At 51.3% G+C, this 143,535-nt stretch overlaps 1 protein-coding gene across 6 annotated transcripts; it reads right to left on the reverse strand.

Annotated features, from left to right (window-relative positions):
- Window positions 1–7,008: 7,008 nt before the first annotated feature.
- BCL11B (BCL11 transcription factor B) lies at window positions 7,009–104,628 on the reverse strand. 6 transcript variants are annotated; one of them, XM_070249249.1, is made up of 5 exons: window positions 103,517–103,769; window positions 102,722–103,277; window positions 88,981–89,349; window positions 63,005–63,220; window positions 7,009–13,911 (listed from the first exon to the last, which is right to left on the reverse strand). In XM_070249249.1, the coding sequence occupies exons 2-5, from the start codon at window positions 102,777–102,779 to the stop codon at window positions 11,861–11,863; spliced, it is 2,694 nt and encodes an 897-aa protein (XP_070105350.1). In that variant the 5' UTR covers window positions 102,780–103,277; window positions 103,517–103,769; the 3' UTR covers window positions 7,009–11,860. The 6 variants fall into 6 exon arrangements, with proteins under 6 accessions (XP_070105350.1, XP_070105349.1, XP_023484131.1 ...); XM_070249248.1 differs by having other exon boundaries at window positions 103,468–103,769; XM_023628363.2 differs by having other exon boundaries at window positions 88,981–89,346; window positions 102,722–104,628.
- Between the last annotated feature and the right edge of the window lie 38,907 nt (window positions 104,629–143,535).

Here is a 143,535-nt window from a genome sequence, read left to right on the forward strand (position 1 = left end):
GAAGAGATGCCACCATCAGCAAAAACCATCAGGATAAGAGATGCTACACCCACTGGGAAGCAGTGAAGAGGCATGTGGCCTGCCTGAGCCTTGGGTGGGAAAAAAAGCAGTGGGGCTGAGCCTGTATGGGACCCAGACCTGTGCTTCCTGGACCACCTGAAGACCCTGGGGTCCCGCAGAAGCAGCCACGAGAGTGCTCTGACGAAGAACGTTTTTATAACCAGAGCTCACCAGACTCACCGAGAAGGGAAACCCACAAAGATGAGCTCACAATCTAAAATCACAAACCACCGAGGAATCAGACCCATGAGAGTTATGGAAATGCAAGAGAACTTGAAAGAGTTCCAAGAAACGGAAGGAGCTGAGCCAGACTGTAGAACCGCTGGGTTCAGAGGATGTCAAACAACACAGTGGAAAGCATCTTTAACAATTTTTCTGTTTGTTTTCATCGCCCATAGTTGAGAGAATTGTAGGTGACAGTGATTCTTTCTGCAGCCAGCCCTAGAAATGACCATCAATGGCAGATGAGAATATAACATTACAAGGAACCTTGTTCCAGGTGTTGACATGGGTAGGACAAAGCTAATGTGCCTCTCCAGTGCAGCTTTGTGATGTGGTACCTGGAAATGAGGGTGGAACTTGAAATTCAGAGAGAGCTGGATGGTGCCCTGGGCTGTCTTTACTGATCTTGCTCTAAGTAGAACCTGAGCCCTGGTCCTCTTTAAGAAAGGGGACAGACGTTAAGCCCAGTTATAGATGCTCAGAGTTTCCCAGGTGGTTGGTTCACTGGATACAGAGGCACATTTACAAACAGTAATTAACCGAATCCTCATCATAACTCTGAGGCAGTGTCTTAGTCAGCTCGAGTTGCCATACAAAACCGTATAGACTGGGCAGCTTCAACAACAGAAACTTAGTTTCCCACAGTTCTGGAGGTCCAAGATCACAGCGTCGGCAAGGTGGGCTTCACTTGGCTTGTAGGTGGTCCCCATCTCCCTGTGTGCTCACATGACCTCTTCCGTGTGTAAGAGCAAACTGTCTGGTGTCTCTTCTTATAAGGACACTAATCCCATCCTGCGGGCCCCACCCTCATGACCTCATGTGACCCTAATTACCCCCAAAAGCCCCACCTCCTAACACCATCACACCGGGGATCACACATCAACATATGAATTTCGGCGGGGGGCGGGGCACAAACATTCAGTCACAGCAGGTAGGCACTATGATTATCCCCATTTTTACAGATGAGGAAACTGAGGCACAACCCGATTAAGTGATTGGACCGAGATCCCACAGCTTGTAAGTGGCGGAGCTAAACTACCAACAGCAGCCGCGGGCTGGTAGTGACTACTCCGTGCCGTTGCTTTGCAGATATTTGTTCCTGAATTCTCTTGACAACCTGGCGAGGCAGGTATTGCCAGCATTTAACTAGTAGGCATCTCTAGCTTCCCATGCCAGAGAGAACTCTTGATCCCCTTCCCATCTACCCCTCACCCTCGTTCATCTCCAGCCTTCCTCTAGGTCAGTAAATGGCCATTCACCCTATTTCCCAGGTAAAAAAAACAAACCTCATCACCCTCGGTGCCTCTCCTTCCTCCACACCCACACTCAGTCCATCGGCGAGTCCTTTCAGCTCGTCTCCATTTCCAAGAGGGATCCTGAACCTGACCTCTGCTCACTACCTCCACCCCTTTCGACCTCGTCCAAGCTGCCATCTTCCCTCCTTCTCCAACTCCTGCTTAACCTCCAGCGCACGACAGTCCACCCTCCACGTGCAGCCAGAAGGGCCCCGCTAACACGTAATCCAGAATCAGCCACCTTCATCCTTCCCACGCGTTTCCTCCCAGCACCTGCTTTGATTCACGTGTTTCTTCATAAAATCACAAGCATACAACACACCCTGGAATGTGCTCATTTTAAAACGGAGCGTTCCATCATGAACACCTCTCCAATGCCATTTAAATTGCTCCAATAGCCTTATTTTTGATACCCATGTAATATTTCATTGCACGGGTGTCCTATCACGTATGTAATCCCATGTTATTGGGCATCATCTTTATTTCCAGTTTTTGCTACTGTAAATACAGCTACAGTGAACATTTTGTGGCTAAATCTTTGGCTGAATTATAGCTTCCTTAGGATGACCTTCTAGAAGAGAAACTATTTCAGAGATTAATCCAAGAAGACAAGATTGCTTCTGTTGTGATTAGAGTTAGGTTATAGGATGTATAGGCATTTCCATCTATCCAGGCGTGACTCTGTACGGAGGCTATACGCGTCTTGGGATATCATTAGCTGGAGCAAGTGGCTCCAAGGGTCGGTAAACGCTGCGAGACATTTGTAAGAGCCTGTCTAGCACACGTTACTCGCTTCAATATTTGCTGTTGCAGAGACAATAGGACTAACTTCCTGAAACTTTGGAAAAGGCAGGAGAAATGTCTTTCTGACGAGGCTCTTCCTCGAGCATCCGCATGATAGCCATCATGGCCACACGCACAGTTAGCTGGGTAGTTGGAATCATCGCATCCGAACATCTTCTATTCTTTTAAAAGTTAACGTTATCTCACAGGCAGTTTTCCTACTGTTACCCAAGCCTTCAAGCCCTCACTCTAGAGAGATGTACCTATTCCGTAATGAACAAACTCTTCTTCACTCTTCCATTCCCTTCACGTTGAGCACGGGGCTGCTTCCAAAATTTTGCTATCATGTGAGCCATTCCCTGAAGTGTTTCTCCTCACGAATAACACACAGTGTGTCTTCTTTCTCTGTGGCTACCGAGAAGCTTAGACTCCAATTTCTGATTTCAGTGTAGCGATGTATAGCCTGCTGCTTCAGGCTCTATTTTTACAGAGGTGTATACATTTTACTCCATCTTCTCATCTCTCTGGTCCTGATGTTTTATTACCTATTTATATTTTATTATGTTTCCTATTGGCCTCCTCAGAGCCTTGTGGAATGAGGAAGGTTGCAAATCATTAATAAAAAATTTAATGAAATGCTAAGTGACCATCTATAGGCATATGGCTTTTCCTTTCTCTAGGAATTGCTAACTAGTATACTTAGCATAATTTCTGAGAACGACATGACCAGATCCAATAGCCAGAATATCATTAGGGTCCTTAATGTACACTACCCAGAGCTTTCCAAAGGTGAAAAAGAGAACGTGGTAGAAACATGATATAGGTAACAAAACTGAAGGCTCAATTACCCCTCCAAACACAGCTGAAATGGCCAGGTGGTGCTGAGTGCCGAAGATGGCTGGGAGCCTGGGGGCATCACCTATCGTCTACTCCTTAACTCTTTGGTTCGGCACAAGTGCTTCCACACTATCCCGTAGGACATGGAGTAGATGCTTGGTACAACCTTGTTGATGGAAGGGAAAAGAAAGGCTGGGAAGAAAGAAGAGAGAAGTAGCCGCCATCTTTGACCCTCCGTAGCTCCTTGCTTTGCTGGAAGGCTGGCCTCCTCTTTGGAAACCATAGCCTGTGGTCCATGAGGGACATGCCAGCATCACTGTCCTTTCTTGGGACTTGGACGGGGAAAGTGACTACCCATTTCCTCTAGACAGGACATCCTGGAATGTGTCCTAAATTGGACATTTCTTATTTTAAAAGATTTTGACTATAAAAGATCACAGAAACACAACTATATGCTCATTATGGCCTGTGAGGAATAGACCTTAGTAACACAGCGTGGGGAGGCTGGTTTTCCTCATCTGTGACAAAGGACATGAACACTTCCTCCAGCCTCCTGCTGGATCCTGTGCTCCCATCCAAAAGACTGAACCCTGATTGTCCATTCACCCTTTGTCTCTCCAGCTGATACAGACTCAATCTGGGGTATAGACTGCATCCTCAGGGCCTATGAGTGTGCGGCACTCTAGGCGCTCCAAGAGAGTTAAGGGAACAAATAACTGAATAGATGGATGGATGTTCTATCCTTCCTACTGAAAGGTAAACCCTTAAGGCAGGGGAGAGTCTTATCGATCTGTAACTTCCCAGTAGAGTTTGTGACATGGTATAGGCCTTTGATGAATGTTTATTAGATGAAAAAAACATGGATGGATGGTTGGGTGGATGGATGGACAGATGCATGGATGCATAGATGGATGCATGGATGGATAGATAGATGGATGAATGGCTAAATGGCTGGCTGGATGGATGAATTGATAAGTTAATGGATGGATGAATAAACTGATGAATGGATGGACGGGTAAATGGATGGATATACCATACTTTAGAGTTTGGGAGAGGGCTCCTATGTTAGATGGGGTTGTACTAAACGACTTAGGCTCCTCTCACTGACCACATTACCCTGTCCTACAGTCTTGTTTCCTGATGAATTTTTCCCACTGAACAAGGCGCTCCTTGAGGGCAAAGACCAGACCCAAGATCGTGTGTGCCAAGGCCTGACATCCAGCTCAGTCTTTCTTTGGGAATTAAGTAGATTTCCAAGCGCAGCCTATTTTGACTTCTTTAGAGCATCTAGATGGTCTGTAACCAGAATCCTATAAACCTGTTTTGAAGGTCATGCAGGGCAGGCAATTAGTGACTAAGACCTCACCTGCACACAAGAAAGTCAGAATTTTCATCCTTTCTGGTTTGAAAGTACCTGAGCTTCATTATATATTTCATCATATTAACATTTTTTTAAAGTTCTATTCATCTAGTTTTATCTCCAAAGCAGAAGATGCTTTCTAGCTTTAACTGCTGGACCTACAGCTCGAGCGAGGTGTTCAGCAGCCTGCACCGATGCTCCAGTCATGCCTGGGAATACGTGGAAAATGTGGAGCCCCTGTGACCTGCAAGGTGGCTGAAGACTCCATCATGACCAACAACAACATGAGATTTTCCGTTCTTGAGAACCCAGTGTCACCCTGATTTTTGTAATCTTAACAGGGGACATTTCTGACATTGACATTCCCATCAAATTTTGTGACTCTGTGCACGCACATCACTCTCATCAGGGCCCGAGTATCTGAAGGTAGAATGGGTCCTTCCAGATAACCTAGCTCTCCATTTTACAGATGGGGAAACTGAGGCCCAGAAAAGGGAGAGGACTGACCCAAGCTCACAGAGCTGCTGAGGGACAATGACAAGAACTGAATTGAGCCTCTCCTTTGACCCACTGGCAATCCCCAAATTTGGCCTTCTGATGAGGGCTGAGGGAAGACACAGGCTGTCAGTGTGAATGACAGGCATTCATGCGTGTTAACACACTCATCTCAAGCAATTTTTGGTACTCAGGCTAGGTGTTTGTTCCCCAACCCTAAGATGGAGAGTCTTCCCAAAATGAGCATGTCTGTGTCCAATCAGAAAGCAACTGAGCACTCCAATTCTGCTATTTACTGTTTTCTGGGCAGGAAAAAACACAAAGTCTGGGACTCTTGTGTTTTGAAGCCAGCTGGGGAAATATTTGGAGGCCAGCACCAAGGGAAAAGAAGAAAATTCCTGGAGGCCGGCCCGGTGGCGCAGCGGTTAAGTGCACGCGTTCTGCTTTGGCGGCCCGGGGTTCACTGGTTCGGATCCCGGGTGCGGACATGGCACCGCTTGGCAAGCCATGCTGTGGCAGGCGTCCCACAAATAAAGTAGAGGAAGATGGGTATGGATGTTAGCTCAGGGCCAGTCTTCCTCAGCAAAAAGAGGACGATTGGCAGCAGTTAGCTCAGGGCTAATCTTCCTCAAAATAAAAAAAATGGAAGAAAATTCCTCCCTGGGAATTCTTATTCTTTAAGTCCCTGGAAAGCGTAGCAGGTCCTCTCCTGAATGGCTACCAACTCCATTTTTGGTGCCGAAATTCAAATCCCACTTCTTTCCTTTGGTGGTTAGACGTGGCCTTAGGAGAATGGTGACTGTTTGGGGTGAAGACAGAACACAAAGGAACACACCGCCCTTGTTTCTCCTATCACCTCTGCAGGCAGAACCCACAAAGCATCTTAGCAAGCATGGCTTGATGATTTAATTTTTTGCAAAGCCTTCTTGCAAAGATTCTCAGGCTGCCTAGCTTGGACCTGGTTCACGGTTGATGGTGGATGAGTTTGCAGAAATCGGCTCAAGTGCAATGTTCTTTGTGACTTTAGGATCAGGAAACATAAGATAAGAGTGGTCAAGAGCCCAGTGGGTCTTTGGCCCTTTTTCTCTCAGGGATGGGCTCTGACTCGCACTTACAAGGAGGAAGCCAAAGGTTCCTTTGTGCCAGAGTGGCTGAAACCCAGCAGAACACTGCCTTCCTCCATCTCTGTCTTGTCTGCTGCTCCTGGCCCGGCACTGGGAAAAGCCAAGCTAAAGGCTATTTCCTCCTGAAAGACCTTGCTTCCTTCTCTGGATCTATGAGATTAGCCCCAAAGAACGTTTCCTCAAATCTGTTGACATCTAACACAAGGGAAGGAGAGGTGGCCATCCTGTGTGATTTTGTTACAACTCACGATGGTCAGAGAGTCTCCCTGGTCCAAGGACCTCACTTCACGGATGGGCAACCCAAGAGGACTTGCCCAAGGGCACAGAGCCCTTCAGACGCGGTGGTTCTGATCCCTCGGTGCCTCACCCAACGACTCTCACGGGGTATTCAGGAAATGTTAGCTGAATTAAACTACACTCGAGTCTTGCCGTTACCAGACAAGTACTTTTACTTCTAAATCACTTATTCTCAAACTTGGCTGTATATAAGAATCACCTGCATCACTTTGAAAAATACTGATGCCCGGATCCCACCTCCAAAGATTCTGAAAGAGCTGGGACGGGGTGAGGCCTGGGCCCTGGGATTTTTAAAAGCTCCCAGGTGAGTCCAATCTGCAACCAGGACTGAGAACCCCTGTTCTAAATCACACTGCTTCCCAGGAGTAAATGAAGAGAATGACCGGTCTCTCGTGCCCTTATTTCCTGCCTTCTCAGATACGGGCGCAAGGGTTTGGGTCAGGTGGAAAATGGAGAAAGACCTTCAATTCACCCTTGGAAATAAGCTGTCCATCCCCCACCCTTAAGAGACACAGCAAAGGACAAGGTTTGGAGATCAAGTTAAATGTCCAATTTATTTTTATAACTTGAAACCAGAACAAACTTGGTTTTGAACAAGCGTACAAATGAAATGGCAGACACATGCTGAACTCAACATTGTGACATTAAGGGAAAAAAGAGGCCCAAAAATCTTGTACAGAGAATAAAAGGAACAATAAATATTTTACTAAGCCATATTGAAATGACCTCCTGTCATCTCAACATTTTATCCATAATAAAAAAAAAAGTGCCTGTTTTTTAAACAGAGCACAAATACCAAGCAATAATAAATAGTTCCAAACTTGTAGTAAAAGACAGAACTTCCAAGTAAACAACAAAAGCTCATACAATAAGTAATAGAAAAGGTAATAAAAATATTTCTCCTTGCCAGTACAAATGCAAACAACTGGAATCCATGTAACTTTGCTTTGCAGGGCTAAGATACAAAGAGCACCAAAGTCTCGGGTTTGCCTGTGTTCAACGAAACCTTCGACTGACTGTCACTGAGGGCTGGGATGAAAGGCTGACTTCCTTTTCACATTTTGCTTAGAGTAATTCAGCCTCCTCCTCTCCCCGTGAAAGACCCTCTAATGGCAAGTGGCAGGTTCCAATTTGGGGCAACTTTGAACAAAGTTGTGGCAGTGTGGAACCCGGCCTGAGGTCGGCTGGGTCACCCATGTGCGGGGGCCTCTCTCACTGGGTCATCTGCTTCAGTGTTGGCTTTTTAAACATGAAAGAGAAGCAAAATTCTCTTTTCTCTGCAGTCGACAGAGACACAATCTTTGTGCTTTAGGATGGCTTAGTCCTGGCGTTCTGGTGACTTTGTGGAAGCTGGTGAGAGCTGGCTCACTGTCGTAACCACAGGAGGACCACCTCGACAGCTCTCGAGTGCCTTAACAGGGCAGCCCAGGTCGAGCGGGTGGAAAACTATCTCAGCTTAATCTCTCACTCCCTCCCTCTTTCTTTTCACTTTGCAAAGACAAGTGGCAAGGAGGAAAGAGCGTGTTAAACAAAAAAGCTCCCAGAAGAAAGATTTCTGCATTTGGTAAAGAATTGCCCAAAAGGATGCTCGGTTATACTTTCATAACCTTAAATAATGGTATCTTATAGTTCCTGAAATAAAAAATGGCTTCCTGATATAGGTATTTTTTAAAAAAATGTATTATTCCCTCATCCAAAAAACCACCACTTTATTATCTTAAAGCTACTTGGCTTTACAAAAAAAAAAAAAAAAAAGAAGAGCGGAGGGAGAAAGAGGGAGAAAGAAGTAAAAATGAAAACAAATAAAGAACCGACAGAAGCTGGAGGACAGAAAGGAGACGCAGAGGAAGGAGAGAGAGAGATGAAAAGGCACCGAATCCATCCCAGGGCCTAGGCATTCGGAAACTGACGGAATGTAGGTTTCGGAGAGAAAAGCAGCAAAGCAGGTAAGAAAGACAAGAGGCCAACACTCTCCATGGAATGAAAGGTTGTGGTTGTGATGGGAACTCCTTCCTGAAATGCGATTTGTGCCGGTCTCAGGAGCAGATCGCGTCACCTGTGCCTAGCTGATACGCCAGCTCCTTTTATTACATTTTTTGTTTAATGTTTTCTCAAGGACTAAAGAAAGCTCGGTTTGCATTTCTCTCTGCTCTTAAGGGTGGGAGCGGTGGCAGTGTTGACCGCCACAGTGGCGACAGCAGAGGAGGAAGATGCTCTCTGGCTCTCTCTCCTCTACACCTGACATCTTACAGATGGCCTCTTAGAGACAGGGAGGACTCTGTGAAACGTTACTGACATCTTTACAAAAACAGATTCTTCCACTCAACACGAATAAAAGAATTTCCCATCTGGTCTGCTGGGGCCATACCAGGGAGCCTTGATGCAAGGTTCGGGGCATTCCAAGCGAAGCCCTCCTCCGACGGTCCTTTGTAGAGGCCAATTCCGACAAAAATATATACAACTAAAATGATTTGTGAACCAAAGCATTTAACTACTTCCTTTTGTTTCTTTTCCTCAAAGGTTGTCAAACAACCTTTTTTTCTCCTGTACAATAGGACTTAACATACAAATTTTTTTTTTGCAATATTTTATCCTGCCAAATTAAAAAAATATATTATGGCAGCCTGTTTGTTTTTGTTTTTTTTTTCTTTTTATTTCCAAATTCACTAACAAAAAGGTACATTAAATCCCTTTAAAAGGACAAGCTTACAGTTAAAAAATTACAAGCTCCAGTAAAAATACAGCAAGTGCCTACATCATATGAACCAACCAATATATCCATTCCAGAGGGAGGTGGGAAGAGAAAAATAAGTACAGGTCAGAAATGTGATTTTTTTTTTCTGCAAAGCAATAACAATATTAAGCACTTTTTTTCTACATACTTTTTCTACATGGTGTAGCAATCCCCTTTGAATCCCCAAATACAAGTTTCTATACATTTTTTTTTGAAATAAAAATTCAACACCCAAGGCAGAAAAAAATTTACTAAAACTCCGACTTTACAGTTACTGTGACAAGAACAAATTTATAGACCCACCATTTAAATTTTACTGCAACATTTTCAAAAAGAAAAGGTTTTTTTTTCTTGTTTTGTAAAATGCCCAGGCATTCTCGATTATTACAAATACTGGTCCACTTTTACAGTAATCAAGAAATTTTAATATATATAATATATACTAAAACCCCATCACCAAAAGAAAACAATATACACGCAGCCACTGTGGCATTTTTTTTATAACCTATTAAGCAAACTTTGAAAAAAAAATGATCGCTCCAACACACATACACACAATTTTTTTTAACCCTTGTATGTATCCAATACTGTAAACGTATTTTTAAGACAGAGTGCACTAAATTTAATTTTAGAAAAAATTAGCCGTTGTTCCTGAATTGTTTTGTTTTTCATTCAACAATATCAACTTGTAACTTGTGTCACTTGAGTTTAATTCAGCAGTAAATCGCCTCCACTCCATATCTAAGCAGCGTTGTCCCAGACAAAAGGGGCTGAGGATAATTCAGCTAATGGATGTCCACGGTTGTGCTGGGTTTATTTCTTCATTTGATTGGGTCTTATGGCATTTTCATGTCCTCTATCTTCAACCAGAATTTTTTAAAATTTATTTAAAGTAAATGTGGCTTTGTTTGTTGCTAAAGAATGTACTTTTCTTGTTTTACTTTTTAAAAAAGTCTTTTCGTGTCAAAAAAAAAAAAAAAGTTTTGCATTTGTCTCAAGAGACTCAAATAGGAAGATCAGTTTTCAAGGCACTCACATCAAATTGAATGGCAGTAGAAAAACTGTCCAATAAATTATTATTTTCTTTTGCTCTTTATAGTGCCAGTATTGTGAATGCCACGCTTAGCAACACTGACACTCAATCTCAGCCGTCCCTTACAGTTTAACCCACCTCTGGGCCAAAGAGAAGAATATGCTGCAATTTCTTGTTTAGAAGCCATTTAATTTAAATGCAAACAAAAGCTTTAAAGTGCGGGTCAACAGAATTCAAATGTCTAATCTTAACAGTCCAATGTTTAGTACCTTCCAACCTAATGGGATAGAAAAAAAATTGGGAAGTAGCTCTGGGCACCCTCAGATGGAACTCGTCCCCCCTGCTTTTCCAGTAAAAGGGAACAGAAATTTGCAAGATTCCCACCCCCTCCCCCACCCCCGCCCCGGTCCGTACAATGTCATCAGTGTGCATTAAAGGAGAGACCACTCACTTCCCTTGATTCTCCATCAGGGCACTTGCCTGCTTGAGACATGATCAGCTATCATACGTATCACTTGTAGCAACATATGACTGGGGATTTCTGTGGTGGGGGTGATGAAGAGAGAGAGAGAAGCTGCCAAGCCAGAAGAAGCCTAAAGAACCCCGCTGGTTTCTTCCTTTCTGTGTCACTGCAGGCCATCACCATCTACCCCCAAAAAAGTACCCTCAGCCCACTGTATTTAGCCTCATCTACAGCAAATCACAAAGATGGCATCCCAGGGCACAGCAACATTCCAAGAAAAGGACAGTACCTGCTAGGAATGCACAATTTTAGAATGCTCTCGGGCCATGTCCAGGGGCAGCCCTCAAAAACTCCTGTTTCTCTGGCAGTGCTGAGTTTTTGGGGGGCCTCTCCCCCACCACTGAGAGTTTCCTCATATAATGTAAAGGTTGAAGTCAACACAGAAAAGGCCTCCGTTACTCAGGATATGGTCAGTGCTACACCTCCATTCCAATTCTGAAACAAAGTGCTACAACTTTAAAGATTGTTATCCGCTGTACACCCACCCTTACCCCCCAAAAAAAACCATGCATGCCACTTTTTATTTCAGGACCAAACAAAAAAGAAGGAATAAAAAAGTAAACAACTTTAAAAGTCATTTAAGTGTTGGCTTCTTCACAAGAAATTACACATGCTTAGCTTAAATTTCAAAAAAGCAGCGCCCTCCCCCCCAAATTATAATTTAAAAGATAGGCTTCCCTCTACATTGCTCGGGAGTCATTGCTCAGGCTACTACTGGGTTTAAAAAAAAAAAAAAAAACTGAAGAAGGGATGGATACCCAACAAAATCTTTTAAAGGAATTTAAACAGAAAGAATAATAATAAAAAGTACCTGCACATGCCAAAAAAATTACAAAACCCAATAAATACAGAAATTATTGCACAGTTAAAAGGCTCCACAATTTTTACTGCCTTAATCAACCCTCGGGTTTCCATAGGACTTCGCAGACACAGGTTAGGTTGGAGTGCTGCCTCCCCTGGGCCCCGGGGACACGCGGGGTGCTAAGTGGCGGTGACACGGAGGCAAGCGTCAGGTCAGCATTCTCTCGGTTGGCAACGGTTCCACTGTACAGGTGCGGGGTGCCTGGGCCCGCGCGCGCACGCACGCGGGCGCGCGCTTAGCTCCGCTCAGCCTGCTCGATTTTGACGTCGTTAGTCAGCAAGTGCTCGCCGTGCCACTTTTTCATGTGTTTCTCCAGGGTGCTGTAGACGCTGAAGGGCATCTGGCAGATGTCGCAGCGGTACACCTCCTTGCCGATCTGCCCGTGCGTCTTCATGTGGCGCGTGAGCTTGCTGCTCTGCGCGCACGCGTAGTTGCACAGCTCGCACTTGTAAGGCCGCTCGCCGGTGTGGCTCCGCCGGTGCACCGTCAGGTTGCTGCAGTTCTTGAACACCTTGCCGCAGTACTCGCACGTGTCGCTGCGGCGGCCCTCCTTGGAGCTCGGCCGCCCGGGGCCCGGGCCGCCCAGGTGCGGCGTGCTGCCACCACTGGCCGTGCCGCTGCGCCCCGACAGGCCGCCGTCCAGCAGGTCCCCGGGCGGCGTGGAGAAGCGCAGGCTGCCGTTCTCGGACGAGTGCTCGGACGACGTGGCGAAGGGCGACTGGCGCGCGTCCGTGAAGCCCAGGAAGGGGTCCTTCATGAAGTGCCGCGACGCCGCGTAGCCCACGAGCCACTGCGAGTACACGTTCTCGGACGGGATGAGCGCGGCGGGCGGCAGCTCCAGGTCCTTCTCCACCTTGATGCGCTTGGCCGCGCTGTTGAGCCCGGGGCTGGGCAGCGGCGCCGGCTTGCGCGGGAAGAGGCCCGGGAAGGGCTCGGCGCCCGGCGCGAAGCCCCCGCCGCGCCCGTTGACCGCGCCCCCCGGGCCCGCGTCCCCGCAGCCGCCCGCGTCGTCGTCGTCGCCCGCGTCGCCGCCGCCCGCCGCGCGCTTCAGGAAGGCGCCGCGCTTCTGCTTGTCGGCCAGCAGCTCGCCGTACTGCGGCAGCGCGCCCAGGCCCACGTTCTCCATCACCTTGCCCAGCACCAGCGCCTTCTCGTCGGCCAGCGCCTTGGCCGCGCCGCCCACGCCGCCCGCGCCCGGGACCCCGGGCACCCCGCCGCCGCCGTTCTCGCGGTTGCGGCTGAGCTCCGAGTCCATGCTGAAGCTCGACTCGGGCCGGCTCTCGTTCTCCAGCAGCAGCTCCTCTTCCTCCTCCTCCTCCTCCTCGTCCTCCTCCTCGGGCTCGTGGCCCAGCGACGGGTCGCTCTCGTGGTGGCGGAAGTCGCCGTCGGCCGCCTTGAGGCCCTCGCCGGCCAGCTCGCTGGTGCCGGGCTCCGGGGAGCTGGCGGCCGAGAGGCCGTCGTCCGAGCGGCCGGCCAGCGAGCCGGCCTTGTGCATGTGCGTCTTCATGTGGCGCTTGAGCTTGCTCGCCTGCGAGCACGCGTGGTCGCACAGCTGGCACTTGTAGGGCTTCTCGCCCGTGTGGCTGCGCCGGTGCACGATGAGATTGCTCTGGAACTTGAAGGTCTTGCCGCAGAACTCGCACGACTTGCTCTTGGCGGGCGGCTGCGGCGGCGGCGTGCCGCCGGGGGGCATGGGCGGCAGCGGCGGCGTGCTCAGGAACGGGGACTTGGGGCTGGGCTGGAAGGGGTTCAGGAGCCGGTGCATAGGGTTCCCGCGGCCCGGCGACACGGGCGGCGGCGTGGAGCTGTTGCCCGCCAGCTCGCGGAGCCGCCGCGAGAAGTCCATGGCGGGTGAGTCGATGGCCATGGGGTTCAGGCGCATGACTCGGTCAAAGGCACTGGGGTGCTGGGCGACGAGCCCCATCTCCTCGGCACTGAGGCGGTGCGGGTCCAGGTGGTGGCGCGGCGGCGGGCTGAAGAGGGGCGGCGTGCCGGGCAGGCGGCCCTCGCCGAAGCCCGGGTGGTCCCGCAGGATGGGGCCCGTCATGCGCAGCAGGTTGAAGGGGTTGCTGTCGCCCAGGAAATTCATGAGCGGGGACTGGGCCACGGCCTCGGGCCCGAGCGGCGGCGGGATGGTGAGCCGCGGCGTGAGCGAGCTGCTGGCCGGCCCGGGCTCCAGGTAGATGCGGAAGCCGTGCGTGTTCTGCGCGTGCTGCAGCAGGAACCACGCGCTGTTGAAGGGCTGCTTGCATGTTGTGCAAATGTAGCTGGAAGGCTCATCTTTACCTGGGGAGACACACGGACAGAAAGGCAGAGAGAGCGTGAGAAGCGGACGGGGCGCACGCACCGCGGGGCCACTGACCTGGAGGCGGGCGGGCCGGGAGCGCATCCCAGGATCCAGGGTTCTGAAAGGCGGCTGCGGGGCCACTTCCGAGCAGGCCCACGCCTGCGACGCGGCGGACCCTCCGGCAGCGACTCCACGGGGCTGGAGGGCCGAAGAAGCCAGCTCTGTGGGCAGGCGGCCCCAGCAACGCCCAGATCAGCCACACGCCCTCAGCACGTTGCTCCAACTCCGGAGGCCTCGGTTTGCTCCCCTAAAGAAAAGGGGTTCCTATCCCCGTTATATTAGAGGCCAAATGCGATCGCGTTTGTGAGAATGCCTGACTCCAATAATAGGACAGCTGGGACACCCGCAACCCTCTAAACCAAGGTGTGTCAACCAAGGCACCACTGACAGTTAGACCCAGATAATTCTTGGGGGTGGGGGTGGCGCCCTGTGCACCATAGGATGTTCAGCAGCATTTCTGGCCCCTACCCACTAGAAGCTAGCGTCACTCCCTCCCAGTCCTGAGGACCAAAAATCTCTCAGGCGTTGCCAGATGTCCTGTCCCAGTCCCCTCCTACTCCCCCCCCCCCCCGCCCCCACTCCGCCCCGGCCGGATGACGACGACGGCACACGACTGCCCCTCCCCCTCCCCTTGAGAACCACTAATGGGCAACATTTGATCCAAGGAAGTTCTAAAAAACACAAGTCAAACCGAATCGCCTAGCATACTTTTTTTTTTTTTAAGAGAAATGGCTGATACCTCAGCATCATTTGGGATTTTGGTTATAGGAAATTCTAGGGTTTCATACACCAGCATCTGTGCAGAAAGGACTGTCAAATTTGAACATGGATATGTAGGAGCAGAGGGCATTTAGCATGTTACGAAGATGACTACTGTGTGAGAGCTGCCCCGCTCCGGGCCCCCATGGCCGCACACACACACCCCTAACCATGTGTGGAATATGGGGAGACCCCGGGGGAGGCGCAGGGCAGGGGGCCACTGGGCTTCATGAAGCCCTTTGCCAGAATTCTAACTGAAGGCAAGAACGTCACACGTGACAGGGCGGTCAGGGTGAACAGCCACAAGTGCGGATTTGTTACAGAGTGGCTCTGGTGACATCAGAAACCATCTTAGTGGACACTGGTGGCACTGAGCCGAAACGTGACGGTCCCTGTCCATCATCGGGGCAGTCACAAAATGGAGGCTGAAGGTTTCATCCAGAACCTGTCTTGGGGCGCCCTCCTACAGCTGTGGGCGACGCTCATTGCTCTTCCAGTCTGAGCCTCTCCCCATGCTTTACATAAACGGGACAGGTGTGGGCAGGCCCTGCCTTCCACCATCAGCTTCGCCCACTGGCTGGGGAAGGAAAAGGGAAGAAGGCATCACAGCCTCGATCTTGAAAAACCTCTTTTGTTTTTTCCACACTTTGGTGTACCTGGAAGATTTCAACGCTGATAAAGGACAGTAGCCACCAACTCGCCGGAGAAGCCGAACGTGCAAAGGCATTTCCATACCCAGTCACAGTATGGCGACGGGAGAGGACGCGGGGGCAATCCCCCCATCCCAGCCTCTCCCCAGAAGACTTAAGGACTCCTGAAATCCTGGGCAGAGATTTATTTTCCACCCACGAATTATGTTTTGGGGGGGGCCTCACCCTTAGCAGTAAATACCAAATGCCCTGAGTTCTGTACAGGCGAGACTCGACACCTTCCAAGGGGCCATGCATGTGTGCGATGTCACAGAAAGGTGCTGTGTGTCTGGGGGCCAGGGCAGAGAGTCTTCCAGAACACAGAAGCAACTGGGCCAGAACACCCCCCCACCAGAAGCCAAGACAGGCTTCACGCATTTGGTGTTCCAGGGGGGTCCTCTCATTCTCGTCTCCTATTTTGTCTGCGTGCGTGGTGGTGAGGTGTCCAGTGGGTAGGGGAAGGACAGAAAGAAACAAAGAATTTTGAAGTTCAGCCTCTCCTCGCTTTGAAAAACCCATCAAGGAGAGGTGAGGCGATTTTCTTTCTCCAGGGTATCTGGGTAATTTCCTTCTCCAGGGATGTCTGGGTGATGCTGCTGCCCACACTGGAGCCCCTGAGAATCTTTCCCACCCGGAAAACGGCAGGGAGGGCTCCCACGGCCCTGGGCGCCCTGTTTCTCACCATGGGAGCCCTGGGGCCACAGCGACACCCCAGCCTTACCCCCTGCTCCCCACTCAGCTGGCATAGAAAGCCCCAGCTTCTTTGGAGGCACTGTCTCCTGTCCTAGCTTATTAGTAACGTCTGTGGGGAACAGAACTCTGTACCTCAGACACCCTCTCAGGAGGGCTGGCCAGAAGCCACAGATTCCTCCTCAAACCCTTTTCTGGAGCAAGCCAAAATAAATAAGTAATAAATAAGTAGATGATAAATAAAAAACCTTTTCTGACACAAGCTAATAACACAAATGAAGTGCCACATCCCACAAGGTCATAGATCTTCCAATTAAAGAGTGTTTCTGTACCCTTCACCTCAGCTTCAGCCACTCTAATTAATGGATTTATGGCACACAGCTGTTCTGGTTCCTCATGTTTTTAAGTCGGATGGTCAGACCACCTCCCTTCCCCCAATCTCTTTTTTTCATCCTCTTCATTTCCTTGGGTATCTCCAGAGCACTTCTAGTCCCTTGTTCTGCCGACCGTACATTTTCTAGAAAGTTCTGTGGCCAGTGAGGAATGCAGATATCAGAAGAAAATGCAAGAACTCCCAGGCAGGCCAGGAGTGAAGACTGCTCTGCAGCTGAAATGGCCGATTAAAACATTTTTTTTTTTTTTAATCTCAAAATGGCAGCTGCCAGGAAGCGTGTAGCTACCTGTTCTAAAGAGCTCAGGTGTTGCCACTTCTTGTTTTAGAAAAAAAGGAAAAAAAGACACTTCTAAAACTCTAACTTGGACCAGCCTGGGGAGGAAGTTGCCTGTCCGTAATTCACCCTCAGGTGGGGAAGGGCTATGTGTATCCATCAAGTCAGATTTCAGGGCCACTGGTCAGGCCAGGGGAAGGCCTTTCTTTTTGTTTCCCAGACTTCCCTCTGCGCGCAGGCAGGATTCATTGCGGGCGACGGTCTTCCCGGGATCTGACAGCTTCTGATTTTTAAAAAATCTCTCAGCCCCCAAAGGCCCTCCCTAGACAACTCTCTTTTCACTCTCCACACCCATCTTTAAAAAAAAAAAACAAAAGTTCATTTCCATATTACCACTTCACGGTTATCTGTTGCTTAAAAGTAGCCTTGAGCACTTGGGGCTGCTCACTTTCAAGAACCGAACAATGTCAGAAAGTCTTTGAAGAGCCACTCGGAACATTTTTCTATTCAAAAATTCACTAAATATTTTAAACTCGCCCCTTGCGCAGTCACCGAAGGCTCGTTTTTAAATGCGTTGGAAGACCTCGGCGAGTGAGCTGCTTCCAACTCAGGGCTGGCTCTCTCCCCTTCCTGGGACCAGAGGTTTCCTCCCCGTCACCTTCTCCTGGAGCTCAGGGCCACCTGCCCAGACGTGAGCTGGAGGCCTGCGAGGGGACAGCTTTGCCAGTGGCCCGCAGAGGATCCACTTCCCGCCACACCACTACTGCGGCTGCTAAGGTTCTGACGGATACATTGATGCCTAGATTATTTTGAAGCCGCTGACCCAGCAACCTCAAACCTGGCCTACAGACCTAGAAATGTCAGGTGCACTTCGATCGCAAAATCAGGCTTGCGACTCAGAACGTGGGCCCGTGTCTTTCCTTGCTTGCTTCCTTTCTCAGACGCTTAGTATCAGCTGGCAGAAACCCACACTGGATCTCCTTTGCCTACTGGCTCCAAAGGGAGCCTCTCATGTTTTTCTCAAATGCAGAAGATTCCCTGTGATCCTTGGGTTACAAGATCCCAGGATGGTGGGGCGGGTTCACAACTCTGCTTTGACATTCCCAGCAAAGTGAAGTGGATCAAGTCACTTAACCTCTCCGAGCCCCGATTTCCTCATCAGCAGAATGGGAATAATATTCCTGCCACCCAGGAGGGCTGGGGGGACCACATGAGATCCTGCATGTGGACACACAGGATAAAAGCACATGTCACTATGCAGACGTTGCCGATGGGCTTTATATGACTCGGTTTTTTATTATCCATCCGTGTATCTGGCTGTGGATGTTTCAAGGATGCCTTTCTGTGTGACTCTGGCAGTAATAAAACCCTGGAGGAATTTTAATACAGCCTGCCTAATGCTCTAGAGGTTCCAGGGAAGTAGAAACTTGCAAACGTTGAGAAAACATCATTTTTTATTGTGACGCTTGGGAACCAACATGCTACTGGACTCCTGCAATGAAATGTTGCTCGCCTTCTGCTATTAGATGGTGTTTTTGGGGTTTTTTTTTTAATGAGCACTTAAATAATTGGTCCTCCTTATTATGCCGGTTACTCTAATAATACCAATAAAGGTATCAGTGATGTTTAATAAAAAATGCACCTTTAATTGAGTTATTATTCAATGAAAAGGCCATAATTGAGAGCGCTAGTTTAACAGGTCTCCTCCTAAAGCTGCGTGATACCAAATGGAAGGGCATTCCTGCCGGGAGAGAGCTAGCGGTTCATTGCTGCTCAGAAGGGAGCAGCAAGGAGACCCCACCTCCCCGCTCAACAGGACCTAGGGTGATATTCTCCCCGGGCTGTTCTCTAAAACCTAGAGGCCAAAATGAGAGTCCTCACACTTGGAAGCTAAAGTAAGAACCGGGTGTTGGCTTCACATGGCACTCTACAGTTTGCAGAGCACTTTACAGTTGGCTTGGCATTTTCATATGCATTAGTGGGTTTCATTGTTACTCACACGGCCTCTGAGGGAGGCCAGGTAAGGACCACATCCCTGCCAGCATGTGATGAAGCTGGAGCTCATGAAGCCAAATCCCACAGCCACGCGCGGAAGGCGACCCCCAGGCTCCCAGCTGACCCCCCGGCACACAGCACCACCTGAGGGATCCATCCTTCTCTTTATTCTTGTCGGGGCCTGTTTCACAATGAAAACAGCCAAGAAAGAGGTTCTCCTGCCACACTGTGTGTCTCCTCCCAGTGAAGGGCATCAGTTACCCTTTGATGGAACCCAATCAGGTCCCCCATGGGCCTGGCCCCTGGAGGGAAGCCGTTTCACAGAGCGAGTGAGCCCACTGGGGACAACACATCACTCAGCACCTGGTGACGGGGTCTTGAGATGCCAGGCAGCTGGATCCAGGGGCAGGAAGTTGGATCCCGGGTCCCCTGGGGTATGTCCCTTCCTGTCTCTGGACTTCAAGGTGCCCAGTGCCCCAGGGGAGAGCTGACCTCCCTGGCCAACCACCCAGTGCTCCTCCAGAACCTCTGACCGCTAATGATGCTGTGTCCACAGTCCCAAAATGATGCTAATTATCTCGATTAACCCTTAGACGTGTATTAGTTTAAAAACTGTCTCCCCTTTCATGATCTCAGAAAGAAAGTGTCAACTGGCCACCTCGGGGGGGGAGAGGGGGGTCTTTGCAAGTTTCGTGTTTCTATTATTTCTGAGCTCGGTCATCTAGGAATTTTATAACCCTCCCTGCTTGTTCTGAGCATTCTACCAGAACTCAGCCTCTCCCAGAGAGAAGGGAGAGCCAGAGAATAAAAGCAGCAGCAACAATAAGCCATTATTAAATCCTTCCAGGAGCCGGCCCACAGCTAAGCGGAACTGACCTCAGGGGAGGCTCCCAACAAGCCCCGGGGAAGACGCATCATCAGCACCGGGTTACAGATGAGGAAAGTGAGGGGTGGAAGAGATGATGCGGTCCGCTCGAGGCCACACAGCTGGCTGTGCTCTTGAGCCCTTTACTGACTGATAAAAGCCCGGTCCAAAGAGAAAAGTGCACAGACCTGGGGCCCCCCAAGCCAAGGGAGCCTGGGGAGGGGACGGGGTAGCCCATGCACTAACTCAAATGTGGAGATGGATTGCTTCTGACTAGAATTGCAATAACTCAGTGAGATCATGCTGATTATCTCAGGGAAAAGGAACAGATGCGCTTTGTTGGGTGTTGGTGCTGGTGGTGGTTGCGGGGGGCAGAGAATGCAGTGGTGCTGGTACTCCTTATAAATGGTCTCCTGGGTGATGAAGTGCTGAGCCAGCCTCTTCTAATAGAGCCCATGCGCCTCCACCCATGCCTGTGGCAGACATTGCCAGTCCATCCCCGCACTCTCTCTCCAGACCCAGAATCCTCTTTAACCCTGTGCTCCAGGCAGCCATTGCATACACTGTGGCTCTAAGAGGCCTCTTTGCTGTCCCTGCATCCCAGTGTGCTTCAGCCCAGTAAATGGGGGACCAGGAGAGACAGGGCTGGATAGACTCGGGAGCAGTTTACATCCTGCTGAGAGCGATGACCACCCCTGTCCTTCATTCGTTCAACCACAAGCAGGAGCTGGGCATCCTTTATCCCCTCGGTCCTCTGCTAGCAGCTAAGGAAACAGCTTGCTCTCGGTAGACGGGAACATCTAACAAGCCTCTCAATTATTTAAGGAAAAGTATCAGTATCTCTTGGGAGAAGTTCAGGGTGCTGGGGGAGAGAAGGCAAGGGCTGAGCTGAATTTGGGGGTTCAGAACCCACATGGTGTGACCTCTCACCTGTATCTCCCCACTTAGTGCTCACAATCACTCTGTGCCCCGTGACCATTTACAGGAGCAATAAAGGAGGCTTGGAGAGCTGACGGAAATTGCTCAAGGCCACATTATTGGCCTGGAGTTATTCATTTAAAATTCATCACCTGGGCTGGATTCCAAGCTCCCTGAGGACAGGGACCCAGCCGGTCTGGTCCACTGCTGTGACTGGCTGCCGGCACTTAATGCATCTGGGCTTCAGAACTGTCGGTGGCCTGGGTGAGTGTTGTGTTCTGTCTGTCTGCTTCCCTGTGGTCGGCGTCGCTGAGGTCATCACCACCAGGACAAGGGTGTCTGCCCAGGTCTGGGTGAACCCGTCTGGCTCTACAATCTGCCCTCCAGGCCGGACCGCCTCCGGAGCTGGGCTCGGTTCAGCAACAAACGGCCCCACTTCCCAGGCGCGCCGGCCAGAGGCCCCACCCAGCACACCCACGCCCTCGCCAGCTGCATTCCAACCGCCTGGGCAGGCCGGGATCCGGGTGACTCCGAACAGAACCGAGACACTGCGCCCCCCGCCCCGCCCACCTGCAAGCTGCTGTCTGCAGAGGGGGCAAGCAGGCCAGCGAGCCCCCCAAATCACAGAGCTGATGACCCCTGCTGCCCTGGGGGAAGCTCCAGGCACTCAGCCTGCGGGATCTGGCCGAACTCACTGCCCACCCACGCCCTGGCCACTCACCCTCCTTGTCCTCTCCTTGGGGCCGCGCATTTTCACACCTCCATCTCTAGCACGGCCTTTCCTGCCTTTCCTTCTCTACCTGCAAAACCCCTTTTCAGACCCAGTCCAAGGAGAGACCCCCTCTGTCCTCCCCCAGCATTTGGGGAACGCTGATGGATACTGACCACCATACATGTGGTCATCATTTGCGCTCGACTTTGGTGTGTGTGTTCAACGTGCAAACAACCTACACGTGCCAAGGTTGGATTTGTGCTCTCAGATGGATGCTCACAGTGACTTTGGAGTGGGTTTTAATTCAGATTTTTCATAAAAAGGAAACTAAGTCTCATCTTAGATCATTGAGGGGCCCAAGGGCACACAGCTCATGGGTCACAGAGCCCAGAGTCATACCCTGGTCTAAGCCCGGGGCCGGTGCTGTGCTGGACACACACCTGGTTGCCTCCCCCCTCCACAGGGATGACAGACTCTGCCCTAACTGGCTCTGAGGAGGGGCCCCAACCAGCCATGTCAAATCCTCCCACCTGCCCCATGAACACCCCCGTGCGGGCCAGCGCCGGCAAGCTGCAGGCTTTGAGCAGGAAATGCCACAGGTACCTCCGCCGAGAATAAAGGGGCCTCACACTGAGAAAACCTCGCTCGGCCTCAAAGTGTCCGGGGACAGTCCAACTACCCCATTTGTGTCCGGGCAGCAGAGGTAAAGTTTGTGCTTCAGAGGCCTGGAGTCACCTCCGGCTGGAAGAAAGGACCTCTGGCCTTCACCACAGCCTTAGCCGAGAGCCCCAGCATTCCCCTGCACAGCTAGGTGTGCACAGAACACCGGTGCATCTTGCTTCAAGCAAAAGAGGCATTCCTAGGAAGTTACTGAGCCCAATGAAATCCAACCTTGTCCCGAATGCTCTGGGGACACGCAATTCTCATTCATTCCTTCCCTCCCTCATCCATCCAGTCACCATGTACCAGGTGCTGGCCACAGGAGGGACCACTCAGAGGAGCAGGTCATGACCCCTCCCCTCCAGAAGGCCGCAGGTCAAGGTTGGGGAGTGAGAGTGGGTTAAGCTGTGGACACAAAGGACTCTAAGGCAGAGCAGAAGCTGCTGAGTGACTTTGAGCGCCTCGGAGGAGGCAGGCAGGAAGCAGTGCACGGACATGAGTTCCAGCCCGACACGGGGAGAATCAGACGGGCCCAGAGCAAGGAGGGAAAGGCGTGCAGGGTGGGGGGCACTGCAGGAGCACGCTCAGGGGGCCTGGGCTGCACCAAAGAGAAAGTCGTTCTGTTGCTACAGAATGAGGCAGGTGAGGAGAAATGGGAGGTGCAGCTGGAGAGGCAAATATCTATGGAGAATCCCACAGGGCCCCTGCTGGTTCTGTCCTCACTCACCCACACTCGCCATCCAACCCCGGGGTTAAATACTGAATGGTAAGAAGATGCCCCACCCTCGGGTGTCCTTATTCTTCTCCTAAGAAAGCCAGGAAGTGCAACAAGACAAGACCCAAGGTCGCACTACGTCTGGTGCCCCAGAAACTGTGCTGTTATAGCAAAAGGGGAAGCGATCTTCTCAACACCACGTATTCACCCGCTCCTTGCCCCCTTCCTTCCTTTACTCCACAAATGCACAAAGTGTCTGCTCTGCGCCTGGCCCTGTGCTGAGCGGAGGAACACAGAAATGAGCGTCTGCCGTCAGGGAGCCTGCAGTCTAGTGCAAGAGGCTAAAGATTCCACAAACACCTAGTAAGGGCTCAGGCCGCTGGTCACTAATAAAGGGTGTGACACACAGCTTAGGACCCAGAGGAGGGAGACACCAACAGCCTGGGAGGATCAGGAAGACTCCTCCTCCTCCGAGAGCCTGGAGCTGAGTTCAGAAGGCAGAATGAGTCTGTCGTGCAGAGAAAGGGTGTGCCTGGCAGAGAACACTGCACGCTCAAAGGCAAGAGGTGGGACCCTAGATTCACAGAGGGGAGGAACTGGAGGTAGAACTGAGAAGGGGCTTAAGGATCAGTCTGAGGAGGCTCTGACAACATGCAGGCAAACTTAGCTGGATAGCGATCAAATTCCACTGCTCTAAATTCCATCACAGTGAAAACTTTCATATTAAAAAAAAAATGAAGATTTTTAAGCCCACACTCAAGGCCTACCTGAGTCACGAACTGTTCGGTATAACAAAATCTCAGTACAACAAAAGGATGTAGGTGAACCCCTCGGAGAGCTTTGTTTCAGACCAGATCCACCCTTCCCAAACCATGAAATCACAAGCTATAAAGAAATAAAACCAGGGGGCGACTGACAATCCAGGCTATGAGGATCACGACCCTACAAAGTGGCTTCTAAATCACCCTCTCCAGCAGGAATTCAATTATTACATCAAGCCTTTCATCTGAACACCCTAGGCCTGTGGAGCCACCTTCAGGAATAGGGCAGTCCAGGCTCTCAGTGGAACAGGGAAGTATTGAAACTGAACTACAGCTGCAGTGTAGTGCACCATGCACCCCAGATTTCCCGAAACGGTCTCAATTTCAACTGCTCGATTCTGTGGTCAGACCAGGTGTGCAGTTCAGGCTCAGGAAACAGCCACCAGCCCTGAAACAAAGCGACATCACTGACCGCGGGGGCATTTCGGGGCGGGGTGAGAATAGTGGTGTTTGCGAGTAAGATGGAAGAGCCGGAGGCAGGACACACAGAGTCATTTTATATGTGCCAACTCATTTATGGCATTCTCAAAAAACTACGGCACCGTCCTCAAGATCATCTTTCTAGAGCTTCCTTCCTTTGCATTAGGCACTCACATCCGCTGGGAATAATGTCTTCCCCAAAACAGATGAATGCATCGTCGGGTTCCCTTGAGATCTGCTCTGGAGACTTCTCTGAAAAGGGACCACCCTTTTCCAGGGGGTTCTGGTGGGCTGACAGAGGAACTGTTTTGGAGGTTTTGTTCCCTTCACCCAATCCCCCCAAATATGAGGTTCTCGGAAAGGATCCTAGAACGCTGGGGACAGGAATTTAGCCAAGTACATGAAGGGGCAGCAACGAGCAAACCATCCTCATCACTTAATGGAAAAATAAAGAGTGAATTAAGAAATAGGCAAGAAAAGCAAAAAGAGGGCTGCCAGTGCGTGCCAGCCGCGGCATGTGCACATGTGTGCACACCTCACAAGTATCTCACACACACGTTCCCGCTGAGCCCCCTCCCAAGCCCGCGGGAGGGCCAGCCCCCCTCCTGACGAGACACAGGAAGTCTCCTTTCTCCATATTTCAACTTCCTTCACGAGGCAGGCCTCCATCCTCCCTTTCCTTAAATCCACGAAAATCGGCCACATTCCACCCCAAGAAGTATGGCAGGGGCGGTAAATCTCGTTTTAATGGAGTGTACGTTTAGCTCCGAGGAGATAATTGACGTTACGGAGAGCCTGAACGCCGAGTTATACAGGTTAGCTAATGCAGAGGGGACTCATTACCCACACCCTGCAAACAAGTAGTAATATATGTATATTGTTCTGAGTGGCGTTACAGCCAAAGTGTTCCGGTCCGCGGGGATTGATAAAGCACAAGGAAACAGCAGACATGCACTTGTAAATTTGTCTCATTTGTCTCTGAAGTTAAAGGTTATTCCCTTGTTCTGAATTTGTAATAAAAACATGCTAGCCCAAGGTTTGTGGAGAATGTTTGAATATTTAAATTGTGTATAATGATAGGCAATTATAGGGTAAAAACTGGACCTCATGAATGGGGGAGCGCAGTCTGGATCGCCAAGTGTCTTCCCACTGATGGCTCATTTATCTTTAAAGTGTTGCACAAGCAGATGCCCCCCCACCCACAAAGGGCTGCAGGGACCATGACCAGGCCCCCACGCCACTAACCAGTAACCAACCGAGCTTGGGTTTGTCTGGGTGCATGCGTTTTTTTCCTTTTCCCTTTCATTTTTTAGTTTTGTTTTCTTAAATATGCATAGTACATCTCTCCAACCGAGAGCTGAGACTGAGGCCAGGGCCCCTCAAGGGCAGCCCCCTACACACCGTCCTTCCCCTCTGGTCAGTGTTTCTGTGTGCTGGGGAGAGGAGGCCAGGCACCAGGAGGGGCCTGCGGGCAGAGGGTGAATTTCCTCTGCCCCTCAATGGGGTGCTCTTCTCCCCAGCGCCCTCCCTGAGGAGGGCAGGAAGGCTGGCCGGGAGCTCCAGCTGTGCCGCGCCCGCCCGGGTGGCACCACAGCTCCCTGGCTGGAGCCGAGGTGCGCGGCTGGCCCCATCCAGGTTAACCAACTGCAGTGTTAGAGTAACTCCAGCCAGCTTGTCACCGAGCACAAAAGTCATCAGCGAGTGAATGTTCTTTTCTGCACCACAATTAAGACGAATCAATACGACGTGCCACAAATGGTATTTTACTCTCAATAAGAACTCGAGCTGAGTTTATTCAGAATATTTTAGCGCTTCCCCGGGGGATTTTGGGCCGACGCAGATGGCAAATAAAGTACTCAGCCTAAGGCTACAGCACATTATGGTAATTCTAATGTCAGATGTACTTTAATATACAGCTCTATTTAATCACCCCATTATTTCACATTTCCATATGAAAAACCGGCGGCACTTCTACAGTGCTCTGCCTGCCTCTGCCACGGTGCCAGCTCACTCCGACCCGCCAGCAGCCAAGCTGGGGAGGTGGTCATCCTCTCCAGGCACGGCTGATGGTGCCCAAGGATCCAGTTGCCCTGATGCGCGGCCGGGCAGCCTGGCATGGTTAGAAAACCAGAGGCTTTGGAGATGTGATAAGCACCCCGGAAGTGATGGCAAAGAGCAACCTGGCGCCCCCACCCCACAGACACAGGTTCACACAAAAATGCAGGGGTGTGTGTGTACACGCACACACCAAGTGGGGGGTGGGAGTCACACCCATACTCACAATACAGCCCCTCTCCAAACCCCAGCAGCCCCAGCATGGTGGCTGGGTGGCCGAGAGGCTAGATCCGGCCATGGCACTGGGTCAGGCAAGATGTGGCTCCTGCCCGTGGCCCACAGAGGCCGTGCCAGCTGGTTCTCATGGCACTGTCCACCCACTCCACGAGAGCAGAGGAAAGCAGCAGTGACACCAAGGGCAGGAGGAAATGTGTTGGGGGGCCACGGAGGCGTGCTGGTGACAAAGGAGGTGGCGACAGCACGAGGTGAAGCAAGGCATGAAGGGGGAGGGCAGCTGCGGCCCACGCTGACCGGACAATCTGCAGCCAGGAGGCCCCCAGGACGGTGCTGCGGGGTTTGCACTGGAGAACCTGAAGCCGAGAAGCCCAGGCCCCAGGGGAGGTGGAGTCCTGTGAACTCCAAATGGTTCTAGCACCTCAAGGCTGGCACAGCCGGCCAGCTGGCCGAGAGAAGCCAGCGGAAGCACGGGTTTTGGCTGAGCCCAGAAAATCACTCTCACGCTGTCACACACACAGTTGGCCACATGGTGATCCTAGGCAGCCCAGCACCAAACCTGCCAGCCACCCAATTCTAGACTTCTTAAAGATGGCTCTGCTGATGGGTGAAATGACACCTGGCCCCTGGCGCTATTGGGTACCCCAGGAAGGAGTCAACATTTAAAGCCACAGAACACAATTCTTGTAAATGACTACAGCGTATGTCATCAAAATGAGGGGCTTGCCTCCGAGCAGGCCAGGTCCAATTCTCTACGAGAAGGAGGGAGATAAGAGATAGAGAGGGAGGAAAGGAGGAAAGAAGGGCAATGAAATTGAGAAAGTCGTAGCGTACATTGCCAAAAACACTGGCAAATTCCTCAAAATCGTCCATTCACCATTATTAGTCACCTAATTCTAGCATAGTTGTCTTATAAGCTTAGCATGGGAAAGTTTTTAGAGAAAAACCGCTTGATTATTGAAGATACAGCCTCCGGCCTGCCTGGCCGTTCCAACTCCTGCAGGTGCGACTATGACAGACAGCTCACTACCCCACATCAACCACAGCGGGGTCGCCCCTCAAACGAGGATTATCCTGTGACTTCTTTTTAAAATACACTTTGGGGGTAAAATTCAACAGTGGAAATTGAATCTCAACGTCCACGGCCTTTGATCCCACCTTATTATTATTGGATATTTGTAAACCTAAAAATAGATACTCATATTCTCCAGGTTTTTTTCGGTTGTAAGTTTGGGGGGAAAAAAGGGTAGACCGGTGGTTCTCTGCTGAGGACCGTTTTGCCTTCCTCGGGGACTTCTGGCAATGTTTTGAGACGCGTTTGATGGCCATGACCAAGGGCAGGGGGCTGCTACTGGCATCTAGTGGGTGGAGAAGGGATGCTGTTCAACATCCTGCAGCAAAGAGCGATCCAGCCCCCAGCGTCAGCGATGCCAGGGCTGCACAATCCTGCCCACCCTTCAATCTAAGGACTGGCTTTCCTGTAGGCCCTGCAGCTGAAGCCAGCAAAACAGACTGTCTGCTAGAGAACAGCGGGGAACAGAGGGGAAGGCGCAGAGCGAGGAGGGGAGGAGACTGAGCGTGGGGAGAAACTCCGAGAGAGGAGGAGGGGCCCACAGCATTTACTTTTGGCAATAAACGGGACTTGTGGAATCCCAGTCAATTTCATCATTCTAGAAATCCTCTGAATTCCAGAGTTGCCTGGAGCTGCGGATCGGGGGCTCCTAGGGAGCCCCGTGCCTCGTAAAGGGGAATGCCAGCCTGAACAGGCAGAGGGGGCAGGGGCATTAAGTGTGTCAGCATCCCCTTCCCCCAGCCCAACGCCAAAAGCTGGTCCTCGAGACGACCCACGGCCTCCCTCCAGAACCGTTCGGGCTGGCCCCCCCGTGCAGGGATGTCAGGCTGCCCTAGATTCAGCTGCTCAGATGTGAGCCTTGCAACAGCGGCTGCAGGAGATTAAAACCCAAATATACTTCCTGAAGTCAAAGAGATAAAAATACAATTTCTGCTGCGTCCGCCACTCTCACGCTGCCGCAATACTAATGCGAGGGGGGGGAGGGGGGCGGGGAGGATGACCACGCAAGCTTAAATACCTTTTTTTTTTTTAAAACACGATCCAGAGAGATTACATAAAAAGTACAATTAAGGACCGCTCAGAATCCCGAGGCCTTGGAGAACGCGCTGCCTGTGGAATATTTTTAGAACAATCACTGGAGTGGTTCTTCGCAGTTGTAGAAACACTCCCCGCTGGAAAGTCAGTTTTTCCCCTCTCTGCAGCAGCGAGCGGGCTCCGCTGGACGGCCGCGCGTGTTTTGCTTGGCGGCGGCGCACACGCCGGCTCGGCAGCTCTGCCCGGAGCGCGCGCACTCGGGGACCGGGCGCCGCAGGCAGCAGCGCTCCAGCGCCCCAGCCACGCTTCCCTAATAACAGCCTGGGAACCGCAAAACCCCCTGAACCCAGCCCTGCAGATGGGGAACAGAGCCCGGCTTTCGGGGGCCTCTCGCCACAAGACGGATGGCGCTTTCCATAAAGCGGTTGAAAGGTGGAAAATAAAAGGATGCCAGTGCGTTCTGGGGACGGTGGCGTGCCACCTTTCACCTCGCCCTCTGCCACATACACACACACCCCGGCCCACACCTGGCTGGCTCCTCCTTCCCTCCTGCGCCTCCGCAGGTACCAGGTCGCCTCCAGGACTGGCTAAGGTTTGGATGGGAAGCGACCCACCCGGGGACCGCAGAGCCACACAGGGGCAGACTCCTGGGCCTGACAGATCTGCTTCTCCTGCTTCCTAGCCTTGGCTGAGCATGAATGAGTGAACCCAACGCTGAGCTCCAGTTCCCTTACCCACAAATGGGGTTAACACCTGTACTGAGGATCCAGAGCATCATGGAAAGAAGCTTGGCTCTGGTCAGTGCCCAACAGAGGAAGCGATGTACTGGTAAGAGTGCGAATGAGTGAATGAATGAGTGGATGAGTGAATTAATGAATGAGTGTGTGAACGAACGAATGAATGAATGACAGCAGGATGGGGCTAGGAGGGACAAAGAAGAGACAGATCACGCAGGAGCCCACCCTTCTCCTCACTGATCACGGTCCCGCCCTCCTCATCAGGGGAGTCATCACTCAGAAAAGGGACTTCCAGGTACGATTCCCGCCCCTCCCTGGCATCAAGAAATGCAGTTATTTCAGCCTCTTGGAACTGGCTTATCACCACTGTCTCTGCTTCACACGTTCCTCTTTCTTTCTCTCTGTGTTGTTTACAAAGGTTTCATTATGTTTTCAACTAATCAGAAAGGCCCCGCTAATACACAATTAACATGTGATTATAAAAAAAAAAATTAAAATAGCTTCCAGAAGAAGGAAATGTAATTAAGTAGAGAACGCTTTTTCAGTAAGTGCTTGCTTTAACCCATTGTCAGAACACAGTCTACGCTCGTCCACAATGCCTGGAACAGATGCCAAGGGCAGAATGTTAACAGCAAGTAAGAAAAGGACATTATTTTCTGGGGGAATAATAACCATCAACTTGCCACAACACGGGGGAGAACTCCGATTCCGGCTGCAGAGGGGTGACCTGCCCCCGATCCTCTTACCACGCCGCTCTGTAAAAATGCTTCCCTTCTAAAAAAAACAAAGTAAATGACTAAACTCAAGCCTAAGATAATACTGTAACTGACTGGAGAACAATTGGCCAACACACACGTCTCTAAACTAGAGAGACCATGATGGCCCCACTTTGTAATCAAGTCTGGGATCACCTGGTTTCAGATCCTTTCGGCCAAATCTCAGAGAGGATCTGTCTTTAAAAACCCCAAACATAAAATGGCTTTTCAACCTCATGTTCAAGAAGCAAGCTGACGAATCGAAGGATTCTGTCATTTCCCCTGCTCCCTGCAGCACCCCAGATCAATTCTTCATGCCAAGGAGATGCAGCCATTTTATGGGCCCCAATGCTTGTCAACGTGAATGAAGGCACTGTGATTTTGATGGTTTCTGCCAATCAACATGGCCCCACAGCACCTTGCCAATTCAAGGAGTTCCCAAGGAAATGGTAGTTCTGCAGGAAACATTTGTGTCTCCACACACGAAGAATCTGGTCTTCACCATAATTCTCCCAGACATGATGGAGAAGAAACACGATTGGGAAGCTCAGGGCTCCTGTCGTCCCTCCTCCAACCTGAGCGCCAAGCAAACGCTCCCGGCCCCAGACAGTCCCCACAGAGGAGGCAACAGTCAGTGAATGGCCAAAACCCCAGTCGGCCTGCACTGGCTCAGAAAACACACCAGAGTCTGATGGGATGGGCCCGCCAAGGAGCTGGGCCCCTGGACGGATGTCCCAGAGAGGGGCAGGGCCCAAGGCCTGGCAGGCACGGCTGTCCCATGTGCCTTGAGCAATAGACGCCACGGTGTGGGTTTCTAGTCCAGCCTCGGTGGTTACGAGGAGGGTGACCCTGGGCAAGGTGCTTGACTTCTCTGAATCCGTCATTCAGTGTGACATTCCTCGTCCATAAAACAGGCCTGAGGGGAAGCGAATTTCTGTCTTACGGGGAGAAAACCGAGATTCAAAGAGCTCCCACAGCTGGCCCGAGGTCCTGTGGGAAGTGAAGGAGCCGAGACCCCAGACCTGGACGATTAGGCCCAAGAGCCCGTCTTTGTACCCACAGAGCCACCTGCCCTCCGTGGCAGCAATCCCCAGGAAGCCGACGGGCCCGCACCACGGACAGCGGGCCAGCAGGCTCTCACCTCATCCTTATGGCAACCCCATGAGGTGCAAGGTACGTACTTTCACTGCAGCTCACGGATGCAACCTGAGGCTGAGGACACACTCACGTCCGCCTAAGGCGACCCAAAGGGTAAAATGAAGGGCAGGAGGCAAGCAAGGTCATCCAGCCCTTTCCACAGCACCAGATGGGGAAACTGAGGCTGCCCAGCCTGGAGAAAGGACGTCCGAAGGTCGCACATGTGTTGAGGGAGCCGAGCCCTGGTTCCTAACCTGGCCATCTGAGTCCCCTCACCAAACCCACCTCAGGAACTAACACGGCTGGTCCACTCTGACCCAGGGCTCCTTCTGGAAGAAAAGGAAGAGAAGCCACCAGTGGCCAGTGGCTCCCCCGACATTTCCCATGCCTCCTTCGTGTGGCTCCTCCAGAAGCCCCATTTCAAAAATGAGACCAGAATGCAAATGGCACAGCCATGGCCTACAATTCGGTCGGCGTCCTGTCCTTGCTCCACCCCATCCTATACACTTTGAGACCTGGGACACAGTACCCCAAAAACAATGGCCTGCATGTCTCAGCATCTCCAGATGGAGAATCCAAGGTTCAGAGAGGTAAAGCAACCTGCCTGAGGCCACACAGCTCAAACTCATCCTGGGACCTGCAGCCCAGCCCAGGTAGTGCTCAAAACTGAATGTAAATAAGTTCCCATGTGATAGCACCCCGCCCCCAGGGACCACAGGCCTCTCCAGAAGGGGAGCCTTGTCCCATCCATCTCGGTGTGCCACACCACGAGGCACTGTCTGACACATAGTAGGTGCCCTACCAACACCTGCTGGACTGAAACGCGCCCCTGGCGCCTGCTGCCCGGAAGAGCCGTTAAAATTGTGCAGTCAGTGCCTGCCCCACGCGTCTGCACGGCGCAGCAAGAACTGACAATCCTTCCTAGATAAATATCTGGAAAGAAGTCGGGAAACAATTAAAACTAGAAGCTAATAAATGATGAAGCAGCCCAGGAGCCAAGTCCTGGCCCATTTCCCAGTCTTCATTCATGCATCAAGAAAACCCCAGTGGTCCGAGGCTCCGAGAGGGCAGCTGGGCAGTGGGGCTGTCCGGCGTAATATAAATGGGAATTAGATAGGATCGAATGTACTCATTGCATTCCCAACAGCAGACACTATCTCCTGACTCCCCCTCCCGTGTCGCCCCAGCCAAGCCCCCTTCTCGGGAACTCTTGACAGATGATCTGGTAACCAGGCAACCAGGCGGAGGAAGGGTTCCAAAGTTCCTCCACAGCAGCACGGACGGCTGTGTTCTGCTCGGGGTGGCTACTGGGACACAGCCCCGTGACACCTTCTTCTGGACCTTAAAAAAATGGGGCTGGGGTGCTGGGTGTTCCCCCTTCCCCTCCCAAGCCAGGCGGGCAGCCAGCTTCGCAGGGGGACAGCTCCATGTCCTCTCCCACAACAACCATGCCTATCACTGGGCGTGCGACGCCAGGTCCCAGCCACAGCCTTTCCAAAGAGGCTTTCGCCCATCCCCCTTGGCCGGTCGCCATCTGCAGCTGTTTTGACAAATGCTCCCGAGATTCCAGGGGACCAAAGCCTCAGAGGGTCCAGCGGGTCAGCTGCACTTTGGGGGAGTATGTGCCTCCAGTCAAAGAGAATGCCCTGTATCCATGGGAGTGGGAGAAATGAGAAGAGGGTCTCGGGGTTCTTGACCGATGAAACGGAAGCTGCGTGCGGCGAGCATGTGCCCCCATCCGCTCTGAAAATCAGATGCTTTTGAGGCCGTACTAGCCAGCTCGAAAGCCGAGCTCTGTCATTGGCCATTTGGCATAAGAGGTCTTTTGACATCCAAGCTTACACCAGATGCTCAGTGGTGAGGTGGGTGTGTGATTGTCACCCTGATCATGGTAACAGTGACACTTGTGGCTGGAGGGAGAGAAGGAATGTTTACCAAGCGCCTACTATGTGCTAGGAACTTGGCCCGAAGGTTTCGCATACACAACCTCGTGACATTTATTCTCACACCTGGGAGTCCACCTGGACCCCAGATCCAGAGCCAGAAGTCAGTTGCGTGTCTTTCTGCCTCCCTACCCTGTGCCCTTCTTAGGGTACATGACACAGCCTTTTGCTAACAGTCCTCTCATTTTGGGGCACTGGATAGGATGACAGTTGGTGGAGGCAGTTGGACGCAATGAGCAGATGAGTGAGAAGAGGCCCACAGGCAGATGAGCCCATCTGCAGAGGGCCCAGCGTGCCAGGCACCACCCCAGGCCTAAGGAACCCCCGGGCCCTTCTACCCAACCGGCTGAAGTCGGTGGGCAAAGCAGGGCCCACACACTCCGAATTCAGGATAGAGCTGTCTTTTCCTTTCTTTCTCTCCAATAACCATAGTGCACTTAGTAAAGAAAATGAGTGAAGTTGGAAAATTGAAAATTGGAAAGAGAATAATGTTTTTTCCAGGAGGCAAGCTCCCAGGAGGTTCCTGTGGGTATCAGAGGGTGAGCGAGGGGCACTTGGGGAGGAAAGGAAGACCTGGTTGGGGGGAGGGGGGATTTCATTCAAGTATCTAATAAGGTTCTTCTGACAACACCAAGATACACACACTGCACACTTGCCCTTCTACCTGCTTGCATAGAATACGATTCTTTCTAATGTCTCTATCTGAATGGAAATGACCACAGCTAGAGACTGGGTGGACAGCTGGAATGGAGGAGATGCAGCGACCGGGGCCATCAACTCAACCAATGTCCTCACCAAGTGCCCCCACTTCTGGACCATGCACCCCCAGCCCCAGAGGAGGAGAGCCTCTGACTCTCAATTTGGAGCCACAAGCAGGGGATGGAAATCATGCCAGTAAAGAGAAGACACCTCCTAAACGCACAGGGAGACTGGGCTCTCCGCATTGGGAAGCCATCCATTACCGCTGGCTGACGCGGGGTTTTCAGCTGTATCCCCCTGCTACAGCTAAGGGCTGAACGGTTTTCTGGGAAGCAGAAGGAGGAGCTAATGAAACCACAAGCTTGGCAGAGCCCGAGGCAGGGTGCCCAGCTAGAAACTTCTCTTTCCAATCAGAAGCCACCACAACTTCTGAAATCAATGTTACTGCATCTTCCGATTTTTAAAGGAACACTTTCTTCTTAGAAAACTTTAGATCCAGACCAGGATATGGAAGAAAATGCAGACCACCAAAGCAACTCCTGTCAAAATTTTGGTGTTTCTTTTCTGTCACTTTCCAACAGACGCAGACACACATGCACATCTACCAATTGAGCTCTTACTGCATACAGTTTTGGTTTGTGCTTTTTTCTCTTGATATTACATTGGGAGCATTTTCCCACATCACCGGAAACAGTGAAATCATAATCTTTCATTGATATGTGACGTTGCATCCTACATCTGGGACACTGTCCGTTTAACCATTCTCCTCCTATTGGGATCTACTTGCTTCCCAAACTTTCCACTCTCACAAGGACACCGCAGGTGTGTGCCCACGTTTTATGCCTGTCCCCAGTTAGTCTTCAGGATGGTGTCCCAGAAGTAGAATTCCTGGGCCCAAGGGCATGAAGGATCTCTCTCTGTGTTCCCAATTACGCCTCCAATCCTCCAAACGCTGCACCACTGTACAAGTCACCCTAGTGTCCCATCCAGGGGGCACCAGGATACTGTGTCACCTCATCCTGGGTCAGCACACGCCAAGAAAGCTTTCCATTTGATCAATAATTTTGGAAAAACCTTCCCCAGCGGGGCTGGCAGGCATGCAGCTCGGCTGGTCCCTGCCAGGCTGGCACCTACTGCGTCTGGACAGCCATCTCCCCTGGTGCTCCCCGGAAGCATGACCAGCCCCCCAGCACCACCTCTGTCAGACTCCCCAGATGCCACCTCCCTTCCCACGGAAAGATGCTGTGCAGGGGCCACTGTCCACAAACAATCATTTTTAAAAAAACAAACAGAAAGAGCACGTCGCCAATACTTTTGCGAGATAGTCGTCCGCTTCCTGAAAATGCGAGATAGTGAATAAAAATGTTCATTACAGAATTATTCACTTTCCTCCCCGATTCACGTCCTGGTAATTACCGTGACCAGCCTAATAAAAACTGCTACAAACCGAAGGTCAACTGGCAGTTAGAAGTGTTCATTTTCATTTCAATGTATTCATCTCTGGCTCCTAATGGCCTCATTTTCTCCCATGCTCCTTAATAAATACCACTGAATTACAGGTTAAATAGCTAAATTAAATTATTGCAATTACAGCGTGCAGAGCCCTGAATCTGGGTTTACCTCTCCCAGTTCAATTAGAGGCGAAGTTTCAACAGCCGCGGAATTCTGATTGCTGTCAATATTCTCGATTGCTGAGAATCCGCACAGATGCCCGGATATTTGGTGACGGGGTTTTTTTTCACCCCTGCTCGTTGCTGAGGGGCTGACTAGAGCACTCTGAACGGAAACAAAATCACATTATCAAAAGTGGTTTTTGGAAAGCGACCACAAGGCATAATTGATTCTTTTCGACTGAAAAGGGAAAAGACTTAGCAGGGTTCTGGCGAAATGCTCTGTGTGTGCTTATGCGTGCATGCATTTGTGTGTGTGTGTGTGTGCGTGCCGGTGTGTGTGGACACAAACGGAAAACCCCCATCTTCTGAAGGGGAAAAGTACATTTCAATAAACCCAGATCCTCTCTCCTTCATGCCACCGGCCCACAACTATTTCACGGGTCCACATTAAAGATCTTCTTCATTATTTAAATATATTTGAACGCTTGTTGCTATTGCTTCACCGCAGGATTAATTACCCAGCGTCCCTTGTAAGACAGAGTGTCTTAATAATACGGAGCACCTAGGAAGGAAAAAAACCTCGCCTGTTCTGTTTCCCCAAATCCTAAGATGTGAGAGTCTATTTCTTGTGAAAGAGCTCCCCCTTACTTCTCCATCCCTCTGCTTCCAAAGGCACCAAATTCCACCACTGACGGGGACTCGCTTGTCTTTTGCAACAATCTTATAAACTCACAGCACGGGCGAGCGGTGAAACCCCATCAGGCCCACCCGTGAGTGTTAGAAATCGGGGATGCTGCAGGGGTCCACATCAGGGAGAAGAGAGCCCGTCGCTTCTCTGGCCCCCAAGTCCAGCCCTGGTCAGACTTGAGGGGAGGGTCCATTCTACCCCGGTGGGCAGGGGAGGGGGCCCGGCTGAAATCCCATTTGGAGCTTTGTCTTCCCTGCTCTGAAAGTCCACAGCTGAGCCGGTGCCAAGCACAGAAAGGCTGGTACCCACGACGGAGTCAGTGGACTCGGCGGTGACTGAGGTCCTGGGCACATCAGCCATCAGGGAGGGCAAGGGGTCTGTGCTGCGCGGTCCCCTCGGGAGCCTACATCTGGAAGCCCTCCAACCAGGACAGGCCTCCTTCTGGGGGCCTGGGCGCCACATCTGTTCCCCAAAGAGGTGGGGGAATCTCGGCCTGGGCCCAGGGAAGTACCATGCCCATGACACTCGGGAGTGGGCAGCTGTGTTCACATCACATGGCCCTCACCTCCAGCCAGGGTCACAGCCAGGGCCCTGGACTCTCCTGCAAATGCCTGCTCTAGGGCCTGGGCCACAGCCTGCCAGGGTCACACGCTCCTGGCACAGGGCAGGAGGCTGGCACGGCCACTCCCGGGCCAACCCAGAACAGAATCAGAATCAGGCAATCCCGGACTGGGAGCTCCTCGAGGACAGGGCCTGCATGCAGTTGCCCTCCGGGGCCCTCCCCAGGCCTGGCACAGAGCGGCTCTTGGTCGATATAGCTGAGCCAAACTGAACGTGAGGCAGCTGGCCAGTGGGAGCCTGGCCCCCCATTCACGCCAGCTGCCTCAGGGAGCCCTCGGGCCTTTCCCTCCCAGACCAGACTCTGCTGACACTGGGAAGTGGGCCCGGCCAGGCCCCGTGTAGTGAGGAGAGGCTGGGCGTCGGAGCACGCCAGAGAGTGGACACATCACCCCAACTTTCCAGGCCTCCAGCATTTTCCTAAGGGCAGGATGAAAGCTGCAGAGCATTGCACTTCCCCAGGAGAAGTGGCCAGTGGCCCGTGGAAATATTTCTACAGAGGAAAAAGCAGCTCGAGCCAGGGATTTCTGTCCCTGAAGGCTAAACCAAGACATTTCAAGAAAGCCTGAAAAACAAATTGACCATCAGCGGCTTCAAACTGATCAGTAGTTGAAATGCTGTCACACACAGTCAACACAAAATACTGGGGGCTTGTTCGATGAAGGGGACACAAATAGTGATAGAGCAACCCCACCATGTACTAGGTGTGCTCACATCCAGACCCTTATTTAAGCCTTGCGGCAACCTCACGAGACATCATCATCATCATCATCATCATCATCATCAGCCCTCTGGGGTGCTTCCTCCAGTTTATAGATAAGAACTTAAGGTTCAGAGAGGTGAAGCGACTTATCCAAGGTCACACAGCTGGGAGCCCTCAGTCTCCCATTACAGGGTTGCCCCCTGGGGAAAGCCCCCTCAAACCTGTCACCTGTGCCTACCTTGATCTGCTGCCAGCGGCCTGCTCCACCTTCCCGGCACCCTCTCCTAGGCACCCTGACATGGAGCCCTTACTAGCTACTCACAGGTCCCAGAGGAGTCTTCTCCCTCACACTCCCTTCGCACCGGCGTCCCCTCTGCCCCACATGGCCCCACATCCTCCACGCCCATTGGGGAATGTCTTTATCTCTTTCACGTCCCAGTCAGACCCCCTTCTAGAGCGCCCAGCCTCCCTCGGCTGTCCCTGGATGCATCGCACTGGTCCCTGGCTCTCGACCTGGTGTCCTCCAGGGCCTGCACCCCTTGTCTCTTGGTGCCTGGGACGGCACTGGGCTCCAAGGCTCCTCAAGCACTTCCCCAGCAGGAATGCGCCCACAGCACCGGTCAGACGCTCCGGCCTCTTTACAGGAAACCGCAGTCACTTGTTCTTTCTTGTGAAACCTTTGTACCTGCTGGGAGCCCAGGAGGATCCTCTTACCGTCCAACCCAGGAGGAGAAACAGACACTGCCCCCTCCGCTCACCAAGTCAGCTGGCATTTTGATCAGAGAAGGGGCTGGGTAGCAATTTGGTGATGAGCTGGAAACGTGCCTTGGAGCAGCAGAGGAAGGCCCTGCAGCCCCTGCCGAAGCCAGGTCTCAGTCTGCTCGGGCTGGGAGGAGACACCGTCGACCGGGGGCTGATAATACAACATTTATTTCTCACAGTTGCAGAGGCTGAAAGTCCAGGATCAAGGATCCCGGAAATTCGGTGTCTGGTGAGAGCCTGCTTCCTAGTTCACAGACGGTCGACTTCTTGCTGGGTTCTCACGTGGCAGAAGGGGCCAGGGAGCTCTCTGGGGTCTCCTTTATGAGGGCACTAACCCTCATGACGGCTCCCTAAGGCCCCGTCTCCTAACACCATCACCTAGGGAGTTAAGACTGAACATCTGAATTTGGGGGGGACGCAAATATTCAGACCATAGCACCATGTGACAACTCAAGGGGTGGAGCTAAGGACCCACAGGGCCTGAGGGAAAGCAGCAGCCCCCTCCCCCAGGCCCCCCCTGGCCCAGGCAGGGCCAACACCCTTCTAGAGCCCTTGGGAGACAGGAGAGGCTGCTTCTTATCCATTGGAGCGCATGTCCCACAGCCCTCGTGGCTGCAGGGCAATGTGACCTCCCGGCCCCTGCCTCGCTCAGGCCAGCTCACAATGGGAACAGCGAGACAGCTGGGTGGGACAAGCCTGGGGTCTAATGCAGCTGCAGCCCTGCTCAGCAATCCAAACAAAACCCTTTGCTTCTCTGGGCCTGGGTCTCTGATCGGGGAGGGAGTCAGGCCAGACAGCTCGCCGCCCTCCACCCAGGATCCAGGGCCTCCCAGCCCAAGCGCTCTGGGGAAGGGGCGGCCACTGAAAAGCTATGTCCACGGAGATTTGCACCAGGTCCCCTCGGCCCCGTCCTCGGCCATTCAATACGCAGAGCCACTTGGACAGAGTAAATGACAGCTGCCTTCTCCAAGCCCCCAGCATGCCCAGGCACCAGGGTACCTCAGCTTCTGCCCGCTTCCCGGAGGGGGAAACTGAGGCTGGGAGACGGGAAGCAGATTTTCCCAGCCACAGAGCAGGAAGGCAGCGGCCACTCCACTGTCCACCAGCCTGGTCTCGTGCCCTGCAGCCTCGGGGGGCAGAACAGGCCTCGACGGCAAGCACCAAATAGAGGGTCCCCGCCAGCTCAGGACCATGCCCCTACCGTCAAGGGCGGATCAAACAAACATCCTCAGGATACAGAGATGCTGCCCCGATGAAAAGACCTCACTGGACCACGGAGACCTTTCAAGTAGCAGGGACGCTGACCTGCGTGTCCGGGACGGACAGAACAGAGTGCTGTATCCGTGGCTTTAATTTGTTAAAGGTGGGTCCACAGTGGGTTCTTCATGTGCTCGTTCATAGAACAAGCACCTACTATGTGCCAGCGCTGTGGGCATCCTGGCAAGGTCCCCTGCCTTCAAGGAGCTCATGCATTCACTCGTTCACTCCTTCATTCCTTCACTCATCCTTTGTTCTTTCAGTTCACGAATGGGTCTACCATGTGGGTCTTCTGTGCCAGGCTCTGTGCTGGGTGAGGGGACGCAATTATGTAACCCTCCACACACACCTGAGGGCATCATTACAGCCCAGTGCAGCAGGAAGCAACCACCTCTGCCCCTTGGGGCCTAATAAATCCCTTTGCAGCACCCCCATGCCAGCCCCCCCCAGCTTCAAGCCCCCAGTGGACATCGCAGAGAGGTCCCGGGTGCTGCGTGAAGGCTTCCTCCTCGTGGTCTTGTGGCCACTCCCCTGCCCTGGACTTCCAGGCTCTGCCCAGAGGGACAGTCACTGTCCTGGGCAGTTGTTGCAGGGGACCAGCCATGTCCCAGGGTCTGAAGTGAAGGCGTCTCTGTCCCAGGCGTGGGCACAGAGGCTGAGGCACCTGTGAACCCCCACTGGCCTCCCCTGAGCACCCTGAGCTCCTCCTGTCTGCAGTGACCAAAGGCATTTCACCCGACAGCACGGGGCCGGGGGGGCATTGGCCTGGGGAGGACTCAGGACTTTCTTCCCCCGGCCCCAGCATTTCACCCCAACATGCACACACAGATAGGCAGGAGGGGGTCTCAGCAACCCCTCCCCCAGGCACTGCTCCACAGAAGTCCTGCCCACTCCCAACAGACAGTCACCGAACGCATCCTCAGTGCAGGGGCCAGTGCTGCACAGCTGGGAGCTGGGCACAGACACGTGCCCGACAAGAGTCTAGAACCTTCTCCTTCGCCTGTAACTTCCCTCTTTCCCCGCACCCAGGCAGAGCGGGAGCTTGAGCCTAAGAGGTGGAAGGAATATTTCAGACAAACAGAGCACCAGATCGGAGTTCCATCCTCAGATCCGTGGAGGTCATCTGAAGGACGTGCCTTGCTCAAAAATATTAAAAACCTAAAGACATTCGTGAACTTATCCACAACAAGGCCACATAGGCAAAGTAAAACACAGTTGCTCGGCTTCAGGGGGGGCCTAAATTAAATCCACTTGGTGTGATACCACCATCAGTGCCACTGCCTCACTGAGGGGTACCTGGGAGGGGACGGGTGGGCCAGGTCCCAGATCACCTGTGGTCACCTTTAAAGGGAGGAGGAAAGGATCGTTACTTAATGGAAACGTGATCTTCCACAGCAGCGGGAAGGAGGAATGAAAATGAAACAGGTCCCTGGAGGGATGGTAGGACCATCCTGGGCAGTGGAGAGAGAATTCTGGGATTGGTAGAGACAGTGCTTCTATTCTCGTCCATTGCTTCATGGTGGTGTGGCCAGACCCTAAAAATGGGTGTCCAGGGACAACCTAACTAAGACATTGGGGCCAGCTGGGCCTGCAGTAAACTCCCGTTCACTCTGGTGCCCTCATCCATGTTTTATACAGTTTGGGAAAATTCAAGGATTTTCCCAAAGGCTGCACTGCCCACCTCTGACAGTTGTCAGCTAAATGCAGCCATAGTCCAGGGCGCCGGCCACACCAGCATCTAAGGAAAGGGGAACCTTGGGGCCCTGCACCTCCTGTGAGCCAGGCCCCGCCCGGCATGCTTTTCTGACCTCCACCTTCCAGAGGAGGGAAACAAAGTCAAACGTACATCTCTGCGGTGCTCGCCCCTTGCCCAGCCTTTGTGGAATGAGGTCAGGTGTAAATAAAGAAACAAAGTGAAAGTACATGGTAATGAGCTGAATTCACAGAAATTTCTTATTCCCATAATTTGCCTCCAACAATTAAAAGAAAATGTCAGCACAACTGTCTGTTACCCTAAGTAGTTCATTTCTTAACCATCGCAGAGCCACAAAGCCAGCCCCCAGGTCTTCCTTCAATACCTTTCCTTTGCAGAACAAGTTGATGAAGAAAGAACAAGGCAGCCCTTTACAGTGAGGCCTCAGAGGAGGGGAGCCTGCAGGCTGAGGCTTTGGGGAGGGGACACCAAGCTGGCGAAGGTCATCTGGCCAAAGCTGGGGCCAGGGGTCCCCTTGACTAGATTTTCTCTCTCTCCAGGGACAGAGGCAGAACGAGGCCTGGGGGGTGCAGAATGAGAGGACCAGACCCTCCCCTTCATGTGTGGTCTCAACCTTTACCAGAGTCCAGCTGCATTTTTGTGTGCTGAGGCCATAGTGATGTGTCAGGGTGATATTCACTATTCCTCATCTCAAAGATCCACAAACTCGGCCAGGGACTGGCCGCCTGTTTTTGTAAATAAAGTTTTATTGAAACCACAGCCACACCCATTCGGTAAGCACTGTCCATGGATGCTCTTGGTCTGCAATGGCAGAACTGAGTAGTTGCAATAGAGACTACTGGGCCCACAGAGCCTAAAATATTTACTCTCTGGACCTTCATCTTAGACACAGGCCCTATCTTATCTAAAAACCATGGGAAGAAGTCTTCCAGGCTTGAGATTGATGCATAAATCTCTCCATCCTGAACTATTATGCTTTCTTTCATAAGCAAATCAAAATTTACCATGTTTCTCTTTTCGCCTAGGCTACCAGGAAGCTCAGAGCTAAATTCTGTGCTCCACTGCAGTGCAGGTTACTGGAACAACCTTTCCCATCCCCTCATTGTATTCACTATCATTTTAATGCTTCTGTTACTGGTTGACTTAAAGTAAGAGACTTCAAATTCCCTTATTATTATAGTTGCTATGGTACAAATAATAAAGAAAGAAAAAGAGCATGACGATAGGATGACACTACAGCTCAGGGTCCCTCTGCCTCATGATAAGCTTTTGCAGACCCTGCTCTCAGAATTCGCCTGGGCAAGGGCCCCCTATTCCTTCCTCTCCAGTCTAAACTCCCTCCAGCTGAGTCCTCTGGACTGGGGATTCCTGCATGCAGCTGGGCGACCTTCAGTCACTCACTCTGGCTACTTCCAGTGCCCTACCTACTGCTGGTGGGCAAGAGGGCTCCAAAGACGCCCCTCACTCACTCAGACTCTTCTGGGCGCCAAAGCCTGCGCTGGGCGCTGAGGCCCCGAGACAGATGTGTAAAGCACAACCTGTTCCCTGGGGGACCTCCCGGTCCACAGGAGAAGGATGCACCACGATGGGCTCAGCCCAGGGCTGTGTGCTGAGGGCCACCTCAGGGAGCTCCTCCCGGAGATGCACAGACAGCTGGCTCTTTGAGAGTAAACAAGATCCCGGCTGCCGGGAGACACCAGGGGCTTGCTGGGCTGAGTGTGGGCAAGCCCAAGGGCAGAGGTACCCAGGGCCCCACAAGGAGCCAGGAGGCCAAGCTCAGCTGCCCGACAACAACAACCAGCCCTGAGCGACGGGGTTCTGGCCGAGCAGGGTCCCACAGCTCCACCTGGAAATGAGCCGCAGAGGAGCCGGTGACCCTGAGCGAGTTACCGAGCCTCCGTCTGCACCTCCCAACATGGCAGCAGCAGCCTTGGGAGGACCCAAGAGGACAGGTGCGCCAGGCCCGGCACACAGCGGTATTTTGTAAATGGAAGCTGCGACAGGTGGCCTGGCCAGGGTGGTGGGGCTCAAGGGGCAGCCCTGGGAGAAGAGTCCAGAAGGCCCCCGAGGCCGCGAAGGCAGCAGGGAGGAGCTTCCTCTCCCGTGGGGTCCCTGAGAGCCCAGGCATTTCACAGTACATTCTGAAGCATCTTGTCCCTCGTTATTCTGAGCAGCGCAGTCTGAACTTGAGCTCACCCGGGCCTGCATCCCTTCCCTGCTATGGAAAAGCCGAGGGTGTCAGCCCAGGCCTCAGCCACTGGCCCTGGGACTTCCCTGAGCCCTGGGTTCCAGGTGAGGACCAGGGATCTGCGTCCCCAGGGCTGCCACCGGCTAATCACCACACTGTTTACTCAGAGTTGACCAGCAGTTGCTGCCACCGGCTGTTGGCAGGCTCTCCTGTTTGCACCCAGCCTTCCCGAGGTGTCCTGAAGCGCAGAAGGAAAGGGCCACTCCTTCACGCTGTAGACGGGCAGACCAACCCAAGCAAGACCAAGTGCGGCATTGCGTTTAACAAGAGCAAGGGGGTTTTCAAGTTCCCTGTGGCTCCAGACTTCACGATTCCGGTTAATAAGGCCCGTCTGAGAAGCGACTCGCCCAGCTGCCTCCACTCTGTCCAGGGAGACCCGGGGCAGAGACCCTCCCCAGAATCCGGCTGGGCCCCTTTTTGGAGGCAGTCTTGCCCAAGGCACAATGGGGCAGTGTGAGGTGTCAGAAGAATCAGCCTGGTACCCCCCCGTCCATCCCCCAGACATCATCAGGCCCCTTCAGTGGGCTGGGCAGGATGCTCATGTCAGAGATACAGAGGTCAGGAGACAGGGTCCCTGCCTCAGCCAAGGTCCAGGCTAAAGGGGGCAGGCAGACGGACACATACACTGCAGCCTGGGCAAGGAAGGAGGGAGCGGCTCCACGCTGGGAGTCAGGACACATCCCTAGGGGTGGGCAGGCCAGAGCACGGGGACAGCAGAGGGGGCTCTGACAAGCCGCGCAGGAGGGAGGCAGGGTGCTTCACACCACAGCTGGAGAGAGGAAAAGAAGGACAGGGGTCTCAGAGACCTGGGTACAGTGCTCCTCTGTGCTGTTCTACAGCTGTGCCATCCTGCAGGACAGCCTTGACCTTTCTGAGCCTCAGCTTCCTCTGTAAGAGGACAGTGGCCATCCCGCCTCGGGGAGCCGTCATGAGGAGTCAGGTGGTAAAGGGGGAAGACCAGGTCCACGGGGTGGCGGGGAGGGCAAGCTCCCACCCCAATCTCTCTCAGCTCACGTTCCTACCGGACCCAACACTCCACTTCTTGTTGATCAAAACACGCAGCTTCCACTGACATCAGCAGGGATTCTCAGGTGACCGGAGAGCAGGCCGCGGCCCTAGGGTGGAAACCCATGGAGACCACAGAGGCCACGTGATGGAACAAGCCGAGCCCCAGGCCAGGACGAGGTCAGTGCGCAGGCTCCCCAGCCCAGAAATGCAAGGGACCAGAGAGCTGCCTGTGGCACCCGGGACAAGCAGGGAAGAGAAGCAGGGGCCACAGTCCCACGCTCACCCTTCACAGCTTACAGTGGGGTCTACATGACGCCAGAAGACACACGTCCCTGGGGAGCCTGGGTCGGGGAACCTCAGCTTCAGGCTGGGCCAGGGCCCACCACTATGCCAGGCAGCCAAGCCAGAGGAAGACCTGGGAGGGGGAGTCTGGGGCAGGACCCCATAGAGCGATGCTCGGATGCAAGGTGAGATCTGGGGGTCGAACTGGCCGGGTCAACCATCCTCTCTGCCTGTTTCTAAGTCTGTGACCTCAGGCCAGAGCATCACCTTCTCTGCATCTCAACTGCAAAACTTTGCAAATGCGGCCTGTCCCAGAAGGTCAGGCTGACCCCAGTACACACTAGCCCTCCGAGGGTCAGCCATCATCTTACAACTGCCACCCTTAAGCCAAGGCCTCCCAACTAATTCCCCTCAGTGGTCCAATGACCAGAAAGATCCACAAGCCCCCAGACGCTCTCCTCAAGGGCTGAGGAAAGGGTGTCACGTGGTGTCCCCTCTCCTACCATTTCCTCCAAGGAAAGTCATGCCAGGATGGAAATGAAATTTCAACTTCCGGGCCAACATAATTGATTAGTGGTGCCTGCCTCGTCCATCAATTTGAAGTGTCCAGGCCAGGGCCCAGAGGGAAGAGGTGCCATGATGGACTGGTTATGTCTGCCACAGGTGTAGGAGGGAACAATGGAGGTGCACGTGCTACACCCATGGTCAGAACCTAACACATCTCTAGACAACAGCATCCCATTCCTTCCAGGAGAAAGAAACAAAAATAGAACAAGGATTGTGGAAAATAGGAAAGCTGGGACAGCTAGTCGAAAAGAATGACCAAAACAAGGGAGGGGAGGAAAAAGCGATGCCTAGAATTTCCATAAATCTCAGGGCTTTACCAGCGACAATAAACACAAGGCCACACGTTTGCCCATCCATCTTGCCTGCAGATGTGTTTACTGCAAAGGTTTCCTCCAGGGAGGAATAACTGAGAACAGGTCTCTCTACCCAGCTAGCCAGCTCCCTGGCCCCAGCCCTTTGCTCTGGGTCTCAAACAGACTCCCAGAGGAGCCCAAGCAGCTCACGCCTGAGAACCAAGAAACCGACGTCCTGAGGCTTGAGTCCATGGCAGACTGTGGAGGCCACTTGAGAAAGAAAGACAGAGCCCAGGAAAACAGGGAGGGCAGCACAGGGCAGGGGTGCCAGGTGGCCCAAGCAGAGGGACTGAGGGCAGGGGCTTCCCACTGGGGACAAGGATGTCCCCAAGGCCAGACCCAGGCAAGCACTGCAGCCCCACAGAGCAGCTCACACTGGTCCAAGAGGGGTGACCTAGACACTCCCAAGCCTGGGGTCTCCACATCCAGGACAGGGGAGCCCGAGGTGGGAGCCAGCCCTCACCAGCGCCCCTCAGCTCAGTTGCACATGGCGCTGTGGACCCCCTGGGTCACCACTGTGGGGAAGATGCTTCCCGCTACCTACAATGACAACTACTATCATCCGAACATCAGTAAAAGGCCCCTTGCTGGGGCGTTCCACGTGGCAGGCCCTGTACTACATGGCAGGCACACACTGGCATCTAAACGACAGCATCATCTCCTTTCCGGAAGTGAGAAGCTCAGGCTCCAAGAGGGAGGTGAAGGGCCAAGGTCACCCAGTTAGGAAGAGACGGAGCCAGGGCAGACCGAGACCTGGCAGCTTCCCGGCAGGGCTCTCTGCCCACCCAGCTCTGACGCTGAAAGCGCCATCAGGGGGGCCAGTGTGCACCCAGGAGGGGAAGGGCCGGGGTCCTCTGGAGAGGTGCCATCACCTGGGGGCCATCTTGCACCTCGCTCCCTCCTGGTTCTGTGCACCTGTCACTGCTCCCTGGCCCTTCACAAAGCATCAGAGCAGGAGCCATGGAGCCTGGTCCTCAGGATGGACAAGCACTGTTCATGCATACACATGCACGTGCATGCACATGACGTACACATGTGCCTGCAAACATGCACACATATGCACACACGCGCAGGTACACTCTTACACGCACATGTATGCCCACACAGGTGCACACACATGCCTCCTTCCGACACTCGAGTCTGTTGCCCTCACTCCCAGGGAGACACGCGACCTCCTTAATATGATGTAGGGGTCCCACGGCTCTGCCATGCTGGCCTGGCTTCCCCTGAGAGGTTCTCTTCAAACTCCTCCCCACCCTCCAGAGCCCCCACTGCTGGTGCCTCTGTTCTAAACCCTTGTTTATTTTCCGGGAAATTTAATGAGAAAACAAACTCTGCTTTTCCAGTCTGTGTTTCTCATCGTCCACAGGGGCTTTTTCTTCTTGCTCATAAAAAAGAGGAAACTTTAACTTAACAGAAGTAAACGAACTTGAACCCCTGCCCACTCCCCCACACACATCCCAAAAAAGACATGACGGTTCCAAACTCAGAAACCACGCTTTCTATCAGATTCCAAACCCAGAGGCTTCTCCCATCCTGGATGCCGACTTTCACCTGTTCTGATCCCCCACATCTCCTGTCTTTCTCGGACGCACCCCTAGGCACCCCTCCACGTACCACAGGATCCCCCTGCTGGTGGGAGGGCTGGAGCATCTTGCTGAATAAAGAGAAACAAAAGCACAATGGACCCCTCAAAAGGCTAAATTTCCAAAACTCAGGTGGCGCACCCAAGACCAGAGAGACGGAACTCTGGGCTGGTCTGGCGGCCGGATCTTGTGGAGCCTCAAGTCTCATGTTTCTTACATACGCAGAGTAGTAGCTTCCCCCGCCTGAGCGTAGTCTGCCCAGGGGACACGCCCTCCCTCCCTGCCCCCTGCAAGCTGCACCAGGGGCCGAAGCTCAGCTCACCTGTGGCCCAGGCCCCGTGAGAGGTGTAGGAAAGGACAGCCACGCGGACTGACCCCACCTCACTGCGCTTGGCTCCCTCCTCAGCCTGTCTGGCTGCTTTCCCCCAAAGCAGGACGCACAGCCATCAAGTCTCTGGGTCTACCCACCCCCTCCAGTGACGTCTCCCTGCCTTGGTCCCCAATTTGGTCATCGGAGGCTTCTGGGAAGGATACAGTAACTCCAAATCTACAGACCAGTTTCTTTGAGGGAGCAAAACCTAGCCCATCTGCACACTCACCGGAGCAGGAAACCCACCAGAAAGAGGGGACCCCAGATTCCGTGCCAGGGCCAGGCACAGAGTGGGAAACCCACTCCACCCCACTCCCATCTGCTTCCAATTCACGCAAACAGACAGACATGGAACCTTTTCAACTGGACATTAATCATTCGCAGCAATTAGACACCCGAGACCTGGCCGAGGGGACCCGGTCAGCCCCAGGAACGAAGGACGCCCCGGAGCACCTGACGGCCTGCCTCTGCCAGCCTAGGTGTGCCGACACCCAGAAACTCAAGGCCCTGTGCGTGCTCCCTTCGCAGGGGCTGCATCAAAGCCCCAGCTGTAAGCAGACTGCACCGGGCTGCGATGTGAAACGCCTGGCGGATTATTCAGCAATAAGGTATAATTGAAAGGATTAACATGAATGCGATGTTTCCCTTCCAAAAATTCGAGGAACGCCAAAACGACTCTCATCTGGGCTGGTATGACTCATGTTTTTAATAGAGGAACTTAATTTTCACTTCTGAGGAATCTGGGCTCAGGGAAACATTGTCTAAGAAACACTCATTTTACTCCACCGACAACAAGTACCACCACCCTGAAAGTAAAACTAAAGGTCACCCAGCCTGTCCTTTGTGGCTCAGAATCCACTGTGAGCCACAGGACAGGTCCTCCACCAGCCTGGACAGAGCATGAGGTCTCAGGGGACAGCGTGTGGTCTGAGGTCAACCAGGCAGGTCCTAACTCAGCAAGGTGGCCTGGGGCCAGTTCCTCCCCATCTTTGGGGCATGGCTCAGGGCTGTGCCCATTCAAAGAGCATATGGCAGTGCTGCACAGGGGCCCAGGCAGGGTGTGCTGTGTGGCAGGACATGAGCCTGTCCACCAGCATGAAGGGCACAAAGGCACAGCTGGGCCGGGCATCTTCCTCCTGATCCCAGAAGGCTCCAGATGACGCAGCTCCTGGCGCCTGTGAGACAGGGACAGCCTCCCCATCGCAGGCCTATGGCGTCCTCCTCTCAGCAGAGCTGGCTCCTGGGAGACTGAGCCCCAGGACACTGACTCCTCCCTCTGTCCAGAGCCCAGTCCGCACATGGGCGGGGGCGAACGGAACCCAGGATCAGAGGTCAGAACAACCTATCGCCACTGACCAGCTGCCTAATTAGTGAAAGTAACGTTCCCCACCTCCGTGATGAGGCAGCACAGAACTTCCAGAAACACCTGTCCCTTCCCAGACCCCTCCCTCTTGGCACAGTCATGCCCACGTCCACATACCTGTCCTGAGTCCCCACAGAGACCCTGCCTCCCAGGGACTTCCTGGCCCGCCCCACTCCACTCTGGATTCAGATGAGTGTCGAGTTTTATATAAAAACTGAACCCAGAATGAGCATCTGGGGTGCAGACCTCTTGCAGGCGGCAGTACCTGGCAAGCCGCTGTTTTTCTGTCTCTGTACCTTCCCGGCTATGTCTCCTTATTAACACAGCCCCCAGCAGGTCCCCAGTGCCCACAGGCTTCTAGCTGATGGTGGTTTCCTAAAGGGGAGGAGAGATCATGGGGGCCAAGAAGCAAGTGCTGGCTTGAGGCAGCGGCACCTGGGTACCACCATCATGCCACTGAAGAGCCCTGTGGGCGAGAATTTCCCTTCAAGCATGTTGGGATGAGGATGCTCCAAGATACCACCATTCCTTGGATGCTCATCGCCGCATCCTGGTGGCTCTGTCACCCGGCCGGCCGCCACAGCATGTCCCTTCTCCGTGCTGCACACCATTCACCAAGGCTTCCACAGGACCCTGCCGTGCCCAGGATGGCGCCCACCACCCCCACCCCCCACCCCGCAAGAAGGAATAGATAGGCAGATCCCCTCCCCAACTTGTCCCCACCTCTGCTCCGGCCAAGGGAGAGGCACTCATTTCTAAGTTGCAGATAATGTCACCCACCATTCATCCAAATGTGTCACTAACATCCCATTAGGCTATAATTATTTTTTAATTAAAACTAAGAAAACTGGCATGCCTGTGCCGACTTTATGCATCTGTTATGGGTTAAAATAGCTTTTAAAAAATGTTTCGGAGACCGCAGTCTATTGTGGCCGCGGCCTCTGCCAAAGAAAACGCAAGCTTGCTTATTTTCTCCATGGGGCGCAACAGCGCCTGTGTGTGCCGGAACAGAATCGGCTGGCCGTGAAAAGAATTCTAAATAAAACACAAACATGGAATTTGGCAACGCCACAGAAGCGAGCTTAAGACTAATTCCAGCATGCGGACGGCTCTCACATAGTAAGTCTGGCTCCAGCATAAATGAAACCAGGCACTGTAAAATACCAAGCAAGTTGGAGTCTCGACTTAAAGGGACAGAACGCTGGTTCCAGGTATAAAAGCTTATTAAGCCAGCTCGCACTGGCTCCATAAATCCATAGGTTATGAGCTGTTTGCTTTCAGCCAATCCCCTCCTTAAAGAGATGCATATTAAAAGAGAGAGAAAGAGAGAGAACAACAAATGAAAACCATCACTTTGCACTTGACTTTTAGTGTAGCGGTTCTGGAAATGCTGTGTTCATTATCCCAATTAGAAGAGAAAGACTATCTGAGACCTCAAACACACACGAACCCAAAAGGGAGGTGGGCAGATGAAGGAGGGGGCGGAAGAAGGCAAGGCAGCACGCCCAGGCCCTCGGAAGCACGGAAACAACCCCGGAAACCAGACACGTCAGGAGGCGGGACCGGCCACGTGGGAAAGAGCCACATGGAGGCTGGAATACCTCCACCCAGGGACACGGCAAGGATAATGATCGTGACAATAATAATTATAGTTATAACAGCAAGAAAAATATTACAGGAATACCTGCTCCTCTTCACCACCTTTCACATAGCAGCTGCCGCAGAAGGCAGGATAGGGTAACAGCGACAGCTTTTAAGGTGTAATAAAGCAGTAAGGGCTCTGAAGTCAGACTGCCTCGGTTTCCACATCTGTAAAATGGGGATAACAGCAGTGCCTTCCTCACAGAGCTGGAGTGATGGGTGTTGAGCATGAAGCCCACAGTGAACGTTTAGCAAAGCACCCCATTATCCCTGCTGCCCGTCCCACTAAGTCACTGCCATCCCCATTTTACAGAAGAGGAAACTGAGGCTCCTAAAGGCGAGGTCACTCGCCAAGGTCAAAGAGCTCGTAAATGCCAGAGCGGGAATCTGAACCTGGCCGTCCGACTCCAAAGCCGGCGGTCCCCCCACACACGCTCCTGGGTGGGTCACACATGGGACCGGCCACATTTTCCAAGGCTGTGGACTGCTGAGGTTGGAGCGGGCTGGGGGACATGGTCTCCCCCAGAAGGTACTGAGAGGGCGGATTCATGCCCAGAGAGAGACTCAGCCTCCGAGGCCTCAGCAGGCCCCAGTGCTGAAATGCGATCACACACACCGCAAGCCAGGAAGAATTACAACGTTCGGGGAGGAAAAATAATCAAAAGTGCCTCCACCATAAACGCCTGGCATCAGGCAGCGGGGGTGACCCGCTCTGTGCTGAGAGTTCCCCCACACCACCACACACGTGTGCATGCACACAAGCACATGTATACACATATATCCTACACACGTATACTCACATACAGACCCACACATACATACACGTACATATACACACATGCATATGCACATACCCACATACACTCATATACACATACACATTCACACCCACATACACAGACATGTATGCATATACTCACACATACGCTGACATATATACATACATATGAACAAACATGCATATGCTCATACCCACATACCCACTCACATATACACATACACCCTCATATATACACACACAAACACACATATAGACACATATGTATACACACACGAATATGCACATACACACTTATGCACACACACATAAATGCACAAACACACAGGGCCTTTCATTATGGGGTCTGTGCCAGGCCCAAGGACTCTGGCAGAAGCAATGGGAAAACCAGGGAGAAAATTACATGAGGCAATGTTTGGCTCCAAATGAAAAAGCCATGGAATGTTTCCCTCCAGCCTTGGTTATTTCTTGTAGGTCTGCTCAGACCTGGATCATCACGAGATGGTGGGTCAGGACAGCCTCACCAAGGGGGAGCCCCTACTCCTCCTGGCTCCCCGAGCTGAATGAGCTACAGTCCTCCCAGTGCTACCAGCCACCTGACTAGGTATGGCCGGGATGTCCCAGGCGGCCAGCACCCGGGAAGTCACAGTCAGGCTGCTCATGGACTATCCTCCCTTCAGCCAGATGCTCAGCAGAATACAGAATGGGGCCCAGGACTGGGCTCCTGACCTCTGACCCCATCCCGCACCCCCACCCCATCCCCGATCTGGAGCCTGACTTGGTGACATCACACTCCAGTGGGCTCCGAGCTGCTCTTCCTGAAAAGATGCACAACATCTTAGAAGATGCAGACTAAAAATACTCCTGGCTTCTCAGAGCTGGTTTACAAAAATAATTATATTTTCTTTAAAAAAAAAATAGATTATAGGCAAGTACGTGTCCAGCTATTTTTAGCTCCTATTCAACTCTGCTAATTTTTTCTCATAATAATCATTGCAGACTTTTTAAAAAGCACCCCCTTCTCTGTTAATAACTGTGTTCTGACGTGGCACGGGGGCAGGATTAGGGAGGGCCATACGTCCTTCCATAAACCATGGGGGTCTGAGCGCCGCCCAGAGGGGGCAGCATCTGCGAATCATCGAATGCCCTGGGGAAGAACATGTGGACAGCATCTCCAGGTTCACCCGGCACACGTGGGGAGGCCCCGCATGTGCCTGAACCTGTCCCAGACCGTGGAGTTCACACAGGACACCAAACTGGGGTTCCTGCCCTGGAGGGGCCTACAATCCAGCGAGGTGTATGTCGTGGGTTGAATGGTGGTCCCCGAAATGAAATGTCGGTAACCAAATCCCTAAATGTGTGAAGGTGACCTTATTTGGAATGACGATTGTCCTTTTAATGTTAATTGTTCAGGAGAGGAGAAGACAGGCCCCCAGGAGGGGCCATGTGACCACGGACCAGAGACAGGAGGGATGAGGCCACAAGCCAAGGAACACCTGGAGACACCAGAAGCCAGAAGGGGCAGGACTAGATTCTTCCTGAGCCTTCAGAGGGAGCGCAGCCCGCCAACACCTGGAATTTGGACTCACGGCCTCCAGATCCGTGAGATGATAAATTTCTGTTGTTTGAAGCCACGCAACCTGTGGTCATTTGCTGTGGCAGCTCTAGGTAACGAACACAGGGCAACAGAGAGAAATCACAGCCCCACACAATAATCCTCACTCAGCCCCACGATTGTGTCCACTATCAACAAAGGCCAGGTGGCCACTGGTCAGAGAAGCAGCCCCAGGAAGTCGCTCTTTGGTCCAACTCAGGATGGCCCTCTCTAATCCCTCCCAGCCCAGCATGGAAGCAAGGCCGGCACGATGATCCTAGGAGACGGGCAGACCCCAAGAGGCCGAGAGAGGGTCAGGCCGGGCCCCAGGACACCAGCTCCACCTGGCTCCCTCTACATACAGTACATGGCTCTTTCTGCTAAACCGAACCCAAATCAACACCCTGAGGACAGAGCAGAAAGGAAAGTGGAAATTGTCCACGTGCAGAATTTTCTTCCCCAAACTCTCAAGCTAGCAAAACGTTTAGCTGACTGCTAAAAACCAGCCAGCCTGGGAGAAGGGCCGTCGTGGGGAAGCATTTAAAGAGAACCAGGTTAGAGACCCTCAGAGGACATGTACTGAAGAAACTGGCCCGTGATCAGGGCGACGGGCACTGAGCCTGGAGTCAGCGGGAGCTGGATCTACTCCAGACTCCCAGGTTTATTAACCACACAACTTGGGCCAGTTGTTGTCCACATCCCTGAGACGCGGGGTCCTTAACTATAAACTCCAACGGGCAGGGGAGGATGTGAGAAACTGGGACCCCTGAGCGCTGCTGGTGGGAAAGTAAAATGGTGTGGCCACCAGGGGAAACAGGTGGACAGTTCCTCACTAAGGTTAACCTAGAGTTACCATATGATCCAGCAACTCCAGCTCTGGGTATAAACCCAAAGAACTGAAAGCAGGGACTCAAACCATTATGCGTACACCCAGGTTCACAGCAGCATTATTCACAATAGCCCAAAGGCGGACACAACCAAGCGTCCATTGCTAGATGAATGATGGACAAGATGTGGTCCATCCACACAATGGAGTATTACTCAGCCTTGAACAGGAGGACAACTCTGACAGAGGCCACCACGTGGACGAACCTTGAGGATATTATGTTAAATGAAATGTCAGTCACAAAAGGACACACACTGTATGATTCCACTTCTGTGAGATGCCCAGAGTAGTCAGACTCATAGAGACAGAGCAGAATGGAGGAGGCCAGGGGCTGGGGCAGGAGGGGACGGGGAGTTAGTGTTCAATGGGGACAGAGTTTCCGTTTGAGATGACAAAGAAGTTCTGGAGATGGATGGTGGTGATGGTAGCACGACAACGTGAATGTATTTAATGCCACGGAACCGTCCACCTAAAAAAGGTTAAAACGGTAAATTTTATGCTTTGTATAGTTTACCACATTAAGAAAAGAAATTCAACAGACATATTCTCATCCTACTGTGAGAAAGAATCAGTGGAGACGATGCGTACAGAGCCCATGCACACAGTGGGCCCTCAAGCAATGGTTCCTTTTACTAATAAACCAAGAAGGAAATGAGATGCCTGTTAATAAAACACAAGGAGATTCGAGACGAGGGAGCTGGCATCAGGAAGGACTGGTTAAATACAGCTCCAAGGAATGACTCGTGCGCCCGTGGGCCTCATCCCACCAGCCATTCTTCACCTCTTATTAACAAAGGCAATAATTAAAAATGTCTAGATTTATGAAAAGATTCCAACCGCCCCTGCCTCTGCAGCTAGCGACTCCGTTTTCGCATTAACCTCCTTCGAGAAGTCCCAAGCCCTCTGATCCTTTCCTCTGAAATCATAAAATACAAGCGTTCTTATTATCCAGGGCTCGCGCCAGCCCTGTGGCAGCTCGGTGATTCATGAGCTCGCTCTTCTCCCTCGGCTGCTCCCACTCACACCTGCCAGGTGGAAGGCCAGTGGGAGGGCAGCCTGGGGGCCAGAAAGCAAGGAGAGGAGCAGTCTGTGGCACCCAGGCCCAAGGAGACCAGGGTTCAAATCCCACCTCTGCCATTTACCAGCTGTGCAGTTTCGGGCAAGTCACATCACCTCTCTGGTCTCAGTCTCCTCACTTGTGAACTACAGAATAGGTTACCTTCCTAAGAGAGAGGTGGCCGGGAAGCTTAAAGGTCTTGGAAGGCCCCTGCCAAGGGCCTGACGCACAGTGGGGGCGCAGAAATGGTGACCTGACCATGACCTGGTGGCCCCATTGCTGAGTGTAAGAAAGACCCTGATGGGAGAGGAAACCACGGTTGATGCTTCTTCCCTCACTGACCACACACCGTGGTCACATGCCACCCCCCGGCTGCTGGTTCTTATTAAATAACGCCCAAGGAGGGGACTGAAGCGAGTGGCAGCCTGCAATTCCCCTCAGGTGTCATGCCTGGTGGCGGAACCCCACACAGAGGGACCCCTGCCCACCACGGATTTCTTCCCACTGCTTTTTGGATTAAATTGGCCAGCCTTGATTATGTTTGGATAAACTATATTTCATGGTTTCGACTATTTGGGTTTGATTGTGAAATATGCACAGCACACAGCCCCTCCGCCCCACCCGGCCCTTGGGTTTGAAAAGTCAAGTACATTTTCTTCCCTCCACCGAAAAAAACGACCGAGAACACCTCAAGCCTTAAGAAGGACAAAAGTCGGTTTTCCTCCACGAAGAGAAATTGCTTTTAGGGGACTGTGTGTAAAAATGAGAAGCTATGAACAGCTTTCTCTGTGTTTCTTCTGCTTCCTCTCACGGATGTGAACCCGGCCTTCTCTGGGGCTTCATGGTCCACCAGCGTTCCCTGAGGACCTGGCGGGCCAGCACCACTCGGGGCACTGGGAAGAGCGAGACCAGGACATAAGCTGACCGGGTACAGGCGGGAGTGAGGCCAGTTGCCGAGTCCCTGACTCCCAGCCAGACCCCAGAAATCCAATTTGAGGGCAATGTGATGAGAAAGTCTTTCCCCATGCCCCAGGCTGCTTCTTCAACATCAAAACTTCTCTCTGGTGATCTGAAGGTCGGTTAATCTGTGTCCCCATAAGCCGCTAACTTGGACTCCTCGGGGGCCAGTGAGGGCCAGAGGAGGCTCGCTGGGTCAGCACGACCCCTCCGGGAAGACACCCACATCCACATCTGTCACTGACCCATGCATTCAAAGAAGCTTGTCCCCACCTCTGGCCTCGCCTTCCCCATCGGGAGACCCTGGCACATCTCCAGGTGCCCCCAGCTCCCACAAGCGCAGCCCTTTCCCTTTCCTTAAGCAGAGAAGGGCATCACGGGGTGTACATTTCACCCTCACTGTGCAGCCTCCCCACTGTGAGCTCCTCTAGGGCAAGAAGCCCACCGAGCTCATGTCTGGACCCCGGCACCTAGCAGAGAATCAGGCATCAGCATGGCTAGCGAATGGAGGAAGCACGAGGAGACCCTCCCAGGATGATGAGCAAATGTGGTCTGGTTTCCCACGGTGAACTGCATTTCTGTTGCCTGCATTGGAGCCACCACTGCAGCCCAATGAGAAGCAGGATGGGAGAAGCGCGAGCTCGACTTCAGGGCCAGTCACACCCGAGCCTCAATTTCAGTTCTGCTGCCTGTGTTCTGTTTGACTCCGGGTGTGTTGTTGGGCCTCGCTGAGCTCCAGTATCCTCATGAGCAAAAGGAGGGGGCTGCCTCTCTAAGGGGTGTTATGAGGATACGGTGCCTGAGCAAAGTGTACAAAGTGCCTAGGACAGTGCTGGCACATAGTAGGTCCTTTAGACTACAGCAGCAAATCATAGGAGCAGTGATGGCAGTCAGTGGGCCTTCCTCCTCTTTCAGTCACACTAAGAAAATCTCCCAGGCAGGAGGTTTTCAAAGAGATAGAGGCCAAGTCACCATCGCGACACAGGGTACTTGAGGCTTTTCACGAGCCTGGCTTCCTCCTTCCACCCCATACACTACACCTCTGTTTGCTTCCCCACATGCTGGTGACGGGCTATGGCCACCCCAAGATGGCAGCCAATCAGCATGGCTTCCAACACAGGGATGATGAGTGGGGACTTCTAGTGTCCCCATTACACAGGTGAAGAAACTGAGGCTTGGAGAGAGGAAGTGGTTAGCCCTAGGTCACATATTCACATCCACGCTCCTTAAGAACAAGGACCGACATGGTCCCATCTCTGGAGCTTCCCACAATGCCTGCAGCTCTTCCTGTAACAAGTGTTCATAATGTCATTTACTTTCAGACACAGATCCATGCCCCAGAGCCCCAGGAAGAGATGGGGTGGCCTGCAATCAAAGTGCAACCACAGAAAGTCTCCCACCTAGAACGCACAGAGGCGTGTCCAACCACAGACGGCAAAACTGAGGGTCCTAGAGACTCAACGTGCGGGGATCCTCGAAGCAAAAACTCTATCTGCTGCCAAATCGAACCGCGCATTTCATGTAGCCTCTCCTTTGCCAGTTTTCATTTTGAACTCAGGAGGGGCAGTATGGTCTAGTGGGCAGAGCCTGAGGGATGCAGTCTGAGTGAGCTCTGCTACACACATCTCCTGGCCTCTGCCTCAGTTTTCCCACCTAGATAATGAAGGGGTTAGATGAGATGACCTCTTGGGACCCCCCGATCCTCGATGGCTGAAGATTAACCTGAGCCTTGAGGTCACCCAAGGTGAACCCACTTCTGGACCTCTCTTGCTCCACGTGCAGGGCGTCCAGCCACTTTCAGATTCCCTTTAAAACTGCAGAACGTGGCCGCCTTGCTCCAAGAGCTCTGATGTCGGTGGCCAGTGCTGGTTCCTCACATCCACTAACTGCTTTAAAGCCTGCAACCAGCGCTGCATTAAAAATTAATTACACATGGTATTTTATTGCCAGTGCATAATGTAATGAGCACCAGCTGTGCTAAACAGCCAAACTCCTTTTTAAGACAGCTATAAAAAAAAAAGAAAGACAGAAAGAAAACTGCACTTCCAAATGCCCCTCCTGTCAGAGCAGAAAAAGAGCAACATCTTGTACGGATTTGAACAGAATTCTTTGATTTAGCTCTCCCTTCAGAACGTCTGAAGGGCCGGCTCAGAGAGTGAAATGGAATCTGGCGCGGCTGCAGCGGTCTCTGCTCCAGGACATTGCTGGGACCCCTTTTATCTAAGGACAGTCACGCGGGTAGGTACCTCTGCCCCCCACTAGGCAGCACTGCGCCCCCTCTTCTGGCGCCTGCTCCCCAGCTCCTTTGGACCCCTTGGTGCTGGAGGAGATGTGACTTTCCTGAAGTCCACCCACACCCTGTGCCCTCGGCCACTCCACCAGCCTGGAGCGTCGGCTTCTTCCGTCCGGAGGGCCTTATACCTCTCCCTGGCTTCTCCTGGCACTTCCTCCAGTCACAGAAGGAGGCGTCTGGGTTCTAAATGCAGGTGGGCGAGGGGAGCCTCTGCAACAGTGTGATCCCAAGAAGCAGGCAGACACCAGAGTAGAACCCATGGAACCAGCTGGCAGGAGTTGCCAATGGGCTGGCAACGCTGGATCACCAGCCCCACTGGGGAGGCAGACATCGCAAGGTGTACAGATGACTTTAAATTTTTAGTAACTACAGTGAGCCACCCCCATGGACACTGGGACCTGGTTAGCCCAGAAAGACCCTACAAAAAACGCACCTTTGCAAAGGGGATCGCAAGAGCACGTCTCAAACCTTCCCCGGATGGAGCCCTTCTGTCCGCACACACTCGCCCCCACTCTCTTCTCTTCTTCCCACCCCTGTACTCACCCCTCCCTCCAGTCTCAGTGGAGGCTCTCACGCCCTACTGTGCGCCTCTGGACCCCCTGCACCAGTCGAGGCGGTGCGCCAGCCGGGGCCTGGCAGACGCTGCCATCTCGGTCCGCATCGCCCTTTGGCTTCCCATTGATCCTCCGGTGTTAATCAAACCCAGTTCAGAATGGAGCTACAGCTCGCTTCTTGTTCTGCTATGAAATGTGCAAAGCACAGACCATATCATTAACATAAAACTTCCAGAAATAAGGCCACTTTCCAGACAGACTGTATTAATTGCATCAAGCTTCCACAGCTCGGGTGGTCTAATCGACGGTGTCCCATTGGACGGCTCTGGTTATAAAAACCGACACAAAATGAACACTGGGATATAATTGAAGGAGGGGAAAACGATAGATTCTACTGTTAAACCTACTATTTACTTACAGGTATTCTTTTATCTTTACTGTCCCTTAAACCCATGCCAAGAAACCCCAGACTAGTTAAATAACACAGCAAGCACCATCGCAGGAGAAAAGTAAATTGAATTTAACTTTACAAGATTGCCCTGTGATTTCGGCATATACTAATGACTACAACTGACTCCTTCTATTAAATCCGAACTCTTCCACCTTCCTGAGCTGGGACCCCGTGTGCTCTTGGGTGGGACCTTGAACTTCACCAAGCACATGTATTAATCACTGTGGCTGATGACCATTTGCAGCTTTTAAATATGCAATGAAGTTTCTCGGTTCCCTTTCCACCTCCCAGGGCTGGTACATGATCTGAGCCAGCCAAGAGGCTAAATGCCTTTAAGAATGGAGACCGAGGATCCACTTGAAGTCAGATTCCACACGACGCCGGACACGTAACGAGGTGATCTTGTGAAACCCCTTCTGCTCCCGCATGAATCATAGCTCCTGAAGGGCTTGCTCAGCATTATTCTCAGCACCTGGCGTCCAAGGCCTCATTCGATCCTCAAAACAATCCTCCGAAGCATGTACTATGGTTCCCCCCATTTTATAGGTGGGGAAACTGAGGAAGAGGGAAGAAAAGGACTCGTCCAAGGTCACATGGCCATCCAGGACAGAGCGGCCTTCGCTCCAGCAGCGTGATCCACTCTAATGACTGCCTCGCAATTATGGAAACCTCAGAATTGGGATGGGTGTGGGGGGGCCAAAGTCCAATGGTTTTTAAACTGTTCTCTGAACACCCCATGCCCGACCTGGGATCCCAGCCAAGCCCCATGCCCAGCCATCCATAGCATCTCAGTAATTGAAAAGATCAACGGGATCTGTTTCAGAGATCAATATGAGGAGCCTTGTTTCTAAATGTTACATATATATCAGATATATATGTGTGTGTGTGTATGTGTGTATGAATATATATTTTTTACAGAAGGGGAAACTGAGGCCCAGAGCGGGGGAATGACTTATTAAAGGTCACCAGCCAGTTGGGAGTAAGGGCCAGGACGACAGCCTGAGGCTCTTGACTCCATAGGCGCCTTGGAGAAATTCCTACGTGGAACTTCTCAGGGAAGACACTTCAGTTTCCAGGAAGGCCCAGACTCATCATTTCAGCAGAGTCAAAAAGCAACAGGGACCCCAAGTCCCTCCTCCCGCCGTGACCATCAGAAGGTCCGGGGTTGGGGTCCTGGGAGGCAGGGCTGTTTGGGACACCACCAGCCCGCGAGGTCCACAAACACACGTACCTGTGCGGTTTTCTCCCCCCATAAAATCACATCTGTCTATAAATAACTGCGAACGCTTTCACGGGCATGCAATTAACCTGTGCGAAACACGGTTACACCGGGGTTTTCCGTATTAATTTGAAGAGGTGGGTTCGGTGCATCCTGATCGGAAAAGGGACAGTACAGGGTAAGGACGGCAGCCCCTTTCCATGTTTATAGCAGACTGCTTCTTCCTAACGGGTTACTGGGAATTTAATGACTCCATTCCAACTGCTAATTAAACAGGCACTAAAAACACTTAAGCAAACAGCCCAGTGCCAGGGACAGAAGCCACAAAGGGACAAAAACCACTGGAATAGGATATTTTCAGGTATTGAAATTGATCAGAAAATATGGCGGTGCAGGTTAATTAACGGGAACCAAAGCCAACGATGAAAGGGAACGGTGCTGGAAATCCAGGTAGCACGCTGGAGGCTGAGAGCAGGCCCCTGAGGAGGGCCCGGAGGAGAAGTCCCGGGGACCGCAGGAACAGATACCACCCGACCCCACTGCCCTCCCCAGCCCTGCCATCAAATGTAGGGGCTGCTCACAGGCGCTGAGCCCTCGCAGCATCAAGTTCTAGAATGCAACAAGGCCCCTAAACCAGCTGAACCAACGCCCAAGATGAAGCAGGTGCTGGATGACCGCCCCGGATCAAATCCCACCTCTGCTCTTCGGTCCCCTTGGAAGCATCCTCTCTGCAGGTCCCCATTCCCGCTCCTCGCCACCGCCCCCCACCAGGCTGCAGGCTGCAGGAGGACAGGGAGCCGCCGTGCCTGCCTCCGCCTTGGTTTGCACCGTGCCTGTGTAGCGGGTGCCCAAGAAATGGTTTTTAGTGGAAAAATGAATGAATGAATGAGTCAACGAATGAAACTGCACTGTGAGTCCTCAATGTCTCTGAGCCTCACTTTCTCATCTGTAAAGTGGGGAGAGTAAACCTACCTCCGAAGGCTGCTGTGAGGATGAAGTTCAAGAATGCACAGAAATGCCAAGTGCGAGGCAGCCCACAGTAGGCCCTATGAGGTCCCCACCAGGAAGTGGGCGGCACTGTGGCTGAGAGCGGGTGTATGAGGACACAGGGCTGCTGAGCCGACGCGATAGGAACGTCCCCCCGCGTGTAGGCAGAGGCGTGCGGCTCAGCGGGAAGAGGGCTGGCCTTGTCAGAGGCATCCTGATGACAAATCCCAGTTCTGCAGTCTTGGCTGGGCCACTCACCCTCCCCGAGCCTTTACTTCCCCATCTGCAAAATGGGGGTGGAACAGCTCCCACTTAGCCCGGCGGCTTCTGAGGAGAGCCAGAGCCCACAGAGGGTTAAGCCATCTCCCTCTGCCAGGAAGATCGTGTTTCCACAGCGCAGAACTTGACCGAGTCCAGTCATAAGCACTCAGGCTGATCTTTGATAGTGCGGCCCCCCGAGTGGCTGCAGCACTAATTACAGGAAGCCATGAGAGCAGGGCAGCCGCCCAGACGAAGCAGGCATCCCTCAGTCAGCCAGCAGGGATCACCTACAGAGCCGGGACGCGAGCCCCAATCCCCCTGGGCACCGGGCCGGCCTGGGGCAGGCAGCCGGCTTCTTTGCAGGTGGTGCCAACTCCTGCCCCGGCAATTTCAGTCTTTGCTTTGTACATTCGAGGCATAAGCCCAGTACCTATGACGTCACCATCTGTCCTAGTGGGGGTGCTGAAGGCTGCAGGGCAGGCCACCCCACCAGCAGGAAGGCCGGGGGGGGGGCTCCTGACTCTGGAGCTGGGGCTGCCTGTGGCCCTGTGCAGAACTGTGGCCCTAACAGGGACCATCCCTTGGGACAGCTTCAATTAAAAGCAAAGCCTGCCCAATAAAGTTTCCTTTCACCACCCAAGTAAAGAGAAAGCGTGGTGACCAAGCTGGGACAAGCTGAATCTGCCCGGCTCTGCACCCACCCTCTCTTTTCCTGGCCCCTGCCTGGAAATCAGACCACAGGGCGCTCACCGCCGCCTGTGTCTGCGTCAGCATCCCGGCTCCTGTGGCCTCAGTGCATTTCGCACCAGGCCCTGCTGAGATACTGGGCAGGAGAGGCTGAGATGAGAGGCCCCTGCCTGCAAATTCCAGGGACCCCAGGCGAGAGCAGGAGTTTGGGTTTTGTTTGGGGACAGAGGAGGGACATAAGGGAGGACAGGCTGTGTCACTGCACTGCCCGTGTCTGCCCATCTGTATAATGGGCAGCCACACCCGACCCGGAACCAGGAGCACAGCAGGCACGCAGCCCCACAGCTAGGCACACGGCCTCGCCCCCTGCCCCTACCCCGACACACCCACCACAAGGTTTCACTCCCACCCAGAGCTGCAGCTCAAAAGCTCCTTTAGAGTGACTTTTTTTCCTCAAAGTTAATGGGCAACACATTCTCACAAAGAGAAACTCAGCATCTTGGATGGCTCCAGCAGTGCACACAGACAACCAAGGAATCTCTTAGCCGTGTCTTCGGGGTGGGGGGTGGTGGCTAGGGTGGGGTGAGGGGGTGGCAGTGGCGAGGACAGAAGGAAACCTCAGATGTTAAGTGTTATCCAATTCAGCTTTAGCTAAACAGCCCGAAGAGATGAAATTTGGGGGCTGGGGGAACGCATCCTGGGAGTGAGACTCAGAATGGGCGGAGGCGTGGGGGCACCTCTGGACTGACGGGGACCTGAGCACTGGTGTCCAGTTCTGTTGACATCTTTCACCACTTCCCCCGGCGCCCCCCAAAAATGCCTTTTGGGGTGGGGGTTACACGTCCTCCCTGGGTCCCCACCTTGCCCCAGCCCACCTGGGAGAGGCAGCCGCCAGCTCTGCCCAGGGCACACCCACCATCCCCGGGAGCCCACCCCCCACCGCGGCCGTCTGTTACCTGACAACTGACACTGGCATCCAAAGGGAGCCTCCGTCTGACCCTCACCCTGAGTCCCGTCACCCGAGACAGGGCGCGCGCTGCAGCACGGCAGGGGGAAGCAGGGCGGCAGAGCGCCCAGGGCGCGCAGAGGTGAAGTAATCACGGATGTGTGAGGGTGGGAGGAGGAGGCAGCTATGGGGGCCATCGCTGGCAGCTGGGCAGGCCTGCACGGCCCTGGAGAAAAAACAATAGAAAAGACTGGTCAGTCGGACCCTGGACTGTACAAGGGGCTCAGGGTGCAGAACAGGGGCCCGGGGCAGAGGCTGCAGGCCACCCTTCCAGGGTGGAAGGCCCAGGGGTGCCAGGCCCTGCAGGGAATGCAACCCAAGCACAGACAGGGACCGGGGTGAGGGAAGTGGGCAGGAGCCTGAGGGGGTCCTACTTCCACAGCTGCCAGGTGGGGCTGTCTTGGGGCCAGACTCCCATCCCTGGGGGGCCTAATGCAGGGGGCTGGGGCAAACAGGGGCTGTCAGGGGACGCGTTCCCACGAAGGCCTCCCCAAGGGGGGTTTTCTGGAGTGATCTGGAGTGGGCTCCATTTGGGGATTTGTTCCCAAATATCTGGACCACCCCCCTCTGGAAGAGCCGAGAAACCCCCAACCATCACTGTCTGCTACATCAGGCTGGGATGTCTGCACAGGCCCCGGACACCTCCACGTCCAATCGCCAAGCACTGGTTAACCTCCGGCCTGGCTGACGGCCAGCTGGTGCCACTCTCCAGCCCACAGTCCACCTCGGCAACCTGAGCACCGAGCACGCAGCACCCAAGCCCCACGGCCTTTCAGAAGGCTCTGAACAACACTCCCTCCCCCAAGAAAATCATGGCACCCTCTGGGCGCCTCCCCAGGTCTGACAGCCACGATACAGGGCCAGGGGCCTGCCTGGCCTCCGCCCAGCCCCACGGCTCGCCTCGGCTCCCCGGCAAGGCCTGCGTTTGATTTGGCCGTTTATCTTAAATGGCTAAGAGACCACCAGGGCAAAACATTTATGTGAAGCCCTTGCCAAAACCACAAGTGAAGAAGCCCAAATTCCCTGAGTAAATAATTGAGCGGGGAAGCATCAGAGACAAAAGGAAAACATCAACAAGATGACGGGCAGCTGGGCCCCGGGCCGGCTCTGCCAGGGAGGCCACCCGACGCCGCCCATCAACCCACACAGGTCTGCAGGGGACGGATCTGCCCACTCAGGACCCCCACGCGGGATTCCCCCATCCACTGAGAGCCAGGAGCCTGTCAGTCTTCATCCAGAGTGAGTTTCCCAGCATGCCCATTGCACAGACCAGGAAACTGACGACGCGATCACAGAGGGCTGCAGACAGCAGCAGCCAGTTCCACCAAAACCCCGGCTGCGGGGCCCCAGAACCAGGGTTCCTTCTCTGTGCCCTTGCCTCTCCCAAACATGTGTTATCCAGGGTTGGGGGCATCGGCGCATTTGGGGAAGACCTGCAAATGTCCTGCCAAGAGGCCAAAGCTAATAGCAACACCACTGGGGCCCCTCTGGGCCAACGAAGACCCCCTACCAGGCTAAGCCCAGAGCCTGCGGCATTTCTGGGCCTCAGAAGGGCGTGGCCAAGGACCCCGTGAGCAGTTCCAGCCACTGTCGATGGGCAGAAGGCAACGCTCCAGACTCAGTACAGGCCCGCAAGGAAGGTCAGCACGTGAGGTCCCTGTCACCTGCCTCTTCCTGGAAGCCTGCCCTGGCCAGTCCTTGCCTGAAACCCCCCAGCACTGGACACTGCCCACTTGACCCTGTGCACACGCCGGCCCTGCCTTCAGACCACTTCAGGGCGGAAGGCTCCAGATCATCCTAACTGTGCCAGTGGCTTTGTGCTGAGTGCCTATGGAAGGGAGCCGGGCACAGTTCACCACAAACACTGTGCTCGGCAGGGAAGACCATCCCCACTCTACAGGGGGAACTGAGGCTAGGGAGGCCTGGGACTTCAACCAAACTGTGTGCCCAAAGCCTGGACATGCCCTGCTTCCCTCTGGGGCTGCAGCCTAGGCAGAGGGACCACGGTGCCCCAGGATCCTGAGAGGAAGGGCCGTGCAGGGTCGGGGGGAGCCTGAGGGTCCTTGGACTCAGTCAGGCACTGGAAGCTGCAAAAGACCAAATCGGGTCCCCAGGTTCTGGGTGAGGCCCAGACACAGCTGCCATCATGTACCACGGCTGAAAAAGCCAGCAGGAGGACCAGGGCCTAGAAAGGGTTGTCCCGAGCTGGAAGGGAACAGAACCTCACTCCTCTCCTTCTGGAAAGGCCAGGCTTGGGCCACAGTCTGTCAAGCAAAGTTATCCCCTAACTCCAGTAGGGGTGGGGGGCCGGGCTGCCCCCTGGAGGGGCTTCCATGTGCCTCAGTAGGAACTGTGACCTGCCTGATTTCCGCCTGCTCCAGGGGCCGGCTCAATAGAGGCAGGGGTGGAGGCAGCAAGGGGGAGGGGCTTCCAGTCCAAAGCTGCCTGCAGAGGCCCCTCAGGGTGCTCTCAGAGAACCCTGCGCCCTAGGGAGCACCCCCTGTCCCCTGCAGCAGCTTAAACCCAGAGCTCCGCCCAAGAGTGGACCTCCAGGACAACTCTTCCGAAACTGGTGCAAAAGCCGAAGGCAGTGAAAGAAGCCACCTACTGTGTGATTCCACGTGAGGAAGCGTCCAGAAGAGGCAAACCCAGAGGACGAGCACACAGACTAGTGGCTGCCAGGGGCTGGGGGACAAGGGGTGAGGGCTGATGGGGACGGGGTTTTTTTTAGGGGTGATAAAAAGGTTCTGGCATTAGGTAGTGGTGATGGCTGCACAACATTGTGAATATACTCAAAACCGTTAACTGGACACCTTAAAAATGGTTAAAATGGTGGGGGCAGCCCGGTGGCGCACAGGTAAAGTTCACACGTTCTGCTTCGGTGGCCTGGGGTCCTGGTTCGGATCCCGGGTGTGGACGTGGCACCAATCGTTAAGCCATGCTGTGGTAGGCATCCCACATATAAAGTAGAGGAAGATGGGCATGGATGTCAGCTCAGGGCCAGTCTTCCTCAGCAAAAAGAAGAGGATTGGCAGCAGATGTTAGTTCAGGGCTGATCTTCCTCAAAAAAAACAAAAATTAAAAAATAAAAATTAAAAAAAAGGTTAAAATCGTGAATTTTACATTATGTGTATCTTATCACATTTTTTTTTCAAAAAGCCCAAAGTGAAGGCTATCCCAGGCCGCCTCTCAGCCCTTGCTCCTCCTCAAGAAAGGGGTGTCCATCTTCCAAAGTGCAGCCAGGGAATCCAGACCACACCTGACAGACCAGCTGAGGCCCTGTGACAAGAAACTGACATACAGGAAGTCCGGAGCTCAGACCCAGTCTTGCAGCCAGAGGCCTGGGTTCGAATTTCTCCTCCGCCACTTCCTGGCCGCGTGACCTGAGTGAGTCAATTTCTCAGAGCCTCACCTTTAAAGGAAGATCAGGACAAGCCTGGCTTCTAGTAAACACCCAATGAGGGGTCACCGTCATTCATTTACTTTCCATTCTGGAACTTCTCCTATTCCCTGTGGGTGCTCCCCAGGGCATCGCAGCCTGACAGGGAACGTCTGTCAGGGGCTCTGAGCTCGGGAAGCCACCCTACAAAGTCCCACAGGGCACTCCTTTTAAAAATGCTTTCTTTTGAGGTCTAGGCAGGTTCCCCTCTGGAATCGGAACAGACGTATGTGCACCGAGGTATGTGGCAGTGGGACTCCAAGACGCCATCTCAGCTTTATGCGGGATCCAGGTAGCTTAAAAAGAAAACCCTGGCTGGCTTGATTCCTTATCATGGAAATTCACTTTCATTAGGGAAAAAGAAATAAACAATAAATACACAGATCATCTCACTTAAGCCCAGGACCCTTCCCAAAAGGCAGGTAATATGACTCCCCTCGCACAAACGAGGAAACTGAGGCTCCGTGCCCAGGACCACGTGGCTCATAGGGGTCAGAATCTCGCTCTATGCGTCTCGTACAAAGAGGTACAAAAAAGTCCAAAAATAAGACCACTAAAATGTTTCTTAAGCTCCAGATCAGGGGATAAGGTAATTTTTAATGCATGGGTTCCGAGGGGGTCTGTAACCTGTCTCTCTTCTGGCGGGGTCCTGCCGATGTGTCTGCTCCATTCCACACACATGCGCACTAGCCGGCGAACACGCCCACACCAACCGGCGTATAAACACAAAAACGCGCCTGGAAAAGCCCCAGCCTGGTTTTGAGGGGAACACAAGCCTCTCCCTACGCTGGATCCTTGGGCGTCCCCTCCCACATGGGAGGGTTACAGACTCCTAGCTAGAGACAGGAGCCCCCAAACACACCCAGCAAGAGATGTATATTTTTCTCCCTACTGGTGTCTTTCAATTGATACATTTTTTAAGCCAAGAACTCCTACTGATAGTGCAAAAATGAGTCATAGATCAAGGAGGGAGACAGACAGGGAGTGAGAGCCTGTGAGCGAGGGCCACTGGCAAGGAATTCTGACAATCCCCGCGCCCCCTCCCCCCATGCCAAGACATTAATTCTCACAAGTCGGAGAAAATTACTATGCATGAATGCAAAAAGCATGATCAGGAGTAATTAACATGGCTTCATATGCAAATTTTATTAATGCAGAAGTACAAAGTCATTATGCAAATGAAACTTACGTCAACTCTCTTGACAAATATTCATCTCTGAGGCTCAAGTTTCTCCCTTTTTATTTATTTATTTAATTTTTTCTCTCCCCCCGCCCTTTTTTTTTTTTTCCCTGGGTTGTTTTTTTTTTTTGAAGGGGGGCAGGTAGCGCTGGTGGCCGGCTTTGGCGGCCGCGAGCCACGAGACTGTTTGACAAGTTTGCAAAGTTGTTTTTCAAGCAGAGAAATTTATTCTTGCATTGTTGATTTTTTTTTTTTTTTTTTTTTTTTGGTTGTTGGCAGGTACAAGACAGCTCATAGGAGAAGAGGAAAAAATAAAAATAAAAAAAATAAAAAAGCTCTGGGCAGCAGGCAGCCAATCAAAACGCCAGAGCCTGTAATGAGGGCGATTGATGGCTGTTTGGCTTTTACTGCGGGGTAATGAACTAGAATCCAGTCTGAGGAGGGGGGAAAATATGAATATTCATGAGACTGTGCTCCTGCCTTTGATGATTAAAGAAATTTTTAATATTCAAATAAGCGCTTGCCAAGTGATTAACAAAGAACATGCACGCAGAAATATGGAAATGGGAGCCGGGAAAGATTTGAGAGGAGAACAGACTGCAGGAGAGGCAGCCCCAAATTTCATAAACAAGATAGGCAGATAACCCAATTCGCATGCGGGCAAATAAAAACATTTCTTTCGGATCGCTTAAATATTTTGCCAGCTACTTTGTCTTAAGGATGATAAAAATGCTATGTATTAAGGGGGGGGGGCATGGAGAGAGAGAGAGAGAGAGAGAAATGCATTGCTCACATTTAAGAATCATTATCCAGATTCTAGCCCACCTCCCCCCACCCCGACGGGAAATCAGGATGCTTTTTCCGGCTTGCTAGAGAGAGAAGATGGAGGGAAGCCAGCTCAGACTTGAAACCCCAATGCTTGAGGATCAGGCCTGACTGTTTGGGGCTCCGAGTGGCGGTGAGGAGGGCCTGGGTCGGCACATACACAGGGCGTGGTCATTGTGGCTTCTAGGCTGGTCCAGAGGCCCAAAGACCTGGGGACTGTGACTGCTGGGGTGGGGGTATGATTCTTGGGGTCCCCGGCCTGGAGAGCTCCGTGCCTCCTCTGCACTCAGGCCCTGGTCAAAACACATAAAGAAGGTGGTCATCGGGAAAGAAGGGGGAGCATCTTGAGACGGTGAAAGGACTTAGACTTCCGCATGGGGCCTGGCCTGCGCATCTTCAAGGCCAACCACACGGGGACCAGCTGCCACGGAGGGAAGAGGTCCCCCGATCCCGCAGGCTTCATTAGCTGTCGGCTAGGGCCGCGTGCTCATATTTTCACAGCTCCACCATGGGTTCACGTTGAAGCACATAATAACAGTATTAGCTGGTAAAATGATCCTGCAGTTAAAATGCATCTAATTAGCAGCCGATGACATCCATTTTGGCAATTTCCTATCGGAAAGAAGTGAAGTGCTACCTTAAATAAGACAGGCAGTGGGTACTCACCCAACAAGACCTAGCCTTCCCATCATTTGTCTCTCTCTCTCTGTCTCTCCGTTTTTTGGGGGGAGGGGGATAGGCAGGAGGGAGTGGCTGAGACAGCAGGAATAAAGAAGAAGAATTCTAAGGAGACTTCTTTGTTAAATTTCAGAGCTACACGGGTCTTGGGGGGAGGGGCGTACTCAAAAAATAAATTCCTTCACTCCACAGGTATTATTTCATGTCTTTTTCTTAGTGTTTAATTACTAAGATCTAGGAACCAGCAAAGACTAGAACTTGTTTTTCATTTCATTATAAAAATATATGTAATGATAAAACAAAGCAGAAAGGGAATCCAAGTCTTTAAGAGAACGCCGTAAGTCCCCATGAAACCCTGCAACCCAGGACGGGTCCCCAACGCAGGCACAGAGAGCGAGCAGGGGTGCGGTGCGGCTCGGCTCATGACACCAGAGCGTTTGCGGGACCTAGAAATTCTCTGCGGGGAGTTGGGACTCCCTAAGTCCCACTTCCCACTTCTGGATTCTCATTCTAAGCCAGGCAAGTCTGAGTGCCCATCACAGATCTTAGGGTCCCTTGCTAGGTTTGAGTTTTGGGGTGCCTGTGTTAAGTGCCCTTTAAAAGAGGAGCAAGAAAAGGGGAAATGAGGTCTCCCAGGGGTTTGCACAACTGTGTTTAGGGAGTTTCTTCAGGGTCATTACACTGGAGACATAAAACACAGCTCCAATCCATGTCCGGCCTTTCCTGGAGCTGACTGCTAAAAGCAGCAGCCCTTTCAGGTGGGTGCAAGGGTGGGGATTCCCAGGCAGGTGAAAGAGCCTGCTTGGCTTCCCTCATCACCTCCTGGGCCTGGCTGGACTCAGAGAGGACCACTGCGGGGCACCGGGCAGCAGGGACGAGGGGCGGTGAGAGGTGGGCTTCCCAGGAGCTCCCACTCTGGGCTTGAGACTGGCTCTACTGCCCCATCCCCGGTGACCATCCAGGGAGCCCCACAGGCCACCCACAGCCTTGTGTGGACACCAGGGCACCTTCCCACGCCTTCTCGAGAAGGCTTAGCCACAGAGAGGAGGCAAGAAGCACATCCCTTCTGGCCCCCTGTGCCAAGCCGCCTTTCTCCTCGCGCCTCCCTCCTCGCACAGTCCTGAGATCCATCACGGTGAATCACTGCTCCAACTATTTTTGCTCCCCAGCATGCTGCACACTTAATGCATCCTCGAAAAGGGAGAGGCGAGGCAGAGAAGCAACCGTGCCCCCCAACAACGCTACCAAAACCTGTTTTCCTCTTCCACCAGGGCTTGGAAACGGAACATCCTCCCCGGCAGCTGCGTCTTGCAATTAGAAGCAGACATGAAGGCACACCCCTTCGCCAGGTCCAAAAGCACCTGTTTCAATGGCTGCCAACCCCAATTTCCTCAAGATGCAAGCAGATGAAATACTCCAGGGCAACAGAACCCCTTTCTGCACCCTGAGCCAAAGATCGGCGAGGTTACGACACCAATTCCAAAACCTACTATGGCCCTTCCAGAAGGCCCAGGGAGGTGGCAGAGGACATTTCAGGCTGCTGGGGAGGAAAGATGTGTCTGAACCATATTCTGTTAACTATTCAGGGTAAGGTGGAGGGAGCTGACCAACTGCTCAGGGCTGACCATCCCAACCCCTAATGGGCATCTTCAGGGGAAAACACAAAACTTCGACTCTTTTTTTTTTGCTCCTCTCTCAGGGAAATCTCTGGAGCTCTCAGAATTGCTGGAATGCAAATAAACACAACCACTTGTCCTCCAGCTGGGACGTGGTGGCCTATGCACCATGGCTTCCGGGTGCACACAACAGATATGAGTCCTCTGGGGTGACCTCAGCAGGCAGGGTCCACCAAACTAGGGCCCACAATCCTGGAATGGGCAGGCCTGGGGACAAGAGAAGGTGAAACCATGTGTTTCACTAGCTAGAAAATTGTGTGCATGCACATCTACTATACAGAGATTATACATATACGCATACACACACATACACACGCACAAATATCAACAACGTGCACACGTGGAAATGTCTGCATGCATGTCCCGGAATGTACAGAGACTAAGTACAAACTGGAGTTGACAGATTCTCTGAATCTCACTAGCCAAAACAGCTGGCCAATACCTAGCGGAGAAATTCCCCCTTTGTCCCCTGATTCGAGCCTTCTGATTTAAGCTGGGTAGCTGCTTCAATCTTTAGCAGTTTCTGCCCTAAAATATAACATATCCAAGATGCGCCAGTAATTTTCTCTTAGGTTGCATCAGGAGTCACAAACAGTATCTTACAGATACCTTCACAGAGCACCCCTGGATGAAAAGCGCCATCTGTAAGCCGAAGTGAAGGGCTGGCTAAGTCACTTGGATTCCAAGTATGAAGAACTTGGGACGTGAGGTCAGGACCTGTGGCCCTTTCCCAGATGGAACTTAGTGGCCAGACTCCAATGAGCAGCTTGGCCAGGCGTCCCTTAGACAGGTCCTCATGGACGCTCCCCATGGGTGCGTTAGTTTAGAGCTGGGGGCAGGACCAGGGTCAAGACAGAAGTCACACGTCACCTGAGGGAAACAAACTGGGAGATGACTCTTGAATTGGGTGCCTACAGTGAGTTTTAAACTACCAACACATTCTTCTTTCCCCAGCATCTGCTATGCCTGATATCTGAGGAATGATCTAGAAACACCGGATCCTGACACTTGTTAAAAATCTGGTCCTCTATAGGCCATGTTTAAAAACTGATGAGTTGAGGACGTTGTTGGGGTTCACAGGTCCCACAAACTCCAGCACTGGCTTTGGCTCCCCGGCCATGCCCAGAGGGCACAAGGAAGTAGACAGAAGGGGGATGTCCAAACTTGGAGAGTCCCAGAGAATTAAGAATGGAGATGATGCAGCACAGCCCATCAAAAGAACATCAAGCAAACGGAGCGCCCAGCAAGGAGGTCATTTGGATGACTCAGGCCCCGGGAGCAGCCAGGTTGAGAGAGGCTGAAACCCCAGGTGCAGATGGAGCTGTGGATTTGAGGAATGCAGGCATCATCAACCTGAAGATCAGACCGTAAAATTCTACCTGGGCAGTAAGGGAAGGTCCCTTATTTTAGATGGAATAGAAACTTAACTTGGTTCATAAACGGTAAAAAAAGAAAAAAAAAAATCAAATTGTAAAAAGGGACCCTGCTAAAGTTTAAATACGTTTTTTGCTTTTAGTTGCCTTTATTAGAGTTATGTGCAATTGATTCCTACTACTGTAATAAAAAAATCCAGCTCTCCCTGGATTTGGTTGTTGATTGAATCTTTTTTTTCTTTTCATCTCTTTTTACCTTTTACTAATGGACATATAGAATATTAAGGTTCTATGCTTCGCATCACAGAAGAACAAAATCTTTCTGTGGCCTCTTTATGTGTCTATGCCAAGTCTGAAATGTCACTGACTAAAACACGGAACAGGCCTGTAATTACTTTCAACAAAGTAGTTCCTGGAACTGAGCTTTCTGTATGTAGATGGCATTTAATATACATATTGTGAGCCTTCCATTCAGCCCAGGTAGCATTTGATGCTGGAAATCACAAATTTTCTTCTAAGGCAGCAGTCTGACAGCCGCCTCCTTACATGTTTTTTGACGTGAAACCCATTTTCATCTCCTAACACACCCACGGTGACGTACGGTGTGTGCACAACAAAATTTGTAAAAATTAACACTTCGCGGGATTAATTTAATAAAAGATTGTTAGCACATTAACACTGGTAACAGTGCTCCTTGCGATTCAATCTAGCCTCGCTCCTGACGCCACTGTAACAGGGGCTTACGTTCAACTGAGGTTTATACCGCTGTTTAATGTAATTAAAGAAACCGGGAGCACGGTCCTCAATGGAAAGAGCATTTCTATTGCAGAGTATTCCCCTTAGAAACGGGGGGAACTCAGAGCACACGGACTTTGATTTTGTTGCAGTGGTTTTTTTTCCTTGGCTGTCTTTGAGACAGAGCTGATGTCCTGGACCTCAGGCTGCCTTCACCGCGGACGCCCTGCAAAGGTTCCCTCGTAAGACGAACCCAGCCCCCCGCCAGAAGCACCCAAGGCTGATTTGCCATCTATTTATTTCTGATACTGTTAAAAAAATTTTTTTCTCTTAATCTGCAGTCTACGTTCAGCTGTACTTCTCTGCCCAGCAAACAACACCCCATCGTGAAAATGACTTTTCAGACATCCCCGAACAACACCGTGGAGCAGAACGCAGAGGAAAGGAGGCCTCCGCGGCTGTTCTTCTCTATAAACAATGATAACGCGTCTGGGATCCCAATACACTTCAAACCCCTCGGACTAGAATCTCACTGGAACCTCAGAGGAGAAACCAGCAAGCACTGTTCAGCAGGCTTCCAAAATTAAACAGACACCAAACCAACCAGAAAAAAGAAAAAAAAAAAAACAAAAACCTTTGCACAGCATCATCCAAGATGGCAGAGACAAATAAGTCTCGGGCTGACAGGAAGGGAGCCTGACTCAAGTTCTCCAGCCCGAAGCAGCCTCTACTCCATCTGATGGCCGCCTCCTGCCCTCAGAGCCCCCAAGAGTAGCCGGAAGTGAGACCTGTCTCTTAAACCTGCCGGCTGCATGTCCCTGTGCTGTTGGGGTGACTGCTGGGTTTTTTTTTCTTCCCTATGTGCATTTTAATACCCTTATTCTACATCCCAATTTCTTTGGTTTAAAAAAAAAAAATCAGTGTCACTAAAAAAAACGTCACTGTTTTGCAAAATCCAGCAGCTTCCTTGGCAGCGAGAAAGGCTGGCTGGCATTATCCCCTCGTTTGACAAAACTACTATTTCTGGGCATGTACTCAAAAACAGGTAGGAAGCAAATGCTGAGAAATAAGGAAGTAAAAACAGCCAACAGATTTTTCACTACCAAGAACACCAAGCGTAAACATGATTTATTTAGTTGTGTTTAACGCGTCTGTCCTCCACGCAACCAGGAGCCCACTTGGGCGGAAGGAGGGGTTGGGAGGAAAGAGGAAAGGGGGAGCAGAGAGGACAGTGGGGACAGAGAGGGGAGAGGGGCAGCTCTGGACGAGGACTTCCGGAACTGTTCCATTCCGAGATTTGGGAGAACAGGAATCTTCTGCCCCAAAATATATGCATGTGTCACAAAAAGGTTGTACTGATCTGCCGGTTAATTAACGAGCTGCCACTAACAAAAGATGGAAGACCCAGTGCAAACAATATTTACATGGGCGTTGCTCGATCTTGCCCACTCTCCTTCCTCTTGTGCAAACCATGTGGGCTGGGTGGAGGGACAGGCACAGGAGGCCCCTCAGGTTGCAGGGTTTGGAGCTCCCAAGTCCAGACATAGGGGATCGGGGGGAACCTCACTGCCTTCCCGGCCCATCCTCGCATGCCCACGTGGAATTGACTGAGCTCTGTATTCAATTAAGGAGCACCAGACAGCTGCTGGCTCCATGCCTGCATCAGTGCAGGCTACGGGGGATCTGCCGTGCCCACCCCTGCCCCGTTCCAAGGCCACGGAGCTGGGGTTCCATCAAGTGCCCATTTGAGAAGACAGAGTCCCACACTCCCCATGCCTGAGGTCTTAGCCCTGCCGGAGTGAACTGACCAAATTCATAAAGAAAGCATCCGTATTTTCTAACTAGCAAGATTAAACCAGAGGTTTTAGGCTCTGCCAGAGGTGATTCCTATTAAAAATCTAATTCAGTTCACTCAGCACTGGCTGGGAAAAAAAAAGGCCCAAACCTCTTTGAAAGAAAAACAACAACAAAAAAGTCAGATGAAACCCTGACAGTACACTTGGGGCCTCCTATTTCCCCAGCAAAGGTACCATTTCAGGGCAGCCAGCTGTGTGCTCGGTGGGCACAAATGCCAATTTTTGTTAGCTTCCAGAGGCGCGGGCTAAAGCTAAAGGAGTTCTCCTCACCAGTGTGCACTGAGTTCCCTCCTCACCTGCACCTAGCAAGAGTGTGCACTTAAAGGCAGCCTGCTGTATGCCTTCCTCCCCAACCCAAGTCTGTACTCCGTCTGCCCAACACCCGTCCTGGGGCCAGACACCAAATGTGGGGAGAGAGACCTTTTCTGGGGGATTCAGGTCAAGGGCAACAGCAAACCCTCTCTGTGTAAGGATTCGGAATCACATGACAGTCCCCACCAATAACAAGGAGCTGGGGGGGGGCGGTAGTCCCCTGAAATGAATGGGATTGGGGGGGAGGTGTTTCCTACTGGTATTAGGTTACTAAATTGAAATTTTAAATCCTCCCTCTTACACTCCCCGCCAAATCCCTTAATTTTTCCCCCTTGCATTGAAAATGACAGGCTGCACAAGCAGCCATTGGATTCCTTTCCCTTTTGCAAATTAGTCACCCTGCCCCTGTGGACTGAACAGTAACAGTCTACACTTTTATGATGTCTTTGAAATCAGCAATTACCTCACTTCTAAGGAATGGTTTGTTTTCCTACCTGGACGGCGGCGGGAGCGTCAACAACTGGATCTCCCCATTCTATAGATGAAGAAACTAAGAGATGGACCGGTTGCCCTGGGCTGTGGAGGTACAAACGCATTTGAGACTGTGCCACTGCGTGCCAACATCTCCACTCTGGTGCTCCCACACTGACGTGGCCCCTAGCACTCCAGCAGTGACAAGTATTGATCAAAAGTCGAACCAGGGCTCAGGTGCTGCACAGGAGACCATGCTTCTAGAAAATCCTTTAAGAAAATCTAGGTTTCTCAGAGAGAAACTGAAGATGTTTCACGGCACCTCCCAGGGAGGCCTTTCCACCATCCCTTTGGCTACCAATCCCACTGCTATTTCAACACGATCTAGCTGACAAAACCCCTACCCCCACCCCGTTCTCAAGCAAATCTCCCACACATGGCTCCCGAACAAAGCCAGGCAAGTCACCTGTGCCCTGCGGACTCGTCCCACGGCTCAGAGCAACACACCACATGGCAGACCACCTGCCACCCGGACATAGAAAGGAATGTGCCCTCCGGAGGAACCAGCGCACCCAGGGGCTCTCTTCAAGGAGCATTCTGCCCCAAGCCTTAACCTAAAACCAGAGGGAGAAATCACCCTTAATTTTTATCACTATTGAGTAGTCAAAATAAAGAAAACAGATAACTTGGCCTCCTCCTCCGTGTAACAGCCATTCAGTCAGCCAACCACATGTTAACTGTCTTTCAAGCAAAACATGGACAATTACCTCCACACACACCTTGTGTCCAAAAACCCTAAAACAGCCATCCCTCTAAAGGAACGGCAGAGATCTGGGACGGGGCCCTTCGAACACACACACATAATTAGTGTTTCATCTCTCTTTCTATAAAGGAATCCGGTAACATAAATATTAATCAAACAGGAAAATCTGCCCTTTCAGTCCTGGCCCATTATGAGTGCTGGATTGTAATCTTTAGCCGTATTTACAGATTTTCAAAGGCAGATTCTATCTTGTTAGAACTGTTATAAATGGACACCTGAGAAATCGACGTGCAAGTTCAGGCAGATAGGAAACCCTTCCTGTCCAGGACTGGCAGCAGCTTTGAGCTCCCGAGCCTGAATTGGCTGCCTTTTCCGTAGGCCTTTCGAAAAAATTAATTGACAAACACCTTCAGATTCCTCCAGCAGAAAACCTCACGGCTCAAAGTTCAGGAGGGCTAAATCTGAAATTTTTTAAGATCAACTCTTACTCAAATGCCATGAAGGCATTGTTTACAAAATACTTCAGCTTTTCAGAGCACAGAAAGTGCAAGATTCTGTTATGATTTGGGTCAGCCCAAATCATAAATATACATTTATATAGATTTTTTTTTAATTACCTTGATTCTTGTTACAGCAAATATATTCTGTTTGGTTTAGACCCATTTCTGAATAATGGAAAATAGAGACATGGTCCCAACTCTAGCCTAGAAAAGCTGTCACAGCGAAGGTAAACTTTTAATCTTCTATAGGCAAACAGCATACATTTTTACTTCCGGAGTTACAGCTTTGGGAAGCTGAACATTTTCTTGAGAGCTTTGCGATAAATACGCTGGGCGTCCAACCACTGCTTTTCTGGGTCTTTAAGGATCTGCCGGAGTGGCTTAAACAATTGGAGGCCAATTTTTAAGAAGCAAAAATAAAGAGCGACTCTAGCAAGGTGACCATTTGCATACAAATTCTCTGCGAGGGGGTTATTGTAAGAGAAGTTGGGGCTGGAGGAAGGGCTGACATTAATTCCCTGTAATTCCACGAGGCTTTATGTCCCACTCTACTGGAGGGTTCCATTCCCACACAATTGGGAAAGCACTTTTGTTCTTGAGTGTTTTAAAATCCCAGCCCTAGGAATTCCGTCTAGCAAAGCATGCTCCCTCTCCTCCCCGAGAGAAGAAAAAAAAAGCTCCAAAGAAAACCACTTCGGGACAGGACTGCTTGCCCTGGATGAACACAAAATGCACAAGGGGGCTCTTTGAGGCTCATTCTAACTGGGCCTCACCCAGATCCAGAGACCTCAGCTCTGTCGGGCCAAGGTGGGCTGAAGAGGGCGGCGCGACCCTTCCGAGGGATGGGGGCGAGGGGAGAGGGGATCCCCGGGCGCCCCCGGGACCCGGGACAAACGTCCGGAAAAGAATGCCACCCTAGCGAGGCACCCCGCCCCTCGCGCGCGGCAGTTTCGGCGAAGGGGGTCACTGGCAGGAGTTTTCGGGGGTCCTGAAATGCAATTCCCCATGCCCGGGAAGGTCACTAGACCCGGCGCGCGCCCAGGAACGGAGGAGGGGGCGGCGGGTGGAGGAGGGGCGGTCCCGCGCGCACAAAAGAGCCCCTGGCCGGCGGGCTCCCCGCCCTTGACCTTGGGTCTCCGCCTCCATCCATCTCAGCCGGCTGCCGGGGAAAGGGGCTGGCCCCGGGCCAGGGGCGAACTCGCCGAGCGGCTGCGGAGCTGGGGGCCGACAGGGGGCCGCTGGAGGGCGGGGAGAAGGGGCTTGGAAAAAAAGACTCAAGGAGAAAACCTGCATTCCAACTCCCCCTGCTCGGGGAGCCAGGTCCCGGGGCGGCTCCGATTCACTGCACGCCTCTCGCCCCGCAAAGCAAAAGTTGCACGGATGCACGAAGGAAGCCCCCTCCCCTTGGCTAACCCTACGACTCGCCCGCCGCCCGCCCTCCTAGGACCCGAGCCGAAAAGGGGAGGGGAGCTGTCACCGGAGGAAGAAAGGAGCGCGCCTTGCCGGCGAGGCCAGACGCGGGCAGGGTCAGCTGCGCCTCCACCCGCCCCTCGCCGCCCTGCTCGGGCAGCTGGCCCATTAAGCCCCCGAATTATGCATGGGCCTGGAGCCCCCTCGGCCCTCCCGCCCCAGGAAGACACAATCAACGTGCGCGGCGGGCTCGGGTCCCGGAGAGCAGGAAGGAGGTGGCCGATGGTCACACAGCCGCGCGCCCAGGGCGCAGGCTGGAGAGGCCGCGGGAAATCGGCGAGGCCGGCTGTCTGGCGGGGACCAGGGGCGCCCAAAGGCCCCGGAGCAGCCCTCAGAGGCCCAGGCGGGACCGAGGCCGGCAGGGGGAGGGGCACAGACCTCAGGGGAGGCCCCGGCGCAATCACGAAGTTGCCAGAGTGTCCACGCCATTAACCGTGCGGGGTCGGGAAGTGCTTGTTACCCCCGAGACCCCGCCTGAGCTCTGCACCACCCGCCTCAATAAAGGCCATTGTGTGCCTAGGCTTGGCAGTGAGGGGAGACTAATGGACCCCAATCTTGGAGCCCCTCGGGGGGCGGGGCCTGAAGTCCCCGCCGGCGTGGCAGGAGGAGCTCGATCCCTGCTCCTTCCCATGGAGGAGGGGATGATTTGCTGGGACCGGCACCGCCGCGGGGAGGGAAGGGGCCCAGTCGGGAGGAGGGGTCGCTGGAGATCTCAAGAAGGGGCAAGACGAGTCTTGCAAGTTGCAACCGTCGGGGTGCACGGGAAGTTGCATTCGTGGCGAGGCAGGTGGCGCCTGCTTTCTTGGGAGCGGGAGAAGAGGTTCAGGCGCTGAGAAGGGAGGATTTTGATGTCCCTCTCCCCACCCCGCCCCCACAGTCCTAGGACGCGCCAACCACCCAGGCCCCAAAGCGCTCTCCCAGCCTCGCAGCCCGCCCGCCGTTTTCAGTGTCCCGGACCACCGCGCTCCGGAGAGCTTGGCCCCCACACCGAAATGTGGACCTTGTTTGCTGTCCTGAGCACCGTCTGTTTCTGGAAATGAGTTCTCTCTCTCTTCCCCCTTCTCCCCAAAGAAAAGGCCAGGTCATGAAAATTACATACTTCTCTTTCTCTTTCCCAGCGAATAAAGTCGCCTCATTTGCAGAGAAAGTTTTACAAGCCAATGATGTCAGTGATGCAGGGAGAAGACCACACTGTTTAGGTTTCTTAATTGGCTGGCTTTGAACTCTCGGTGGGAGGGGGAAACAATCCGCTCTGGCTCCCTCCGAGAACTTAGTTTTGTGGGGTCTGCCGACCTCAACCATTTGAGCCAGTTGCTGGAGCGGGAAGAGGTCATCAAAGGTTTGCCCTGTTTTCTCCTTAACTGAGGAGAAAAGGCACCGCTGCTATCACCCTGAGCCCAGGACAGGCAGTCCCTGGCCCCCAGCCCCAAGGGAGGACCCCTAGAACCCAGTAGGGGGGCTACACTATCCAGGAGGCATGTTCTGGCCCAAAACCTTTGAAACCAAGCTGGTGCTTTCTCTACTACTGTCAATGACCCCTTGGGTACCTGAAGTGAGGAAAGCGGATATTTTTTTTCTGGACACTTCCGGGTTGTACAGACGTCCTCGCTCACCCTCCACAGTCCTCATTCACAGGCCAGACACTGGGGCGGCCAAGGCCCAGGGTTCTGTGTATGTGGGTTCATGGCAGGGGTTGGGGGCTGACCCACACACCTGTTCGCACCTTTGAGTGTGGGTTTATCTGCCAGCATCTAAGGCCGCGTCCACACCTGCAACCTGCAGGACACGGCAGCTGCCGGGTCCTCAGCCCCAGGGTGGTCAACAGCCCTGACCAAACGCTGCCTCGGCTCAGAGAACTAGCTGTTCTGTCCTGGGCTGGAGGGTTGACCCTGCCCCTGGCAGTGCGTCTGAATAGCTGCCTTCTCCTCTCCACCCAGGAGTGGGGGTTCTGACTTCTCACCTCCTACGAAAGGCCATTTTGTTGCTATTTTTCCACCCAAAGGAGCCTGGGTTCCTAGTTTCGAGGCTGTGTGAGCAGCAGCAGGCAGCGCTTGGCAGACTTGCCCCTCATCAAGGTCCAGCCTCTCCCTCTGGGGCCTCCCCTCCCTCTCCCACCCCCAGCACAGACTCCCCCCTCCCTAGCCACCCAGGGACCCTCCAGATCAAAACCAGCAGACCAGCAGGAGGGCCCTAAGGAAATCCACTTAAGAACAAAACGAAGCCTATGAACCTTGCCTTCTCCACAAAGGACCCCCCTCCCCCGGCTCCAGCTGAGGGCCACCAAGTCCCGAGGACACTCTGCCACCTGCAGCTCCCTCCTGGGCTCAGTTCGGGCAAGGCCTACACCCCTGCCCCCTTAGGTCACTGGCCACCACCTGGCAGTGCCTAGGCCAGAGTGGGTCCAGGTTTTATGGGGCCTGAGGTTTATAGAATTTGGGGGGCTGTCTTACCAAAAAAGACACATACCAAACCACATCCGCAGTGCTAGGGGCAGTGCCTGAAAAAGGCCTGGCCCCTTGGGGCTCTGAGCCCGCACACGGTCGACCTCGCAGTGACTGCCCCAATCCTTCCGGAAGAATCTTCACGGCCCGGAGCACAGTGCTCTGGTTTATCCTTTATGATACTAGTTTTCATTTTCAGCCACCAATTTCTTCAAAGAAAACTTACTTCCTAAGCCCAATATGTAACAACTGAGCAAAGTCTGGGCCCCCGGTGGGAAGGGGATTTAGGTGGGAAGCTGGACCCCCGACCCCCTGCCAGGGTCTTGCAGCTGTCGGAAACCACTGGTAGCTCCTTCTTCTCCTATTTCAGCTCAGGAGGCTCAGGGCCAGAGAGGGGGAGCGTCTGCTCAAGGTCACACAGCATGTCAGCCACAAGGCAAGGATGCCACCCCAGGTCTTGGGCCAGAGTCCTCCATGTCTGCCCCTCGCACCCTGCATCCAGCAGGCCCACCTGCCCGTTCCCACCCAACTGAGTCGGTGTCAGCTCCTAACAAGATGGGTTTTATGCAGACGGCAGTTGACTCGCAACCCACAGACGCGGGTGGGACAGGTGGAGGCCCACCATCCTGGTTCGTCCACCCCACACGAGTCCCCAGCCCCATCACGGAAATCACTCATCGCCAGCTGGTTGCAGAAGGCGCCAGTGCCAGCCACGGTTAGAGAACCGCACGATCCCATGGGACTGGGCTTCTTGGAGGCGACCCGAGGAAGACCAAATGCCACCCTGTGAAGGTCACTGGCTGGAAGTCAGGAGCCCGGTTTCTGGGCACAACCATGCCGCTGATCGCAGAGTGACTGTGCAAGGCGCTTAACCTCTCTCTGACTTGGTTTCCTCATCTACAAAATGAAAGTAACATCTGATTTACCGCCTTCGTGGGGCGGAGACACTGGATGGGAACGTAGGATGAAATACGACCACAGGCAGCACCGCCTCGCCACAGGAAAGAGCCTGACTGCCGGAGTTTACACCCGCCGGACCCCTGCTCACCCGCTGTGTGACCTTGGGCAAGTGACTTAATGTCTCTGTGCTTCAGTTTCCTCTTCTGGAAAGCGGGGGTGAACTAGCAGCTACCCCCTGGAGCTGTTAGGAGGATTAAGTCAGTTAATATTTGTCAAGCCCTTCCAACAGTGACGGGCACATGGTCAGCTCTAAGAAGTATGTATTCAAGTAAAAGTCCAAAGACGAAAAACCCAATCTTGTTTCCTCAGTGAAAAGATGAACCCAAGGGCCCAGGGGTGACAGCCAGGCCACCTTGTTTATATAGTTGCTGACATGGAGCCCACTCCTAACAGGTTCTAGAGCTGGCGCTTATGCTTTGGTCAAGAATGAAAATTAGCAAAAAAAAAAAAAAAAAAGCTGTCAAATGCCTAATAAAAATCTTAAGTAAACTGCTAACTATTTACTGTCAAATAAAAAAGCCTAATAATAATAACAATAACTGAGGCTGAAGGTGGGTTAGGTTCTCCCCTCCGAGCCCAGCGCCCTTGCCTCTCACTCTTCCCTTCCTCTTTCCTGAATCGCTGCTGGAAGCCGCGAAGCACCTACATAAATTGCAGATAATAAGGCCCCAAACCTACAAAGGACAAAACAAATGCCCTGTCGCTGACCAGCATTTTTTGTCTTTTTTTTTAATTGGATAAAACTTTCAACTACAGCTCGACGCCCCAGCCACATCTTGTAGCCGCCGACCTGCCTCCTGTAGGGTAGGGCAGTTCACACAGCGCCTGCCGCCTCCCTGGGAGGCCCCAGGACAGGAGTGGCTCACCTGCATTTGCAGGTGGGAAGATGGGACCCGGCAAGGGGGAGTGGCCTGCCTGAAGCCACAGGGCTGGGCAGCCTGGTGTGGCAGAAGGTCACCCATCCCGACTCAAGATCACTGGGGTCTGGACGCAGCCTGCCAGTCAGTCACCAGTTACATAAGCTAAGACAATGTAACTTAACAGGTAAGAGCGGAAAGGTTGGTAACCAGACCCCTAGAGCCCAGGCCAGGCGGCCAGAGCCCCCTCGGGGCACCATAGTGGCTCTATTACTAACAAGGGCTAACCGTCCACAGGGACCTAGGATATGCATGTCGTTAAAATCAAACCTTGTACTTAAGCCTGAAAGACAGGAAAGATTCTCTCTATTTTACAGGAAAGCAAGACTTGGAGAGGTGAAACACTGGCTGAAGGTCAGACAAGTCGCTGGCAAAACCAGAATTCCACCCCAAGCCCGTCTGAATTCACGTTACTGCTTTCTTTCCTGCCACCCGCCTCTCCCAAAACTTCACCAGGAAGCAGAGGCAACTATATCAGAATGCCACAGACCAGAGGCCAAGTCTCCGGGGGCCCTCAGGCTCCTGGCCATATCAGCAAGGGTCACTCCCGGGGCCAGCTTCAAAGACTACCTTGGATGGGGTCTCCAGGCAGTGTCCACCACCAGTGGCTCCGCCGGCCAGACAGAGTTAGAATACCTCCCTCTAAAAGCCTCCATATGCTGTGCTATCTGAGGCAGCCAGGCAGACCGAGGTCTGACTCCACTATGCTGTGTGACCTTGGGCAAGTTCCTCAACCTCTCTGAGCCCCAGCTCAAAGTGGGGTTAGAGGATCTGTTTCAAGCTTGACATCTATTTCAAGGTGAGACAACCAGCTAGCACAGTGCAGGTTCCCAAGTGGCCTCCCTACTTCCCCTCCCCCTGCCAGCCCTGCCCAAGCTGGGGCTCGGCCCTGCAATGCTCAGTGCCCCAGCCCAAGCCCAGGGCCATGTCCCTCAGACAGAACCGTCCACTATTCCTCGGTGCAGACAGAACCCATAATTAGCTGTCACGATTTAAGAATAAAAAAAGATAATCCACGCCACAACACACGCGGATTTAACTAATCTTAATTTGGAGGGAAAATAACAACTCTAAATATATCGAACGCAAGTTCTTTAAGACAACCTGCAAGAGGAGTTTATCTCCAGTTTCCAGCACACGCCAAGTTATTTACTTCCTCCCACTGGCCAAGCTAATATTCGTTTTTCCACATTGATTTTATTTATTTTTCAAAGTCTGAAACGAAGATTCTCAGAGCAGCATGCAAATCCTCCGACTGATCAGAAGCCCTTTTCTCCAACAATTCTGCCCAGCAAAGGGTCCCTGGGGCCCCAAAGCAAACCCCCTGTCTGTGCCCTGCCTGCTACGCGACCCCCACTCGCGCCCCCTGGCGCATCCTTGGCCCTTCCGGCTCCAGATGCTGCTGTTCCAGATGCAGACAGCCGTGCGGAGCGGGCGGGGCCATCACAGCAGGAAACTGCCTGCCACCTCCGGGCCCAAGGGGATCTGCCACCTCCTGTCACCCGCTGCCTGTCTCTTGCATTTCTCCTGAAAACTGACATTTGGGGTTTGGGGGGAGGAGGAGGAAAAGGCAAAAAGCAAGCTGATGACTGACAGCTGATGGCTCATTCCTCCCGTTGTGACTTCACTGGGTTATGGAAGGGGCGATCACATGCAGGAACCAATCACCTGTGATCAACAGTCTTCCCTCCAGTGGCTGGAAAATGGGGATTCTAAGGCGGAAACGGCTGAGAGAGAGATCCAAGATTGGTTTTCAAGATTTTCACAGAAAAGCCAGCACCTCGTGCTGCCAAATGGAGTCCACGAGTCCTGAGCCTGGCTTTCCAGGAGCTTCTGCTGCTCAGCCGTCCACCTCGGCGGGAGCCTGTGCTAGGAGGATGCTTTCAAACTCAGCCTAACACTGAAAAGTAGGTGCAGACGAGGAAACTGAGGCCCAGAAAAGCAAAGAGGCTTGCCTGGGTGAGCGGTGGAATTCAACCCCAGCCGCCTGATGCCAAAGCCCGAGCAGCTTGGACCCCCAGACCTCTCCCCAGGACCATCCACCATCAGAGCTGTCGCCATATGACAGCAATGTGACCAAAGATAGGGGGCACGCCTGACAGTCGTTCGGTCGTAGTTTCTGATGGTGGGATTCTCAGAACGCACTGAAAGGTTTTCCCCAATTCCAGGAAGATCTACGTTCACGACTCTACCAGGAGATGACGGACGGAGCCCGGGAAAGCCGGGGGCCTGCGAGGGAACGGGGAGGCGCTCATGTCTGCAGCACGTGCACCAGGCATGTGGCGCTCAAAGATCACAATTAGTGTCAGGTTCCCAGATGAGCAAACTGCAGCTCAGAAAGTCAAGTCACACAGCTCAAGGCTGGCAGGCAGCAGGGCGGGGCGCAGACTTGGGCTGGGTCCTTTCCCACAGCAGCACGAGCTCCCCCCACCCCTACCCCGGGGCAGGCCGCAAACCCCAGACACCTCTGAGCCCCCTTGCTCCTCGGCCCTCCTCAAGACACCCAGATCACAGCTCAAGGGCTCATGCTCTTACAGACCCTGGAGCCCCTCGCATCTTTCCTCCCAGAGTTTACCACTCCTGTCTCAAGACAGATGGTCCCCGAGCTCCATCAGGACCCTCCACAGAGGCAGGCAGAATGCAGTAGGAAGGGATCTCAAGAAATGTAAAGGACTCTCATATGGGCGGATGTATATCAGAGGCTGATGCCGCCCCTGAGTCAGAGCTCCAGGCCCAAGCCCGTACCTCTCACCATCTCCACCGCCCTGGCCCCAGATGGGTCTCCGACGCAAGCCCCACGCACCTCCTCTGCCCACAACAGACGCTCAGGGAGCAGGGCCCGGACTCCACCACACACATCCAGGGCAAGGCTGCCCCTGCTCACACGCTGGCCATGTCCCCCACGCAGGACAGAGCAGCAGCCCTGATGGGCATCCTCCCACCGTGCTCCCGCCCCCTGGGGCCTCTGTCACCTCGAAGGCCCGATGGGGATGCTCAGGGGCAGAGGAAGGGCAATAGGTACCCGGTTGCTGATGAATGAATGAATGAATGAGTGCCCTCCAGGGGACAAAGCTCCAGAAACTTCCTCCTTCTACTCTCCTACTTCTCTATCATCAAAAAAAGCAGGAATAGCAACTACTCCTTTTATATCCGTCTCCAGAATCACTGTCCCAAGGAAGGGGCCCATCCAGGGCCCAACCTGGTGCGATGACTGATAGAATTCTAACTCCATTCTCACCCTGGGGACGCCCTTAAGGGTGGAAGGGACCCCACATATATGCAGACCAGCCCTGCCCATCCATCTTTGGAGCCCGCCTCTAGAAGCACCTGGCACCAGGAGGACAATACACAGATTGCTAGTTCCAGGAAAAGCTGGACCCTCACGGCCACTGCGGGCACCTCACCCCGGACAGCCAAGCCAGAGGCAAAGTCCCAAGAATTAACAGCCACCTGCTCGCGAGCTACGGACCAGGGCCAGCGCTGGGGACAGCCGCGGGGCATGGAAGGGCTGGAGCACACGGCCACGGCCGGGAGGCAGGAATGGAGAGGCCCGGGTGAGGCCACCGTGCCCGGGCATGGGCAGCAGCTGTGCGGATTTCCGGAAGCCCGGACGGGCAAGTGCCCGTGATTCCTCGTCCCCCTCTTAAAATATAAAGACTCAATTATCTTCGAGCAGCTTGCTTTACACATGAATTGACACATTTATTTTACAATAAATAACTGAAAGTTATCTGTGTTTCCTTTACTGTTAATCTACGCAGAGAAATAATAAACAGGGCTTGTCTGCAAAATGCAACTACGGCCGTCCTCAGAATTCAATTAAGCTAAAATAATTAATGCTCCCACCGTATTAAATTACTTTATACATTTGAGCTACTGAAGTTTTATTCTTTAATCTTGCCTTTTTATTAAATGAAAAAAAAAAAATAAAGAAAAGTTGGTGCCAAAGTAGGGAGGGAAAAAGGGAAAAGAGGGACAAGGGAGGACAGAGCAGGATGGCTGTTAAAACGGAGTGACCGTCTTCAGCTGACACAGCACGGAGACCGTTTTTTGCCTTTGATTAAAATAACATTTTAAATGCTTTGACCAGACACATCTCTTTAGACTTCTAAGGGGTTATTTTACATATTTATTCGAGAATGAAGAAATGCATTCGTCCTCTTGCTGAACAGAAAAAGCCAAAAATATCTTTCGTCACACATAAAATAAAAATACCGTAGGCTGCTGCAGTATTACAACCCGAAAAGAGGGGGGCCGGGGGGGGCAGGATGAGGACAAAGCCACCTTGGAGATCACTTGGCCTTTTATGAAATCATATTTAGCCGCTTTCTTAGACAAACCTATGCTCCAGGATCTGCAGCCTCTCGTTGGGAAATACCTTCCACGTGAAAAGAGGATTCGGATGGGTTTTTGGGGAAAGCAGAAAGCTTTTCCACTGAAACAGAAATAGAGGGCTGCGGCTCACCGGTAGAAGCCACCCCTGAAAGGTCCCTGTGCACTGATGACAGGTGTTGATACTGCTGGTGAAAAACATCCCTCAACTGTCGGACAAAGAAAAGGAAGGGTGGAGACCCCAACTACACACACACAAGGGACCGGTGCCTTTCTCGTCTGATGGCTCCGACTCTACCGAAGGAAACGCCACTCAGATCCGCCCGGCACCCCCGGAAACCAGGGTGTACGCGACAGTGGCCTGGACATGCCGGACATCCTTCTCAATGCCATCGGCATCTCAGGAGTGGGAGAGATTTCACGCCAGGACACACATCAGGGGACACGGCCTGTAGGCGAGTCTGGTTCACTGGGGTCTCCCCAGGCCCCAGCACGTGCCTGCAGGAATGCTTACCACCAGTCTCTCCACAAGAGAGAGATCTCATTTATCCCACTTTACAGATGGGTAAAGTGAGACCCAAGGCTACAGAGCTGCCACCTGGCTGCCACTGACCGAGCAGCCGGGGTCGCTGCCTTAACCTGACTGCCTCCTGGGTGACGGGGAGTCTCTGCCCACGCCCATACATCTCACCGTGGGAGTGGGGTGCCCTGGCTATACCAGGATCACCCTCCAAGGAGCACCCGAAGCCTCAGTCCCTCCAGGATCCCTGCTAGGTTCCACGACCAAAACACGGTGGAGACAGATCCGCCCATTCTCCGATCCAGACACCTACTTGCACACTGCAGTGCCAGAGGGACCCCCGAGAGGAAAGTCCCACTGGCAAAGCATTTATGGAAGCCCTGCTCATGGAACCCTCATGCCAGGCCTGCCAGTATTATCACTTCCTGTTGACAGATGGGGAAACTGAGCCTTGGACCCATGTAGTGGCTTGTCTAAAGTCAACCAGCAGGATTCGAACCCCCACCTGCACATACTCTGACACCCGTCTTGCTACAGGACAGGTGCCACTTCCAGGGCAGGCCGACCAGGGCTCACTTTTCCCCTCCCCTCCCAGCCTCCTGGGCTCAGGACGAACCAGAAGCAAACACTCGGGTTTGCACGGGGCACGGGCTCCCTGGAGGAGGCTCTGACATCCCATGGCCGTGGCTCGGAGACAGGGACTTGATGAAAACTCACCATGGTGAGCAGAGCTGGCTGGAGGACACAAGCCCCACACCTGTTCTTCAGGTGGTAGAAACCAGCCGTCCAGGGGGCCAGCCAAGTGGACGTGCCAGAGGGCATGTCCAGCCTCCTCCAGCACTGTGAGCTCTCAGAAGCCCTTCCCCAGACCCACCGTAGGATCAGGCAGCATCAGAGGGGCCTCTGAGATCAAAGGGTCCTTTCTTTCCAGATGGGAAACTGAGGCCAGAGAGGGGAGGGGAGACAATGAGTGCTCCCGACCGCGAGCGCCCACCAGGTACTGCCCACAAGCCTCACAACAACCCTAATAAAACGGGTTTCATCAGCTCCATTTCACAGATGGGGAAACTGACCTGCCCAAGTCGGGACAAACAGAATCCAAGCCCAGACCATCGGGCTCCAAAGCTGGAGATTAAGCCAAGAACCCCAGCAAAGGGAGGGCCAACTTTCTTCTGAATTTCCATTCTGTACTCCTGGCCACCTATGCATTAGGCCCCATGACAGAGCAAAGCAGCCATCGGCCCATCGGGCCTCCCTGAGCCCCAGGCCTGTCTCCTCCTGAGGGTCACCTGGATAGTGAGCCCCGGGAAAGGGGGAGCCCCAGCTGGTGGCCCACAGGCCGTCCCGGTAGCCCCGGGCCCTCCCCGCACCAATGCCCTCAGAAGGAGGGCGAGCCCCCCAACACAGCGAGGGGTGAAGGCGGGCGTGGGACCAGGAGGCGGCTTCGGCAGCGGCCAGGCGAGTGCCACATTCCATACCTGCAATGTTCTCCTGCTTGGGGCAGATGCCTTTTGTGGGCGACAGCAGGTGGTCGTCTTCGTCGGGGGTGACCTGAATCCCGATCTCCACCGGCTCGGACACTTTCCTGAGCTCGGAGCGTGAGGAGGGCGGCGGGCTGCCCTTGTCCAGGCCTTTGTCATAGCAGGCACCCAGGCTGCCGCCACACTGCTTCTTCTTGTGCTCTATAAAAACCAGGATGTCCCCCAGGGGGAAGTTCATCTGACACTGTCCACAGGTGAGCAGGTCAGGGTCGGGGCCACCCACCAACAGCCCCAGGCCGCTGGGCTCCTCTATCTCCAGACCCTCGTCCTCTTCGAGGATGGCAGCCTCCACATGGTCGGCCTCTGCTGGAGAGAGAAGGGAGAAAGGGGGGCAGAGAAGACAGAGATGGACTTAGGCAATCACAAGACCCATCGTTCGTTCCATCCCTTCCCCACCGAGAGGCAGGCCCCCTCCGCTGCGGGATGCTAGAGTTTATCAAGTCCTCCCCACAACTCCAGGAGGCAGCGGGTTTGCCAACCCATGGGTGACACATGGGCAAACTGAGGCTCCAGGAGCCACACTGTGGCTCTCAGAGGTTGTTGCTTACTGCTTTCTAGTTTATTCTCTGCCAATTTCCCCCCCAACACAGCACAGGAACACAACATGTCCACATGCACATACACACACATCCTGGTCTCACAAGAGACTCAGCCCTCGCGGACCTGGCTCTCTCCGCTCGAGACGTGTCTCTCAAACTTGGCAACGTCTGAGAATCACCTGGGAGCTTGGAAAACCCCTGACGCCCAGGCAGCATCCCAGACCAGTTATGCTGCGATCCAAACATCAGGTTGTTGTTGTTTGTTCTAAGACTCCCCAGGTGATTCCAATGGGCAGCCAAGGCTGCGAACCGCGGGCCAGAGCCGCTTCACCCTGCCTGGGCTGCATCGGCCCCTCCCGTCCCTCCCACCTCTCATTCATGTCCTCCCCATTCATGTGGGGCCTGCTTGCATTCCTCGACCTGAGACCTGGCTGCACACCAGACAAGAGAACAGAAACCCAGACGGGAGTCAGAGGGCCATCCTGACAAGAGAAAGACAGAGAAAGAAGCCCATGTGCTCACAAAGCAACAAGTGAGTGTCGGTTCAAAAAGACATATCGAAGGAAGAGACAATGCAGGAGAAGGGACGAGGCTGCGGGTCGGGTCGGCTCACTGAAAGAGGAAGCTGGCTTTCCTGCCAAACGCCCTGCTCCCGCTCAGCCTTCCACGGCCTCCCAGACTTCCCAGCCCTCATCAACTCCCCACTGTCCTTTTTTGTTAGTTGGTTCTATTTTCACTCCCAGAAAAAGAAAACAAACAAAAAAATTCTTCAGACTCTAAAAACTATTTTTTGGCAGATGACAAACCACACTTTCAATGGGCTGTACATTTTCTTTAGCACCCAGTATATTTCCCTTCTTTCTTTTTTTTTTTTTTTTTGTAGGGGGCATGGGACCCAAATAGTTTGAAGCTAATAAATGCCTCAAAAAGCAGCAACCCCCTCAGGGGAACACTGGAAGACGCAGAGGCCGAAAGTGTCATAAAGAAAGGAAGTGGACAATGAGGTTGCATATCCCCTCGGGTCTGAGCAAATTCGGGTTGGAATTTTTTGAGAGCAAACGTCAGTAGTTGTGTAGACGTCCCAGTGGCAGGGTCTTCAGAGAAGCCAAGGGGCAGCCAGAGGTCTACACCCCGAGGAGGCAGGTAAATTTTAAGTTATATGGTATTTAGTAAGGGATAATGAAAACCACAGAAGACCAGAGAGAAGGACTGGAAGGCAGGAAAACACATTCCGTGGCAGTGAAGTTATTGACGGGCCAGAGCCAAAGAACAGATAATTTAAGGAAAAAATTCTGTGGCATCTTCCATCCTACACATAAATCACTGTTCTGTGTTTTCTGAACACAAGCTTCTTCAGGGCCTGGGAGAGTCCATGTGTGAGGCTGGTTCTAGAAGCGATGGTATATGATAGAGCACACGTATGAACCACACGTGTATAGGTCCACACGTAGGTAGTGCTGGAGGGGAGGTTACCACGTAAGATCCCGCTTGTGGCTACAGAAAAGCAGACCGAGCCGTCAATGGCTTACATGGAGACACACGTCACAAGTGTGGTGGCACTAAAGACCCCGCAGATGGGGGAATCCTAAATCTGTTGTCTACATCCTTCTAACAAAAGGTAAGCGAAACTTTTCACAAAGCCGGCCCCAGAAACCATTAATTACACTTTAAAAGGAAATCAGACTTTACTTAAAAAGGAGTTTGAAGACAATGCTACATAATTAATTTACCAATTTATTTCGTGAAAAGATGCTTTGCTATGGTTAAAATGTAATCACAGCCCTCCCGCAGAATGGTGCGGAACCAGGGGGAACCAGATTCCTGCGAACGGTTTGTCAGAATGTAAAAGGTAATTATTCGGGGCCTCTCTTCCCTTTAATGATCTAACATTGAGCAATACTGTTTATATTGAAAAGCTCGCACCTTTAATTACCAATTACATATACATAATTTCAGAGCCAAAGGAGAGAGCTGTGAAAACAGTTCTTTAGAAATATAAGGATGTATTGTGCGCCATTTCTAGAGAAGGAACTCTAATAAATGGGAGGAGGATGTCAAAATATTGTTTTGTTAAAAAAAAGAGAGAGAGAGAGACACACACAAAGGAAATGAGCTGAAAAGCAAAAAAAGGACAAAATGAAATTGAGAATTCAAATGAAATGGGCGAGTTCTGCGGTGGGGAGGGTGGCGGTCCCTGGTACCATTTTAAATGCCACTCCTGAGCAGGCCTGGCACCCGGCTGCGTCAACAAGGGCGTTTGATAAAAATAAATGACAACAGCTAATCCTTCCACATTCCCAACTTGATCATCCTTTCTGAGGGTGAGGAGGTGTTTTCTGTCTTTTAGTTTCATCTTTGGTTTCCTTTTTTGGTTTGGTTTTGCTTTTCATTAACTTTTTCGGCCGCGTCCGGCCCATCCGCTCTCCTGGGTGGCAGCTCTAGGAAGCGTGACTATGTCCTCTCCAAGAGGAGATTTTAAGCTCCATAATTTCAAATTCATTTTCTAACGCAAGAGAAAACCAGACTAATTTAAAAATTAGCAAAGGTCGCACACACCGGCTCGCAAGCACGCCCTCCTCCCCCTTCCGTCTTTTGCTAAGGACTCTGTCCCAGCACTTTTTTCCTTTTCTTCTTCTTCTTTTTTTTTTTTTTTTGGTAACATCTGGTATTCTTTCCTTTATTTGGCAGTCTCTGCCTTTTCACTTTCCTCGTGCAGCCAGCCCTGTGAGGCCCTAATTGAGTTTGAAAGTAGCCAAAGCCGTTCCCCGCGCTGCAGCTCACATCGCTGCAGCTCACATCGCTGCCTCCAGTCCCCTCGCAGCCAACCAACCTGGGCAGCCAGGTCCGGCCGGCGTCCCGCAGACAGCTCTGAACTCGCATCTCCACCTCCCAGACCCAGGATCCAGCCCACTGCCTCTAAGGGAGTCTAGGAGCTAAACAAACAAACAAAAAAATCTTCCCCTCCCACTTTCAGTGTTGAAAGTAAAACTCGAGATGACAGAGGGGGTTCACCCAACTCCAAGAATGGGATTTCCTCTCCCCACCCCCTGGGGTGTGGGGCTCTGGACTTTGGCTGGCTGCGTGAGCTCCTTCCCAGGAAGGTGGCAATGTCACCCACAACGTTCAGGCAGCAGAGTCACCCCAAACCCCCAAACTGTCAAACTTCTGGGTCAGAGCAGGTGGACTAAGACAGCTTGCTGAGGCTAAAAGCTCACGCTCAGGGCCTTCAGAGGCACCCCCAAAGACGGGCTGTGGTTTCATTTCCGCTGGCAGGCGGATACCGAGCTGGGCGTGTGGGGTGCATGTGTGTGTGTGTGTCCCTTCTTAGAACTGTATCAATAATGGAAGAAATAAAAGGAGAAGGAGCCACTGGCTGAGCTCACAGAAGGGTCAGGAGAGGTTGTGCCGGGCCCTTCTAGAACCCTCCCTTCTCTTGCCTGTGAGCACACGGAGCCTCACAGCCCTGCACAGCCTCAGAGAACCAGGCCTCTGCCGTGACAGGCAGAGTGGTCCCAAGTGCCACCCAGAGACGAGAAAGCACCAGAAAAAGAAAAGACACATAAAAACAAAAACAGCCTTTCTGATTCCCAGCCCCTCAGGCTGCCTTGTCCGGCAAACTCAGGCCTTAAAAAACGAAGGCAAAGATGAGGTTTTCCTCTGTGATGATCTCTGCTTTCGTGCAAAGCTCCCCAAGTGTCAGGCAGCCCTGGACAATATTGCTGCTCTCACTGTCATGAGCCGAATGAAGGAGGACTTCTAAAATGTTTGACTCATTAAGAGGAAAAATGAATGGATGCGGCAGGCAAGTTGTTCAAACGTCAGAGAGCGGATCGGGGTGGGTTCGGAAAAGTAAAATCCTCAAGTGCACGGACAAGTATATATTTACACACACACAGAGTTAATTTTCTTTTACAACAAAACCACATTTTATTTACAAGCCTGGGCCTCCTCCCAGCTGGTAAACGCATTTAGAAGCAATGAAATCAGGGTTCACAAATAATAATGGACGCTGTTGTTAAGTAGACAGGGAAGCACTTGATCCTAAGACAAACTCCCCCCAACCATGCCTAGCTCAGCCGGGAAGGAATTTGGGGCAGAAGACAGGAATGGAAAGACGTCGTTAACACCGGTCCGGCCAAGCAGCCCACACCACCCCCAGCAGCTGCAAAGGCTTAGCAGGGCCTTACCTGGCCACTGATTCCCCCCAAACAGGGTTCCAAGGGCCTCGCCCGCCCTGGTCCATCTCTAACAACTGCCCTTGCACCTGCCCTTCGGGGAATTCCAGCCCAGGGGCAGGCCGCCTGCTGTCCCCAGAGCTCAGCCCCGTGTGCATTGCTGCACACCCAGCACATGGGCCTGTGCCCCCTTACTCTGCATTGACTCAAATCCAAACCTCTATCTTTAATGGCTAAGCCACAGACCGGGAGAAACATATGCAGAATTATTGTTACAGTGATGGGTGGCGGGGGTGGGCGGTAGGGGAAGGATGTTGGGGGAGGGGTGCCAGGCTCTTAAAATCGTGTGCCACCAACGTCACAGCCGCCATCATGATGTGTACGTGTGTTTACAAGAAATGTTCAGCATCCATGCGCCCGAGCTCTGCATCCTACTGGAGACTTTACACCTGCTTCCTACGAAGCCGGAGCCTCTGCCAGCAAGTCCATGCTCACCAATAACCCGCGAAGGGAGCTTTTCTTTCTCCTCCCCCGGAACATTCAGGGAGGGGCTGAGGCTCCAGGCCACACCGAAACGCCACCAACAAGCACACTCGACGGAGCACAACACTTTCTGAGCTGCCATCAATTTTTAATTTATTGGATCCAAGAGAAAATAACAACCATGGGGAGGAGGGGAGGGAGAGGGGTGGGTAGGAGAGAGAAGGAAGCAATTCTTGGTGGAGAAAATAATCTATGACTAGGTGACGCTTAAAGGCACGAGGAGAGGTTTTATGAAGTTCTCCGAACAGAGGGAATAATGAAGTGCCCAGCAGAGGAGAGAGAAGAGGGGAGCATCAGCCCAGCCAGGCACGCACTAGGAGGAACGTCCTCACAGGGCCACCAAGAGTTAGGACTGTCCTAGGGTGGGGGCCACAAGGCGAGTCCCAGCCCCGTCTGCCCACCGAATGCCTACAGCCAGCAAGGGAGGGCACAGCCAGGCCGGGTCCAAGGCAGGTCACATCATACAGATGAACTCTCTTCCACGGGGCCACCTGCCCTCTGGGGAGGTCTGAGGAGTCCAGCCTGTTCCAGGTGTCTCAGCACTGGTGGCCCAGGCCCTACGCCTCCCTGAGACTCTCCAGAGGCCCCCCTCCCTGCTGCCATCAAATCAGCTGGAGGGACTGGGGCACACGGGGACCACCACCCCATAGGGGGCCCTGTCTCCTCCATGCCTATCACAGCACATGCCTCAAAATGAAATCTTCAAGATTTCTGACATCTGGGCAGAAGACGGAGAGAAGACTGCCAGTGTACCAACTTATCTGCAAGGTGGGTTTCCCTCCTGTGAAAATGACCAGGGGTCTGGCCCACAGGGCCCTCAGGGGAAGGCCTGGGCCTGGCCTGCATTCCAGGAAGCCAGGGACTCCTGATCCCAGAAAAGGTTTCAGCTGCAGGAAGAACCTGCGTCACACAGCCCCCAGACTTTACATGGGGCATTCCAAGGACGTGAGCAGGACCCCCATATACACACACTGCCCTACACACCCCCAGCCCAGTTTCGGGATACTTCGGCATATTAAAAACAGCTCCCTAAAAAATATCCTACCTTGCTCTAAAGATTTGGTCCAACCTACCCCACTCCCTCCACTGCATCCACCTCTCCAGAACCCCAAAATCGAGCTCAGGAAGCCGGGTCTCACACACTCAAGCAGAAAAAAAGACCAAATGAATAAGGAAAGCAGCATTCAGGTGTATTCACGACCCTGCCCATTACTAAAAGGTCACTAAGAAAAAGCCCAGTCCACAATACCAAAGAATGGAATGACCTATGTTTTGATAAATAAAATAGTTCTTTACAGGAAGGAAAAAAAGAAGATTTACCACTATAGAAATCCTTCTCAACACATTCAGAAGATTCTATAAAACTGCCAATGCCTTAAATCTTCAGAGCCACAACAGGGCTCGTCATGATGCGATATAAAAGCATTCTTTGTGGCCAAATGAAGAGATTTGTTTTATTTAATGCTACGCTTTTTCAAAGGTGCTAAGCAGGAGAAAAGAAGGACGCTCCATACAGGACGCAGCCTGTGAGCCTTTAGCTGGAGGACATTCTCTGAGGCTGACAGCAAAACAACAAAAGGGCAGAAGCTGCTTTCAACGTCTCATTTCCAAGGTAGAAATTTAAACATGACTCCCCCCCCTCCTTTTTTTTTTTTTTTTAATCTTAGCAGCTCTTCCATTTCTGAGGCACATGTTAATCACAATAACATTGGCATTCAACTTTCCTGAGTCATTTTTGCGTGGTGTTTTAGTGGAGAACTCACCAGAACATTTACAAATGTGCTTGCATTTCGGCAGCTCAGTGGAAGGGGTCCTAAGAAAGTTGTGTGAAACAGAGGATTTTTTTTTTTTTTTTTACTTTGAAGTTAGTTAATTTTGTGCAGTCTGGGATTTCATTCTAGTAAAATAGCTCGGGCTGGCTAATTCCACACCCAAGCGGATTATCAGCTGCCTCGGAAAAAGAAATAAAGAATGAATTTCCTGAATTTCAGCAACGACACAAAAGACTTGCATATGTCAAAATGCCGGACAAAAGTCTCCGAAAAGGCAGCACCATTAATCAAACCTCAATCTGATGTCACTTTTGCCAGTAAAAAATGATGCTGCTCCCCCTTCCACCCCCTCACCGGCTCACGCAGAAGACGCAAGAAGTGTGCCCCTCTGCTTTCATGTTAGCTCCAAATAGCCCGGCTTTTTATACAAGCCCCGGGAAAACAACTCCTCCAGGGAGGCAGTCAACAAACGGCTTTGCTTGGGGAGGGGCGGAGAAGCTGCGAAGAGAAGTGAGTAGATCCCACTGACGTTTGGCTCCCTGGGAAGGAAGGAAGATTTGTGGGAGTGGGGAGCAGAGCGGGGAGGACAGAACACACAGGACCCCAGGCCCGATCTGTGAGTAAATAAACTGTGCTGGGAAGTGACAAAGCCATCCTCAGAGCCGCTGGATGACACAGACATTCATTCCCGGCATTCTTCGGCGCCCTCTGCCCATTAAAAAATATGTCCGCGTGCCTACAGCTAACACCACCTTCAGAGAAGGATGCTAGGATGGCATCAATAACTTGACCAGGCGGTGCAGGGCACTGTCCCCAAAGAGCATTTATTTTTCCTTGTCCTCCCAGATGCGACACTAGCATTAAAGTGAGAATCCAAAGTCCTTGGAGAGTTTCAGCTAAAAGTAAGACCTAATCAGACAGCCTGAGGGTCCTTCCTTAAGCCATAAGAGATGCAGGAAACAATCCCCAAAGGTCAAGAACCCCATCTTTCCCCTCCCCCATATATATAGTTTTTTAAGCATTGTCATATCTGCTGTCTGCGTTTAGTTACAGCTTATGAGACTCCCCCAAGTTCCAAGGGAAACGACTGGGGCTTTGTAAAGTGGATTTTTTTCAACAGTTTTCTGCAGGCCAGAGGCCACTGCCCAGCCCAAGGCTGCGAGGTGACATCTCTGAGTTGTCAAACGAGCTCGCTGCCGCGATCTGCTTACAACGGGCTCAATTCAAACATTAAATGAAGTAGAGAAATCATCAGATAAATTGCTGGCCCTCTGTGCTGGAGAGTGAAAGCTCTTTCTGCAGCTGATGACAGCGCTGGGCTTTTGTCTGACCTAATTTATTTCTCTTTCAGGTTAGAATAAAGCACTCTTTCCTGTCACAGGGTAACCTCCTCAGCCCATATATTGAACTGGAGCATTAAGACTCAGGGCGAACCATACTGTCTGCAGATTTCTTGAACTTGGAGAAGACGACATTACAGATCCAGAAATCCCGTGACCAAAAGCACACATATTCCCCAGCACTGAATCACACGTGTCGGGGAGAAAAAGCCTCACTAGAAGCCATCCATGTGGGGCACTGTTTGGGATGACGAAGATTAGCCATGCTGGGTCTCGTAAGCATGTAGTCCTTCCAAACAAACTTTTACATGTTATTCGAGTTGGCGTTTTATATCTTTGGGGAGTGGTGCTATTTCTCTCAGTACAGTGGGAACATTATCTAATAAATGGAACCGAGGATCCAAGTGTTATAAAATCTGAGGTCAAGGGATTTCCATTCATCAAGATGTTTTTAGGTACCTGATTCCCAAATGCAGCGATTCCCAGCTGTTCCCTGGGTCTGTGACAGGCAGCCCAGAAACGGCCAAAATGAGGTACACTCCTCCTTGACCCTCTTGCCCCGTCACGAATGCCTCCACCGCCCAACGGAATTTTCAAAAAGTCAAGACCACAGACCAATCGGGGAAAACACTTCCATTCAAAACGAACAATTTTAATTGCTCAAAAAAAACAAGAAAAAGAAAAATGCCCCCATCTACCTAACGAGGGCTCGTGAATCAATGTCCATAGCTTGAAAACAGATTTCTCAAACTTATATTCTCATTTGGCTCCACTCGAATCTCTGCAGGAAAATCAATATTACAACTTCACACTTAAGACATTTTGCAGCAACGTAAACTGATGCGGCGCTGATGGAAGCCCGCTCCCGGCCCATTGTAGGGAAGCGCCAAGCCATGACACGGGCACCGGGCTCCCCCTAGCTGCCAAATGGCGCCAGGCACAGCTCGGCGTCTCAGCCTTGCCATCAAGCAAAAGCCAATTCAACTGAAAGTTTATTTTGGAAAGTATTTTATCACAACAAGCAACAGAGAATGCAAAGCGATCGAGAAAGGAGATGCAAAGGAAAAAGGGAAGGCTGGTGCAAACCATGTTCTAAGCTAAAAGACACTGCCAAGAGCTCGATTCTGATAAGGAGCTAGAAACTGGTACATCCTAGGGTCGGACGGAAACTGATATCTGTAAATGGACTCTTTTGCACGCTTCTCTCTCACCTGAGACATCATGCTAATTATTGTCAAATGCACCCAAAGTTGGCCTTCCCTCCCATCAATAAGACCCATTTAGTCCCTCGCAATGGTCAGCAAAGAGTCACACCCAACCCTCTGCCCTCAGCCTCCCTCCACGTTCCTAAGGCCAGATTTACCAAAACAATTGCATTCACTCCAGCATTTGAGAAATGACTCGTTTTCTGTTACGAAATATTTTGAAGGCCACACAAAATCTGCAGAAGCCAAAGCACAAGAAGATAGCAACCTCCCCCCACCCCACAAAAAAAAAAAAAAAGAAATAGGCATATGTACATCATATTCCGGGAGGGAAAGAATAGCCTTTAAAAATATTAGAGGTTGTTAAAATCTGCTCCCGGCTGTTTTCTCTCAGGTGTGAATTACCAATGAATGAAATCAGCCTGGCATAACACCTTTGATGAACACATTTTTATTCTCCCGTGGAATCAGAGCAGCTGACTTATAGCACACTTCTAATGACAGGGGGTCCCCTTCTGTGCAGAAGGGAGACAAACTTCCCCCGAACAACCACCAAAAAGAAAGAGGGGCCCAGGTCTTATGAAATTTATCGGAGGCCCAATTTTGAAAGACATGTGGACCACTGGAGATAGGCTATCCTCTGGGGAGTGAAGATAATGGTGAGCACAGCTGCCTTCAAAACACACAGCTACAGCAAAACCTAATTTAAAAGGCAACCATGGAATTAACACAGCCTAACTTCCGCGTCAAATCTTGGGTCTCTAGTTTTGCAAGATCGTGAATTCACCAGGAAAATTACTGATCTTCCAAGGAAACCTGTTGGTGGGCTGTTGAAAAATCCCGTTCACTGAGGTTGTGTGATTTACCATGGACATCCTAGCTTCTCCGGAGAGCCCCACAGCTCTCTGGCGGACTAGAGTGCATTTCCTTCCTCGCTCACCGCACAGCCGGCTCACGGCCCTTTCCCTCTGCCTGGTCACTCGCGCCCCGTCTTCTTGTCTTCTTCCTCTCTTCACAACGTCAATGTGTTGTTTTGTGTTTGTGTTTATTAATAGCTGTGTCTGTCCTCCGGTTTTAAAAGCCATATCTATCTGGGTCAAACATTTTGAAACAAACCAGAAGCCCAGGTTTTCATCCCCAGCTGTCTCTCACACTGGCTTTGGTACTCACTCCTCTTCTCACTGGCCCTGCCTGTAAATTTAACTAGCTCATTATGGAGCCCTTCTCCGCGCCCCCCCACCACCCACCAAGATTATCGATGCTATTTGTGCGCTCTTCAGGTTTCCCAGACCATTAGTTATCCTAAGTTGCATCATCCCTAAAGATCCAAGAACTGCTACTCCACAGGCCGGCGGGCTGCCACCCAACTGAAGATGCACCACGTTTTAGGTGCTTCCTTTCACATTGAAAATCTAAAATGTGAACCTCGGGTCCGGGCTGTGACAGCACCCATTTCGCTGGCCAGGGCTCCAGAGCACCCTAAACCCACACCTCCTGCATCACTGTGGAGAGGTACTTCCACAGGCCGTGCAGCCTCAATTGCATCCAGTTCTTGCCCTTCCTCTGCCTGCACTCCCACCTCCCGGGTGACACAGGGCAGACAGAAAAGCCAGCTGCTTTTTGAGAATAAATAGCCTTGTCTGAAAACTGGTTGGATCACTCTCCCCGCTTAAACCCTGCACATGCCCGGGGCTCCGGGTGCCCCTGAAAGGCAGGTGGGATATCCTCTGCCCCCTTGTCTCCTTCTCCCCACCTCTCTTGTCCTTTGCCTCTCTCTTCCCTCCCCGCCACCGCTCCAGTGTCAGCCGGCTGTCCCCAGCACCGCTCAAGCAAGGAGTAAGGCTGAGAGATCTGGGACAAATGAAGGATGGAAGGATGTTGCACCAGGCACCCTTTGCCCCCCACACCCAGCTGCCACCAGTCCTTCTGGCCAGGGCTTTCTCCTGATGTCCCAGGAATGCCAGAAGAGGAGAGAGCATAAGAAAGCAAACCTACCTGCTTTTTGCCCCTTACACACAACTGCAAACACTCCTGGCTCTTTTGGCTGCCACCAGCTTGGCAATGCACCCAGGACAACTCCCCCTTCCCCGACCCCCCAACTTTCCCCCTCCTCAAAAACAACCCTCGCAATTATATAGAGGTTATGTGGGGCAAATTGCCTCCTGAAGAAATCAGGCGTCCCCAAGTATAGACATTCAAACAACACTCCACCATCTAAAGGGGGGTAGGTGGGATGTAAGATAAGCAATTCCTACAGCTTGGTAAAGGACGAAATGTCAACTGGCGAAAAGGACCTTGATCAACCCAGGCTCAAATCTGGTTGCAAAATATTTTGTTTTAAATGCAACCAGAGAGTCTTCCCTGATGTTACAACGATGAAAAATAAAAAAGAAGTCCTCCTCCCTCCCTCCAAAAAGGCATCCCTCTCCCAAGGCGGATCCCACTTTAACATCTATTCCCCTCCGCAAAAAATAATAATAAACCCACAAATTCTTACTAATGTATCTGCTGTAACAAAGGAGAGATGGCAGCAGCAATTGCTCCGAGCAGATGGCTCCTACGCTGGGTTTTCAGGGGAGGGGAGAACCCCTTTATATATTTATTTATTTATTTAAATTTTTTAAAATATAACATAAATATTCGGCTCTCGGCCGCCCCGCAGCCAGTCCTCGGCGGCGGCTGGGCGCGCAGCCCTCTCCAGCGCCGCGCGGGGAGCCCGGCCCCAGCCCGACGAGGCGCTCGGAGGACTGCAGGAACACAACCTGCCCGCGGTCTCGATGGCACCCAGAGGATGTTTTATTTCTATTGCAATAAAAAGAAAAAAAAAAAAAAGCAACAGCGACCCAGGCACCGCAAGAGAAAGGACCGCGGGGAAGGGTTCGCGCGCCGCGAAGCAGCGGCCCCGCGGGCTGCGGCGGGCGGGGAGCCCTGGGAGCCGACCTTCCCCGGCAACTGCGCGGGCACCCGAGGCGAGCTTCCCTGCACACACCGTACCTGAGCAGCTCTCGCTCGCTTTTTCCCTTTTCTAAATAAACCCAACCCGGGCGCTGGAAGCTGCTGCGTCTCTGCCCCGCTGCCTGACTTTGCCCGCCCTGCCACTTGCTTGAAATCCACGCGATTTCAGCCGGTGGATTTCCACTGCGACCTGCCTTGTTTATTTAGATAGGGAAGATGAAAGATAACTGAGATAGAAAGATGGGTAAGAGATTGATAGGTCTCTCTCCTTTTTTCTTTGCCTTTCTCTTTTTTTTTTTTTTTTTTTTTTTTTTACTATTTTACAAGCACTTCTCTCAGCACTTCTAGCTGACAACCCTTTTTTTTTCCCCCGTGGCGAGGATTTTTCACCAGCTCCCAATCCCCCCACCTTTTTTTGGAGTGGGGGAAAGAAGACAAGATCATCCCAGGAGACAGACGGAGGTGGGGAAATGGGGGGTGGGGGGGAGCATGAGCCCGGCAAACAGCCGCGCAGCTGGATTCTTTTGCAAATAGCAAGAGGAGGGGAGAGAAAGGCGGCTGCGGAATCCCAGGACCGGCGTGGCCGGCGCCCTGCCCGGCCGGGTGCAGCGACCGGGGACTCGAAGCCGGCGGCCGCCCCTAACCCCGCATCGCCCCCAGCCCAGAGCGCACCCCGCTCTCCTCCGCCCGCGCCGTCAGCGCGGACCCACGCGCTCGCCAACTTTTCCCCACTTCCCGGCTCCCCCCTCCCCCTCCGCTCCCCCAAGCCCCCTCCCCCTCCTCTCCAAACCCCGCCACCAGCGCCGCCGCCGCCACACACGCCGCTCGGAGGGGCGAGCGTCCAGCCGGGCTCCGCGCGCACACACACACCTCCTCCAGCCTGCGCGCCCCCTCCCCGGCCGGGAGCCCGATCCGCAGGCCCCCGAGCCCGAGGCGCGTCTGACTGCGCAGCACCCCGACTCCCCGGGCTGCAAAGAAACTTTCCTATGGCCCCCCGCCCCCCACCATGCTCTGGGCCGACGCTGCTGCCTCTGCGAGCCCGCGGGCGGCCCCGGCGCCGGGCCCGGTTGCGCCCGGCTCGGCGTCCCCAGCCCCGGGCGCCCGGAGCCCCATCCTCCGGCCCCTCGCGCGCACGCCGCAGACACTTACGGGTGATGAGCTCCCTCTGGGACAAGTGCTGCGGGTTGCCCTGTTTGCGGCGGGACATTGCCCCGGCATCTATTCTGGCATCGCCCGGAGAGCTGCACTGATGGGGGGAACCGGGGGAGGGGGGTCCAGCCGCCGCCGCCGCTGCCGCTGCCGCTGCCGCCGCCGCCGCCGCGCCTCCTCCTCTGCCCGGGTTGGTGTTTTGGTTTTTTTTCCCTTCCTCTCTTGCCCTCTCTTCCTTCTCCTCTTCTTCTTTATTTTGCTCTTTCTTCTATGCTGTTTTTTGTTTTGTTTGCAAAAAGGAAAATAGAAGACAAAAAAGAAAAGAAAAACCTCTCGATCTAAAATAGAAGAGGCAAAAAAAAAAAAAAAAATGCTGTTGCTTGCCGCGGAGTGGCCGGTTTCTTGAAAAATATATTCTTCTGAAGGAAAAAAATCGCTTACACTTCTTCAAACTGCTCGGCCTCCTGGACTTCCAAATGTCTTCTTGAACTTAAACCGGATTTTGCACCGGCTGCTGACACTTTCTTTCAGGGTCTGGTAGGTGGAAAGCGCACTTCTACCAGGAGGGGGGGGAAAAGAAAAAAAAATGCAAACAAATAAAGAAGAAAAAGAAAAGAAAACTTGAGGACTTGTCTCGTACCCCCTCACCCCGCCCCCTCCAAAAACCCAAAGCAATGTAAAACTGCCTCGGTTCGGTTGTTTCTGGGTTTTCTGCGGGCTGCCTGTTTTTTTTCTCGGAGACTGACCCTTCCGAGGCTCTGGGGGGACTCCAGGAGCGGCTCCTTCCCAGTTCACCTGGCAGGCTGGCGCCGGCCGGAGAGGCTGCCGGGTCCCCGCGAGCGCTCCCCAGCGCTCCCCTGGCGCCGCGGGCCCGGGGGGAGCGGGGCTGAGGGGCGGCTCGCCCAGTGCGCCTGGGTCGGTGCGGGCGCGGACTGGGAGCTATAGATTGCAACGTGAAGATGGCGGAGTCCGGGTTCTCTGGGAGCTCTCGGTCTCTCTATGGCTGGGGCTGCCTCTGTACAATGGGATAAAATTCAAGTTCAAGTGCGGACGTGACGTTTAATCTGCACTAGAGACAAAAAGACCCAGAGAGTCGGAGCACTGGGGGCGACTAGCGGTGGCTTTTTAACATTGTACCCTGTAAGAGAACAAGAAAGCACACACACAGACACAGAGCCACACTCGCGCGCGCGCGCGCGCACACACACACACACACACACTCGCCAGTGCGCACACCCGCAGTCCAGGCCAGCCACACGTGCAACCAGCGTTTTTGTGCGCTCCTCATCTCGTGCACCGGCACCGCCAAGGGGAGGGACACGGTGGGCAGGATATTTCTAAATAAAGGAAAATCTTCTTCATCCCTCCTCCCCTCCCGGGAGTAGGACCCCTGAGAAGGGGGGGGCGGAGTGCGGTGTGCGTGGAAGTAAGCTGAATCAACGCAAGTCTCCACCCACCCATGGAAAGCTCTTTTGGACTGGGGGGGGGGGGGGGGGGAGTTGAATAGGGTTGGGGTCGACGTGGGGACTGGAGGAGATGATCAACCGCTTCATCTCCCTAGAAAAGCAGCTTGGTTTTTACTTTTGTTTTATTGGGGGGTCGGGCTTAAACTTCCAAAAAGTATCTTCATATAAATCCCGATATTACAAACTCTGGAAGAGCGAAGTGGACAAAATAAAAGACAGAAAGAGTAGAGAATTAAGACCACATTGTGGGGAGGGGGAACATGAGACCTTGTTTGAGTCCCATTCCGGAAGGAATGTTCACTGGAATCTGAGCTCCCTCCATCTCACCCCATTAACTCTTGGGGGGTCAAACCCGGGCCCCACCCCCTAACGCCAGAGTCGGCGGGAAGAGGTTGGGTAAGGGGGCAGGGGCGCTCCACGTGGGAGAGGGACTTGTACGTGCTGACCCAGAAGTAGGCGGGGCCGGTTCTCTGAAGGTCCTCCTGTGGGTGACCCCCTCAGGTCCCCCAGCTCCCTCCCGCCCCCTGACAATTACCGCAACCTGAAACTAACGCCCCCCACCCAGCGCTCCTCCGCCCGGGGCAGGACTTGAAATCGCCCGTCAGACTGGGAAGGACACAGCTGCCTCGTCAGCCGTTTGGTCTCCAGCCGGCGAGGACAAGAGGAGTTGTGGGGGCCTGTCCGTGGCCCGGGGACAAGGCCACTCCTCCCCCACCCCCAGCCCCGTCCCTGCCCAGGCCGCGGCCACCTTCGTCTATTGATGATCTGACCTCCGGGGCTGGACGCGCCACGCGGCTGGACCCCTCTCCCTTCTCAGGGTTTCTCTGATCTGGGCCGGGAAGCGGCCAGGGCGGGTCGGGGCCTGGCTCAGGGCTGGGCTTCACGGGCGAGCCCAGCTGCACCCATCCCACCCCGCCCCCAGGCCCGGCTCTGGCGGCTTCACCCGAGCGACTGGCGGGGCCGTGACGCCTCCAGGCGCGCCGCCTCCTTCGGGGCCTTTTCCTTGGGGCACGTGGGGCTTCCGATCGCCCCCAAGGTCTAGGGTGGGGCGAATGTACCAACAACTTAACAGAGCGCAGCGCCCATTAGCGAGGACAGAAAGAGCTCCCCGCCCAAACCACCCCCCGAAAAAGAATCACAATAAAATGTGCCCCAGCACGCAGTTTCGTGGACTGGGCGGCAGGGTCGGCTGCCCAGTGAGCGGAGACCGGGCGGTGGAAGGCGGGGCGGGGGCAAGCTGGTGCTGCCGCTCCCCACCACCATCCGGGACTGCACGCGGCTGCCCACTACTCCTAACCCACACCCCACCTCCACGTGGTCCAAAGTCTAGAAGCGCCTCCCTCTCCTCCCATCTCGCCTCACCGCGAAAATCTTTCCAGGAAAGTGGCCTAAGAAAAAAATGCCCACACGCACCTTTAATAAACTTAAGAAAACCATAAACCGGTCATCCCAACCCGCCCAGATTCTTAAATTTGGGAGAGCTGTTAGCGCTCTCTTTCCGAGAACTGGCGGCGTGAACTCCAGAGAGGGTTAGCGTTTTGCCCAAGGTCACACAGCGCAAGGGGGCAGGTCTGGATTCGGATGGCCACGGCGCGCCTGCAGCCCGGTGTCGCCTGCGCTCCCGCACCCGAAATCCCGACGCACGACCCTTGTCCTCGGGGACGGGGGGGCTGATTACAAGGAAGGGGGACCGGTCTATGGCTGCGGGGAACGGGGCAGCCTCCTTCAAGAAAGGGGGCCCTCCGCGGAGTGCGCGGGGCGCTCAGGGGCCCGGGCTGCAGCTGCCAAGCCCCGCGCGCTCGCGCGGCCGAGTCTGGGGAGGGGGCCCCCCGCCCCACCCCCAGCAGGAAGTCGCGGGCAGGGGGCGGCGCGGGCCGCGACTGACCCGGGGAGCACTTCCTCATTGGCCCCGCGCTGCCCCGACGGCGGGAAAGGGCCGCGCGGGCGGGCCGGCGCAGGGCCGGACACGCCGCCGCCCGCCGGCGCGCTCCACCTCGCGGCGGCCGGGGAGAGGCTGCCCTGGCCCTGCCCAGCCCGGCGCTGGCCCCTTGGCCCTCCTCCTCCTCCTCTCCCCGGAGGCGGCCGGGCGCAGGCAGCGAGCGATCCCAGCTGCCGCTCCAGTCTCCTTTTTTTCCCTCTGCCCGTCTGGCACGGGCATCATTAGCGCCGAAAGCTGTTAATGTCTGGTCTCACAGCTCCCCCTTTAGTCTTGCTGCGCTCCCTGTCTCGCGTTCCAAGCCGGATCAATAGCCGCTTCTCCGCCGACCTTGACCTCGGCCTCGACCCCGCCCGGCTCGGGCAGTTGGCCCACACGACTGTTTCCCCGCTCTCTGGATGCCCAGACAACAGGCGGGCGGGGCGGGAGGGGATGGCGGAGCTCGGGCCACGGCCCGGTCCCTACCCCTTCCTCAGGACCCCAGGCAAACAGGGGACCCAGGAGTCTGCAGAGAAGGTCACTGCGCACACCACCCCCCCACCCCTGGATCTACCAAGTCTTTGTTTAGAATAAAAGTCACTCCCATCCCCAAAAGAGGGGGGGGGGGCGGGGGGAGAGCGCTTAACAGATGAAATTATAAAAGGAAAAACAGTACAAACACAAATGTGGTCCTGAGTAATGTTACAATACTTCAGACTCATTTCTCCAGCACCTGCTGCGGGCCTACTGTGTGCTCCACCGAGGCCTCCGGCATTGTGTCAGCTGGAATCAGATGGAAAGAAAAGGCACATTTTCTGCACTATCTTAAAAAAAAAAACAGCAGATGTCAAAAAGCTTTTTGAACTCACAAATATTTCCCTGTTTTTCTTTTTCTAGCTTCACAGTGCATTCCAGCAAACAATCCCCCGTGTTCTCAGTCACTTTACATTTCTTTATAAAGGAATAGTTCAGAAATCATAAATCATTTCATCAAATCAGAGTGCATTTTTATGGCCCTTCTCTGGGGCTCTGAGTCCCGTGTGTGCTTCATGTAACATGCCATGCACAGGGAGCAGGTTAAACCATTTGACCCCCCTTACCCAGGCTTCCTGTTTAAAATTCTTTGAAGGATCCTCAATACTTAACTCTTAGCTGAGGTGGGGCTCTATTTGCGATTCTACAATGTTATCGTTGCCTTCTGAGCTGTTATATTTTATATTACGTCTTTACAAAAATTTGGAAAGAATCAAGATAAGTAGTGTCAGCAGAAATGAGAACTCCCAATGTTTCTGCCGAAAGAAAATCGACTTTTCTTTTGTTGTTGGTGGTGGTGGTGTTTTGTTTTTTTTTTTAACGTGGATTCACCTTCTGAAATGTAGTCAAATAACTCTGTAGCAATATACAAACCCAACAGCACATCTTACCGAATTACTTCCAGTTTCATCTCTGGTGCTTAAAAAAAGAGCCATGCAAAGAGAAGGCGAATCTGTGTATTCACAGGTGTAGGGCACGCTCAGAGGCAAACTGTGTCTGCTAATTTCTATTCCTCAGGATCTATAAACACTATTGACTGTGAAGATGAGGATAAAGGAAATGCATCGATCTGATCGCTGGATTGACTTGTTTTAACTTTCGAAGAAACCGCAATGGAGGTACAAAGCATGTCATATTTATGTGCATATTAATAAGGCTCCCAAGACAGTCCTTATCTCCTTCCTACAGTTCTAGAATCTCTAGGAGCTATCAAATCCAGAAGCAGAAAAAGACAAAAGAGGCCTTTTGGGCTTCCTGGCATATCTTCTAAAATTATTTTATATCATTTCTGAAAATTACAGCAAATTTCTAAGTGCCATAAGCGCTCAATTCAGGCTCTGCTGGATTTAGAGGAGCTTTTTGCATTGTCACCTTATGGCAGAGACAGGACTGCAAAACTTGCCTTCCAACAATCGTGTGGTTGATTCTCTCCATGTCCTGAATTTAGCAACGTTGCTTTCATTAAAGCAGGATGACATTTGCACCTTATTTGTTTCTGCAGTAATATTTGGGCTTGATACAGTAGTAGATTTCCAACGGTTGCTTAACTACGTGAGGCACAGGCAAGCTCTAGAAAAACGAAGGGACGTCGTTGCCTGCTGTCTTTAGAGCTGCAGCCTGCAGGGGGTTAAACCAAAGTCCCTGTTCCTGATTCATGTATTATTTTCCTTAAAAAATACTTAGCCAGCTCTCCGTATATGAGAAAGACTCACACCCACATCGACTGTTCCTCGCTGTGTCCCTGTCATCAGAAATGATGTTGAATGGCTCGGTACTAGGGGATCTGGAACTATTTCTACCACTTTCTCACCTCATTTGGAATTTTCTTGCCTTGCTAATTTTAATTCTGTAGTTGAGTCATCAATTCAAATTTGGTGGGGACTGGCATCACCCAGTTGGTCGACTTGGGAGAAATATTGTTCACCAAGACAGGCAGACTCCGCCAGATCCGACCCGCCACACGCACAGAGATCAGAGTGGCTGTGGGGAGGGAGAGCGTGTGTGCATGTGCATGCGTGTGTGCATGTGTACAAAAGAGCCTCTGCCATTTTCCCTCTGGTCCCTGAGTCTCCAAATCGTATGACTGAAAGTGCAAAACACACACACACGAGCACACACACACCCCGGTTTGAATTCGGTGGTCTAGGGACCATCAATCTACCCTATTTAGACCACAGGCGAGGAAGAGAAAGAGAGTTAAAATGGTTCATTTGGGGAAAGAACTGGGATGCAGAAGGGAATTTTCAGTTCCGACTCTGGCTGTCAGCCGCCCGTCGGAACTGGCGCTGCAGTGAGGTGTCTGCAGATAGGAAGTGGGGAGGGGCCGGGATGGAGGCAATAATGATCACCTTCCTAACAAGGGTTTTTATGAGGCTGTGAGGATTAATTAGTTTGTATCCTTAAGCAGTTTGAGAAAGAGGAAGTTTCAGTAAATGCTAAGCTGGTGTTGTAGACAAGGCTGACTCAGTTGCAAGCTCTGCCCCCACCCCCAAGCCTGGGCTCTGAAAACTCCTGTCTGTGCTGTGATGCTCCACAAAGAAAGTGGTGGAAAGGGAAGGAGGGGGAAGTATCGGCTTGGGGAAGAAAAGAGAGGGAGAGAGAAGCATAGTCAGGCTAGCATCCCTCTGAAAGACAGGCTAATGAGAAGGCTGCGCTTACCGAAAAATAAAAATACAAACCAGCCAACACCTTTTCCACATATGCCTTCCAGAGCTAGAAAAGAAAAGCGGATCTGGATATCTCAGCTGCTGTTTTGTGGTTTTAGAAACAGCCACGTATGCTTTCGAATGAGTTAACAAAGGTAGTCTGTATCCTAGAAAACACTTAAGTGGCATTCCCTCTTTTTAATAGAGAAAGGTTAAGGTTGCAAGGTGACAAACACAGAAGTTTCTCCAACACAGTGTTTGAACCGCACGTGCCTTATTGGAGATGGAATAATATACCTATAGTACGTGGAAATTATAAAAGTTATTCCATTGTGCGCATACTAAAACATTGCATCTGCTTGAAGACACACTTTCGGCTCAATTTACAAGGCAGACAATTTGCTACAACAAAAGATAATTAATGCTGCCCAGGGAAAACCGAGACACTGAATTGCTGTGCATTCTGGTGTCAGTTTAATCTGAGTCCTTTAAAAAAATGATTTCACTGTGATTTTAAGCCTTTGGGATCATTGAAACAACAATGGCTTCTAAAATATGGATGTGGCAATAACATTCCCCATTTGAACTTGTGACAAAGCCCCTCTGCCTCTCTCTTTCTCTCTCTCTCTCCCACACATGTCCTGAAATGGAACAGTGGACAGGAGAAAGACACCCATCTCTGACTGTCTCGGATGGTATGCCATCTAAATACAGGGCAGATTTATGGGGGATTTTTTAACCTCCGAATTTGGACCTCTGGATTCAAACGAGTAGATTCATCAGCTGTTGGGATTCAGCACAGGCATCTGCAGTTTCATTATTTGTATCTGCTTAACAGGAACAATTAGAGAACCGAAGAGTGAGGACGCCTGTTTGGGGACCGTTTCGGTATTGTACCCAGACCACACATTCCGGCTGGGAAGGAACACAGTAATGTATAAAGCATTAGCGGCTTTAACACTCCGCGTTGTGTTTGGGGAATCGAATTGTCGATGTTTCTGGCAAGAACTCATACTCCAGTTGAAATCTATCAAACACCTTAATTAGCTCCTGGTACCTCAATGTGCCCAACCCGGAGGCGAGTCAAAAAGGATGAGAAGGAAAGCGGAGGAGCTACACAGAGGTGGCAGGGGTCCCCCCGGGTCCCCCCAAGGGCCCTGTGGCCTCACTTTCCAGACCAGGATGCACAGGCCACGATGGGAAGTCTGACAAGCCTTGAGTCTCACCGCGGCAGCCACCGGGGACATGAGCGAGGGTGTCTGGATGGTTTGACGGGTGTTGGCTGACGGGATGGGAAAAGGCCACAGTGACACAAAGCTGCTGCCGACGGTAACTGGAGTCTTTTCCTCAGCCAACCGTTCCACCTGGACCTCAGTGCAAATTATTGTTTTCAATTACCACCTGTGTATTCCTTCCCATGCAACTTATTGATGTAAAATTACAGCTACACCGGTATAAATAAGTTATGCTACAGTTGTAAAATGGAAGAAATTTTGTTGTAGCAATTATGTTCAGCAAGATGACAAAATAAATTTCCAGAGCTGTGCCTGCAGTAACCTGGGGAATTCAAACCTCATAATTTCCATTCATTTCAGATAATTTGGAGTAATTTCTATACGTAATAACTTTGTAATGAAAAACACAGCGGTGCTGAAGTGATTTCGCTCCGTTTTTTCCTCCTATGGTATACATGGCACAAAATAAATGATAAAAATAATATTTCCTTTTTATATGTGTGTGTGTTGAGTAATTCCTTCAGTAAAAAATCATAAACTAATACCCGGACTAAATCTCTGTCCACAAAATGAAAAATAAATTGAGTTAAAGAAAGTGGGGAAGTATGAAAGGCTTAGGATGTTTTATTGTGAGTTTATTGAATTGTCCTATTCTCGTGCTCCTTCTGATCTCTAAGGGCTACAGTTCCCAAGTAAGGGGCAAACGCAGGCGAGCGCCCCGGACTCCCAGGAGTGGGGTGCAGGGCGACCCACGGAGCTAGAATATTCATGCCAGGTGGCGATTTCTCCCCAGAAACTGGTAGGAGACGCGGTCTCCTCCGGAGATGAGCTGGGCCGTTCTAAGTTGCTGCTTCCCATCAAGGTTTTTAACGGCAACTTTCGCTGCGACTGGAAATGACCTATTAGGCTGGGCAGCGGTCACATAGGTCCTCCTTTAATTAAAGACTTGGCGAGGTGGCGCTGTGTTCCCTCGCTGCACCGGCGCCCTGCCCGACCTCTGACGGTGACACCCGCCACTGATGTACACAGCCCCCAAACGCCCGGCGTGATCCAGCGGAAGCTCCCACTGAGTTGTTAGAGGTGACAAGAATTACAGCAGCTGCATTAGCTCCCAGCACCGTGCAATTAGCCTCAGCCGCCGCCACAGTGCCCGTCAAGGGTTTCCCCTAAATGAAGAACGGAGGCTGGGTCTGCGTGAGGCCTCTGGCCCCTGAATCATGCCTGCCAGGACTGCCGGCCGGGCCAATCGTCAGCCCCCTCCCTGCCAGCCATGAGGGCCGCCTGCTGCCTCCAGCTGGAGCTTCTCGCCCTGTCCTGCAAAGTCCTGCCACTGCGTGCAGCCAGGAGCTGAGGCCTGGAGTCTCAGGCTGTGCAGAAGGCACCCGTTGGCTGGGCGTCCAGGGAGAGGGCGTTCGTTTCTCGGGCCCTGTGATCTCCCTTGTCAACCAGGGCTTCTGAACACCTGTGGGCTGATTGTCTAAACAGTGTAAGTGGCCTGTGTAAAGCTCCCAGGCCAGTCTCTGGTCACTTCTTAGCATCGCTGTGACTCATTCTTTCAACGACACACATCGATGGGATGCCTGCTATGTGCCAAGCACAGTGTGGGGTGCTGGGGCCCAAAGATGGCAGTATGTGTAATGGTTAGTACCCAGGTTCCTCATTCAGACAAACCCGAATTTGCCACACCACCCCTGCTCCGAGGAGCACTCAAGGCAAAGCAGAAGTCAGTGACACACTTACAGGACTATAGTAGTTATAGCACAGCCCACCAGAGGCTCTCCTGCCCCAAGTGCTATGGGAGCAAACGACTAGGGGGCAGAGGTCCTGGTCACAGATCATAGAACTCTTCCAAGACCCTCCAGGCCAGCTAGGTCCAAGAGAGAAGGTCCAATGACACTGTTAGGCAGTTTATCTTATCTCATCTTCGGGAGAGAAGGACCTTCCTCCCCAGGAAGCCGAGGCCGGTCGCTAAGAGGCAGGGCCAGAATCAACCCCAGCTTTGTCTCTGGGTACAGCCACTACACCGGTCTCCACCCGGATTCGATTTCCAGCTATCCTGCAGGGCATCAGCGGGCAGCTGGAGACACCAGTGGAGGTGGAATTAGGGCGGCAAAGACAAAGTCAGTGCGGAGTCAGGACACAGAGGAAGAAAGAGAAAATTAAAAGAGAAACAAGGTCTAAAATGAGGTTAGAAGAGATTTTTTTTTTCTTCATTTGAGAGAGCAAAATCTAGGAAAGCATGAGCACGGCTCCTAAATCAAATAATTGAGACAGAGAGAAATGGGATGAAGGAGGAAGGATAAAGAGCATCTGGAGATGCTGGGTCTCAGAGAGGACCGAACAGAAGACATGGGCTTGTGCAGTGAGAGGGACCGGGTAGATGGAAGGGTCTGCCAGTTAAATTGTAGAACAGACAAATAGCTAACATTGACACAGAGAGTTACAGAGGACAATGCCCTTTCACTTCCCTGGCTTGATTGTGCCCTTCCAGCAACCTTGTGGGCCATGCAGGGCAGGGCACAAACAGCTCGGCTCACACCTCCAGGACACTTGGGCCCGAGTCCCTGCTGTGCCCACTGTTAGCTGGGAGACCTCGTGCAAACTGCTTCCTTTCTCAGCGTCCCACGTCCTCCTCTATTACGTCCAAGACTGTTGTGAGGATTACATCAGATCATCTAGCACTGGGTCTGGCACGTAGTAGGCATTTAATGAGTTACATATACTGTTATTACGGAGGCCTTATGCTGGGTTCCAGAAGAGACTCACGTCCAACCCAATCTGTGGCTTACCCTGCGGCACTTCATTTCAGGAGTGAAAAGAGCAATTCTCCCCAGATTTCATCCGTGAGCATATTCAACCAGTATTGATGAAGCACCGACTATGCGCCAGGGACTGGGCTAATCTCTGGGAAAGCCCAGAGGAAAACATCATAGTCATTATCCATGACTGGGTTCCAGCACATCACAGGGCTCTGAGCTCCTCAGAGCAGACAGCAGGAGTCTGACTTTTCTCCTCTGCCTGTGGTGGACACATAGTAGGTTATCAAGGAATGAGCTAACTAGACCTCAATACAAGAGCTAATGCCAAGCCAGCCCAGTGGCTGGGTGGTTAAGTTCACACACTCTGCTTTGGCAGCCCAGGATTTGCTGGTTCGGATCCCCAGCCACCAACCTACGCACTCACCGCGCATCAAGCCACGCTGTGGCAGCATCCCACAGAGAAGAACTAGAATGACCTACAACCAGGATATACAGCTGTGTACAAGGGCTTTGGGGAGAAAAAAATAAGAGGAAGATTGGCAACAGATGTTAGCTCAGGGCCAATCTTCCTCACCAAAAAAACCCAAAAAACAAAAACATGTCTTTAAAAGAGAAAGAGCTAATGCATCTGCAAACTGGCATGGGGGTCCTGAAAAAGCCGAGCCCCCAGAACAAAAGCAGGAAGAAGCCCGTTGGGCTGTGAGCAGGTGTCATCTCAGAGATGGGGCCCAGAGGGTCATCTTCCATTTCTTTCTTCTCTTAGTCTCCGAATACACCGGAGTCAGTATTTATCACTTTTATAATCATCTCCTCAAAATTAAAAAAAAAAATAGCAGTCGTACTTCGGGGGGGCAGAATAAGCAGACCACCTAGGGAAAAAAGTGGAAGGAGAGACAGAAATGACGGCCACTGTTGTGTTAGGATTATGGGATTAAAGGCGCTTTTTAAAGAACTTTATTTTCCAAGCCTCCTAAAATGTCATCAGACTTGCCATGCGTGTTTCATAGTTTTGTAAGAGAATCAAGAGAGCCATCACAGGGCTGTGAAGCGCTCTATGGGGGCATCTGGCCTCCAGAGGTGATGGAGGGAGGACACTGGCCTGGCATGAGACCGTCCTGAGTCAGAGGGACTGCAGGACGAGCTTGGACGGGACCCTTTTGAAGAGGTGCCTTGTTTTTTCCCTTCGTCCCCTTCTGTTTGGGGATCTCTGTCCCCTGAAACCGCACGCTGAGGCAAGACTCTCTAATGTCCGCAGGGGCTGGTTATACATGCCACCTCTCGCCACCCGCCGGGGACGCGGAGGGCGCCCCGTTCTCCCTGGAGGAACTGAGTCTTCCCGCCGCGGCCTCGGCCCCGGGAAGCCGCCTCGCTGGGCTCTGCGCTGGGTGCATGCTGGCGGTGGGGTACTTTTAGACACTCACGATGAAGAATGTCCTCTTGAAGCTTCCCCCTCCTTCCCACCTTCTGTCATCCGGGGAGATAATTCATTTATGCAGCTTTCACAGAAGAATGACATTTTCAACTTTTTTAGCAGAATAAATTTATAAGGTAAATTAGGGGGTGGGAGCCCTAGTGTCCTCGGCAGATTCGAACTGGTAATTACAGAGGGCCTAATTATGTGTTCACCACGGAGCCTTCTGGAACAGGGAAGGCGACAGGATGCCTCTATTCTCCCTACAGAGGACATTCTCCCTGTATCTTCACAGCCAGCGTTTGAGGCGCTTTCGCTCCCAGCCCTGAGCGGTCGTGGGCAAGTGCTCTCATGAGCATCACCCACGCCCTGGTGCCTGCAGAGACAATGCCGACCCCGGTCAGGGCGCCCAAATTCTCTCCAGCAGCCGAGAGGGCAAATATTTTTCAGATCAGGGGTCCTGACTTAGATAAAATAACAGTAAAAAAAAAAAGAGACAGTTTTTTTAAAGAAATCTTCCTCTGACACATCTTCCCCAAATTCCTCCTAGAGTTCTGGGTCTTCATTTACTAGTCCGGGGTATCAAAGTTACCATTGTGACAGGTGTCTGCCCAGCTTGGCTGGGGGTCCCTTGGGGGCAGAGATACTGTCTTTTCCTTCTCTGTCTCATCAGAACTCAGCATGGGGATGGGCCTCAGTGTAGTCAGTGAATGAATGAACGGCCAGCAAAAGTGCTCAATGGCCCTTAGACGAGAAAGACCCTGGGCCTCAGCAAAGTGGTGAATTGGGTGAAAACCACGCCTTTCTCACGCATCACCGTGCACCACGATGCCTGGGGACAGGAGCACATTTTAAATGCAAAGTGCTCCTCTCTCTGGCCAGCCCTCCCTCACCTTCCAGTACCCTCTCTGCTCCCCAGGCATCTGATCATTCACTTGATAGTTCTCAGTTGTGCATTGAGTTGTGTCCCCCGAAAATATATGGAAGTTCTAATCCCTGTGCCTGTGAACATAAACTTATTTGGAAGCAGAGTCTTTGCAGATGTAATAAGTTAAGGTGACTTTATACTATATTAGCATGAAAACTTAATCTAGTATGACTTGAATCCTTATAAGAAAAAGACACAGAGAGAAACACAGGGAAGAAGACCATATGTCCGCAGAGACAAAGATTCCATGATGCAGCTGCAAGGAATGCCAAGGATGCCCAGCAGCCACCAGAAGCTAGAAGGGGCACGGAAGCACCCTCACCTACAGCCTTCAGAGGAGCAGGCCCTGCTGCGCTCCTTGACCTCAGACTTCTGGCCTCCAGAAGTGGAAGACAATAAATATCTGTTGTTTTAAGCCCCGCAGTTTGTGATTCTTTCGTTACAGCGGCCCTAGGAAACTAACACCTGCTCCTGCCACGTGCCAGGCCCTGAGCAAGGCTCAGGGGAGCAGAGCTGGACCTGCCCTCTGGGGCTCAGAGGCCACGGGCCGTTCCTGCAAGGCAGTAAAACACTGAGAAGTCGCCCAGCCCTTTCACATTTGCAAAGAGAATGTTGGCAAGAACTGCTGGCCCTCCTTGTCACCCTAAAAAGGAGCCATAATGACTGGATCACAAGTCTCTGGAGGCCAGGATGACGGCAGGTTCATCCTCCCATTCTGAACCCCCACTTGCACACCCCACACCAACCTCTCGTCCTCTCTGGCTGCTTTGCACACACTTCTAACTCCAATTACAGCAACAGAAGGTGAGGAGAAGCAACAGGCCAGCGGAGGAAACAGCGGGGGGCTGGGGAGCCTTTCCAGCAGCCCTCAGACCACATCCCCCAAGTGAGCACTTCTCAGCATCGATGGAGGGTCGACTCCAGAATCAGCCAGCACCCCTCCGACACTCTTCAGCCACTGGAGGTGTCAGCTTGGTGCGTGGTTAGGTTTCATTTTCGTTTTGGGGTTTACTAAACAGAGAATAAAAACAAGAGACAACAAAGGACCGGCTGCTTTGTCGTCGTGGTAGCAGGTGACCACGCAGTGCTGTCGGAGATGGAGCTGGACAAGAGACGGATCTCTAGAGTTTTTACTGAAAACCCTTTTGGGTGTAACAGAGTGAAGAAGCACTGCTCTCCACCCCCTCCCCCGAAATCACTCAGGCAAATGAGACGACCCCTGCTCCTGCCCGTGGAAGGTCAGAGAGAAACCCCACATACCCTTCTACGACGACGGCTCAGGCCTGGGGCAGAACCGGCTCTGGATGGCTCCGCCACCTTCGGTCCCGTGCGTGCAGCTGCAGGGAGGCGCATGAGGAATTCACACCTCTGAGACGTGCTGGGTTCACGCCCAGACACGGGCGTCTGCAACTTTGACCAAAAGCGCGCACGTACGGCAAGTGGCTGTAACTGAGCTGCTGCAAGGACTGTCTCTCTGTGAGACTGAGCCTCCAGAGGGAGCAGAGTCATGGGGCTGGGGTTCCAGACGAGGACTGACACCATCTGTGTCCCTACTATGTGCCAGGCACTGGCTGGACATTTTACATCCACTCTCCCGACACGCCCACCGTGTCAGTTAGATGTCGGAGTCCCTTTTCACGGGAGGGTAGACCAGCACATGCAGCTTGCCCAGGGCTCCTCAGCCAGTTGCGGCAGAGTTAGGACCCAAAGTCTGCTTTCCCAGCAGTGTGGGTACCATTCATTTCTACATCCTCACGTTAGTCAGGACAAGCCAGGCTGTGCTACAGTAACAAACTCATCTCCAACTCTAAGAGGCTGACACCAGAGAGAGTACGGTTTCACTGATGTCCTATGCTTTGCCTGCTGGCAGCCGTCGTGCCCCTCTGGGGCCACAGCAGAAGAGGGAGATGGAAGAGTCACATTGGATCTTGAGGTCTCAGCTCAGAAGTGACATGTGACACGCATCACTTCTACTGGCAGCCCAGTGGCCAGAGCTAGTCATGTGACTCAACCTGCAAGGGAGGCTGGGGAAATGTGGAGCAGCACCTGAAATATTGGAGGGCTGTGCCTGTCAGCCAGCATGTCCAGAAACAGCACGTGCTCAGACACCGGGTCTTGACTAAAGGAGAAAATGGGCCTTAATTAGAAATTTCTTCACCAGTCCATGTGGGGAGCAGCCGTGTGTCTCCACGACATGCCTGATTTGTTACATAACTGTACTTAGGATTCTTATTCTGAGCCCTTGAGAACTTTTTCCTATCCTGTGATGTTTACTGACACTGTTTCTTTAACCATCTCTCCCTGCGCTTGTCCCCATCACATGAAGAAGGCTGGCCCTTCAGGTTAGGACAGGCGTCTTAATCCAGGACACTTTATTCCTCATTGTGCAACTTGCCATCAGAAGCAAAAAATCCTGCAGAATTTGGAGGTGACCAGTCCGCTCCTCGGAAAACCAGGCTCGCAGATGGAGCCCCTCCAGTCCAGAAACGTGTCCATTTGACATGCCAATCAAAAGAGACTTTTGAACTCTGGAAGGTGTGAGGCAGGTGTGTGGGATAATGTAAAACACCCAGGTTTCACTTCGAAACCCTCAAAATAGTGTTTGATGGATGGATTTAGAACAGAGTACTTTTAAGCTGGGAGGAAGCGAGAACTGATGCCGTCCACCTACCTGAGGAGGGAGTCTGAGGCCAGGGGAGAGGCGCACGCCCAGGAGCACCTGAGCCCGAGGGTGCGCCTTGGGGCCCCTGACTCCCAGGCCCATGGTTGTGGCCCCAAACATTCCCCAAAACCCTTTTCAGTCTGTCAATCAACAAATGAGAAGCCATAAGACTTTGTCTCCATGAGGCCTGACAAAGACTTAGACAAGGCCCATGGCTCCCCGTCACCTAGGACAACACAGGGTGACAGGGAAATGGCAGGCATGGTGGGACTGTTCAATCTTCAGGGAAGGGAGGGGCAACTCGGGACTTCTCTCCTTCCACGTCATCTGCTCCCAGTCTCCTCGGATCGTTGCCACGAGAGCTCCTGCATGTGCCACGTGTACCCTGCACAAGGCCAGCTTTCACTTCGGACAAGGTGAGTCCCTTCAGGAAGGCCACTGGGTCCTCAGGAAATCAGGGACATAGTAAGGAAGGGGGTGTCCAGGCAGGGAAGAGCGCCATCCAGTTCCACACGGAAGCCTCACTGACGCCATGGGGATCCCAGTGGGAGGGGGCCTCTCCCAGGGCCTTGCCTGGCTGGCACACAGACCCCCCCAGAGGAGGGTCTCTGCTGTTCTTACTACGTGCAAAGGCGGTGAGGTGGAGGATGAGAGTAGCTGGGTAGAGACCAAAGCGAATTTAAATCAGAGCTCTGAAACTGCCTTGCAGTGTGACCTTGGGCAAGGTCCTCCAGCCCTGAGCCTCGGTTTGCTCCTGTGTAAAGCGGGAGACACAGCGGGACCTCTGAACACTCACCGAGGCGAGGCAGGCGAAAGGACCAGGCTGAGCCCCTGGGGACGGAGGGCGCCTGATGCACGTAAATGGAACCCAGGTAAATGACCACTGCAAGCAGAATGAAGGAAGTTCTGAGGAAACGAAGATGGAGCATGTCGCACAAAAACAAAGGCCAGATAACTATGACTAGGCAGATCATAGAAGGTTTCCCGGAAATGGAGGCTCCTCCACCTCCCTTTCAGGGCTGAGCCTGGCATCACTTCCTCCAGGAAGATTTCCCTGACTGCTCAGCTGGGTCAGGCCCCTCTGCAGGGCTCCCACCAGCCCCCGGACTTCATCCATCACAGTGCAGCTCTCACTGGCTATCGACCCCTGCAGGTCCATCCGTGGCTGCTGCTGAACTGAGTGGGGGCAGGGATGGTGTCTCCTTCACCTCTGATTCTCCCGGGTGCCACACGAATGACACGTCCTGGGCATGGAGTAAATGGCTGTAATTAAAACATGTCGGCTGCCCACCTGGTGATGTAGCAGTTAAGTTTGCGTGCTCAGCTTCAGTGGCCAAGGATTAATGGGTTTGGATCCTGGGCACCGACCTATGCATTACTCATCAAGCCATGCTGTGGTGGCATCCCACATATAAAGTAGAGGGAGATTGGCACAGATGTTAGCTCAGGGCCAATCTTCCTCACCAAAAAAAAAAGAAGAAGAAAAAAAGCTGAGATTTTCCCACATCTCTCCTACCCACCCCCCCAACCCCACTCACTTCTCCAAGAAGAGCAGATTCTTGAAAGGTGTTGTCTACACTCACTCAGTTGAATTACTCTCTTCCCATTCCCTCCTGAAGCCACCCGATCAGCCTTGGCTTCCAGCTCCACTCAACTGCTTTTGTCAAAGTGACCAGTGACCTCCGTGTTTTCAAGTCCAGCAGTCAGTACTCAGTCTTGGCTGCACCAGACCCAGCAGCCTAGAGGCCAGCTGACCACTCCCTCCTCTTCAGGGGGCCCTGAGGAGACCACATACTCCTGTTTTTGCCTCCCATCTCACCAGTCAGCAATCTCTTTGGTCTCTCCTCATCTCTCAGCGTCCCGTACATAGGATGGCCCCAGGGCTCGTCGCTTGGACCTCTTCTCAATTTACACTCACCGCCTTGGTGACATCAACCTCTTAAGTGGCCTTAATTGCTACCTGCATGCCAGCGACTCCCAGATTTGTGTTCCCATGCCCTGAACTCTGCTTCCACATAGCCAGCCTCCTCACTGGGGGCCTAATGGGCACCTCACTCTTCAGTTCTCCGAAACCGAATTCAGAATTTCCTCCCCAAACCTGCCTCTCCACGATAGTCCCCAACTCGTAAATGGTCACTGTTCAGGCCAAAACCCTCAGAGTCTTCCCTGACCTTTCTCTTCCTCCCACACCTGAAATCCAGTCCATCGCTACACCCTATAGATTCTGCCTTGAAAGTCTCTCCAGACATGACTGGCTCTCACCACTTCCACTGCCACCTCCCTGGACAAGCAGCCTCCTATCTGGTCTTTCTGCTTCCATCCTTGAGTCTGTTCTCAATAGTCAGTCTGTCCTATCGAAACGTAAGTCAGATCACAACACTGTTCTGCTCAAAACCTTCAATCACTCAGAGTCAAAGCCGAAGACCCCTCCATCATTCTCTGTCTCACTCTGTCTCTCCTGCCCTCTACTGGCCTGCTTATTGTTCTCCAACACACCAGGCACGTGCAGGCCCCAGGGCATTTGCACCTCCTGTTTCCTCTCTCTGCTAGACCCTTCCTGCAGATACCTGCCTCCTCCCCTCCTTCAGGTCTCTGCTCATCTATTGCCTTCTCAGTGAGGCTCTTCTGGACCAGCCTATCTTACGTGAAAACACTAGTGACTTAGATGAAAAGTACCAATTCTTTGGAAAACACTACTAATCAAAAGTGATATAAGAAGAAACAGAAAATCCTAACAGTCGTGTCTGTTAAAGATTGAATCTGTAATTTAAAACCTATCTCCCCTCCTACCTCTTCCCCCACCTCTACCCCACAAACAAAACAAAACGAAACAAAAATCTTAGACCCAGGTGACTTCACCGGTGAATTCTTCCAAATATTTAAGGAAGAAAGGATATCAGTCTACACAAACTCTTGTAGGAATAGAGAAAGAGGGAGCCCTTCCCAACTCCTCGTGAGGACAAATAACACTGATCTCAAAACCTGACAAGGATATTACAGGAAAAGGAAATTACAGACCTTTGTCCCTTATGAACACAGATGTGAAAATCCTAAACAAACTATTAGAAAATGTAACCCTACGATATGTTAAAAGGATAGTTCATCCTGGCCAAGCAGGGTTTTTTCTAGCAAAGTGTGGTTGATTCAGGATTGACGGACTGATGCAGGGGGGTCTCTGGCGTATAGTATTAAGTGAGAAAGCGCAAGAGTATCTATAGTGCATTACATCTGGTGTAAGAGAAAAGGAGAAATATCTGCTTTTTTGAACAAAAAGAAACAAGAAAGATAAACTGGAAGTAGTGAGGCCGGTTACGGTCTCAGTTTGCTGTGCTGTCATAACAAAGGACCAGAGACCAGGTGCTGAAGCAACTGAAATCTATGCCCTCGCAGGCTGGAGGCTGCAAGTCTGAGGTCAAGGTGTCGGCAGGGTCGGTTTCCTCTGAGGCCTCGATCGTTGGCCTCCAGATGTCGGCTTCCCTCTGCGCCTGCGTCCTGGTCTCCTCTTCAAAAGGGACGCCAGTCACACTGGACTAGGGCCCAGCCGTATGACCTCGTTTTACATCAATCTCCTCTGCAAAGACACTGTCTCCAAATACAGCCCCTTCTGAGGTACGGGGGCGGGGGGAGTTAGGGCTTCAGCTGTGGGGGAACGCAGTTCAGTTCATAACACTTACCTACAGGGCTTGGGGGTAAATGGGGTGGCCAGAATGGAGGGGATGGGAGATGGTGGAATAACACTTTTCTGACTCTAATATTCTGTATAATTCTGACCACATTAATGTTCCACCTATTCAAAAAAGAAAAGAAAATCAACAGGAAGGGGGAGGGGACTCACGTTGGAATACAGACAGAATCTAGTGCTCTATTTCAAACAAATAGCATAACTATAGCGAAGGGGGAGAATTCAGTAACATTTGATCACAGCATTTGCGTTACATGCCCCCAGACAAGGGAAAAAAAGAACTTTAAACAAATATCGAATCCTAATTAGCAGGCTTCCTTTTGGCAGAGGAATGGGTTAGCAACTCTGAAACTGCTCTCTGCATGTTCTAGGATGGGACAAACAGCTGAATATATTGTTGACAATGGGAGCCAAATTTTTCACTGTCGAGAAAGGAGTTACAAATACGGAAAGAGAGGAAGAGAAAATGGACCGTGAGGCGTAGTTTGGAATTGGAGCTATTAGTGTGAACTCATAGGTTTTAATATATATAGCTAGCTAGATATAGAAATAAATACAAATGTGTGTGGATATGTATATGAGTGTGTGTGTGTGTGTGTGTGTGTGTGTGCGCAAAATTTCCCGGCTCTGTCTGCTCACAGAGCTGAGTAGCAATGAGCATTTGTATAGAAAAGACCTTGGTTTATAAATACCATTCTCCACTAAAAGGAATCAATGGCTGATTCCAGGGCTGGGGCGGAGAAAGTACAAAATGATCTTGGAACATCTTCTTGCGGCAAAAAGTAAGGAAGTATTCAAGGAAAATGATGGAGGCATGTCAAAGGCACAAGAATCAGATTGAAGGGGCTTCTGTGGGGCCAATCTGGGACAATACGATCGTCAAAATAAATAATGACAACAAATGATTATAACCCACAAAATAAAGTAGGGATCTACGAGTCGATACTGACTCATAAATAAATGAATAAATGAGAAGAAAAGCTCTTCCTTCCAGCAGAAAGCCAACTGATAAAAGTAGAAGGAATTACGTAATTAGAAAATCACCATTTGGCAGTAGTAAGAAAAAGAAAAATCATCAGTGGATGCTGAAACTGGTGGATAAAACTTTGAGAAACAACAGAATATTTACATAGTGTCAAAGTGTCTCCCCACATGATACTTTTTAATTACGGAAGGTAAAATAGTAACTACTGGAGAAACCTGGCAGATGCCATCCTAACCAAAGGATCAAAGTTAACGCTGCCAGCAGTAGGACCAATCGACGGCGCGTGCCTCAATACGATGAACTGAGAAGGACACATCGCTTCCGTGCTATTCCTGCCAAAAGCACCTCACCTGAATCTAAACACGAGGAACCATCAACAAACCCACTCTACAAAATAACAACCCTGTGCTCTTCAAAAGCAACAGCCTCATGAAAGCAGAGACGGAAGAGGGATGACAAATGAGTACAACAGATGACCTGGAGTTTTCTTCTAGTATAAAGGACTCCATTTAGGACGAGAGATGTGAACGAGATCTGTAGTTTCAATAATAGTTTTGTATTTTGCACCAATATTAGTTTCCTGATTTTGATGGTTGAGCTGTGCTTATGTAAGAGAAATCCTTATTTCTAGGAGATAAAGACCCTGAAATATTTGCAGGTAAAGTGTCATCATATCTACAACTTATTCTTAAATAGTTCAGGAGAGATAGAAAAGAGAGTTAGAAACAGAGATAGAGGTGGAAAGAGAGAGAGGGAGAGGCAGTAAATGTAGGGAAATATTAGTATTTGGGGAGTCTGGATGAAGAGATTCTGGAAAGTATTTGTACTGTTCTTACAACTTTTCTGTAAATCTGAAATTATGTCCAATAATCAGTCAATGAATGCAGTAAGTTGCAGCGCCGTTCCTGGCAACTCGTAGCTCGTCTTCTGTATTGGCATATCAATATAGCGCATTTTACTTATGTTGTTCATTGTCTCTCTTCACTTACCAGAATATAAGCTCTGTGAAAGAGCCGGATCAATTTTGTTTACTGTTGTGTCCCCAATAACTAGAACAGTGACTGCCACCGAATTTTAATAATAAATATTTGTTAAATAACTGTTTGGCGCCTAGTTGTGTTTAATATTTATTTGTTGAGTGAATTATTGGTAAAAAAATGAATGTTAAGCTGGACCTGTAAAATGAGGTCCTCTCTTGCTAAGGGCATCTCTCAGGTGAGGGCCTCAAAGCTAGTATTTGAGGACAAGCCTTAGGGGGGAGGTCCCGATAGAGAATTTCCCCTCCCAGCTTGTCCCTGGAACCGGCTTTCTTGTGCTGTTAATTCAGCCTGGTTCTGATGAGTCTATTCCCGCCTCCAACAGGAATGAGGCAGCTATTGGCGCGACCTGAAGAGAAATGCCCAAGACGTGGGTCTCTTTAGTCCCCAAAGGTGAAATGGAAAGAAACTTTCCAGTAGCCACTGGAACCCATCAAGACCCAGGACTATGAGTCAAAACTCCCTAAATATTCTCTCTGAGTGTGCTCAGTGGTTTTCCTCAGAGGAAGGGCAAAGCAAGACCCGGGAATGCCTGATTTATAACACAAGTTTGAGAACAACTTGAGAAGAAGCAAAGGGACCCAACGAAGTTAAGATAGCAGAGAAAATACTTGTTCCCTCATCTCTCTCTCTCTCTCTCTTCCCTCCCTCCCAGCACAGCTGGAATCAGTTGTGATGCTTTGGCAATTCCGATCAATGTATCATCATCATTCCTACCCCTTGTTTCAAGCAGAAGTTCTCAGACTTGTAGGATGATGAAAATCTTCTGGGGTACTGATTCAACAGGTCTGAGGCAGAGCCCGGGGATGTGTATTTTTAACAAGGTAAAGGGTCAGGATCCAAACCGAGGAATCTGGCTCATAGCAGTCCTCACCCGCTATGCTATGCTCTTCTGATTCTCTGACAGTCATAAAAGTACGCAAATAGTCATTACAAAGATGTCCATTGCAGGATTTTTAGTATCACAAAAGACTGGAAATTAACTAAATTTTTACCAATAGAAGTGTGATTAAAATTATGAGGTAGTGGAATTCTGCTTTTGGTTAGGATGGAATAGCTTTCAGGAGACTAGTGTGCCTGTTAAGAACAAGTAGAAAATCCAGATAATTTTTTTTTTAATTTTAAGGTATTAGACCCCATAGACCGGGCCACAAAGCAATTCCCCCAAAATTTGAAAAGACTGAAATCATTCAAAGTCTGTTCTGGGACCTTGGTGGCATTAGCCAGAAATCAATAACAAGAGGAAAACCAAAAAAATCTCCAAATATTTGGAAATGAAGCAAAATGCTTCTAATAACCACTTGGTCAAGAATAAATCAAAATAAAAATTATAAAATATTTTGAATGAAATCATAATAAAAATGCAACATATAAAAACGTGACGTAGAAATAAAGCTGTGATGAAAGGGAAATATACAGCCTGACAAACAGATGTTACAAAAGAAGAAAGGATAAAAGACAAAAATAGGAAATAATAGATAAAAAAGAGAACAAAAATGAATGAAAAAGAAACAAACACGTAGTAAAGAAAATCAGCAAAGACGAAAATTGTTCATTTGAAAGAGATGACTAAAATTGATAGACATTCAGAAAAATCAATGAAGAAACAGAGAGAGAATGGATTACCAATTTAAAAATGAAAAGTGGACATTGCTACAGGATTAAGTACTCGTTATGAACAACTGTTTTCCAGAGCATTTGAACATTTAGATGAAATGTCTGAAGTCCTAAAAATATGCAATTTTTCAAAACTGACACAAAGAACTTAGAAATGTAGCTAGCATATAAATATCTTAGAATTATTTTGTAATTTGAAATCTTCTCAAAAGTAAGTGTCCAGGGGGGCTGGCCCCGTGGCCGAGTGGTTAAGTTCGCGCGCTCCGCTGCAGGCGGCCCAGTGTTTCGTTAGTTCGAATCCTGGGCGCAGACATGGCACTGCTCATCAGACCACGCTGAGGCAGCGTCCCACATGCCACAACTAGAAGAACCCACAATGAAGAATACACAACTATGTACCGGGGGGCTTTGGGGAGAAAAAGGAAAAAATAAAATCTTAAAAAAAAAAAAAAAAAGTAAGTGTCCAGGCATGTACTGTTTTCCTGGTGAATTCTTTTAAGAAATTAGGATTTTAAGCAAATTGAATCAAGTGATTTATACAAAGGATAATATGTCACGACTGTATATGATTTATTTCCAAAATGCAAGGATGGTTTAATAGTTGAAAATCAACCAATTTGATTCACTACATTCTCATAAGATGCAGAAAAATTATGTTATCATTTGATAAAAATTCAGCATCACTTCCTAATTTAAAAAAAAAATCTTAGGAAACACAGAAAAGAAATGAACTTCCATACTCTGATAAAGAGCATATAAGAAAAATCCACAGTTTTCATCATCATTATCCTTTCCCCTTAATACAGAAAAGAAGACAAGGATTCTGCTCTTACCATTTATATCAACATTGTTCTGAAGATCCTAGACAATGCAATAAAGAATGAAAAAGAAATAAAGGATATAACAATTGGGAAAAAATGAAATAAAACTGTCATTTTCTCAGACAACACAACAGCATATGTGAAAAATCCAAATAATCCACAGATGAACTATTAAAATTAATAAGTGAAATTAGTAAGATGCTAGCTCAATATTAAAAAGTCATTCTTATTTCTATGTAACAGCAGCAAACTAGCAGAAAATAAAACTTTGAAAATGATACCACTTAGACTTCTGGCTTTTGTTTTTTTTTTTTTGAGGAAGATTAGCCCTGAGCTAACATCTGCCACCAATCCTCCTCTTTTTGCTGAGGAAGACTGCCCCTGAGCTAACATCTGTGCCCATCTTCCCCTATTTTATATGTGGGACGCCTGCCACAGCATGGCTTGCCAAGCAGAGCCATGTCTGCACCCAGGATCCGAACCGGCGAACCACAGGCCGCTGAAGCAGAATGTGCGAACTTAACCGCTGCGCCACCAGGCTGGCTGGCCCAGACTTCTGGCTTATTGTAATGGGAGAATAAATTGCTTGGGCAACAACTCATAAAGATAACAATTGTACAATCTAGATAAAATTTATTAAAAGAAAAACCATTTGAAAGCATTGTAAAGCAATCAAAAGAAGGCAGCAACTAGAGGAGACTTTTGTCATTAAAGATGGCCACTGCAATGGGAAAGAATTGCAAATATGTGGATATTTCCCCTGAGGTGGCTGAGGGTGACCTCCAATCCTCACAAATCCTATGGCAGAAAACTTCAGACTTACAGGCTAAGAACAATGAGGAGACATCTCAGGGCTAGCGGAGTAGCTGGAAATTTATTGGGGGTGGGGGCAGATCCTGGAAGCAAGAGAGCAACGGAAGGAACAAGACCCAAAAATCTGAGAGTAAACTCTGCCCAAACCCCTGGCTGGTGGCTAAATTGTACATGTGTAGAGGAGAAGCCAGGGAGCCCAGTGAAAAAGCAGAAATCAGAGAAGAGTCTACCTTTTGATAGAACTGCCCTGGAAAAGATCTGCAAGTTTGCTGCATTTTTGACTAAGGGCATTTCCCGCGTGCAGAGCTCAAGCAGCAGACAGTTGAATCCTCACTGACTTTAAAGATCAGAGCTCAAGTCGGGTAGAAGAGCTAGAATTTAAACCAGAAACCATAAGAACAAGAAAATTAGAGAAATTGGGGCTGGCCCGGTGGTGCAGCAGTTAAGTGCGCATATTCCACTTCGGTGGCCCGGGTTTCACTGGTTTGGATGCCGGGTGCAGACATGGCACAGTTTGGCAAGCCATCCTGTGGCAGACATCCCACATATAAAGTAAAGGAAAATGGGCACGGATGTTAGCTCAGGGCCAGTCTTCCTCAGCAAAAAGAGGAGGATTGGCTGCACGTGTTAGCTCTTCCTCAAAAAAAAAGAAGAGAAAGTCAGAGAAAGAGTGAATGCCAAAATGTGGGTATAAACTCTGTCCAAATCCTTCACTAGCCACCAAACTATGCTGGGGCAGGGATACCGCAAGCTAAAAATACAGCAGCTAGAAGTTGAAAAACTGAGGATAAGAGAGAAGGTGTTTGAAGATTGGGTCCTGGCAAATTAATGGCTTGCTAGAACAGAGAACCAACAGTTCTTAGAAGAACATAGCAGAATCCAGAATAGCTACAATGTACTGTCTACAATGTCTGGTTTTCAATAAAAAAAAGTTCTGGGCATGCAAATAAATAGGAAAATGTGACACGTACTGAGGAAAAAGAGCAGCCAATAGAAACTGACTCCAAACGGGCATAGAAGTTGCGTTAGCAAAGTAAGATTTCAGAGTAGCTGTTATAAATGTTTAAGAGAAATAAAAGCAAATGTGGCATTTTAAAAGATTAACCAAAAAAGGGTTTTAACAAGTAAAAAATAAGAAATTTTAAGAGAAAACAAAACTATTAAAAAGTCAAATGAATATTGTGTTAATGAAAAGTACATAACTGAAATTAAAAGCAAAAAATTTACTAGATGTGCTTAACGACAGGTTGGAGATGGCAGAAAGAAAAATGTACGTAAATTTGAAAATCAATGAATAGAAATTATCCTGTCCAAAGCAGAGAGAAAAAAGACTGAAGGAAAAAGAACACGAGAGAGCTATTGGAAAATATCAAGAAGTCTGAGATAACATATAATTGGAGTTCAGAAGGGAAGCAGAGCGAGAAAAGATCTGAAAAATAATAGTCTAAAAGTTTCTGTATTTGGTGAAAAATGTTAAGGTACAAACGGAGAAGCTAAACAAATCCTGAGTAGGATAAATACAAAGAAAACGACACCTGAGCACCCCAGGATCAAAAGGCAGAAAGGTAAGCTAGAAATTCTTGAAAGCAGTCACGAAAAATGGCACATTACATAGAAAGGGAAAAGAATAATATTGAGTCAATAATAATGTTGACTTCTCATCAGAAACATTGAAGACTAGAATGTATTGAAATTACATATTCAAAGGACACCAAGAAAAAGAAAACTGTCAACCAAAAGCCAGTCTTTTAAAAATGAAAGCCAAATAGAGCCAAAAAATGAGATCATTAGTCCCACACTACAAGAAATGCCAAAGGAAGCTGGAGGGAAATGACACCCAATGGTCGTGTGGGTCTAAAGGAAAGAAGACAGGGCACCAGAAAGGGCAAATATGTGGATAAATTTTAAAATATTTTTCTTTTCCTGACTAAATGTCTTTAAAAGGCATATGATTGTTTAAAGCAAAGCTTATAGCACTGTATTATTGGGTTTATAATGAATATAGATATAATATACATGACAATAGCATTAAATGAAACCACTGTTGCAAGTTTCCTACGTTTTATCCGAAGGATTTCAATACAAAATCTAAGTAGACAAATATAAGTCAATAACAGATAAGTACATAATAAGTAGATAAATTCTAAGTAGATAAATAGTAGTAAAGATGCCTATTGTAATCTCTAAAACAACCATTAAAAAAATAATTCCAGGGGCCGGCCCGGGGACGCAGCGGTGAAATTCGCACGTTCCGCTTCGGCAGCCCGGGGTTCGCTGGTTCGGATCCCGGGTGCAGACATGGCACCGCTTGGCAAGCCATGCTGTGGTAGGCATCCCACATATAAAGTAGAGGAAGATGGGCATGGATGTTAGTTCAGGGCCAGTCTTCCTCAGCAAAAAGAGGAGGATTGGCAGCAGATGTTAGCTCAGGACTGATCTTCCTCAAAAAAAAACCAAAACATATTTTTTAAGTAATTGATAAAACAACTAGAGAAAAATCAATAAGGATGTGGTAGATTTGACAATAGTATCAAGCACATTAGTTGATATTTATGGGAGGGGACACTCAACATCTGTAGTCTACAAATTCTTTTCTAGTGGATATGGAATGTTTTCCAAGATAGACTATATACTGGGCCTTAAACTAATCCTCAATCGATTTCAAAAAGTTGAAATCTTACAGAGTATATGCTCTGGCTAAATGGAATTAAATTAGTTATCAGTAACAGCGAGATGCCTAGAAAAGCCCTCGGTATTTGGAAATTATACAACACAGTTCTGAATAACCCATGGGTCAAAAAAGAAATTGCAATCAAAATAGAAAATATTTTGAACTGAATGGTAGTAAAGATACAATCTATGAAAATGTGTGAGATACAGATAAAGGGATGCTAAGAGAGAAAATTATAGTTTTAAGTGCGTATTGTAGAAAACAAAGGCCTAAAATCTGTGCTGTAAACTATGGGATTAAGAAGCTTAAAAAAAAGAAGATCAATTAAACGAAAGTACAGAAGCAAAGAAATAATAAAGAGCAGAAATCAATGAAATAAAAAGCTAACAAAGAAAAAAAGTAAAACTAAAAATTGGTTCTTTGAAAAGATCAATAAAATTAATAAATCTAAGCTAGAGTAATCAAGAATGTAATCATCAGTCTCAGGAATGAAAGAGGGGACACTCCCACAGACATTAAGAAGATAACAAGCAGTATTGTGCTGGTAAACCAGCTCTCTCTGGCAGGGGGAACACACATGGTTTGAACTGTACGGTTTGCCAATTTCCATGTTGTAAATACCACCACCATGGCTGCTTTCAAGCTATCTGTGTGACGTCCCTGAATGCAACATTGGGAAATGTTCACAATCGACTTCCAGTGAGCCTTTAAGAGCTGGCTCCAGACATCTATTCCCTCACAAAAACAGACATAAAGATTCTTAGCAAAATGCCGTAAATAACTTTATGCCAATAAGTTCAACAACTGAGTGAAATAAATTAAATTTGTAATTTAAAACCCTCTCACAAAAAACCGATGCCCAGGCAAATACAACTCCACTGCTGATTTCTATCAGGGTTCTGAGGAATAAATAATACCAGGCCTCCACAAACTCTTCCAGAAAATAGAGACGGAAGAAATACTTCCTAATTAATTTGCTGAGGCCCTGATGCCAAAATCAAAGACATTACTAGAAAAAGAAGCTATAAACCAAGTCCCTTATAAAAATACACAACATTCTTTTTCGTTTTTCTTTCTTCTTTTCTTTTTTTATCTGAGTCCATATAGTTTACGTCATTGTGAGATTTCAGTTGTGCATTATTTCTTGTCCGTCACCATACATGTGCTTCCCTTCACCCCCTGTGCTCACCCCCCACCCCCCTTCCCCTGGTAAGCACTTAACTATTTTCTTTGTCCATGTGCTTGTGAGTGGAATTATCTGGTGTTTGTCTTTCTCAGTCTGGCTTATTTCGCTTAGCATAATTCCCTCCAGTTCCCTCCATGTTGTTGCAAATGGGATGATTCTGTCTTTTTTTCTGGCTGCGTAGTATTCCATTGTATATATACCAAATCTTCCTTATCCAGTCATCAGTCGATGGGCACTTGGGTTGCTTCCACGTCTTGGCTATTGTGAATAATGCTGCAATGAACATAGGGGTCTATATGTTACTTTGGATTGTTGATTTCAAGTTGTTTGGGTAGATACTCAGTAATGGGATAGCTGGGTCCTATGGTATTCCTATTTTTAGTTTTTTGAGGAATCTCCATACTGTTTTCCATAGTGGCTGCCCAGTTTGCATTCCCACCAGCAGTCTATGAGGGATCCTTTTCTTCCACACCCTCTCCAACATTTGCTATTTTTAGTCTTAGTGATTATAGTCATTTTAACAGGCATAAGGTGGTATCTTAGTGTAGTTTTCATTTGCATTTCCCTGATGATTAGTGATCACAATATTCTTAATAAATATTAACAAATCAAATCTAGCACTATATAAAAATGATAATACATCATAGCCAGGTAGGGTTTATTCCAGAAATGAAAAGTTGGTATAAAATTTGAAAATCAATCAACTGAATGCTCACCCCAGGGTTAGGAACGAGGCAAGAACGCTGACTAAAACTGACTATACGCATACTTTCTCATCCACTCCACAACAGGATCACGAACAACAAGCACCAAAAGATAGGTTAAAGATTGCAGATAGCTGCATTTTTCATTATGGCCCCAAACTGGAAACAACCCAGATATTTATCAATAGTGGGATGGATACATAAATTGTGGTGTGGTCATAGTATGAAATACTATAGATCAGTGAGAAAAAAAGATGAACCACGGATATATGCAACAATGTGGATGAATCTGAAGCCAGATACAACACCTACATATTGGATGAGTCCGTTTATATAAAGCTCAAAAAACAAGCAAAGTAAGCCATGGTGACAGAAGTCAGGATAGGGGTCACATCTGAGGGAAAACTGCGATTGCGTGGGGATAGGAGGGAGCTTCTAGGGGGCTGGTAATTTTCTATATCTTAATACGTGTGGTGGTTACGCAAATGGGTTGGCTTTCAAGAATTCCATTAATTTACACAATTACGGTCTGTGTATGTTTTTCTATGTATGTTGTTCTTCAATTTTTTTAATCACCTAAAAATTATGGTGCATGTACACTATAAAAAGCCATGTAACCATTTTTTAAATGAGGTAACTTTCCCTATATGTACTAATTTAAAAATCTCCTCAAGACACCTTAAGAGAAAATTTTTTAAAAAAATCACATAGCATGACATTAAATTCTAGAATGATCTATTTATTATACATTAAGTCTGTGTGTGTATACACACACATTTTAGATAGATGGATAGATAGAGAGATATTAAATTGATAGTTTTGAATGAAGTACAAAGACATAATAAATTTGAAATTCACAAGTGAGTGTCCCAACCAAGAAGAAAATTTTCAAAGGAAATATCTAAGGCAGTGCTGTATGCTGGGGTATCAAGTGTGGGCTCATGAGAGTAATCCATCCTATGTGCAAGCAATTGTCTAGAGATAATTTTAAAACGATAACAAAACTAACTAAAAGTTGATCTGCTTTTTATTAACACCACGCATTGGCCATTCTAAATAATGCTGGTAATAAAATACTCCTTCTGGAAAAAAATCTTTTGTTAGTCTAAGTTCTAAATAAATGCTGCTATTACATTTGAGTTTTAATAATATGTAGGCAAGTTTCAAATTAGCACATTTTTATTACTTACCCATTATTGAATATTGTATCCTAGAGAAGTTAATTCAAAGAACTTCCAGTTAGATGGTTCGTACCCAATACACATGGACTCAGTTGCAAGTGTTCATGTGGAAAGTGAGTTCATAACAGTTGGGAATCATTCAAGCTTACAAACTGAGAGGTGTAGTATTTTTGTTTGATAAGTGCAAATTTTAGTTTATAAATAAAATATTTTACAGAATTTAAATAGTCACACGTTGCTTATTGATGGGGATACATTCTGAGAAATCCATCGTTAGGTGATTTTGTCATTGTGTGAAAATCGGGGAGTGCACTTACACAAACCTAGATGGTACAGCCTTCTGCACGCCTAGGCCTCAGGGTGCTAGTCTTATGGGACCACCATCACGTAGGCGGTCCATCATTGACTGAAATGTCATTATGCAGCACGACAGTACGTTTAACAATGATATTTCTCTTTTAATTGTTGTTTTAGAACTAAGCAATAATCAAAGAAACAATGATTATTCGTCATTATTGTATGATCATTACTGAAAAGAATTTGATATATTGAGAGGAAAAGTGTTAAAAATCATCTGCTGTAGGTACGCTACTTCCTAGACACAAGGACGCTGTAAGGATTCGACAAGAAAATGTATACAAAGCTCGTGGCATGGAGCCTCGCGTGTAGTAGATGTTCCGTGCGAGGTGCTTTTGTTAGCGACATTCATAAGCGATTGGACCGCTGTCCACCTTTCTCACCCTCATCCCTCTGTTCCCAGACTTCATCTGAGAAGTTGGGATTCTAACTGAGATCAAAGTTCCAACTACGTGCCAAGCCCTGTGATTAGCGTTTTATATGCATTATCTAATTTATTTCTCACAAAAACCCCATGAGCACTATTTATCCCTAATATATAACAAAACTACAGAGTTGAAGTAATTTTCTCGGACTTACTCAGCTAATAAATGATCAAACCTACGTTTCTCTGATATTAATCATGCACTCTTTCTATATACCCATCCTGCAACTTGTGTTCACCATTATCATCATCCTCCTCATCATCATCCTCGATACCATTTGTCAGAACCTACTCAATATGCACATACCAGGTGCTCCCATATGCTGCTGGATATACTCAACAGAAAACCATTTTTGCTCACATTTCACCTTTTTCTTAGTTCTTCATTCCTTCCTGCACCTCAGACCTTCTATCTGGGATCATTTCCCATCTCCTTAAAGTGTATTCCTTAGAATTCCTTTAGTGAGGGCTTATTGGTGGAAATTTTTCTGGTTTTGTTTCTCCAAAAATGACCATACTTAATTTCCATCATTAAAAGATATTTTCACTGGGTATAAAATTCCAGGCTGACCATTACTTTTTCTCAGCTCATTTAAGATACCTTTCCTCTGTCTTCTGGCTCCTAGTGTTTCCATTGAGAAGTCAAATATCAGCCTGTCCCTCCTTTACGTATAATTTATCTTTTCTCTCCTGCTTATAAAAGCTTTTCTTTGTTTTTGGTGCCCTGCAGTTCCACTGTGTTGTGTTTTCCTTTTAATGTAATTTGCTTGGAATTTGTTGGACTTCTGAGGACTGTTCTTTCCTCAGTTCTGGAAAGTTCTTAGCCATTCTCCCTTCCCATTATGGCTTTGCCCCATCCCCTACCTCCCCCCCCCCTTCATTCCTCTCCTTCTCTCTTCTTTTCTCCTCTCCTTTCCTTCTGCAGTTGCAATTAGACTACATTTGAACTCCTCACTCTATCTTTTAGGTCTCTTAACCTCCTGTCCATATTTTCCATATCTTTGTTTCTTTGGGTTGATTATCAATAATTTCTGGGGCAGCCCCAGTGGCGCAGTAGTTGTGTGCACACAGTCGGCTTTGGTGGCCCAGGGTTCGCCGGTTCAGATCCTGGGTGTGGACATGGCACCACTTGGCTAGCCATGCTGTGGTAGACATCCCACATATAAAGTAGAGGAAGATGGGCGTGGATGTTAGCTCAGGGCCAGTCTTCCTCAGCAAAAAGAGGAGGATTGGCAGCAGATGTTAGCTCAGGGCTGATCTTCCACAAAAAAAATATAATAATAATTTCTTTATTTCTATTTTCAAATTAACCAATTCTCTCTTAAGCTTTGCCTAAAACGCTATTAAATCCATCCACTGAGGATTTTTTTTTAATGTTTTTGGTGAGGAAGATTGGCCTCAAGCTAAGATCTGTGCCAATCTTTCTCTATTCTGTATTTGAGACACCACCACAGCATGGCTTGATGAGTGGTATGTATGTCTGCACCCGGGATCTGAACCTGCAAACCCCAGGCTGCTGAAGTGAAGTGTGTGAACTCAACCACTATGCCATCAGGCCAGCCCCTATCCATTGAGTTTTTAACTCCAATTATTATACATTTTTTACATTTCTAGGAGTTCATTTTCTAATCTACTTGCTTTCTACTCATTGTAAACCTACTCATTTCTTAAATATATTAAATGTATTTTGTATCCTTCATATAATTCTAATATCTGAAGTTTTTGAAAGGCTGATTGTGCAGTATCTGATTCCTCCCCCCACCCCCACACTCTTTCCCTCCCTCTCTCTGTTTCCTTGTGTGTCTAGTGATTTTTAAATCACAGCTGCTAGTTTTCCATGGAAGTTCACCTGTGGAAAGTTTTTAAAGCCTGGGATGAAGGTGACTTCCTCCCGCGAGAATGTGTGTTCGCTTCCGTTAGGTACCTGAGATGCACACAGGTTGGGGTCGCTTTAAGCTAACATCTCGTCTTGAAGCTCTTTGGGCTCCCAGGCTGGGTGAACTCAGGCTACAAACGATCCATGGTGACAGATTCTCAGAGGAACTTTCATTTCCCTCCCACCAGCCCCAAGGTCCCAGACCCGCCCCTGTTGATTTCTAGTTCACTCTCATGTGAGGCGGGTACCCAGCCCCAGTGTTCCTCGCTTCGTCTAGAACTTCTCATCTTGGGCAGGTCCTGAGCTGTGTCCTCTGACTCCCTATCCTCAGGATAAATAAAATCAATGCTTAGCTTTGCCTGGTTCAACAAATGTCCCCAAGTCAAAAGCTGGCTTGAGTCCTCTGCTGACCTTCCTGAGCCTCTGTCTTCACTTATTTCCTGGCTGAGTGTACCTTATTTTCTCACCAGCCCATGGATACCTTTAAGTTTTTTTTCAATCTAAGATTTTTTAACTGTTTCCAGTAAGAAAATCATCCATTTGGTCCACAGTGTTGCCAGAAATAGAAATTCCTGGGCCTCAGTTTTCCTAACTTCAAAATGGGCCACTATCCCTGCACCTCAGGGCTATTAGAAGGGGCAAATGAGCTAACAGTTTTGAGAGTAAGCAGCAAACCAATGTTTCTGTCATGAGAAACCAGGGTCAAACACCTCAGGAGGGCTGGTCCCATGGTCTAGCAGTTAAGTTCTGCACATTCCACTTCAGTGGCCCAGGTTTGCGGGTTCAGATCCTTGGTGCAGACATTCACCACTCCTCAGCCATGCTGTGGCAGCGACCCACATACAAAATAAAGGAATATTGGCACAGATGTTAGCTCAGGGCCAATCTTCCTCGGCAAAAAAACAAAAACAAAAACATCTCCGAAAGCAGTGGGGACACACATGGAGGCTCACAGCCCAGGACTCTGAGTGAATCCTGCTCAAAAAAAGGACATTTTTTTGGTGCCACACAAACCCTGTGCACTGCCCACTTGACCCCCAGCATCTTTGTGCCATGAGACTCCATTCCCTACAAGCAAAGAGCCAGGGGAACACAGGCTTCAGAGACGAGGTGACATATGAGCCAGGCCTTGGAGGGGGCTTCAGATGGGGTGAGGGAGAGACTGGGGGAGAGCATTCCAAGCAGAGCCAACAGCACAAATGAACCCACAGAGGCCTGCAAAGGCAGGACGAGTGCAGGAAACGAGGAGAGGGATGGGTGAGGCCGGCCCTGGATGGTCACTGCCTCTACTCGACTGCCAGGCTGAGTACTTCCCACTCTATTCTCAGGCCTTGGGAAGCCCTGACAGGTTTGTGAGCAGGAGAGTGACACAATCAAGCAAACTGAGGCTGAAACCACATCTGCTTCACTCATCAATTTATGCCCAACACCTGGCACATCGCGGGTGCTCCACAAACATTTGATGAGCGGACGAACGAATGAACGGATGTTTGAATGACTGAATGAATGAAGTCTGTTGGCCTGGCCTCTTTAAGTTGAGGCCATATAATAAGTCTTTGCTAGTTTAGTTTGCATTGGTACCTATCTATTTAGATGGAACATTAAATAACTTCAGGAACCATTTCCAAGCACACATTCAGTGGTTTCCTGGGGGACCCAGGCTGTCGCTGGCTACTCACTGGCAGTCCCAGAATTCGCTTCTTGTCCTTGAAGAGCTTCATTCTCAGGCAAGTCCTTGGACATCCAACAACCTTCCTGACAAGTCCTGTCTGGCTGTTGTCTTTTTCAGTCCAGCACAGCTCCCAGTTAGGTGTTTGGGGAACAGATCCCAACCCCTGGCCACAGGGACGAGCTCACAACCCAGGCAGAGCCTGCTGTCACCGAGACTGGTCCAGATTTGGTGGTGGGACGGAAGGTGGCCAGGAGGGTCCTTCCCCAGAATGTGTTCTGGATGGAACTGATGGAGAAGTGTCATCTCTGCCCTCGAGTCACTAAGCTGGAAGAATTGCCTGGGGACATAGGCTCCTCCCCGGTCTGCTCTGCACCCAGCATGTGGGTGGAACAGAGATTAGGAGATGGAGAGAATGAGAGAGAGCCAGGGGGTGGTCCAGGCCCCCATCTCCAGGTGGCCTGAGGTCAGCTGGACCCCAGCCCTGGAGCGTGTTTTATCACAGGAGCCAATAAATCATATGCTCCCCCCTTAAGGCAACTGAAGGGGGAATTCTGTCATTTGCAATCAAACCGATTTCAATGAGTTCAGGAAACACTTCACGGTATGTTACTTTGAAGATACCTGTTCCCGTGTTTATTTATTTATTCAGTCAATTGCAGACTAAACGCAGACGATCTTTCACCAGTTTCCTCGGGCAACGGGTAGAGCTGTGCCGACATCATGCCCCCTGCCCTTCTCACAGCCTCCATAACTGTCAGGTGCTCCGGCCGCAGGCGACAGGTGAGATGGTGGGAAAGTCGCCTCTGCATCGCCTGTGTGTGTGCGAGGACATGAGCTTCTCCGGGTGGCTCTGGCTCTGAATCTCCACCATTTCCACCACCACACACACACGCACACATGCACACGCTCCACCTGGGCGGTGGCGGCTCACCCTGAGGAGATGCCTGGGCTCCACCAAAGTACAGACGGAGCCTGTTCTCTCCAGGTCCACCCAGCGCGCATCTTCATCAAGGCGAGCTTGTCATGTCTCCCCCTCCGGTAGCCCAAGCACTGAAACCCTCGTCTTCCAAGTGAAGACACCGAGGCTCAGAGAAGTTCAGAATATGCTCCAAATCACACAGCTACCAGCAGATAGAGCTGGAAACCGAGTCCAGGTTTCCCCATTTGCATCTAGGGTATTTTTTCTGGAGACTGTGCGGTTCGTGGGTGAGGCCAAAGGGAGAAGAACTGGATGCAGGTGGCACCCGTCTGCCACTTACTGCTGAGTGACCTCAGGTAATTACCCAACCTCTCTGAGCCCCAGTTTTCACCTCTTTAGAGCATGGGAAAGGGCTTGGTCCGTGCCTGGTGTATGTTAAATAACTATTACTATCTGTACATGATGGAGAACAGATCAGAGGGATCGGGGTTGAGGAAAGGAGGTGAGTAGGACCATAAACGGGCAGCCCGAGGTGGGTCCTCTGCATCTTGGCCGTGATGGTGGTCATATGAATCTACACGCGTGACAAAACGTCATAGGTTTAAACTCGAAACAGGCCCAAAAGACCAGCACGGGTAAAAATGGGTGAAATTCAAGCTAAGGTTTCTAGTCGAGGTCATCATAGTGTGCCGATCAGTTTCCTGGTTTTGACAGTGCACTTAATGATGCCAGATCTCACCACCGGAGGAAGCTGGGTGACGGGTGAACGGGACCCCTCCACTATTTTTGCCGTTTCTTGTGAGTCTATAATTATTTCAAAACAAAAATTTAAAAGCAAATAGACAGAAAAATGTTCCGAGATCCAGGAAGTGCCTGTGACTTTGGTGTTGTGGGTCAGTCCTCGCTCCTCTGAAATTACCAGAGTTGGTAGAGCTAGCAGCCGGCTAGATCTCGTCATTTAGATGCACTCATAACGAAGCATGTGTATTTCTCTCAAGTTCGTTTCTAATTATCTTGATAACTATATTTCAATATAATCAGCTTCCTTTGTAATCTTCTGGCTTTATTTTATGCCTCAAGAAACCATGGTTCCGAGAAGAAGGTCCTTGGACTTCCCCAGGTCCACCTGGCCTGGAGAGTGCAGTGCAGGCTGATTTAATGACACTCGAGGTCTCTGATTCCCAGACTCACTTGGAAGGAAAATGTCTGTTCCAGGAGAAAAGGAAAGTTCCTCTCCCCCGGTGCCACCGGCCACCTCTGGGTGGGTGTTTACTCTGCCAGGTGGAGTCCGTCTGGGTCCACTCTGGGGCCGCATGGTGGCCTTTGAGACGGAGAACAATGCCACATTGTGGCCCTGGCTCCAGATGAAAGAGAAACTTGGCCCGATTGCCCAGGCAGGAGTGACTGTCCTCTTAATATTAATGCGAGGAGGGCGCGCCCCTTGCCCACACCCTCGCCACTTTCGCCGTTGCGGCCGTTGTGTCGAATGCGATGCCGCTCGCTGCCTTCTAATGGGTGGTCAAAGGCCAGCGCGCCGGGCACTTTTATTGTCAGCTCCCTCAGTAATCTTTAACCTCCCGCTGGCCAAAGGGCTGAAACCTAGAAAGACAAAACAAACATGGGTGGGGCCCCAGAGCCAGCGACTCAAGTGAAACAGGACTGGAAGGGGCAATGCACCCTCCACCTCCTGTGCCCTCCCAACACCCCAGGCCCACAAAGCTGGTCCGAATGCTGGGGGACAAATGCCTGAGACCCGTCCCCTGGGATGCCACCAACATCTCTCCCTGGCTGGTTGTGGGACGCAGGACTCTTGGGTAATGGCTGTTGGGTTGTCACTGCAGGTTCAGGGAAAGAGGGCAGGTGCCACACCAGCCATGCTCACCTCCAGCCTGTGAGTGAGACTGGCTCGCAGAGCAAGGCATGCGTGCGCATCAGACAGGCTGAGGTGACCCAGTTCCACCATCCATCTGACCATCCTCCTGGAGCCTCAGTTTCCTCACGGGTGAAAAGAGGACACTCACATCGCTCAGCGTCAGTACCAGCTGCTGCCACTTGCTGAGTATTTACCACCATCAAGGACATGCTTAGCTTCGATTCTCGAGATACCCGAGAAGAGGGCTTCGCTGCCCCCGTGTCGCAAACAGGAAACTGGAGCGCAGACAGGTGGATTTGCCCAAGGGCGATGCTGAGATCTGAGCCCAGGTCTCCGTGATTCCGAAGCTGTCCTCTTTCCACTCGGCTGCACGTGGAGAGGCTCTCAGCAAACAAGTACTGATCCCACTCACGGTGGCCATGAGGTAGGGGTCATGGCTCCATTCGGAGGATGAGGACATGAGGCTCAGCCCCCCTGCAAGTGACCAGCGGTTCCAGTTGAAACCTGACTCATTTGATTCCACTCTAACCAAGGAGGGCTGCCCGCGTCCATGGGCAACTATGCTTGTCGCTGTCGTGAGCAGGTTTAGACACAAAGCCAGGGCCTGAATCCATTTTAAGGTGCAAAGACAGAGACCCAGAAGTCCCTAATGATCCCTGGGGATGTGGGTGCGCCTGTCTCTGTCAGCAGCCTCGCTCTCAGATCAGAGCAGTTGTCACTGTGCAAAGGAAGGACATACAAGGAGATATGGATGGAATCCAAACCCCATCCTCGCCCGCAAGGGGCAGGGGCTGTGGACAGGGGGAAAACACACTTGAGGTGGCTAGGATGTTATTAGTCTGGATCAGATTCCTTAACCCCTTTTCTCCACAAAGCCGGGCAGCTCCGGATCACTGCTGTGCTGGCAGAATTCCCCCCCTTCTCTGGCCATGCCGGGCTGGGGCCCCAGCCAAGCGCTCCCCAGCCCTGCTAATAAAGTTACCTTCTGTGCCTAGGGCAGAAGGTCAGGAGAAGCCAGCAGCAGTTCAGAGAAGGTTATGGTCTTGGGATCCGCACCAGGGTGGGGCGTGGCGAGGGAGAGAGATAAGAGTGGACAATAAAAGATAGGCAGAAGGAGACAGTGAGGGGGAGGTTGGCACAGGAGTGTGGCCCCCGGTGGTGCCATCTCTTTATGACCCATAAAGGGCACATAAACAGGCATCACTGACAGCCTTATCTCCCCCTCCGGATCTGTAAATGATCTTCCAGAGTCCACCACTGGCCTCAGAAACGACAGCTGTGCTGGCCACACCGCGGGAACCGAGCCATCGGGCAAAGGGAAGGCCAGGATGGAGGGGCTCCCCTTGGCTCTGCCCACAGCTTGGAAGGCCCTGGGCCGGTCAGACCCCCTCTCGGGGCCTCGGGGCCCATGGCTGCTGAGCATTAGGGCCCTAGATGTTTCCAGAGAGACTTGGGCAGCCTCCATTGCAGGTGACAGTCGAGGTGGGGTGAGGAGCTCACGCCCTTCGGATGGTGCAGGCTGTCAGGGGTCATCGTTTTTAGCATAAAATGCTGCTGGACCCCACCGCAAAGGGGATCTGACACCTACTATATGATAGGTGCTTTGTGCTTTTGGTACATAACTTAGCAGCAGCCCATAGCATACAGTAGGTGCGTGATAAATGGTGAACATTGTCATTAGTCATCATAGTCCTTGCAACAGGCCTGTGAGACATGCCTTACTATCCAGGGCCTGTGGGAAAGTGCTGGGGAGGCCTCCGGTCTCGGGGACTCAATTGATCTATTCCCCCACCCCCATAGTGCTCTGGAAACCATCATCACTGCATTTGCCACGAGGCCAAGGCCTGGTTTCCCACAGGTGGCTCCCAGCCAAGGGCTGAGCACAGCAGGGTCCTCACACCCACCCCAGAGGCCAGCGGGCATGGTGGCCTCAGGCCCTCTCTCTGGCGTCTTTCTGAAATAAGCAGGAATGTCATGGATATGGACATGGGCAGCCAGGCCCAGAGTCACTCGGAGGTCAGATGACTGTCTCTGCTGACCATTAACGTGCCACCCCCACCCACCCCGCAATCCCTTCTCTGCCCTTCTCTGTTCAGCTCTGTGGCCGGGATCTGACAGTGAGCACTTCCTGGGCAGCTTTGCCCTCTGACTTCCTGTCAGGTCCAGCCAATGGGAAGCCCCGGCTGGGGATGGAGGGCAGGTGGAGGGAGAGGCCGGGCTATTTCTTGGCTTTCTTAGCTTTGTCCTTGAATGGCTGCAGCTTGTGTCAGGCGCCCCCTCCCCGTCAAACTGGGGCTCCCAGCTTCCCGCTGCTGCTGCCTCCCGGTGCAGCAATGTCCCTGTTGGTTCCTTTATCCCGGCTCACACCTCTGGAAAACATCCCAGCATTACTTTCCCTTCCTGCAAGGGATTCTGCTTACTGCAGGCTGCTGGCTGGATGAGGACCAGAGCCTCCCTCGGGGAGACTGAGAGGCTGGCAGCAGCCCTGTTGCCCTCAACCATCACCCTAGGCAACAACAGGAGGTGACCTCCCCTATCCCCCATCTGCCTGCCCATTTCTCTCTCCTGGTTGCTCATCTTCATGGGCAGTGGACTGGCTGCCTTGCCCCAGCTGGGTTCTCTGGGGAGGGGAAAGAGAACAAGAGAGGCACATGGTGGCAGAGAAAAGGAGCAGAGCAAGCCCCGTTCGGCAGGATGGGCCATGTGCTGTACCCAAAGGCCAAGAAGACACAGAGCAAGGTGTTGAAGTCTGAGCTCCTGCTCCTCCTCACCTGAGACAGCCACCTTGGAGAGGCGACACTGGCAGGCAGCCGGAGGCCATGGGATGACCTGCTGCCAGGGGCTGGCTGTGGGCTGGACAAGGTTGAACAGAGCCAGGTCTACCACACCAGGGAGCTGTGCCATGGGGTGGCCCCTGCATTCACCGCCCCCCCCCCCATGAGAGGCAGTGTCTGGATGGGGCCAGCCACCCAGGGGATATGTGTCCCATCCAGCAGGAAGGGAGCCCTGCACTGGATGTGAGACTGGAGTTCTCAGCTGCATTGGATTTTTCCCAAGGGCCCAAGAGGTTAAAGCGGGCAGAGATGATGTGACCTCGTCCAGATGGGGCCAGAGAGAGGAGAAAACCAAAGCCATTTGGAGTTTGGACCCCGCCCAGCCAGGACTGGTTGGTAGACGTATTACAGTCATGTAAGGCCCAGGTCCCCTAGCTTCACGGAACAGGGTTTGAGAAACAGAAGAGAAAAGCATCCCAATTAAAGAAGCTGGAAATAAAGCAATGGCTGGACCCCCTCCGCCTGCCCCCAAGCCTCCCTCTCCTCTGGGTTCTGCCCCTTCTTAGGACACACATCGTCGCATCCACTGCCTTGTGTTAATGCTGCGGCCCTAGAGGAGCAGACTTTACTGTCAGTGCTACCCGTGCACGAAGGCAGCAAGGCACCG

Source organism: Equus caballus, chromosome 24 (genome assembly GCF_041296265.1).
Source record: "Equus caballus isolate H_3958 breed thoroughbred chromosome 24, TB-T2T, whole genome shotgun sequence".
NCBI lineage: Eukaryota > Metazoa > Chordata > Mammalia > Perissodactyla > Equidae > Equus > Equus caballus.

Coding starts and splice junctions, on each gene's coding strand:
- BCL11B (XM_023628362.2), bottom strand. CDS start 102,779: ATGTCCCGCCGCAAACAGGGCAACCCGCAGCACTTGTCCCAGAGGGAG. Junction 63,221..88,980: donor CAAGCAGGAGAACATTGCAG/GTATGGAATGTG, acceptor TTTTTTCTCCAG/GGCCGTGCAGGCCTGCCCAG. Junction 13,912..63,004: donor ATGCCAGTGTCAGTTGTCAG/GTAACAGACGGC, acceptor GTGTCTCCCCAG/GTAAAGATGAGCCTTCCAGC.